The sequence below is a fragment of the Rhododendron vialii genome, chromosome 6a, assembly GCF_030253575.1.
Source record: "Rhododendron vialii isolate Sample 1 chromosome 6a, ASM3025357v1".
In the NCBI taxonomy this organism is placed as follows: domain Eukaryota; kingdom Viridiplantae; phylum Streptophyta; class Magnoliopsida; order Ericales; family Ericaceae; genus Rhododendron; species Rhododendron vialii.
The window spans coordinates 32,869,177-32,997,866 of NC_080562.1; the positions used below are offsets into that span (position 1 = coordinate 32,869,177).

The 128,690-nt window shown below is 37.8% G+C and overlaps 11 protein-coding genes and 1 long non-coding RNA gene across 21 annotated transcripts; 8 read left to right on the forward strand and 4 right to left on the reverse strand.

The window, feature by feature from the left end:
• The first annotated feature begins 1,605 nt into the window (after positions 1-1,605).
• LOC131330657 (isocitrate lyase) lies at positions 1,606-6,375 on the forward strand. Its single transcript, XM_058364322.1, has 4 exons — positions 1,606-1,792; positions 2,125-2,493; positions 4,381-5,614; positions 5,978-6,375. Exons 1-4 carry the CDS (start codon positions 1,763-1,765, stop codon positions 6,073-6,075), a joined length of 1,731 nt encoding a protein of 576 aa, XP_058220305.1. The 5' UTR covers positions 1,606-1,762; the 3' UTR covers positions 6,076-6,375.
• Positions 6,376-8,529: 2,154 nt separating this feature from the next.
• Positions 8,530-11,964, forward strand: LOC131330658 (protein FAR1-RELATED SEQUENCE 5-like). The gene is made up of 4 exons (XM_058364323.1): positions 8,530-8,831; positions 9,142-11,329; positions 11,419-11,517; positions 11,608-11,964. Exons 1-2 carry the CDS (start codon positions 8,689-8,691, stop codon positions 10,688-10,690), a joined length of 1,692 nt encoding a protein of 563 aa, XP_058220306.1. The 5' UTR covers positions 8,530-8,688; the 3' UTR covers positions 10,691-11,329; positions 11,419-11,517; positions 11,608-11,964.
• A 1,131-nt stretch (positions 11,965-13,095) lies between these two features.
• Positions 13,096-18,409, forward strand: LOC131330710 (uncharacterized). 4 transcript variants are annotated; one of them, XR_009201170.1, is made up of 3 exons: positions 13,096-13,227; positions 16,079-17,635; positions 18,048-18,409. It is a non-coding gene; the product is annotated as an uncharacterized LOC131330710 (long non-coding RNA). The 4 variants fall into 4 exon arrangements; XR_009201169.1 differs by having other exon boundaries at positions 18,058-18,409; XR_009201171.1 differs by having other exon boundaries at positions 16,079-16,647; positions 16,830-18,409.
• LOC131330686 (syntaxin-132-like) lies at positions 17,819-27,358 on the reverse strand. 3 transcript variants are annotated; one of them, XM_058364361.1, is made up of 14 exons: positions 27,272-27,344; positions 27,198-27,241; positions 26,157-26,270; positions 25,467-25,523; positions 24,646-24,694; positions 24,241-24,329; positions 24,066-24,139; positions 23,928-23,970; positions 23,796-23,856; positions 23,620-23,645; positions 23,447-23,524; positions 22,071-22,151; positions 21,928-21,993; positions 21,360-21,832 (listed from the first exon to the last, which is right to left on the reverse strand). In XM_058364361.1, exons 2-14 carry the CDS (start codon positions 27,213-27,215, stop codon positions 21,659-21,661), a joined length of 930 nt encoding a protein of 309 aa, XP_058220344.1. In that variant the 5' UTR covers positions 27,216-27,241; positions 27,272-27,344; the 3' UTR covers positions 21,360-21,658. The 3 variants fall into 3 exon arrangements, with proteins under 3 accessions (XP_058220345.1, XP_058220344.1, XP_058220343.1); XM_058364362.1 differs by lacking the exon at positions 21,360-21,832 and adding an exon at positions 17,819-18,106 and having other exon boundaries at positions 27,198-27,358; XM_058364360.1 differs by having other exon boundaries at positions 27,198-27,358.
• A 9,557-nt stretch (positions 27,359-36,915) lies between these two features.
• On the forward strand, positions 36,916-37,713 carry LOC131328642 (uncharacterized). Its single transcript, XM_058361558.1, has 3 exons — positions 36,916-37,369; positions 37,453-37,515; positions 37,634-37,713. Exons 1-3 carry the CDS (start codon positions 36,916-36,918, stop codon positions 37,711-37,713), a joined length of 597 nt encoding a protein of 198 aa, XP_058217541.1.
• A 5,107-nt stretch (positions 37,714-42,820) lies between these two features.
• Positions 42,821-55,065, forward strand: LOC131330697 (uncharacterized). Its single transcript, XM_058364374.1, has 3 exons — positions 42,821-43,250; positions 48,177-49,181; positions 54,961-55,065. Exons 1-2 carry the CDS (start codon positions 42,878-42,880, stop codon positions 48,323-48,325), a joined length of 522 nt encoding a protein of 173 aa, XP_058220357.1. The 5' UTR covers positions 42,821-42,877; the 3' UTR covers positions 48,326-49,181; positions 54,961-55,065.
• Positions 48,601-49,176, forward strand: LOC131328643 (uncharacterized). The gene has a single exon (XM_058361561.1). The coding sequence runs from the start codon at positions 48,601-48,603 to the stop codon at positions 49,174-49,176; it is 576 nt and encodes a 191-aa protein (XP_058217544.1).
• Positions 55,066-65,476: 10,411 nt separating the features above from the next.
• LOC131330694 (vascular-related unknown protein 1) lies at positions 65,477-67,350 on the reverse strand. The gene is made up of 3 exons (XM_058364370.1): positions 66,918-67,350; positions 66,708-66,788; positions 65,477-65,768 (listed from the first exon to the last, which is right to left on the reverse strand). The coding sequence occupies exons 1-3, from the start codon at positions 67,281-67,283 to the stop codon at positions 65,625-65,627; spliced, it is 591 nt and encodes a 196-aa protein (XP_058220353.1). The 5' UTR covers positions 67,284-67,350; the 3' UTR covers positions 65,477-65,624.
• Positions 67,351-81,115: 13,765 nt separating this feature from the next.
• On the forward strand, positions 81,116-91,435 carry LOC131330656 (homeobox-leucine zipper protein HDG2-like). 4 transcript variants are annotated; one of them, XM_058364319.1, is made up of 13 exons: positions 81,116-81,318; positions 81,988-82,091; positions 84,729-84,961; positions 85,551-85,668; positions 86,517-86,705; positions 87,679-88,095; positions 88,443-88,544; positions 88,626-88,826; positions 89,310-89,490; positions 89,605-89,861; positions 90,025-90,120; positions 90,226-90,615; positions 91,008-91,435. In XM_058364319.1, exons 2-12 carry the CDS (start codon positions 82,005-82,007, stop codon positions 90,595-90,597), a joined length of 2,253 nt encoding a protein of 750 aa, XP_058220302.1. In that variant the 5' UTR covers positions 81,116-81,318; positions 81,988-82,004; the 3' UTR covers positions 90,598-90,615; positions 91,008-91,435. The 4 variants fall into 4 exon arrangements, with proteins under 4 accessions (XP_058220302.1, XP_058220304.1, XP_058220301.1 ...); XM_058364321.1 differs by having other exon boundaries at positions 81,253-81,318; positions 84,732-84,961; XM_058364318.1 differs by having other exon boundaries at positions 81,259-81,322.
• Positions 91,436-92,042: 607 nt separating this feature from the next.
• LOC131330672 (uncharacterized) lies at positions 92,043-96,121 on the forward strand. Of its 2 annotated transcripts, XM_058364340.1 has the most exons (5): positions 92,049-92,510; positions 94,367-94,758; positions 94,843-95,064; positions 95,172-95,351; positions 95,625-96,121. In XM_058364340.1, the coding sequence occupies exons 1-5, from the start codon at positions 92,132-92,134 to the stop codon at positions 95,805-95,807; spliced, it is 1,356 nt and encodes a 451-aa protein (XP_058220323.1). In that variant the 5' UTR covers positions 92,049-92,131; the 3' UTR covers positions 95,808-96,121. The 2 variants fall into 2 exon arrangements, with proteins under 2 accessions (XP_058220322.1, XP_058220323.1); XM_058364339.1 differs by having other exon boundaries at positions 92,043-92,510; positions 94,367-95,064.
• Positions 96,122-100,104: 3,983 nt separating this feature from the next.
• Positions 100,105-102,419, reverse strand: LOC131330676 (glucose-6-phosphate/phosphate translocator 2, chloroplastic-like). Its single transcript, XM_058364350.1, has 5 exons — positions 101,815-102,419; positions 101,121-101,346; positions 100,805-101,027; positions 100,484-100,697; positions 100,105-100,344 (listed from the first exon to the last, which is right to left on the reverse strand). Exons 1-5 carry the CDS (start codon positions 102,343-102,345, stop codon positions 100,333-100,335), a joined length of 1,206 nt encoding a protein of 401 aa, XP_058220333.1. The 5' UTR covers positions 102,346-102,419; the 3' UTR covers positions 100,105-100,332.
• A 7,153-nt stretch (positions 102,420-109,572) lies between these two features.
• LOC131330678 (glucose-6-phosphate/phosphate translocator 2, chloroplastic-like) lies at positions 109,573-112,820 on the reverse strand. The gene is made up of 5 exons (XM_058364352.1): positions 111,980-112,820; positions 111,133-111,358; positions 110,824-111,040; positions 110,502-110,718; positions 109,573-110,355 (listed from the first exon to the last, which is right to left on the reverse strand). The coding sequence occupies exons 1-5, from the start codon at positions 112,508-112,510 to the stop codon at positions 110,344-110,346; spliced, it is 1,203 nt and encodes a 400-aa protein (XP_058220335.1). The 5' UTR covers positions 112,511-112,820; the 3' UTR covers positions 109,573-110,343.
• Positions 112,821-128,690: the final 15,870 nt, after the last annotated feature.

Below are 128,690 nucleotides of genomic sequence, written 5' to 3' on the forward strand. Positions count from 1 at the left end.
GGTAAAATTATTATTATTTACTATATAGAGCATCTATATTATATATATTTTTAAATATTTCATAGTCCAGTTTGATTTATCCATGGTTTGGAGAAAAAAAAAATTCCAATTCATATCTCACGATTTTGTAATTTTCGAATCGATGTGTCATGTGTGTGTATATATATCCACAGACAAATCCAAAACTATTCGGTCAATATTGAATCCACGGGTTCACCAGATTTTGTTGCGCAGCCATACCACTGGCTAGAGTTTATGTGTGTATGTATATATATATAAATAAATTCACGGACAAATCCAAAACTATTCGGTCAAAACTGAATCTATGGGTTCACCGGATTTTTTTGCGCTTCCATACCACTAGCTAATATATATTAATCCACGGACAAATCCAAAACTATTCGATGAAAACTGAATCCACGGGTGCACCAGATTTTTTTGCGCGGAGGATGGAGTATTACATTGCGGGACCTCTTCAATCGGCTCTTATGATTGGACCGATAGAAGACCAAAGGTGCTTTTGTAAGCGTGGCAGCCTATGTACCTTTCATAACCTATTTTATTGAACTACAATTTCTATAGTATAATGATAAATCCCCTTTTCGAATTATGTCAGATTTTCAAAGTAATTTTTCCAATTATTTATACTTTGTGTTGAATAGTGTAATCTAAAAATGCCGAACGCAAAAAAAATTCTTATCTGGTTCAGCAATTCCTAAAGCACCACCTTCACTGATTTATAAATACTCCGATCCAGACCCCTTGTATTGAGATTTGGATTCTTTCATGAAATCTTACGACCTTAATTATATTCTCCGTCTTGATTAAAAGAGAAAAGAAAAAAAAAAATCCTTCGGTCATCCCAGAGACCTCTACAAAATCCTCATCATATATATTAAATCTTTTGTTATAGTACTTTTTATTTTGTCAAATTTTACTTTTTATTTTGTCAAATTTTAGACAAGATTGTCTGTCTTACACATCACAAAATAATAAAAAACGATAGTAATATTTTACTCTTTCACATACCAAATTTATTTTATCAAAATGTAACGTAAGTATTTTACATTTTGATTGGAGTTGTTTCGAATGTTGATCCTTTCCCTTGACATCTTTTGTCCAATTTGACGTTGCTCAGTTGGAGATGCTCCTGGGCAGTTTAAAAAAGAAAATTGATATCCACACTCCCCATTTCTCCACCTACACTCTTTTTTCTTTTCTTTTTTTGTCTCTATTGGAGTGAACTTACTAAAATGCCCCTTATTTAAAAAAAAAAACTACTAATAAAGTACTTGTGTAACAGAAAAACGGAAGCAGTTATGTGAATAGCAATGAAAATGGTGAGGTCACTGAAGAAGACAAGTAGGAGAACCGCTCGTAAGCGATGTGCCAGAGAGAGAGAGAGAGAGGCATTGATTTAGCCAACTGATGATCTCATTTATCAAGAAAGTGATCAATAGTGATAAAACCAATAAAAAGAGATAAACATTAAATGAAATAGCTAGCTAGGGTCAGAAATGGGGTAGAAATTTCCTTGGGTTTTGTTGTCTTTCTTCCTTCTTCTTATCCATGCAAATGGAGGGGTGGCAGAAACTTTTATTTTATCACAAGTATGGAGGAGACCCCTTCCCTTCCATGTGTTATAAATATAAAAGGGGTACTTGGCACCTCCAACTGCATGAACTTATACAAAGACATATCCTTCTTGTAGCTTTCTACAAAACAAAACAAAAAAAAAAACAGAAAACAAAGAGTTCTTGCCATGGCTGCATCTTTTTCAGTTCCTTCAATGGTAAGATTTTCAGTAGTTAGTTTCTTTCCCCTCTTCTAAATCCTATAGTAGTTGTCGTTCTTTGTTTTCTCTCTTGAAATATCGAAAAACACCGTTCGGTGATGGGTGTTTTGAGTCACAAAAAGGGCCTCTAAATCTCAAGTTTTGTGATGTTTCCTGTTCCCTCTAGCTAGCTTCTCAGTTTTCCCTTCCGAATAGGGTTCTGATCACACAGACTGATCAGGTTTAGCCTTTTTAAAAGTCACTCACTACTTTTTTTAATCCAAACCCACCCTGCCTCTATTTTCCTATCGACTGACGGATGGGTTTTGATCGTACTTCTTTGTAAACAGGTCCTGGAGGAAGAAGGGAGGTTCGAAGCAGAAGTAGCAGAGGTGCAAGCATGGTGGAACTCGGAGCGGTTCAAGCTCACGCGCCGCCCTTACTCCGCCCGAGACGTCGTCTCTCTCCGTGGAAACCTCCGTCAGAGCTACGGCTCCAACGAGCTGGCCAAGAAGCTGTGGAGGACCCTCAAGACCCACCAAGCCAACAGCACCGCTTCGAGGACGTTTGGAGCCCTAGACCCAGTCCAAGTCACCATGATGGCCAAGCACTTGGACTCCATTTACGTCTCCGGGTGGCAGTGCTCGTCTACCCACACCAGCACCAATGAGCCTGGACCCGACCTCGCTGATTACCCTTACGATACCGTTCCAAACAAGGTATATGGTAGTACTTTGGTGACCACATTTCGTGATCATATATCGGATGTATTTGTGACCAGTTACCAATGTGCCCCATTTGTCAATCGTTCAGTCGAGCACGTTCTACACGTTACATCAAAATGTGGCACTTTTTAATGTAAAAAAATATGATTTGAGCGTATTGTTTATAGAAAGATTAGGTTTAATTAATCAAAGGTTATGTTTAGGTTGATCATACCATAGTTGTCAAATCGAGAATTGAAATGGTCATTTTTCAAATCGTGAATCGCTCCGATTTAGTCACGACTTCTATAATGCATAGAAACCTATGCTTATTTATTGATTAGGGTAACAACAATATATACAACAAAAGAAAGATTTAGGCCTAAATCAATAAAAACCTTCTTCTAAATGATGATTTGATAATAACATGGAGTATTAGGTAAGCTGCATCTATTGCAACTACCAAGAGATGATGATTTGTAAATCCTACTTTTGGTTCTTTTTGTACAAAAGAGTTATAAGTACAAAATAAACCCTTAGCAGGTCTATAAGGTGATTATATTCTCTTTATCTTCCTCATTTTCGATTCACTCTTGTAATAATTCTTCTTAATTTTCTTATTATCTATCCATATAACATAGACAAAAGATGACATAACAATACTAAAGACCTTAAAAAAAATAGTTTGAACCATTTTCAAATAACAAAAGAAGCAAAACAAGATTAAAAATGAATTTTGGAAATTTTAAGTGAATCGAACGATTCACCGATTCAATTCACCGATTCACTTATGATTCGCAGCTATTTCCGATTCAGGCAGCCTATTCATACGATTCTGACAACTATGGATCATACACATGACTAGAATCAATCTCATATGGGTGGAGTAATTGAAGGTATCTAGAGTTCTAAACCGAAATGATTGGTGGGGTGGGAGCATGACAACAAGTAATAGTTTACCCTCAAAGCTCTTAGATTCAACTTTCAACTAATGAAATCCTTTGAGGCAGCTGCTGAAGGTTTACCTGGTCGTTACTTTAAGGGTCCCCTAATGGTCGGGGGAAGTTTCCACGGTCATTACTTTTAGGGTCAAGGATAAATAAGATGCATGTAAGTCGGCTGGACACTTGGTTATTAAAGGAAAACGAGATATATAGTCTGAGAGTTCCTTTTTCTTAGACTAGTGGGATTTGATTAGTCTGCTACGGATGTGTTCTCATTTCTGATATTTTGCATGAACCATCTTTTTGATGGGCCTAATGAAGTTAATGGTTCACTATGTTTGTATGGAATCCGTGGTAGATAAGGTTGAAACAAGCATGATGGTAAGATGCATTGTCCAAAATATGGAACCACCTCACGTGTTCATAGCAATATGTGGTATGCTGTGTTCCTAGAAAAAGTACCCAAAACTGATTATCAGTTGTAAATTAAGGGTGTGAGGCACCTAGATAATGAAGCTGGGTTTTATATTGAGTGTTTCTTTGGATACTTGTTCTGGATCTGTAGCATTGTGGTGTCCAAAACATACAATTCTAGATTTTTCTCTCATTGTATGATTCTGGATCTGTCTAACTATTGTATGATTCTGCGATTATGCTGTTGTGACGAAGGGAAGATGGTACCATGTCTATCACCAGTTGTGCAATGTTGATACTCCGTAAGATTTTGGTTTGTATTTCGGAGCTGTATTTGACTGCCAGAGCCTGCTCAAATATAGCTGTGAATTGTGACCTGTTTTGCGTCTGATTAATCTTACCTGCTAATATGCTATTATATCCTTGCTTTATTTGATTTCTATCGTTCTTACTGCTTATGCATTTTACTAGATTCATGGTATTGTGTTTGTTAAAGTATCTTTTTTGCATTACTCTGAAATTTTAATATCCAAATCCCCAACAGGTTGAGCACCTCTTCTTTGCCCAGCAATACCATGACAGGAAACAACGAGAGGCTCGGATGAGCATGAGCAGAGAAGAGAGAGCCAGAACTCCTTACATTGACTACCTGAAACCCATCATAGCCGATGGGGACACTGGATTCGGTGGGGCCACTGCCACCGTCAAGCTCTGCAAGCTATTTGTGGAGCGCGGAGCCGCCGGGGTCCACATCGAGGACCAGTCATCGGTGACCAAAAAGTGTGGTCACATGGCTGGAAAAGTCCTAGTTGCCGTTAGCGAACACATCAACAGGCTTGTGGCTGCTAGGCTGCAGTTTGATGTGATGGGAGTGGAGACGGTGTTGGTAGCTCGAACAGATGCGGTTGCCGCCACTCTGATTCAGACCAATGTGGACACTAGGGACCACCAGTTCATTTTAGGGTGCACAAACCGGAATCTCAAAGGAAAGAGCTTAGCTACTTTGCTTTCTGAAGCAATGACAGCTGGGAAAAATGGGGCTGACCTCCAATCCATTGAGGACAACTGGCTATCGATGGCAAAACTGAAGACCTTTTCGGATTGCGTTGTAGACGCAATTAAGGAGTCCAATGCTAATGAGATTGAGAAGAGGAGGCGGTTGAATGAGTGGATGAACCATTCGAGTTTCGACAAGTGTGTCTCCAATGAACAGGCAAGGGAAATTGCAGAGAGACTAGGGCTTCCAAATTTGTTCTGGGACTGGGATTTACCTAGGACCAGGGAAGGGTTTTACCGGTTCAAAGGCTCCGTGATGGCTGCTGTTGTCCGTGGGTGGGCATTCGCCAACCACGCGGACATTATCTGGATGGAGACTGCAAGCCCTGACTTGATCGAGTGCACCACGTTTGCGGAAGGGGTGAAGTCGGTGCAGCCGGAGATCATGTTGGCTTACAATCTCTCGCCTTCGTTCAACTGGGATGCCTCAGGAATGAGCGATGAACAGATGAGGGATTTCATTCCTAGGATTGCTAAGTTGGGTTATTGTTGGCAGTTCATTACTCTGGCTGGTTTCCACGCTGATGCGCTCATTGTTGATACTTTCGCTAAGGATTTTGCAAGGAGGGGAATGCTGGCTTATGTGGAGAGGATCCAGAGGGAGGAGAGGAGCAATGGAGTTGACACGCTCGCGCATCAGAAGTGGTCTGGTGCGAATTACTATGATCGGGTTCTTAAGACTGTCCAGGGTGGGATTAGTTCTACTGCTGCCATGGGGAAAGGCAAGTTTTCATCCTCACTTTCTCTTATTTCTCAGGCTTTATTACACCATGCAGCAAATAACAATAAATTCCATTGCATATTCACTTTAGTGGCAGTTTCACAGTTCATCTTCAGTAATGTTACAAGCCCGGGAAAAGTTTACAACAGTGTCCGGAACACTGTGCTGGTAGTTATTTATCGTCTTTTTGGCTTGTGGTTCTCGTTGCTAACACAAAATTTTGGACACGTTTCTATGAGAATTTTCTAGGTCTATTTTTTTCCTTGTTTCTCTGGTATGATCTATAAGAATGCAGTTGTAATAAGCTCTCACATTAGAGAACTGCACAAGACAGACTCAGTATTTTGTTATGATTTCTGTTCAGGAGTGACCGAGGAGCAGTTCAAGGACACATGGACTCGGCCAGGAGCTACGGATATGGGCGATGATGGCAGTACTGTGATTGCCAAGTCAAGAATGTAGGAGACAGATTCGATAATGGTGATTCGCGGTGAGCTTGGGGGAATCTCCTGTGTCTTCGTTTTGCAGAACCGCAAGGACAAATAATCGCGTTTTGAATAATTTCCAATTGGTGATCGGGTCATTGTGGGCGCTTTTAAGCCCAGACATTCTATGTTGGTTACTATTGTGGCTCTCTGAAACTTTATTAAAGAACAAAGTTGTTCTACGCTTTGTATTTTCGGTTTCGTTACGTGGGTTGGAATATGTACTGTGAAAGCTATATCGTGTCTTACTTTCTCTGGTAACAACCTTTTGTTCATTCGTTTTGCGTGTTTTTATTAGCTAGACTGGCTGCTTTGAAGGGTTGGAAATGTGTGTGCATTGGGCTGACACAGGATATTATTATGAAACACTGACTTGATTAGTTGCTTTTACAACGGGGAGAGTCTCCCTTTTATAGGCATAAAAGGGTTTCTCGCTTGCATCATCGCTTAAGTCATTTATACAAATAAGTCACACACCTACACACCTATAACATAACTTCTGACAACCTACCTTTTCACCTTTTGTACTATTATATCAATACAACCACTTATGGATGCCTTGTTGAAGCTTGGATTCTTCACTTCGGCTCTTTGTTGCTCCCTCCATCCCAATTTAAGTATCCCTTACGATTTTGCGTGTCATTTTTAATGACTTATATCTCTCAACATAAATTATATTTTATGTTTTTAAAATCATTGTCTTATAGAAATAATTGAGATGTATCAAATAAGATCCATATTGCATATTTTTAGCAATATATATTAAGAGATATAAGCAATTGAAAAGACACGCAAAATCGGAAAGGATACTTAAATTGGGACGGAGGGAGTACTTATTTATATTTTTTGATAGCTGAGTGCTTGGATTCTGAATGTAACGACCAAACAAATTATCAATGGTCCCAATGGCTTTTTTGTTGTTGGTAGGAGTTGAATTTGCGAGTTCGGGATGGATTTTTTTTTGTTGGTGGTGGGAGTTGAATTTGCGAGCTCGAGATGTAAGCTCGTTGTTGTACGCCGTCGATCGTTTTACTACGATTCTTGATTTGAAACAGGGAATCACTGTTGGGATAGGGGGCAGTGACTGAGAATGAGTGGATGATTCCTACAAGGTTACAATTAAGTTTTTATGAATTTGTTGATGCGATGGAGTGAAAGAACGTAGTAGATTATAGTAAGAAGACACTACTAGGATTTACTCCCGGTTAGATAAACGAACCACATCGCTCGAGTTTGAGTTCTTGTTTGCTTGTTAAAAATCGTTTGTTTGAAATTGGTTTGTTAAATAAACAAATTAAACTTGAACATTTTTTTTGAAGCTAGTTAAGGTTTTGAATCAAGCTCAACAAGTAACTATTCGGCTCGTTCGACTTATGATATTTGTAAAGATCAGCTACTCCAAATCAGTTCGTAATCGGCTTGATTTGAGCAAACAAATCAAGCTTGAACATATCCCCAAAGCTTGTTATGTTACCAACCCAAACTTGAACAAGTTGGTTTGTTTAACGACCCTACTCTCTTGTCCTATTGTTCACCGCCTTTTTCATTTTTTTTATTTTGACTTTTGATGTCTCAAATTAATTACCCATCTTAAAAATGTCGAAGAACTACGACTCCATTTGTTTGGACGTAAAATATTTTTGTGTGAAATATTTTACTTATTCCCTTATTTGGTTGGACAAAAAGTTGGAAAATATTTTACCGTGTAAATATTGTCCATAATCCGGTTGAAAATGATTTACTTTCAAAGCAATGGTAAGTTGTTTTGCCACTTCAATCTTGTGCGGCTGTGCTAGTGACTATCATGTGTTTCCCTCTTTCCCTCTACTAAACTTCCACATTTGCCGTTTGACTGTACCTCTGTGTTGCAATTGTGTTTCAATTTTGGATGCCTTCATGACTAAACCAATTTTAAACTTTTGCTGGGAAAAGTATTTTTTAATGATTAACCAAACACCAAAAAATAACACGAAGAAAGATTCTTTTTTACAACATCATTTTACATTGTAAAATATTTTACATCAAAACAAACGGAGCCTACGTCTTAAGAAAATTACTGCTGATGTATTCTGTTGATAATCTGGGACTTCTTTCGTTATCCGTATCTTTTCCAGTGATTTTAATAAACCCAATTTATTGGCAGTTCAGCTATCGTTTTCTTCCTAGGCTTAATTATTACCACATCCTATTCTCCTTAACTCCTCACACTTTCTCAATCTATGCCATAAAGTACAAAACTTGACCATCTTAAATTACGTAAACCTTTCAAATTAGACCCTCTATTATTCTCGAGCCGTATATATATTTACCGTGAAAGTGCCAGAATAGTCCTCAAATGTTTCCCCCCCTCAAAATATGACTAGAATGCATAAACTTCCTCATCTAACAAAATTTAAAGACCAAACCTTCCATCTAAGGACGCGGGGGCTCTGCTGCCCGGAGGGGGCAGCAGCCCCTACCCACACCCTCAAAACGACGCCGTTTTGAGGGTAAACTGCTGGTCTCTGGTAAGGGCCCTGTTTGGCACATCTTTTTCCCTAAATGTTTCCCCCCAAATCTCTCTCTAATCGTCTGCTAGCATCTCCCGCCAATGGATTCCCCCATTCTCTCTCACCGACTCCAGTTCCTCCTTCTCCCTCATCAACTGTGGTTGCTTCTTCATCTTCATTTCCTACTGCTTCTGAACGATCCACCGACGCCGAACCGCCGCAAGCCGCCGAAACAACCACTAAGGTATGTGTATTGTTCATTCGGTTCTTCAACTAAGCCCAATGCCGCATGTTTTCCCTTATTCTCGTCTCGAGTGTGATTTCCCCTTTTAGCAATGAACTAATAAAATCGGTTGGGGTCCTGGGTTTGCATTTTTAATTATGCATTAGACATTGGGATTACTATTTCTGCCTTATTTTTTACGGAGTTAAGCCATGTTTGAATACATATGATTGTTTTTACATGTAAGTTGGCATCTAGCAGGCAATACTCTTGGTTTTGATGATCTAAAATATAGTTAATGTTGACTGTATGAATTTTTTATACATTTCAGATTTTCATACTTGTTTATTGTTGAAATGGAGGAAGATAGAGTTGAGGGGTCTATAGAACATAGTGAAGAGTTCGTAAACGAATGTACACCGTGTATTGGTATGGAGTTTGAGTCAGAAGATGCTGCGTATCGATTCTATTGCGAATACGGACGGATTCTAGGGTTTTGCGTTCGAAAAGACTACATATCAAAAAGCAAGACGGACGGTGTGATGATTAATAGAAAGTTTGTTTGTAGTAAGGAGGGAGTAAAAGGAGTGGATAAACGAACTCAGACGACATCACTAGGTAGACTAGAGACAAGAATTAATTGCAAAGCATTTTTGTACATATCACTTGATCGGGCTTCATTGAAATGGACTGTGAAAAGATTTGATGAGACTCACAATCACTTGTTACATATTCCTGAAACTGTCCATATGATGAGGAATCAAAGAGGATTGACTGAGTCACAAGGTATAACTGTTGAAATTGCTGAGGCTACCGGGTTACCTCTTAAGTTGTCACATGATCTCATTAGTGCCCAATCAGGAGGGAAGGAAAACGTTGGGTTCATGCGAGAGGATATTAAAAGCTACTTGTGTGCGAAAAGAGGAAGGGATTTACAATATGGTGAAGCAGGGGCTTTGTTGAGATATTTTCAGAAACAAACAATTGATAATCCTTACTTCTTTCACGGAATGCAATTGGATGTAAATGAGATGATAACCAATATCTTTTGGGCGGACCATGAGATGATAAGAGATTATGGACTCTTTGGGGATACATTGTCTTTTGACACGACTTTTAGAACTAATAAAGAGTTTCGACCGTTGGCTATTTTTACCGGCTTTAACCATTTTCGTATGACGGTGATTTTTGGTGTTGCATTGATGTATGATGAAACAATCCCATCATTTGTGTGGTTATTCAAAAAATTTTTAGAAGCAATGTCGGGGAAGAAGCCTTTCACATTTTTTACCGATCAAGATCAAGCAATGGCTAACGCGATATCTCAAGTTATGCCGGATGTGAAACACGGATTGTGTACATTTCACATTAATCAAAATGCAATGAAGCATTTAGGCTACTTGTATGGGGAAGAATCCACATTTGGTAGTGATTTCAATGCGTGCATGTTTCTCTATGAAGACGAAAAGGAATTAGAAGAAGCTTGGGAATCTTTGCTTGAAAGTTATAACTTGAAAGACAATGAGTGGATGAACAAAACTTGGGAACTTAGAAGGAAGTGGGCACATGTGTACATGAAGTTGTCTTATAATGCAGGGATGAGAAGCACTCAACTTAGTGAGAGCTTGAATGCCAAATTGAAGAAACACTTAAAGTCCAACCTCCATCTTGATCAATTCTTAACACAACTTGATAAAGTTGTTTTTGACAAGCGGTACAATGAAAAAGAAGCAGCACACGGCTCTAGAGAAAAGATGGTTAGATTAAAGTATCCAAGTTGTCCAATGTTACTTCATGTTTCCAAATTGTACACTCCTCCTATTTTCGACTTGTTCCACAAAGAGTTAGACATCTCCCTTGGTTGTAAAGTGATACAATGAAAGGTGTTGGGAGATGAAATTAGATGTGTGATTCAAAAGCATGGACAAGAAAGAGAGTATGTTGTGTTAGCTAGTGTGGAACTTGATGCATTGGGAGCTAAAACTTTTGGAGGAGTTCGTTGTAGTTGTCGAAAATTTGAGAGCTTTGGAATTCTATGTGGTCATGCAATCAAAGTGCTCTTGCTAATGAATGTCATGGAAATACCTGAAAAATACATATTACCCCGATGGAGGCTAGATGCAAAGAGTTGTTCATCTAAGGGAAAAGAAGTTATGGTGGAGGAGACTGATCGGAAGTTTGTAATATCGGCGCGGTATAGGCATCTTTGTCCTAAAATGGTGACATTAGCGGCTCGGTCATCTGAAGATGATGAAGCATATAGGTTGGTGGAGGATACTATTACGAGTTTGGGAGTGCAAGTGGAGAATATCTTTCTTTCCAAACATGGCCACGATGCGTCAAGTAGTGGAGCCGACATTGACATGGGAATAGATTCGATCGATCCTACTTTAAAACATGCAAAGGGTTTGAAAAAGAAATTCACAGACCGTGCAAGGAAGGGTGGTAGAAGACTAAAGCCTTGGTATGAGAAGTTGAAAAAAAGGGCAAAAGGTGTTCCACAACCTCAGTTCAGTCAGGTATACAATTACTTTCCTGTAATATATATCAAAAAAAAATCTGTCTTCACTTTGTACAATATTCTTACAAATGTTTCACTAACTTGTAGGGCGTTGAACAATCCGGCTCCAAGGATGACGGAACACCCTATTATCCACAAACAGCACATTTATTAACTCAAGCATCTTCTAGTTCACAAATTTCAGAGGTCTTTAGTGTACTTAGTTTCAATTATTGTTTGGTTCCAATTGTACGATTACAACTTTACATCTTTATACACTTTGCTATATTTTTGTAGGAGATGGAATTTGATCGAGCAGGACATATTACCATTGATGGATCAATCCAAACAGCCATGGAGACCGAGTCATTCTTCCATAATGAAGGGTTCATTGATTTTATGATCAATCCACAATCACCCTCACTTTATTGACTCTAGATGTGAGAGGATGAATATTAGATTGTGTTCTTTTCAATTTTGGAACTTTAGTTGTGGTCGCGCTTTTTGGGGTAACACGATGAATATGAGATCGTGTTCTTTTGAATTCTGGATTATGGGATTCAGATTGTGAAGAATTATATTTATGATTGGGAACCTAAATGTGGAGATTCAGTTTTTCTCATGGGATTCCAGTACAAATTTCCGATTAATGGGTACTCCTTAGCTTTTGATTTAAGTTGTTCAAGGTTTGAGTTCCTGGTATTTGATCTTTTTGTTCGTTCTTGCCTTCTCTTTTTGTTTATAGCTTGTGTTTTGTAGCTAGGTTCCTGTGGTTGGCATGAAGGAAAAAAAAGCAGAAAAAAAAACGCAGCAGTTTGATGAGAAGAGGTCCAGCAGTTTTACCCTCAAAACGATGTCGTTCTAATCATATTATTCTAAAGAGATATAATTAACTTTTGTCTATAGGACTCTCATAATCACGTTTCTGATCTACAGGATCCTAAATAAAGAGCAGATACTTAATTATGAGAGTCCTAGAGACAAAAATTAATTATGATGCTTTAGAATAATATGATTAGAATAATAAGATATTCGTACTTGTTCAAACGAATTAAAAAGTGGCACACTTAATTTTTTAGACCGTTTATATATTAAAAAATATGATTAAAAAATTAAGTGCTCCAATTTTCAATCCGTTTGAATTGACGTGAAGATCTTATTATTTTGATCATATTATTCTAAAGAGATATAATTAAATTTTAACTCTAGAGCTTTCATAATTACGTTTCTGCTCCATAGGATTGCAAGCGGAAGATGTGGTTTTTTTTTAATTCCATAACCAGTAGTTTACCCTGAAACGGCGTCGTTTTGAGGGTGTGGGTAGGGGCTGCTGCCCCCTCCGGGCAGCAGAGCCCCCGCGTCCTCCATCTAAACTGTCTTCTTCTATTTATCCCCATCCGTCAATCTTCCTCTATTCTATCAAACTATTAACACCTCTCAATACTCTTGCCTTTGTGGGAAAAAAAGAAGAAGCTCTTGCCTCTTGCATTAAGATGTCAAATAACGCCTCATACTAACAAAAACAAAGCTGCAAAGGTCCAGCCTTTAATTCTGATAGATCGACGTATTTATGTATATTATGCTCGATACCATCGCCATCTTTGGAGCAAAGTACTAATATTTGAAAACTATTCTAGAATCTTTAACAGCTATTAAGCAATTGAAAATTCAACAAGGGGGCTCAAATTGAATGGTTTATGGAATTTTGTATGTTAGGGGATGATCTGTAAAACTGTGATAGTACAAGGGGGAGAGATGTAGTTATGAGGAATATAAAAACTCTCTCGTGGATGTAGAGATTCTCCCTCTTCGAAATTTCTCATCTACGCAATCGTAATCAGGCGATTTTCCGATCTCTGTTGACACACTTGAACTGACTTGAGAAGCTTCTTCACGCTGTGATCCGCTCGAATTTCTGTAAGTTTTATCTCAAACTTACGGTTTGCACATTGTATTTATATATTCCGTGCATCTATCTGTAACTGTTACCGCTTCATTTTTTTTTTTTTGAACGGCAAAAAAATTTCTGTTACAACGACCAAAAGGAACAAGGAGAATGACATCAAATTCCTAACAAAGTTAAGAAAAATCGTGTGCCCAGTCCGAGACCCAAACCCTCGATTGGCAAGAAATCAATCGAGGATCATCTCCAACTATAGCTCGATGCTCTGCTTTTACAAACCCCTGCGGACGATTGCTCTCCGTGCACAAAAAAGAAAAAGATTACAAATTCACTTATATAAGCAGAGCTGAATGGCAACGCATTTTTTTATTTTATGTTAGACGCAATTATACGAGGATAAGTACATGTTTTTTTTTAATAACACAGGTGTTCGGGTCAGCTTAGGAGTGCCTCGACTAATTTTGGGGACCAATCCCACCATCCGCTAGTGAGGGCTGGTTATGATCCGGCCCTAAAGAGTTGATGGTACCTGGGAGGTTTTGAGCCTGAAACCTTAGGAGAGAGCAAAGCCGTACGTGTCTCGTCTTGACCACCAACCCAATCCCTTGGGGTTAGGATAGGTGAATGTCATAGGGTCTATCTATTGACAACACATTAATCCCTTGGGGTTAGGATAGGTGAATTTTATAGGGTTCTTCTATTGACAACCACAGCCCAGGCTGTCAATAAGCGAACGAAAATAACAAAAACACACACACACACAACAATACACTTTCTACATTTTCACCCACTTCTGTACACTTTTCACATATTTCAATACATTTTTTAAAACCTTAACGGGTTGTTTTTAGCATTTTCCTATATGCCCTTGAGAACACATGACATTAGTGTTGATTTTTGTTGCCTTTTAAAATACTCTTACAGTGTGATATAGTGGATAATTTGCTAGAAAAGAATGATATAAGAGCAGCAAACGCCCCTTTAATTGTTGAGATACACAACTGATTAATGTAGCTCACGAATAGAAAAGACTGATATAAGGGCAACAAATGACTGTGATTGTTGAATTCGGGTTTCCGGCGACTTGATTCTTTTCACATAATGAGTTTGTTTTCAAGGTGACCAGGTCACGCACTAGTAAATTCTCGGGCAATATGTGTGGAAGCAAAGACTGTAGCTTTGAGCTTTGTGTTTATGTTTATGACAAAGTCTCCTTATGGAAAGTTTACATGATGTTGCCCAATGAAATGAATCCACTTCAACTATCCTTGGCTTACATATCGAATTTACAACATACAAAAACAAGTTAACTCTTGGGTCCACATTATGGATGTATCGTTGATGGTTGGAGAAGTTCATGCAATGTATGTGGTTGTTGCATTGGTGTCTTTCTATTTTCAGACTTCATTTTCTTGGTGGTTCAGCAGTTGTAATATAAGGTAATGTTAAAATGGTCTTTTCTCTACGTTCCAAATCTAGATTTTTCACTCCAAATTCTTGGTGAGGCTGCGACGTAAGACCTAAGGCGGGGTGTACATCGCCACAACTTATGCAATGCCAACGACATGAGTGGTGCCTCTTAAATCTGAATTATTTTTTTATTTAAAAGAGATTGGATATGTATTAGAAATTTGATTTTATGATGCGTACATGTTTTTATTTTATCATTAGGTAAGATGGAGGTGAATTTGCGGGTTTCAGTTGATAATCATCTACAGTAAACGAATAAGAGATCTAGATTAGGTTAATATGGCAAATATTAACCAATTTAGGGTCTAGACAAATTTTGTAGGTCTAAAGTTGCATGTAACTTCAATTTGTCCTTTTTGTGGCCTTTTATCATCGGATTAAGTTATAGTGGTGAATGTACCCCCCCGATCATATATTTTGAGACCTTGATTGCTTGAAGTTAGATGACAAATGTACAAGGCTATGAGTACATTCCAAGTCATGGAGCTCTAACTTCTAGTCTGAAGGATCTGTTCCTAATTTCTTATCTTTAAGCAGCCTCTAATTGGGCCACCAGTTCTGGTCTTAATAGATATGCTTCATCTTCTCTTGGTTTTTCTTGTCCTTTTGCAGTATGCCTTACATGGATTTATGCTTTGCTCCCTTACTTTAATACCTTTGGAATTCATTTATTTAAAAGATGGGTGCGATTTTGTGGATTTCCTTTTACATTGCATCTTGTTGGTTTGGATTTCAAAGCATGTCATGTGAAGGTAAGGTGTAAGAATAAGGAAACTTTCTCCATCTGAAATTCTCGATATGCAAAATATGTTCCCTTTATTCTTAGAATCACATCTCGAAGCTAATTTATTTTCAACATGATATGTTGAAAACCATGTTGGGACAAGGGAGAATGTAATCCTTCCCTTGATCAATTTCTGGGTTTGAGCTTTTCAATTCACATGGTGGTTTATAGGGCCTTTTTGTATGTGGCCTTTTTTTTGTATACAGGGCGGCATTCCCTTAATGCCTTCTTTCTAATATAATTATTTACTTCACGGAAAAAAATATTCAACATGATATGAAAGAATACTATCATGTAAAGTGAGCCAGAATAGGCTCTTTTCGCAATTGCAACTCCCACTTGATTATGTTCAACTAATGTGTCCACTGTATTATTTTCCAGAGCTAGACAAGTAACATTCCAGAGCTAGAAAGTGCTGCTTGTCTATTAAGCTAGCCTGGACACCTGAGTTATAAAAAAAAAAAAAACAATAAAAGAACAAAGTTCTAATTTTCTTCTATGCTGTTTACTATCTTTCTTTGGTGATCTTTTGGCCGGTGTTCTTTTGATGTAAGATTTTGATAGGATTTCATGATGTATGTACATTCTAATCAGTGAACTGGAATACGTAGTTGAAGGACCTAGGCATTCACAAACATCTGGACTGAAGCTGACGTTAGCTGTGAGAAAACTTGGTTATTAGCTCACCCCACCGTCCTCTTCATTCTTGTAAGTTGCTCCTCCTATGGATACTTTCCAGTTTCTATGCTGGTTGCAGGGGCATTATCAAAGTTCCTTAAATGTTTTCACTCCTTCAGAGTTGGTGCTTTTGGAAATGATTGATTTTGTTATTTCAATTGCAAAAAATACACCTTCCCTAACGTAAGTGGATTACTTTTGCTCTTTCTTTTCAGTAGGTTCCTACCATCACAAAAAGAAGGGGGGGGGGGGGGGGGGGGAGAATGTAACAGAGATTGCAACTGTTGTTGCCATTAGAACCACATTTTTACATTTCAATGATGCCATTATTGTGCATACTGCTTCCAACCTCCTTTAGATAATTGTGCATACTGCAACAATACTGAATTCTGTTGAAATAGTTGTCTGGTTTATTGGTTAGTTTGCTCCGTTTCTGGACCATGGAGTGAAGCTTATAAGCATTTGTCTATTGAGGAACTAAGCCAGTCAACTAAAGTTGGGGGTGAAACATTCTCTCTCTCTCTCTCTCTCTCTCTCTCTCTCTCTCACACACACACGCGCGCGCGCGCGCGCGAAAGGGAGTGATGCAGTTTTGACTCGAGGACCATGAGCATATTAGGGAGGTAAGGGGAATAATATAACACTTATGGATCCATCAATATTAGTCATATTGTGCCAATGCAGACAATTGTGCTATCATGCAGCAGGATATCTTTTCCTTTCTTGGTATTTATCACCAGATTCACAACAAACTGACTTTGGCTTATCCCTTGGTATGGATCTGATGCCCTGCAATGAGTGTTATTATTTTCATAAGCAATATGTATCTATCTATTTCCCCGCGTATGTTGCACTTCTCAAATGAGTTTTATGGTATCTACTATCTAGAACCTCAAATGTGCCCCTTTGTGCATAAACCTCCTCCTACGAGGGTGATGAATCTGCTCTAGAATTTCAATACTGAGATTCAGATCCAGTTCGTTGACGGAACCTGATTCCCATCGATCTTCTCAAGCATATGAATCCCAAAGTACTTATTGAGAAGTTTTTAAAGCAATGACCTGGTGAGGAAATGTATGGTTGGAACAGGGAACTTGTTTCTTGTGATCTTGTCTGACCAATTATCCACATGATGCTTCAAATGAGTTTTATGGCTGCTATTACCTGTTACATTCATCATTTCTGAAACAGAGGATTTGGTGATTTCCATGGGGTTTCTATCTCTATAAGTGCTGGTTAGCTTATCATATGATGGTGCTATAATTGCCCGGGGTGAATCAAATATTGACAATCCTAGAGTCTCATGGCTATAACAATCAAAATCTTGCTGTGGAGCAGACTAGTGCAAAACTGCAAATAAAGATGCAGCAGGCATATGCTATTTCCAGAAACACTAACCTTTGGATTAGGCTTTCAACGGATGCTGGATCACTTAGTTGGATAGAAGATGTTAGCCAAAGGCAATCACACTTCGAAATGGCCCTAGTCAGGTATTGCAACATTGCTCATGTATCAATCTTCCTATAAGTTCCTGAATAACAAATGAAAATGAAAGATGTCTCGTAGATATGTACCCTCTATTGTTCTTAAATTTTTTGGACCGGGATTAAAATTACAAAAAACAAGGCCTTGGAATCCAACTATGAAGTGAAAAATTAAGTAAACAGGCAATGGGGCAGAACTGCTCTTCCGAGGACCGTTTTCTACTGTTTCTGGGTATCCTTGAAAAGTGAATATCACAAACCATGTGTCCACATAACTGAAATCAAATCTACTTTTGTGTTCACCGCTTGTTACTTGTTCTTGTTCCATGGTTTGACGATAGATAATACCACAATTATTGCTATAACAATCAGAATAATCATGGCAATACACATGCATTTTCTTGATTTCTTTTGCAAGATCTTTGCAGCTTGGAGGGCATCTGTACCCGTGTGCACGTGGTCCACTGCACTTGTCACCTGCAACCAAGGGAGAGGAAAACAATTGATATGGCAATTGATCTCTGAAATTAATATCCTAGGAGTGAATCAATCCGTAGCATAACATGTCATAATCATGATATGTTTAAGGAGCTATGTACTTGTTCGATGTAGATTTCTATGGTAATTCGCTGATGCATCACACACAATGGTAGGTGCCAATTTGGTAGTGATTTTCTTTCCCTTTTTTTTTTTTTGCTTTCTCTGTTTCCAAATATTCAGGGACTCAGGGAAAATTCAACCCTACATAAGTTTTTAGCCAATTCTACCAAATTTTGATAACTAAGTACTCTCCTCACCCAGCATCTCTGTCGACCCCTTTTAGCCACCTTCTCCTACATGCGATCCCTCTGGCTGAATTCCATTCAGACGATGAATGGCTTTCACCCAATCATAGGTTAAGGAACCCGTCGGCAACCCCCTTTGGCCGCGACCCATCGCTGCTGGTCACCTCTAACTGTTTCGGTGACTCCTTCCTTCGACGACAAAAGTTTTTTGAAAAATGAAAAACAAAAGGTATACCAAATTGTGATGCTAATGGTTTGCTGCCAACCCTCGTCCCTCGTCAGCGGGGGTCTGTAAACAATGGTGCCTACTTCCTTTAGCAGAAAGCCTTACTCTCATGTAGTTCGAATGCAGTGCACGTGACCGCAACTGGTCAGGTAAGAAAGAAACTTGTAGCAAGTGACGCGAAATTGCATCTGGGTCAGAGATAGAAAAGTCGCTCTAAACTCTAAACGCAGCTGTGATCTTGCATATGATTCCACCAGGCGCCAGGGGTATGTTGTATTTCCATCCATCAATCAAGGCTAGTGGCGAAGAAATCCACTTTGTGCATAAGCTTAGATTGAAAAGAAATGAATCAAATCATACGGCTGGCGTGAAGAGAAAATAGAGATAAAAGTTGGACATGATGAGACGACAAAAGCACGATTCAGAAGACATGAAAAGGGGACCTTCCTAGTGAAAAACCAATCGGGGAAAACCGAAATCCTGGTACTTTTGTGCTGGGAGTGCAACTAAAATTGTTCATTCTGGTCGGATACACTCGTCAATCCTAATTTTCTTCAAGATCTCTTGCATGTTTCCAAGGGATAATAATATACGAGACCGAATTCCTAGTTCTTATGAAATCCGCTAAAATTGAAACGTGTCTGGAACAAGATGAAAGGACTCGAGGCCCGTTTATTTACCTTCCATATAGAAGACATAACAGTTACAAGAAGTAAAGCTGATCATGCTGATAAAATATGATATTAGCCATATCAAATTTCTCAACCCAATGCAATCTTTTAATCAATCAGCTAAAAAACCCACACACAAGGGCGGGCCATTGTCCTGAAAACCAGGGCCCTGTTTGATGGCCTCTCTTAGGGGTGGGTTTGGACTGTTAATAGAGTGGACACTATAATAGCTGCCTGATTGGTTCTGAATACCGTACTGGTTAGAGTACCGGTTTTTATACTGGTACGGTATGTTCCGGTACCGGTGAGATACCACATACCATTTTTGGATTTATCACTATTAGTGTTATTTTCCTACAGAAAAGAATTTATTAGTATAATATACACATTTATTAAAAATAAAAGTAGTCCGGTATTTGTCCGGTAATAGAAACATAAAATAAATTTAAAAATAGTCCGATACTACACGGTATAGGCCAGTACTGTCCAGTACTATCCGATATCGGTTGATACTGATTGGTATTTGTGGCGGAATGAAATTAGAGGTTTAGGATACCAGATTTGGACAATATCCATACGTACTGGCTGGTATTGACTGGTACGTTACATGATTCATAACCTTGGTTTGATTGCCTTCTGTGAGACTTGGATTACCAGTCCGGCTCGACCACGAATGCCTTGTAACAAACTCATGGGATGAGGATAGAAGAAAAAAAAACTCTTGGGATGTCTTTGCTAATCAAGTCTTCCCCCACCCCTACAACGGAAAGAAAATGTAAAATGACTAGACTGACCCCATCTCCCTTCCGTAAAGTAAAGAGAAAGAAAGAGGCCATGAATGGAAATTCACCATGCTAATCCTATCACTCTTGCAAAAAAAGACATGTACCTATTTATCAATTCCTACCTCCAACCCAGATTAAAATAAATACGAGAATAAAATATAACCAAACCAAACTGAACCTTGAGTTCCAATTAATTAAGGTCGGCTAACGAGAATAAATTATACAAGGCCAAAATACAAACTTATTACTAATCCCTCCTCATCAATTTCCGTGGCAATTCCATTCTCAGTTACTCACTACTAATCCACTCAATCGATAACATGTGTGGAATGAGATAGGACGAGTTTTTTTGATGAAACTAACAGTGAAGAGATGGAATTCATAAGTTATAGATTAATGGTATTCGGAATACCAAATCATCCATGGTAATGTATACTAGAGAGGAGAAACAACATTTAGACTACATGTCCTCTCAATTTGAATATCATTCCATTTGAAGTAGTTCATATAAACCAAACAAATTAGTAGTAGAAGTTTTTATATGAAGATCAAAATTTCGTATACGTGAAATGAAGGAAAATGTTGGCCCGTTTCAAAAGAAAGATGGGAATGATTTGTGCAAAATTGCCCTAAAAGCGAGAAGAGCCACCAGCCAGTTAGTCCAGTTAGTCCACAAGGGGCATAGTTAGTCCAGTTAGTCCACAAGGGGCATACTATTTCGAAAACCTCGTAGTCTCGGCAAGGATAAATCTTCAGGATCATGCTACCACTTAAATATACTCACCAAGATTCAAAACCTTTGGCTTCGGAAAGAAAGATTTTATAGTGTCCCTCTTTGGTTCTCTTTAGGTAGCAAAAATGAAACAATGAAAACCGGCACTATCATGATAATATCAGGCTTATCAGCAGTCAATAAATCAAAACGTTTGAACCAAACCAAACCAAGTTCCAAAGGGAGCTTCAATTCCCAACCAATTGGGATCGGCTACATAAAATCTATTTACTCTAACGAGAGGATTGTTTTCTGTCCTATTGAAAAACTTAGCTTCTTTCGAAGTACTTCTTCTAAACTCAATTTGGTCTCTCCTCTTAGTGCTACATCTATCAAAACCGTCACTCCACTTGAATAGCGCAACCGACCGATCTATCATAGACGTGTTCAAATCAACTTAATTTATTTTCTTGCATCATATCTTTTATTGGTACTGCCCCTACGGCTACCATTCCTTGAAGTTTTTGTTTCTAATTCTATATTGCAAAATCTAACCACATGTATCTCAACATTCTCATTTCAACTTGTAAACCAGAATGTCTTATCAAAACAAAACCCTTTGATGTGAAAACCTGCTGTCAATTTTACACTATATTAGACGGTCCAACTCCTCAACCCGAAGAAATCACCATGTTTGTGAGACGACCTTTACACCAAAAACTAAAAAGAAAAGGAAAAGAAGTAAAGAAAAGACACACCAAGGAGTAAAGCATGCACATGCAAACGTTTGCAAAGGCTCTAAGTCAAAAGCTTTCACAACCAACTTAAAGACCATTTCTAGTCCACAGACTCAAGCACCCTTTCCACTCTTCCAAGGTTGGATGACACCGACGACTATGATTCCTACTATGACTAAGAGAATAACAATGGCAATGCACATCCATTTTCGAGAATTCTTCTGAAGTTTCTTTGCGGTCTGAAGAGCAGTTGTACCTGATTGGACATGATCAACTGCATTCGAAACCTGAACAAGCTTTCTATTAACACGGAAACAAAGCAAGAACACACTTCTGCAATGCTTTGGCAGGGAGCAGATAAAGAAGAAGAACAGAAGCAAACCTGGCTTTCAATGTTGTCTAATATTTCTCCTTGAGCCTCAACCAATACGGCCATATCAAGATAAACCTGAAATGTACAATCGTGTGTATGAAGTGGGTGGTATTGAAAAATCAAATATGGGTTTCATCAGAATCCAGATATACCTGATACAAATCTAGAAGCTTTTTCTCTAATTCCTTCACCGCATCGTGTCTCTCCTGAATTTCTTCCAGGGTATTTAGCACCTGTAACAATGTTCCCACGGGCCCACACATTACCAAATCTAGCAGTCAAAAGTATTGGACCCAAAAAGAGAAACATATAAAAGTAAGGCTCCGAACTACCCTACTTTAAACTCTGGTGGAGAACACCGTAATATGTGCTGCTTTGTATTTGCAACACTTTTGAGGTCCATCAAATGAGAACAATTATCTCCTATATGACCTATTTTTTCATGCTTCTTTTAGTACTACTACATCAGTTAATTATTTACTCCAAAACTAGTATATGAGCCTGGCTGTCTCTCCACTCATAACCAATTGGTATTGAGTTGGATGCTTTAATATGATATCAGAGCTAGGGTTTTGGAGAATTCGCTCTCCCTTATTTGTGCCATAAATGCACCATTGTTTGTTGTGATCCATGTGTTATGGATCGTTTGTTTACCTATCCACGTGTGAGTTGGGGGTCACGTGCGGGAGAGTGTTGGAGTTTGTCCCACATCAGTCAATTATCTACTCCAAAACTACTATATGAGCCTGGGTAGCCTCTCCACTCATAGCCAATTGGTGAGAGTTGGATGCTTTAACACTACTCGCTTGATATCTTGTTACTTTTAGGAACCCAACACTAACACCTTCAAGCTTATGAGACAATGGGAAGTTGATGCCCTTGCTTTGGGACCCAAATCTTTAACATTGGACAAGGATAAATCTGATCAACCCAATTTCCATCACAGAAGCCATTAAAACCTTTCCCTGATAGCAACTTAATCGTAAAGTCCAAAATTTTAGTTCCTCTCGCAGTGAAAAAGGAGACCCAGGCTATGTAGAAACTGTTCTTTTCTCACTCCTAATGCATTTACCTGAAATAAATAGATTTTTGAAACCAAGTTGTAACCCAGGAATTTAAATCTAACTCACACATTTTACATAGAAAACCAAGTTCCATTTGATTAACTCCATTGGAAATATTAAGCACATTAACCAAGCAGCAAGTACCACAAAAAGGCCAATTTGTCATAAATGAGGTCAAATTACGTTAAACTTTCAGAGCAATGACTTTTAAGTATAAGATAAAACACACCTCCCACAAAAGTAGAGTAACAAAACAATAAAACTAATTTACTGTTAGATTTATCAGAGCATCCAGCCTAAATCAACTGGCTATAAGTGCAGTAGCCTCTAGATTACATAAACCAAGTTTGTGTGGCTTAGATGAGTGACGTAGGAGGAGTCTAACAACAAATTTACTTCTCAACATACTAATTTCACAATATGACTGATATGCAGTGATAAAGTCACAAATCAAGAGGTAGTACCTGTCCTCTTCCCATATCTTGCATAGCTGTCTGAAAGATTTGTTCGCTGTTTCCAGTTTCTATCAGGTGGTCAATTGTCTGCACGGCAATTAAAATTATTTGCAGTCAAGGTAAATTCCATAGTTCTATGACACAATTACAGCCCCAAAAAATAATTTAATAATTTAACTCACCTTTTCATCAGGTCTTGTTCCCGTGACTGCTCAGCCATCAAAGTCAAAAGACAAAGTGGAAACAGAAGGAATATAACCCAAATCAGTAAGTGATATGTGAAATTATGTTACATAAACCATCGTTTCAACATCATGTTAACTTTGTCATTTCTAACACTAGACAGAAAGATGCGGACCTGTTATGACTCTTCTCTCCACAACCTCCCGATACTCATCTTGGATTCTTTGCCTCAGAGTCTGATACAATAAATTGGGTGAGAGTATGAAAAGAAACCATTCAGCAAAAAGAATATATGCACAAAATATACCTGAAATTCCATCATTAGGTCCCTGAACTTTTTGGTTACACCACTGCAGTTCAAGAAAATAAAAGATTATGAGTGGTTCTAAAACAACAAACATTTATAATCGAAGACTGAAATCCATATGCAGCAGGAGCATCACACTTTGTCAAATTCGTTCTTGATCGATCAACAGCTGTTCCCTTTCCACAGCCAGGCTTCTGCCGATTGGCTAAGTTCTAGAAAGTGAAATGAGAAAATCAATATTCTCTTCTACAGCAGGCTAACTAGCATAAGACAACATATTGATAGATACGGTAACAAAAGTGTTGAGGAATACATCTTTGCTTATTGCTTCCAGTTTTGCTTTGACATTACGTGCAATCTTTCCCACTTCGTCAACATCCTTCTCCATGCGCTTTTTGATTGCTGAAATGAGAAAATCAGTTCTTTCAGAGCTATTGCAGATGACAAACTACAGAAAATGTGAGCAATTGGCTAACTACACCTAAAATTTTCTCTACCAGTCATTGCTAGAAATATCACCACCGTACCACTTGAGAAGGAAAAGGTTTCATCATGTGATGGCCAACACAGTCATATAACTAGCAAAGTTACACTAATTGAGTTACTCAGCATGCGGCTGATGCACAGAAAACTTGCTATGAGATACAAGTGTGTGATAAGCCATTTCTAACCAAAAGGTTGCCACATAATAGCGGAAAAGAAAAAACAAGGATTTGACCTTTCATGGCAGATGCTTTCGTAACGGCCTTTGACTCCTCATTCGCATCCTGTCGAAAAAGGGCAAATATTTTTAGAGTCTCTAAAGCTAAAAAGTAAACCTTCCATAAACATAAGGTTCGTCTTGTATCAATTGGTTTGCGTAAAACATGAATAAGCATATAACCCATGCTTAAAGCTCTGATCTTCCTTCAAACCCTGAATTCCACAGAACGGAGACCTCTAGAACTCCAAAAGCGGTATGAACTATTAATGGTAACGTATACTGTGCTGGTGTGCTAAGGTTTGAGAGACATTTAAGATCTTATTCAGTTATTCTCGATACATGCAACTCCAAAACATGAGAACATCGCACATCAGTCACAAAGTTAGGTAGAGTTCCACTGACATAGAATCCAGAAAGCGGCAGGAACAAAAGGGTATGTAACCGTCCTCTACTCCCTGCAGGAATAGCAATAGCTCTGTATGTTTTTTTTCATTAGTTTCTGTTTAGAAGAGAATGAAAAGGAACTTTTATTCCATCTTACACAAAAGTTTTGACCCCTCGATAGCAAGCTAGCTTGGGAAACATTTAACATTTTTTTTTACCTCAGAATCAGCTTTTAAGCACTTTCAAAGTTGTTTTTGGCCCAAAAGCGTATACAAAAACACAATTTGGCACATTTTCTGAGGGGCCAGGATCCAAATTCCAAAAGCTGTGCTTGGAAGTTTTCACAAACGCTCCCAATCGGATATTTGAGAGAACAACCTATCGCTAGAGAAAAATTCTAAATTTGACTATTTGAGTATACAACATTAAAAGGAGAACTATCCAGTTCATACCTTAACTTTCTTAAGTAACTCGGAGACCTTGTCTACTTGTTTGTCAACATCTTGTATCTACAACACAGTTCAAGAAAGAAACATTAAGTTAGAAAATGGATCCACTATAAAACAAGAACATAAAGAAAATAAATACTAAGAAGCCATGGAAGCAAAAAATTGATAGATAATCTTTTCACGTTCTTTTACGGTTCCCTCCACTTCAAGTTTCATCCAAACCCTTCATCTTCCAAGTTCCAACATACTCAAGAACTCCAACAGGGCAAAAGTGAAAAGTGGGATGATATTTCCTAGATCCTACCCGTGTTACGGTTCGATGTTCCACATAGCATGTGTAAGTCATGTTGGACACTCAGACACTTTGAACAAGGGAACAAGTTATGTGTCTGACAATTTTTGCTTACATTAATAAGACAAAGTATGTCTTGCCGTCTAGGTTTAAGTTTACCATACAATTGTCCATCAAACTCTTAATTATGCATTACAATGCTTCGTCACAATTTCTCCTTTTCTTATGAACTAAAGGACCAATATAAGAATATGAATATTTTGGGGTCTCCGTGTCCTTTTAAATATAAATTTAGATGAATCTGAATCTGAACCTGAATCTTGGACATGTATCCGCACCTGGCATCCATACCTAAGACCATCAAACAAAGCTAAAATCAAGCTTATTTAAGGTGGCTATACCTGTTTATTGAAAGAATCCATTCCCAAATCTGATGCACTCCTCGTGACTCGAGTACCCATCTCGATATCTTGCTCTCTGGAAGGCTGATTTCTTGCATCTGGGTCAAATGAATCCTGAAACAGTTCACAGCCACACAAACTTAAATAAGCTTTATCACGTGAGATAGAAGACATAAACATCACAAACAATCAACTATCAACTTATCCCTGAAACACAAACAAATAATCAGCTACCATAAAATACACAAGAGAACCTTCAACAAAGTAGTTGCCTAACAAATTCTATCCAACATGATTTAAGTTGGAAACTTACAAAACTTTTTGGACACCGCTGAATGAACAATTAAATGACCATTGACCAGAAACATAGCATTCATATCAAATCAACCGTTCCAAGTACATTAATTAATATTTACACTACGAAGTTGCAAAATAAACTAAGGAAAAAAAAAATTCTAATTTCAAGACTACAACTTATATGACAGACCTTGAAAAAGAAATCTCCAGCTTAAAAGAGTCTAATACAACTGAATGGTATCAGCAAACACAATTACAGATACCATTCAAAACTCCATATCTCTTTCGAAAGACCCTTACTTACATATGGGTATTCTCCAAATGGTCAAATACAACTGAATTGCATCTGCTAACACAGTTACACATAGCAGAAGGCTCAAAACTCAATTTCTCTTTCAAAAGACCTTTTAATTCCACATGGGTATTCTCTAGACGTGTTCAATTAGCACCAATAACACCAACAACAAGATATCAAATTATTATCAAACATAAAAGCACCAAATTATTTACCAAAAAAAAGTACCAAATTCAAACCGAGAATCCCACTTCTGGGCATCAGAAAGATTCGACCTTGAACAATCAAATTCATCAATAAATCTCAATAACATCGAAAACATTCAATTACGTAGATGGGTCAGAAGTACTGGTATTATTAATCAATTAAGAATCTGAACAGCCGTTACTTCAAGAAATCAAAAACCAATATATTAACAGCCAATTTTATTCAACAAGAATCAAGCTTACCGAGAGTAAATCGTTCATCTTGATCGAATCAATTCAATCACTTCAGAGAGAGAGAGAGAGAGAGAGAGAGAGAGAGAGAGAGAGGCAAAAAGGGAGCTCAAGAAAAATTGGGTCTACTGCTTATACATATGTAGGCATATTTGTTGGGAAAAACAATTGGAAATATTTTTATAAGGCCGGCGACAAAGAGAGACGTTGTAAAAGGACCAGAAAGTGCATGTGTCTGATCTGTACTATTAATTACTAAAACCTAGGCGTTACCTATGAAATGAACATAAGATTTGGAGTAATACGGCCCAAATAAAAATTCTTGTTTTCTAGTATTTCTTTTTCTTTTTTGTGTGTCATTTTTTTTACAGTATATGTTTTTGAACAGACGGACGAAAGATGAATGAAGACATCTTTAAATATTTGTATTAAATCTTGATAATAATGTCGGGCGTGACTAACCAAAACAATGAGACATTCATATTTATTGAGTCATTAATACTTGTAGTTTATATAGGAAATGTACTAAATTCATTCATACAAACTTAGGTAATTACCCAACCAAGTGGGCCAATTTGCAAGTTCTCCATATTGGAGACTTGGAATTGCTAAAAGTGTTCTTGATTTTTTTTCCTTATAATTGCTAGCATTTGTACAACTTTATAGAGAAGAAGAAAATAAATAAAAGTCTGAATGATAAGTTTATTGGACCACAATATGAATTGTGATCCGTACGTACTAGTCGATCTTCCAATTTGTGTCGTTCTATTTGAGTTTTTGTTAAATTGGGGTTATATTTTTTGATTTAATCATTAGTTTTGATGATCTGAATTTTAAAATCAAAACATTGTGAAAAAAGAAGTTATCCAAAGACGAAAGACTTTCGAAAGAGGTGTACATACTTAATACTTCTAATTAAAATTTTGTTATTAGAACTTTTTACATAATATGAAATTCACATTTCAATACTTTTATCATCGCTCTTTTCGAGACTAATCAATCATAAAATTGAAAAAAATCTAATTTCTTGTTAAATATCAATGAACATCCTACTATTTTTATGAATAACTAATCCAATCCCAACCCACCTCAACTCTCATTGCCGCTTGCATTTTATTTTAGTTTTCTCTCTTTTTTTTTGCATCACTTATAGGTTCACTGATAACCTAATTATGCTTTTTCTAAGCTTTTTTTTTTTCAACTCACCAGGACCAATCTAATAACTTTTCACAACATACTATTTTTGCAAAGATTCTGATTGACAGGTAGATGCACATCTCTTACAATCGAAAAAAGGTAAACGTTAATTGAAATGCCGATGCAAAATACATTTGAAGAAACTATTGGGAAAAAAAAGGAGAAAAGAAGACATATGTAAAGGATATATCAAGGATATCACAATGTTAAAAAAAGAAGTAAGGTAGTCATTACACCTTTACAAGCATAAAGCTCGTGCTGCATGTTTAAAAAACGAAATGAACAATTTTCATTCATTTAATTTTACATGTCAAACATATGTAAATTTACTTCAAAACTTGACAAAAAAGTAGACATTAGACACATTACTATCCTGCCTTTTGCAGGTTGGCATTCTTAGAAAGTAAACTGTGCTACCCAGCAATATAGATATGAAATGAGAAGGTGGGATTGGTCCGGGATTCTTACCTTCAGAATTGGTCAAGGTGCGTATAAGCTGTTTGTGTTATCGAAAAAAGAAAGAAAGAAAGATAAGAAATGGTATTTCAAAACATGATGAATTTCATGTGTTGTCTAAGTTACATTTACTGGAGTCTCTTAATCGGCTTGCTATCGTCATATTCTATTCAGCTAGAAGGCAGAATCGATTTGTCTTTTTGAATAAAAGATTAGGGAGAGAATGAGTAACTATAACTTGGTGAGTAATGGCTCGAAAATAAACTTGCATAATGAAAAAATACAGAAAGTAAAATAATAAAAATGTTGATGTAGCAATTTCTTTGAATCTTTAATCGAATAATTTTGCCATCAACTATATAAAAGTCAATTAAGGAATCTTGCAGGATATGAATTTTTTTCAAAGGAAAAGAAAAGTCCCATAATCATGGTTAACAGGAGACCGTTCAACTTACCAGGAGGAGACCGTTCAAAAAGGAAAAGGAAAAAAAAAACTTGCCTTCGTGAGATGGTCTTCTGTCTGTTAAATAAAGATATCAGAACTCAAAGGATGTATATTGCAATTTAGAGTAAATTTTAAAAACCACTCCCGAGGTTTTAGAAAAATTCCACATTGCCCCTTCATGTTTGGGATATTACAAAATACTCCTTAACTCATGAGTAATAAATTACTCTATTGTCGTGATGCATGTAGATGCTAGAAAATTCAATGAAATTTGTCTGACATCATCAAACCTAATTACAATGTACCAACTTGTCTTTTCTTAGCTTGTAAAATGCTATTTTCCCACCTCTATGGCAGCGCAGCCTTTCAAGATCTATTGTAACTTAGATTTGAGGATGTCAGACGGATATTGTCAATTTTATAGCAGCTACATGACGATAATTGAGTAATTTGTTATGATATAGGTGATATTATGTAATTTTCCAAATTTGAGGAGGCAATTGATAATTTGCAAAACCTTGGGGTGAATTTTGGTAATTTATCATAAATTTATTAGGTTGGTTTTGTTGACTTGAAATATAGGATAATCCTTTCGTAGAAATTAACAACTTAATTTGAATGGCTCATGGCTAGAAAAAAATTCTACTAGAGTGAGGATAGCATTTAAGGTTTGAGTTCGAGTTCTCTTCTAAGATGTTAATTTAACTTTCTATCAATCATGTTATTAACCACAAAAATAAAAAAGCATTCCAAATACAATATTACTACCATGCTACACAAAGGAAGAAAATACCAAAAGAGAAACATTATAATTGGATCACTTTCGGTAGTAGCACTTATTAATCAAAGACGCAAGCAATTTTGTTTCCCCAGATCAACAAAGTAAATAAAAGAACATTAAAAAACAATAAAACTAGCCGAGAAAAAAAAAATTGGGCACACCAAAATGAGTACACCAGGGCGGCCATGTGGACGTTATGGCTGGTGTGGAATGATTATGTTTTCAACAATGCTTCTACGGTGGGTTGGGATGTGGCGGATTTAATCAAAACAAAAGTGGCCATATGGATGAGAGCTAAGCACAACATCAAGATGTATTCGGTGGAGGACTTTAAGAAATATTTGGACGGGATTCGTAGACTAAAATTGTAACTCGCTGTTGAGGTGCAGTCATCCAACTCTCTGTTGGATGAGGTTTTTTTTTGGGTTTCTTTTGTTTGTCTCTCTGAGATGCACTTTGTTTCTTTTCTTCTTCTCTCGATGTTCCCTTTCGAGTTTAATAAAATGTTTCGTTTGCCGAGCAAAAAAAATGAGTACACCAGATTGTGTGGAATCCATCTCGGAATTTTATAAAAATGATTCAAGCCGTTCAATTTGTTTAAAATCAGTTCAATCGATATCCATAAGGATTTTGATAATTCATTCGATTATTAGTTTCTAAATTTGAAGGGACCAAAAATTGAAGGAAATTGATCAATTTTTTACCAAAATTCAATTGATAGATATTTTACAAAGATCCTGAAATTTTAAATAAATTAAATGACTCAAATTATTTATATGGAACACACTCACAATTCCGTGTATTTTTTTTTTCTTTCAAAACAATAATAACATGTGATATTATGGATCCAAGAACCGGTACATTAAGAGGAAACTCCATCCCTAAACAAGGATCAAGAAACAATGGATCAAAAAACAAAACAGGAGGAGACTCAGTCCAAAGACTACCCACTACTCCAAACAGACGGAGCATTGCAGAAAATAACCAAAAACACCCGCATAAAATAGTGTACCCGTAGTGGGCTTGACTCAAGTAAATGAATAATGATCAGGCAATGGAAGAAATACCCAAACATTATCAACTAATTGTGGTCAATGGCTCTCCCATTAGCACATGTTCTGCAATCTACATGACATAATACTACTATCTGAGCAAGTTAATTACGATATCCCCATCAAGTGCAGGCTCCATAAAGCGTTTGTCTGGATATTGGATAGCCTCAACCTAGTGTTCACAAGGTTAGTTTGAGTTGGTTGATGAGTTTGCTACCCCCACATAAATGATCAGGATTCGATTTTTGAAATGAGTTTGCAAGAAAGTAATTTTTTGTGAATTTCATAGTCTCAGCGTGGACGACCTCCCTTAATTGACTGGACTGGGGAAGAGATTAGTTGAGGTATGTGTAAGATGACCCGAACACCTCCGATCGTTGTACCGAAAATAAAAAAATGTAAAATTGTAAACGATTCAACTGAAGAAATTAAATCGAGCAACTATTAGACTTCGATCAGAAAAACAATAAAAAGCAACTATTAAACTGAGTGTTACTTTTAAATCCTTTTTTTTTGTGTGGAAACACATTAGAAATGCATTGATAAGAAAATATTACAACCTACAAAACTTGCACAGGAGGAAAAAGTCATTCCTCAGGTTGATACAATTCATTCCACGACGGCGAGAGGACAATATTCAAACTTTTTTTGTAAGTGTTTCCGCGTGGAACACAAGCCTGTGGCGCAACTAGGTCTTTTGAGAGAAAGCTTTTCCTTGTTTTGTTGAAATATATAATGTATTTTATTTTTGAACGGCGAAGAAGATTTTATTGTTAAAACATATTATATAAAATACGGAAGCTACCAAGCCGATCAAAGATCTTCGAATGAGCCTACGGCCTTCCATACTCAGTTCTTCAGAATCGCTCAATGAAATGTCAACAACATAAGAAATTCAATTAGCTATAATGAACGCGGTTTTTCTTGAAAGAAAAATTCTTGAAATATTTTATTTTGCTTTTGTTTTTGCCACGCGTAATCATTTTCCCTAATAAAAAGCCGCCCGCAATACCATGTAGTTGTAGTGAGAAAATGATAGCCCATGACGTATTTTGATAATTAATATCTGCCAAGGACATGCTAAGAACATTTGTTAATGTTGAAAATGTCCTTGGCGGATATTAATTATCAAAACACGTCATTGGCCGTCATTTTCCCTAGTGTAGTTGGATAAACAAGGCGGTACTACCTTACTTATATAGTAGAATACAACTATTCAAAGGTTGGACAGTCTGTTCTAGATTAAATAAAAATCATTGAAAAAGTAAATCAGATTGAATCGGTCTTGCGGTGTGGATGGGGCTAATAATGAAGAAAAAAGAAAAGACAATATTAGAGGGATAAGATGTTAATTTTTATTTTGAAGCTTAGAATTTTATTAGTTTAAAAAGAATACGAATGTAAATTGCTGGTAATACCAGTTGTCTAAAGTTGTATAAATTTTAATTAGCTGATCATGGGTGTATATATAATACTTTGTTTACTGACATTTTAAAATTTCAAACTGCAATTAATTAGCTTGAGACTGCATTCTTCTTCCCTTTTTTGTTTGTGGAAAACTTTAATTAGGTTCTAAAGTTATCTTTCGGTTTTGTTTTTGCCAGCTCAAATTGCTACTATCGATTTTTGGATTTATCGTAGGGGATAAATCTCTAGAAATGGAAATTTGCCAGGAAAAGAATTTATTCTTAATTGGATGGATAACCAGTAGAGTTAAGATAGATATTTAAATAGTACAATTTATTTTGATCCTGACAGACTAACGGAGAATTTAATGGGGCAATGGTAAACAAACGTGTAACGCCCCGATTTTCTAAGGAATTTCAAAGGCATTAAGTAATACGTAATTCTTTAGAAAAAGTTTTGTTCCTTTAGTCATAATTCAGCAAATCAAGTACAATTTATTAAAAATCGAGGTTTGACTATTGCAACCCCGAAATAAATTTACTGAATCAAAATACATTAAATTTGACGATTTTATCAAACAACTTCAGAGCCGACTCTAGTCTTGTTATGAATCCCAAGCAACACCGACTCTAGTCTTGTTACGAAACCAAACCATACCTCAATCATCTCCACTGATGGCCAAACCCCCGAGACAATACAAAACTCAACCCAACGTGCATAGGGCTTTGGCTCATTAGATGTGTATTTGAGATTTGGGCCTGGCCCATTGGGTGTTTGGTTTTGTTGTACGGAGTTGGTATCTTGCCAACATAGGTATTTGGTGTCTTTGATGTATTTTTTCTTATCTGATGAAAATGTGAGGTGAGGAGATAGATTGAGTTATTGCAAGCTCTAACTTTTCAAAGCTACCTCAATGCATTACTTCTTCTGTTGTTACTACGGGTTTTTTTTTTGTTTTTTTGTGTATTGTTGATTCATTAATGATATGAAAACCTTTTTTTTGCCGATTAAAAAAAAAAACGTACATAAAGTTGGCATGAATAAACTACTCCTCCTCCTACCTTTTAGATGCGAACAAACCATGTGCGTGGGTGTGACAATGAGCGTGTGTGTTCATGCATGAAAAGAAAAACCAAAAGAAATAAGAATACAAAACAGCGGCAAATTCGCTGGCTGGATTGCGCCCGTTAATGACGGCCGACATAGATCAATTAGCCAAAGCCGAAAATCCAAAAACCACCAGTACACATGCACATAGACATACGGCCAAAGAGCCCCTAAACACTCTGACCCAGGCAAACAAAGGGCAAAAAGCATTTAGCAATGCCACCTTATTAGAATAGATGTTCCAATTTATGTACCCCGAAACCCTTAATTTTTTGGGCTTTTCCCAGGCCAAATTTGCAACCAAAGGTCTGGTATTTTTCACTCAGCTCACTAGAGTTGAAAAACTCCATACCAAAAGTGAGTGAAAAAATTGCCTTTCAATTTTAAACGGGGTTGGACTTTTTTTCCTTGTAGCCCCACATAAAATCAGTTCATTCTCCTCTCTACTGTGTAGCTGCAAAAGATACAGTGGATGATCATTCATCCATATCTAATTCTCGCCCTTTGCTTTGGTTGCTGGTGTGTGTAGACAAAGGCGATTAGGGTTAGGGCTCTTTCCTTTTGTCTTGGGCTTTCTTTTTAGGTGCTGGGCTTTTTGGTGTGTTAGGTGTCTTAACAACTTTGGGTTTTTTTTTAATTTTCCTTTCTAGAAAAAATGAGAGGTGAGGTGAGGTGAGGTGTAGTGATAAGCGAGGTATTATCTTTGTGCATGATGCTCCCTGACGTATTACTACAGGATTTATGTTTTGTACTCCCTCCGTCCTACTTTGTTATGCCCTTATTCCATTTTGAGATGTCTCAAAATGATGTGCTCATTTCAAAACTTTTCAATTTTGAATGTCCATATTACCCATCATTTCTCCCTCCTAAATCCAAATTTTGAACTTGATTTGAAAGGAAAGTAGAGCAAATTAATGACATGACAAGAAGTTGACAAAAAAGTCATAAGTTACAAAGGGGTAAAATGGTAAAATTGGCACAAAGTCAATGTAATTATGATCTTTTCTTAAATTACGTGAAAGTCAAAATAGACGCAACAAATTGGGACAGAGGAAGTATCATTTTTTAATGAAATGGAAACCTTTCTTTCCTTATTAAAAAAAAAAAAAATCTCTATCTTAATCAGAAAACATTGTGACTCATCAATTATGGGACAGAGAAATCATGCTTGGCGAGATGGTTTGCTCATGTCCGCCCTCCATGGAGACCAAGGTTTGAGTCCCATGAGAGGCAGAGTTTGGGGTTTCAAGACTATGGATAGCCTCTGAGCTCCTCGTTGATTAACTTCCCACTAACCCCCGTTAACTATAAAATATGACAAAAATAATAATAAAATTATTGGACAAATAAATCTAGTGTACATCTACTTTTGTAATAATTTATTTACATCTTTGAATTTTACTTGTGTCGTGTTGTGTCCGTATTGTGCTCGTACTTTTTTTGCAGAAATGCTATGTATACCGATGGAATTGTAGGGATATCGTACCGACCGGCGGCGCGGGGCCGTCTCCGGCCACCGGACGGCCGATCCGAGCCGTCCAAAAATTTTAAAAAAAAAAACCGAGGGGACCACGCGGGAATCAACGGCATCCGATGTGTGTAGGGTGCTTGATCTAAACACCTTATTTTTTGTGTATAAATATACACAAAAAATAAGGTGTTTAGATCAAGCACCCTACACACATCGGATGCCGTTGATTCCCGCGTGGTCCCCTCGGTTTTTTTTTTTAAAATTTTTGGACGGCTCGGATCGGCCGTCCGGTGGCCGGAGACGGCCCCGCGCCGCCGGTCGGTACGATATCCCTACAATTCCATCGGTATACATAGCAGTTCTCCTTTTTTTGTGCTCGTGCCGTGCCATGTGCCCCAAAACAACGGCTAAGCCTAGCGTGCTATAGGGATTGTGCCTTGTTGTACCATGCCCGAGACGTGTCGTGTCACTCTTAAACATGTCGTGCCTGTGCCGGCCCAACCCGTTTGACACCCGTTTAACATTTTTACTTTATAATTCAACTGATGTGAGACAAAAAGGGAGTTGTGTTTTCTGTCTATTAATTTTTAAAATTATATAACAAATATTTTGCGAGCATCAAAAATAAAAAAAAAAAGTTGCGAAATAAATTGGGACATATGGACTACTATTCTTAATCGGAACTACACATATAGTTAATAGCACAAATAGGTGACGAGAAAACATGTCAGTGCGTTCAAGTTTGACATCCTTACCTGGGACAGTGCAAACCAATATACACCATATTTCCTCCATAACGCCCTATTTTTGCTATCGGATATAGCAAGCAAATGGAGAGTGTGTTTCCTTCATTATCTTTTTGATTTATAAGTTGGTTTGACCATGACATTTTGAAGATAAATCTTATCATCCATCTTCTCTCCATATATGCCGCAATGTGAAGAATATTACGTCTTGTATAATCGATCGCCTCCCAACATTTTGGACACTTTGATAAGATAAGTTTCAATACCTTCACCTTCCCTATAGCTGCAGCTATATGAAGAGCTGTTTTTCCGCTATCTTCGTTTGTTATACATGATCGGACCTTGGGACCCTGCAACGCCTCCTAGCGCGCTGCAAGTTGCAGTGCTTGATTCTGTCCGTCCGTCTCGGCAATCAATGGTCCAGATTTTAAAAAAACTTTTTCGGGAAAAAGTTTAACTTTTTTCCGAAATTTTTTTCCTAAAATTTGGACCGTCCAAAACACTTTTGAACGGTGAGAAATAGCAATGCAAGATGCAGGGCTTTTGAGGCACTGCACCAACCCGCCTTCCATACATGACCCATGTATAATTGGGTAAGACAAACACATGTATTTTACCCAGACCTAAAGGTGTAATAACAAAAAGTACCTAGCTACAAGCATAATCAAAACATATACCTGATCGACTTTGTCCAGGGCCGGCCGGCCTGACATTTCTGGGGCTTAAGGCGGATTTCGAAAAAGGGGTCCTAATTCTTCCTTTTTGGCTTATAGTATTATCAAAATCTTCAACTTCCAACACAACCCAGCTGCCGTACTCTCCCTCCGCCTTATTTTAGTGCCAAACTTGCCTTGATACAGTCACTAAAGAGACCTGGATTGGCCTCCAAGCATTTTTTATAAGAAATTTCTAAAGAGCGTATCCCCATTAAGCCTATGCTGAACCTGATAAATCACAAAAAATAATTTTTTTTAAACGGCAAAGAAAATCTCATTATCTAAATCACAAAACAAAATATGGAAAGCAACTCTTCGTTAACAGTTACTCCAATCCCAAAATCCCTCGAATATGCCGGGAGCTAAAAGTTCCCGAAAAGGCCTGAAAATATGTTGCGGTACGACCTTCGTTTTGTTGATCGTCCTCGCATTTGTTTCTGTGACCCTGTATTTTACCATGTTTAAGCCTAAACAACCTCAAGTCACAGCCCACGCAGTAAGCCTTGAAAACATTGAAGTCCAAATCTTCCCAGCTTTTAGCCTCAATGTCACGATAGGCTTGGTTGTTACAATCAACAATCGCAACTACGGAAGCTTCAAATACCAGAATTCAACTTCTTATATCGATTACCATGGAACAAACATAGCAGAGGTTCTGATTGAAGGTGGAACTGTCCCTGCACGCCGGAAATACAACTTGAGCACTTACGCTAATGTTGCTGCTGGTAAGTTGATTACTGACTCACATTTCTTGAGTGATCTTATTGCTGGGAGTTTCAACTTGACATCCACGGCTACTTTGCACGGTAAAGCGACAGCGCTTAAGATATTTAAACACAAAGCGACGATTTTAAGTACTTGTGACATCTCTATTTTCATTCACAATCAGAGTCTGGAGTCCAACTGCCATTCGAAAATCAAATTGTGATGTTGGTAGAGAGAGTCCTTGCTTGTAATCATCTTTCATCTTTTACTTATTTTAATTACTTGCCTAGTTTTGTTAGTTTTTAAGTAAAGAAAATGCATGTACTACGTAAATCTAGTTGTACAAAATATGCTTGTTTCTCTAGCTTGTTGCTTTCCGTCGCTGGGGTTATGTTTGGATGGTATGACGATGATTCTTGTGGCACTTTTGTTTGTGCCGAAATAAACGAAACGGATGTAAAAAATACATGGATATGAATGGATTATAGAACGGCAAAGGCGAAAAATTTCAGTGCTAGTTTTGGTAGGAAATGCGGTATGCATTTTCCTGAAACGACAAGTTTTACATAGACAAAGAACGAAATAGTCACCTCAATATGGTCGTGATTAAGGGGGACGTGTACTACTCCATGGGTTCATAACCCAATGTACGTACAAGATATTGACGCCCTTAATTTCGTCTCGATTTGTGGGGTTCTAAACACCAAATTTATGGACTCCACGAGATTACATCTCCAATCCCGTGCCCTAATTAATCTTCCAAACAAATGAGCGATTGCATCAGGGTGAACTTCGAAAGGATGGAAAGGGAGGCAGAGTAATTCCACTTTAAGTCGACCATTGGTTTTGAATTTTTGCCAACTCATTTTGATTAGGCTATCGTGGAGCTTATGGTTGTTAACTTTAGCCATACACTAAACAAAACGTCTAGGTACACAACCTCACACATACACGTAGGACCTACACACACAACATCAAACACAATCTCTAGTGCGTGTGGGCCCCACATATATATGAGAAGTTATTTTTGGTATTGTATTTAGATTGTTGTGTATATAGCACAACTATATATTAAATGGATAACCAAAAAGTGATGTGATAACTTTTGATTATCCAATTTTAATTAATTCATTGTTGATTTTGTCACATATCTTCTTTGGTGAGTTTATCTTCACTATGTCATAGGTTTCGCATCATTTATGAGAAAGGATATCAAAATAGACTATAGAATCAAGATTTTAGATATCGTACTGGCACTATATTACCGTTTATATTACTCATACGGTATGTACCAGTTCAATAAATTTTTCCGGTACCGTTCTGAATATATCTCTATTATAAAACAGATTATTATATAAATCATAAATGTTGTACTTGTAATATTATCTTTTTAGCTTGATGAATATGATAAACATGCTTAGCGCGCGTATAAATCAAAATGATGCTTTCCGTCCTATGTTCATAATATTGGGTGATTATAATGTGGAGGCAATATTTAAATTGATACAGGATTTTCTTAGGAAAATGGTAATTTCAAAATTACTTTTATTTGTGCCAAAATTCTAGTGCGTAAAAGCCTTTATACCTTACATATGGTACTGAAATTTAATACACTACAATTTTGGCACAAACAAAATAATTTTGGCATTGACAACACCCTTTTATTAAGCTCACCAAAAACATAGAGAAATAAATTTTGTTTCCTATTTGATCCTATCTTCTCAATTTTTCTACAGGCTACGAGAGAGACAAGGGTCAGTCAAGTGTTACTCCAATAAATACATTTAGAAATCATATCAAACGACATTCAATCAACGTGATTTCTGATTTGGTCATTTTTCTCGATAAACTCTAAAAAATGAAAGATTTTTATCATTATTGTGGACCTACAAAGAATCCGCAAGCAGTCCAAAATTGGAGCGAACTGATTGGAAGAACACTTGGGTTGAGTACTTGACTGGACCCTTGCCCACGAGAAAGAGGCTACGAAATAAGTAATACGTAAACAAACGTGTAACGCCCCGATTTTCTAAGGAATTTCAAAGGCATTAAGTAATACGTAATTCTTTAGAAAAAGTTTTGTTCCTTTAGTCATAATTCAGCAAATTAAGTATAATTTATCAAAAATCGAGATTTGACTATTACAACCCCGAAATAAATTTACTGCATCAAAATACATAAAATGTGACGATATAGTTAAACAACTTCAGAGCCGACTCTAGTCTTGTTACGAATTCCAAGCAACACAGACTCTAGTCTTGTTACGAAACCAAACCATACCTCAATCATCTCCACTGATGGCCAAACCCCCGAGACAATACAAAACTCAACCCAACGTGCATAGGGCTTTGGCTCATTAGATGTGTATTTGAGATTTGGGCCTGGCCCATTGGTTGTTTGGTCTTGTTGTACGTGGTTGGTATCTTGCCAACAGTACTATTTGGTGTCTCTGATGTATTTTTTCTTATCTGATGAAAATGTGAGGTGAGGAGATGGATTGAGTTATTGCAAGCTCCAGCTTTTCAAAGCTACCTCAATGCATTACTTCTTCTGTTGTTACTATAGGGTTTTTTTTTTTTTGTGTATTGTTGATTCATTAATGATATGAAAACCTTTTTTTGGCCGATTAAAAAAAAAAAACGTACATAAACCTAGCGTGAATAAACTACTCCTCCTCCTCCTACCTTTTAGATGCGAACAAACCATGTGCATGGGTGTGACAATGAGCGTGTGTGTTCATGCATGAAAAGAAAAACCAAAAGAAATAAGAATACAAAACGGCGGCAAATTCGCTGGCTGGATTGTGCCCGTTAATGACGGCCGACATAGATCAATTAGCCAAAGCCGAAAATCCAAAAACCACCAGTACACATGCACATAGACATACGGCCAAAGAGCCCCTAAACACTCTGAAACAAAGGGCAAAAAGCATTTAGCAATGCCACCTTATTAGAATAGATGTTCCAATTTATATATCCCGAAACCCTTTAATTTTTTGGGCTTTTCCCAGGCCAAAATTGCAACCAAAGGTCTGGTATTTTTCACTCAGCTCAGTAGAGTTGAAAAACTCCATACCAAAAGTGAGTGAAAAAATTGCCTTTCAATTTTAAACGGGGTTGGGCTTTTTTTCCTGTAGCCCCACATAAAATCAGTTCATTCTCCTCTCTACTGTGTAGCTGCAAAAGATACAGTGGATGATCATTCATCCATATCTAATTCTCGCCCTTTGCTTTGGTAGCTGGTGTGTGTAGACAAGGCGATTAGGGTTAGGGCTCTTCCTTTTGTCTTGGGCTTTCTTTTTGGGTGCTGGGCTTTTTGGTGGGTTAGGTGTCTTAACAACTTTGGGATTTTTTTAATTTTCCTTTCTAGAAAAAATGAGAGGTGAGGTGTAGTGATGAGCGAGGTATGATCTTTGTGCATGATGCTCCCTGATGTATCACTACAGGATTTATGTTTTGTACTCCCTCCGTCCTACTTTGTTGTGCCCTTATTCCTTTTTGGGATGTCTCAAAATGATGTGCTTGTTTCAAAACTTTTCAATTTTGAATGTCCATATTACCCCTCATTTCTCCCTCCTAAATCCAAATTTTGAACTTGATTTGAAAGGAAAGTGGAGCAAATTAATGACATGACAAAAAGTTGACAAAAAAGTCATAAGTTACAAAGGGGTAAAATGGTAAAATTGGCACAAAGTCAATGTAATTATGATCTTTTCTTAAATTACGTGAAAGTCAAAATAGACGCAACAAATTGGAATAGAGGAAGTATCTTTTTTTAATGAAATGGAAACCTTTCTTTCCTTATAAAAAAAAAAATCTCTATCTTAATCATAAACATTGTGACTCATCAATTATGGGACAGAGAAATCATGCTTGGCGAGATGGTTTGCTCATGTCCCCCCTCCATGGAGACCAAGGTTTGAGTCCCACGAGGGGCAGGGTTTGGGGTTTCAAGGCTATGGATAGCCTCTGAGCTTCTTGTTGATTAACTTCTCACTACACCCCGTTAACTATAAAATATGACAAAAATAATAATAAAATTATTGGACAAATAAATCAAGTGTACATCTACTTTTGTAATAATTTATTTTACATCTTTGAATTTTACTTGTGTCGTGTTGTGTTCATATTGTGCTCGTACTTTTTTTGTGCTCGTGCCGTGCCATGTGCCCCAAAACAACGGCTAAGCCTAGCCTGCTGTAGGGATTGTGCCTTGTTGTACCATGCCCAAGACGTGTCGTGTCACTCTTAAACATGTCGTGCCTGTGCCGACCCAACCCATTTGACACCCGTTTAACATTTTTACTTTATAATTCAACTGATGTGAGACAAAAAGGGAGTTGTGTTTTCGGTCTATTAATTTTTAAAATTATATAACAAATATTTTGCGAGCATCAAAAATAAAAAAAAAAAGTTGCGAAATAAATTGGGACATACGGACTACTATGGTTAATCGGAACTAGATATAATTAACAGCACAAATAGGTGACGAGAAAACATGTCAGTGCGTTCAAGTTTGACATCCTTACCTGGGACAGTGCAAACCAATATACACCATATTTCCTCCATAACGCCCTATTTTTGCTATCTATTTTTGCTATCGGATATAGCAAGCAAATGGAGTGTGTTTCCTTCATTATCTTTTTGATTTATAAGTTGGTTTGACCATGACATTTTGAAGATAAATCTTATCATCCATCTTCTCTCCATATATGCCGCAATGTGAAGAATATTACGTCTTGTATAATCGATCGCCTTCCAACATTCTGGACACTTTAATAAAATAAGTTTCAATATCTTCACCTTCCCTATAGCCGCATCTATATGAAGAGCTGTTTTTCCGCTATCTTTGTTTGTTATACATGATCGGACCTTGGGACCCTGCAACGCCCCCTAGCGCGCAGCAAATTGCAGTGCTTGATTCTGTCCGTCCGTCTCGGCAATCAATGGTCTAGATTTTAAAAAAACTTTTTCGGGAAAAAGTTTAACTTTTTTCCGAAATTGTTTTCTTAAAATTTGGACCGTCCAAAACACTTTTGAACGGTGAGAAATAGCACTGCAAGATGCAGGGCTTTTGAGGCACTGCACCAACCCGCCTTCCATACATTACCCATGTATAATTGGGTAAGACAAACACATGTATTTTACCCAGACCTAAAGGTGTAATAACAAAAAGTACCTAGCTACAAGCATAATCAAAACATATACCTCATCGACTTTGTCCAGGGCCGGCCGGCCTGACATTTCTGGGGCTTAAGGCGGATTTCGAAAAAGGGGTCCTAATTCTTCCTTTTTGGCTTATAGTATTATCAAAATCTTCAACTTCCAACACAACCCAGCTGCCGTACTCTCCCTCCACCTTATTTTAGTACCAAACTTGCCTTGATACAGTCACTAAAGAGACCTGGATTGGCCTCCAAGCATTTTTTATAAGAAATTTCTAAAGAGCGTATCCCTATTAAGCCTATGCTGAACCTGGTAAATCACAAAAAATAATTTTTTTTAAACGGCAAAGAAAATCTCATTATCTAAATCACAAAACAAAATATGGAATTGGAAAGCAACTCTTCGTTAACAGTTACTCCAATCCCAAAATCCGATCCCTTGAATATGCCGGGAGCTAAAAGTTCTCGAAAAGGCCTGAAAATCTGTTGCGGTACGACCTTCGTTTTGTTGATCGTCCTCGCAATTGTTTGTGTGACCCTGTATTTTACCATGTTTAAGCCTAAAAAACCTCAAGTCACAGCCCACCCAGTAAGCCTTGAAAACATTGAAGTCCAAATCTTCCCAGCTTTTAGCCTCAATGTCACGATAGGCTTGGTTTTTACAATCAACAATCGCAACTACGGAAGCTTCAAATACCAGAATTCAACTTGTTATATCGATTACCATGGAACAAACATAGCAGAGGTTCCGATTGAAGGTGGAACTGTTCCTGCACGCCGGAAATTCAACTTGAGCACTTACGCTAATGTCACTGCTGGTAAGTTGATTACTGACTCACATTTCTTGAGTGATCTTATTGCTGGGAGTTTCAACTTGACATCCACGGCTACTTTGCACGGTAAAGCGACAGCGCTTAAGGTATTTAAACACAAAGCGACGACTTTAAGTACTTGTGACATCTCTATTTTCATTCACAATCAGAGTCTGGAGTCCAACTGCCATTCGAAAATCAAATTGTGATGTTGGTAGAGAGAGTCCTTGCTTGTAATCATCTTTCATCTTTTACTTATTTTAATTACTTGCCTAGTTTTGTTAGTTTTCAAGTAAAGAAAATGCATGTACTACGTAAATCTAGTTGTACAAAATATGCTTGTTTCTCTAGCTTGTTGCTTTCCGTCGCTGGGGTTATGTTTGGATGGTATGACGATGATTCTTGGGGCACTTTTGTTTGTGCCGAAATAAACGAAACGGATGTAAAAAATACATGGATATGAATGGATTATAGAAACGGCAAAGGCGAAAAATTTCAGTGCTTGTTTTGGTAGGAAATGCGGTATGCATTCTCCTAAAACGACAAGTTTTACATAGACAAAGGACGAAATAGTCACCTTAATATGGTCGTGATTAAAGGGGATGTGTACTACTCCATGGGTTCATAACCCAATGTACGTACAAGATATTGACGCCCTTAATTTCGTCTCGATTTGTGGGGTTCTAAACACTAAATTTATGAACTCCACAAGATTACATCTCCAATCCCGTGCCCTAATTAATCTTCCAAACAAATGAGCGATTGCATCAGGGTGAACTTCGAAAGGATGGAAAGGGAGGCAGAGTAATTCCACTTTAAGTCGACCATTGGTTTTGAATTTTTGCCAACTCATTTTGATTAGGCTATCGTGGAGCTTATGGTTGTTAACTTTAGTCATACAATAAACAAAACTTCTAGGTACACAACCTCATACATATACGTAGGATCTACACACACAACATCAAACACAATCTCTAGTGCGTGTGGGCCCCACATATATATAAGAGGTTATTTTTGGTATTGTATTTAGATTGTTGTGTATATAGCACAACTATATATTAAATGGATAACCAAAAAGTGATGTGATAACTTTTGATTATCCAATTTTAATTAATTCATTGTTGATTTTGTCACATATCTTCTTTGGTGAGTTTATCTTCACTATGTCATAGGTTTCACATCATTTATGAGAAAGGATATCAAAATAGACTATAGAATCAAGGTTTTGGATATGGTACTGGCATTATATTACCGTTTATATTACTCATACGGTATGTACCAGTTCAATAAATTTTTCCGGTACCGTTCTGAATTTATCTCTATTATAAAACAGATTATTATATAAATCATAAATGTTGTACTTGTAATATTATCTTTTTAGCTTGATGAATATGATAAACATGCTTAGCGTATAAATCAAAATGATGCTTTCCGTCCTATGTTCATAATATTGGGTGATTATAATGTGGAGGCAATATTTAAATTGATACAGGATTTTCTTAGGAAAATGGTAATTTCAAAACTATTTTTATTTGTGCCAAAATTCTAGTGCGTAAAAGCCTTTATACCTTACATATGGTACCAAAATTTAATACACTACAATTTTGGCACAAACAAAATAATTTTGGCATTGACAACACCCTTTTATTTATTTTTTTTAATTTTTGAAAGGATCACGATATTATAGAAACTCATGAACGATTTACATCTTTGGAAAGCAAAACTTCCACAGCAGGCGGTAAACATTTTGCTTGGAAAACAAAAAATCTATCAGCACAAAATGCTGCCAAACCATGAGCAACTGTATTAATGTCCCTACTACACCAAACGAAAGACCATTTCCTAGTTTTTGCCCAAGATCTGATGTCATCCACAATTGTTTTGATTTCCCACGGACATGGAGGCTTTCCAACCTTAAAGCAGTTTATAAATGCTATACAGTCTGATTCAAAGATTACTTCGTTATAATCCATCTTCACTGCTGTACTACAGGAGAAATAAGCTCACCAAAAACATAGAGAAATCATATCAAACGACATTCAATCAACGTGATTTTTGATTTGGTTATTGTTTTCGATAAACTCTAAAAAGTAAAAGATTTTATCATTATTGTGAACCTACAAAGAATCCGCAAGTAGTCCAAAATTGGAGCGAACTGATCCGAAGAACACTTGAGTTGAGTACTTGCCTGGACCCTTGCCCACGAGAAAGAGGCTACGAAATTCTTGCTGGCGTATCTATGAGGGGGGTCCCAGGGGTGGGTCCATTAGCCATTAACTAGTCACATGGGTAAAGAAAGTAAAAAAGCAAGAAAGAGGAAAGGAAACGGCAAACACAGACGTACACCAGGGTTGGCAATGGGGTGGATAGGGGTGAACACACCACTATTTCCGTCCCCGATTTTCGAATTTAAATTCATCCCCATCCTCTCCCCGATTCCTACCGGGGAATTATTTTTACCCTCCATCCCCTCCCCAAACGGAGAACGGGGATCTTCATGGGAAATCGGGGATCCAACTGGAACTATAGGCAAAATCGGTATTCTTAATCCGGTATCCCTCCTGCAGCAAGACAGCAAGAACAAACAACACACGCAAAACTCTTTAAAGCTTCGTTTCTTAGTCTCTCAACACGACGCTATTTCATGAGTTTCCGACGTGAACAATATTTATCAGACGTGAACAATATTTATCTGACTAAAACTATCGATTTGAGCTCTTTTTTCTACTAATCTTCTATCCGTGGTAAGTGAATTCAATTACTTATATGTTAATTGACAGTGAGATTTAATTTCTTTCTTTTTTCCTCACTTATGTATATATAGTATTCCTATGTAATTTTCATTTATGTATATAACATATATATATACACAAACAAACGGGGCGGGGCGGGGACAGATTCATACCCATCCCCTACCCGTTCCTCATTTTTTTAAAAAAATTATCCCTATTCCCTATCCAATCCCCTACCCAATCCATTTGTGGCAAGGGGCGGGGCGGGGCGGGGCGGCCGGGATTGCCATACCTAGCAAAGAGAAAGAGAATGAGAAAGAGACAGAACGAATCTCTCCCAAAATTGCTCATAGTACGGATAACGAAATAAAACTCTCTTCTTTTTGACTGATGACTACACTATACAGCAGCTTTCGATTGATTGCTGACTTAGGTGTTTGGCTGCTTGCTTTTTGCCTTTTCTACTTCTTATTTTCACATTTTGGGTGGTTGGGAGACTCCCTTAAAATGAGTTCTAGGAGAATGAGTTCTCCAATTTCGAAGGTGTTTGAGAACCCATTTTTTCATTTTTGCATTTTCATTTTTTTATTTTGGGTGTTTGGCACCCCATTATGAGAATAGATTCTTAGTTTTTTGGTTTAGAGGCAAAAATCCAGAAACAGGTCTAGAGGTGTTTTTCACATTTTTGAATTTTCCATTTTGTGGTCGATTACCAAAATACCCACTTTCCTCCCTCCATCTTTGACAAAGTAATAAAGACAAAGGGCAATATGGTAAAAATCCAATCCATAATTGATTTTCGACAATCATCTACCAAACACTCCTACCATATTCAAAATACATTCTGGTCATAATCTAAAAAGCCAAAAAATTAAAAAACTGAAAATGAAAAGCCAAAATGTAGGTTCCCAAACACCTCCTTCATGTTTCTAGAGGAGAACTCAAAAAGAGGTGTGGAGCTCCTTTTCCCATTCTTATTTTCAAACTCAATTTCAGGTGTTGTGGTTAGAGACCATAATACCCTCCACTTACTCAGATAATAACCAAAATACCCTCCTCATGTTAACGTTATCTGTTTTTTTTTTCAATTAATTCGATTTAACTTAATTATTATTTTAATAAAAAATAAAAATATTGTTGGCGGAAAGTAAGACCATAAAAGACTTAAAACAAAAAATCATAATCTAAAAAATAGTTCGAGACTTTCAATTGCCGAGCAAAAAAATAATTTCACAGTATAACTCAAAAAAATTGATTAAAACATTATTCCTATACATTATTATACACCCATAATAAATAACCAGGGGTAACATGGTAAAAAATAATCCATAATTCATTTTCATTACATATTTTCCAAACACTACTCTTGTTGTAAAATGCATTCTGTACATATCATCTAAAAACTTTACCGAATTCAAAATATATTCTAACCATAATTTAAAAAACCAAAAGGACAAAAAGTTAAAAATAAAAAGCTAAAATATATTCTAACCATATTTTATTGGCTGCTAGGATAACGAGAAAACGTAGCAGCAGCGGGAAAAGAAAAAAAGAAACGTGGGTCTTTGTTCAAGAGATGAATCAATACGGATCAAAAAAAAAGAAGAAGAGATGAATCAATAAAAAACGAGAAGCATGTCTAGCTTGAATCTGGGAGTGGCAATCCATTTGGCGGACGATTGAAGCATCATTATGTTGGGAAAAATATGCGGAATTTTCCACAAGTAAATCATGAAGGAAACAATGAAACTGCAGTGAATCAAACTGAAATGTGCAAAACTACAAACCAAATGAACACAAGGAATTTTTACGTGATTCACACAAAATGTGAGGTACGTCCACGGGACGGAAGTCCGATTCCACTATCGACAAAAGTTCTTACAAATGGGTTTATAAAGAGATTCAAGATCTCACAAACACCCTAAAGTGTATCCAATAATCACCAATACAAAAGAGGAGAAGAATGGCTGCACCTGTTTCTCCTTTTGGACCGCAGCGCACATACACGAAGCTGCAGCTGTTGATTGCTTCAATAATGGAGAGTAAATTGGCTTGCAATTGCTGCCCCAATTTACTTTGACCACCAGAACACACACTGAGGCACACACAACACTGCCACCGTTTTTCTTTTCTTTTCCAGGTATATAGACAAAAGAGCCCCGGCCACTAACTTTTGTTCTTCTTTTGTCATCACACGCAGAGCACTATAGGTGCATTTTCTTTTCCCAAGCCTCCGCTCAGGAGGGAACCCAACACATTCAAACTCCCAGAGGTGCTCACGGTTTTTTATCTCAACATATTCAGAGTTCTGTTCTTCGGTGGATTTCCGAAGGGTTTTGGAAGGCTTGAGGATTCGAGTAAACGGCAATCAAATATTGGGTGTGGTGAATGTTGATTCGGCAAATAAGTCTTAGGGTGATTGTGAGGATTCAAATCGTAAGGTAAGACTGCTTATAACTACACAATGTTTTATAGTGTTTGATTTCTTCTTGTGGTTTTTACCAATTTGGAGTTTTCCATGTATATCCGGTGTTCATCGTTTATTCTTCATTCATATTATTGCTTGATTATTGGGTTTGTAGCAGAATAGGAATTTCACCTCCAATCCCACAATCATCGCGAATATGCCTGGAGCTAAAAGTTCCCCAAAAGGCCTGAAAATCTGTTGTGCTACGACCTTCGTTTTGTTGATCGTCTTCACAATTGTTTGTGTGACCCTGTATTTTACCATGTTTAAGCCTAAACAACCTCAAGTCACAGCCCATCCAGTAAGCCTTGAAAACATTGAAGTCCAAATCTTCCCAGCTTTTAGCCTCAGTGTCACCATAGGCTTGGTAGTTACACTCAACAATCGCAACTACGGAAGCTTCAAATACCAGAATTCCACTTCTTATATCGATTACCATGGAACCAATGTAGCAGAGGTTCCGATTGAAGGTGAAACTGTCCCTGCACGCTGGAAACTCAATTTGAGCACCTACGCTAATGTCGCTGCAGACAAGTTGATTACTAACTCACATTTCTTGAGTGATCTTATTACTGGGAGTTTCAACTTGACATCCAAGGCTACTTTGCATGGTAAAGCGAAAGCGCTTAAGATATTTAAACACAAAGCGATGATTTTAAGTACTTGTGACATCTCTATTTTCATTCACAATCAGAGTTTGGAGTCCAACTGCTATTCGAAAATCAAATTGTGATGTTGGTAATGTAGTGCTAAACCAGAGTCAAACCAAGCAAACACAAACACACAACACAGAGAAACACAAGGATTTACGTGGTTCCCCAATAATCGGGTACATCCACGGAGGGGCAGCGGATTCACTATATTTACTGGAGGAGGATTACAACAATCACTCAGACTCACACAGTATTGCCTCACAATCTACTCGTGTATCACTCTCTTCTCTCTGATTTCTGATACAAAACTTTGAGCCAAAGGGTCTCCATTTATAGGCCATTCAAAGAATGGCTGTCATGCCATTTTCAACAAAGGCTGCACCTCTCAGCAGCCCATGTGGTTCAACAAAGGCTGCACCTCTCAGCAGCCCATGTGGAGAATTGATGCCAATTGTCAACAATCTCCACCTTGACGACAATTCTCCAAAGGTCCGATAATGCCCCCAACACACAACACTGCCCCTCTGCGCCCTTAGGCGCGCACTGCTCGAGAGATGTTGATCAAGTCCAAGCAATGTTGGAACTTGATCCCTGCAACCACTTTGGTGAGCATATCCGCAGGGTTATCTGCAGTCGGAATCTTCTGAAGAAGAACATCCCCTTCCTCTACAATCTCCCTGATGAAATGAAACCGAACATCGATATGCTTGGTGCGGAAATGGTGAACCTGGTTTTTCGCCAAACAAATGGCACTCTGACTGTCACAAAAAACCTCCACGTTTTTCTGAACAATTCCCAAGTCCTCAATCAAACCATGTACCCAAATAGCTTCCTTGAAAGCCTCTGTCACTGCCATATACTCTGCCTCTGTAGTAGACAAAGCCACCGTTGACTGTAACGTTGACCTCCAACTGATTGGCCCTCCAGCAAGTGTAAACACATACCCTGTAGTCGACCGTCGCTTATCTAGGTCACCAGCATAATCGGAATCCACGTAACCAACCAAATGCTGACCAAGTTTTCTGTTTCTCTCGTACTTCAATTCAACATCCACAGTACCCTGAAAATACCGTAGAATCCATTTCACAGCCTGCCAGTGCTCTTTCCCTGGATTGTGCATGTATCGACTGACCATGCTAACTGCGTGTGAAATGTCCGGCCTCGTACAAACCATAGCATACATCAAAGCTCCCACAGCATTGGCATAAGGAACTTGAGCCATTTGCTTCCGTTCGTCTTCCTTCTGCGGCGACATCGATGCACTAAGTTTAAAATGAGCGGCCAAAGGTGTACTGACAGGTTTGGCTTTCCTGTCAATCCCAAATCTCTGCAACACTCGCTTCAGATACTGCGTCTGAGTCAAACAAACTGTGCCTTTCGCCTTGTCCCGCTGAATTTCCATGCCGAGTATTTTCTTTGCCTCCCCGAGATCCTTCATGTCAAACTCCTTACTGAGTTGAGCCTTCAGTCTGTCAATCTCCACCTTGCTCTTACATGCAAGCAACATGTCATCTACATATAAGAGCAAATAGACAAAAGATCCATCCGGGAGTTTGCAGAAGTAAACACAATGGTCAAAGTGACTTCTTGTGTACCCCTGCTCCATCATAAACCGATCAAAGCGCTTGTACCACTGTCTCGGCGACTGTTTCAACCCGTATAGCGACTTCTTCAGTTTACAAGCCCAATTCTCCTTTCCTGCAATTCTGTAACCATCTGGCTGAGCCATATAGATCTCCTCATCCAGATCTCCATGTAGAAAAGCGGTCTTGACATCGAGTTGGGCTAACTCAAGGTCAAACTGTGCTACCAATGCAAGCAAGATCCTGATCGACGAATGTTTGACGACAGGGGAGAACACCTCGTTGTAGTCGATCCCCTCCGTCTGTGCGTAACCCTTGGCTACTAATCTTGCTTTGAACCTGACTTTCTCAGATCCTGTACCTTCCTTCTTTGCATAAACCCACTTGCAGCCAATAGATTTCTTGCCATTGGGAAGTTGAACCAAATCCCAAGTCTGATTCTTGGAGAGTGAACCCATCTCCTCATCCATCGCCTCTTTCCACTTGTTACTATCTGTACACTGCACTGCCTCCCGGTAAGTGGAGGGGACATCATCGTCTGTCACTGGAAGTGCATAAGCTACTGTATCAGCATATCGAGCAGGTTTCCGGATTTCCCGCCTCGGTCTGCTGGTTGCAATGGATTCTGGCTGCTGTAGTATTTCTTGCAATGGTGCCTCCTCTTCGGTAATGACATCCTGATCAACGGGTTGATCCTCAGGACGGCTGACTGTCTGAACAGTTTTGGCTGGAACAAGGGGAGTCTCAACCTCCGCCTGTTCTGAATGCTCCACCTGCTGCTGGGCATTCGGTTCCACATTCTCCTTGGAAGGAACCTGCTGTAACATAGCAGATTCGTCGAAAGTAACATCCCTACTTAGAATCACCTTCCTGGACTCGGGACACCAGAGCCTGTATCCCTTAACACCTGAAGTGAAACCCAAGAAAACAGCTTTCTTGGCTCGTGGATCTAACTTGGACTCAGTTACATGATAGTAAGCAGAACAACCCCAAACATGTAACGAATCATAATCTGTAACTGGTTTCCCAAACCATACCTCCATCGGAGTTTTCCCTCCGATTGCTGCTGACGGTAAACGGTTGACAAGATGGGAGGCATATTTGAGAGCCTCGCCCCAGAACGCCTTGCTAAGCCCGGCATTTGACAACATGCACCGAACTTTCTCCACCAAAGTACGATTCATGCGCTCTGCTACTCCATTCTGCTGCGGCGTCCCCGCAACTGTGAAGTGTCTGACTATCCCCTCCTCCCGACAGACTTGGAGAAAAGGATCTGACTTGTACTCGCCACCGTTATCTGACCTCAGCTTCTTGATTTTCCTTCCTGTCTGCGTCTCCATCATTTTCTTCCACTGAAGGAAGATTGGAAGGACCTCATACTTGTGCCTCATGGTATAAACCCAGACACGTCTGGAGAAATCATCAATAAATGTCACGAACCATCGTTTGCCTCCCAAAGTTACATTTTTGGTCGGCCCCCAAACATCTGAATGAACATAGTCAAGAATCCCCTCTGTGCGGTGAACTCCAGTGCCAAACTTGACTCGAGTTTGTTTGCCCAATATACAATGCTCACAGAAGCCAACTTTTCCTGTCTTGGCCCCTTTCAACAAGCCTTGCCTTACTAAACCCTGTAAGGCCTTCTCGCCAGCATGCCCTAAACGCATGTGCCATAGCTTGGATGCATCGTCTTCGTCTGAGCTAGTAGTAACGGCCACTCTCCCTGTGACTGCGCAACCGTCTAGGAAATACAAGTTTCCTTTTCGGCTACCTTTCAAGACAATGAGCGCCCCTCGAACTATCTTTAGCACTCCACCCATCATCGTAATCTTGTATCCTTTCACATCAAAGGCTCCAAGTGAAATGAGATTCTTCTTCAAGTCCGGAACATACCGAACGTCTGTTAGCACCCTGATCGTCCCATCATGCAACTTCAAACGGATTGAACCTATCCCTTGGACTTTGCAGGCGGTGTTATCGCCTAGCAAAACAACTCCTCCATCGAGATCTTGAAAACTCGAGAACCAGTCCCTGTTGGGACACATGTGGTAGGAACATCCCGAATCTAGTATCCACTCATCTGAATGGTTTGGTGATGATGAAACTAATAGTGCTGACTCTAGATCATCCTCTGTCTCCTCTGCAACATTTGCAGCTGGTTGTTTGTTCGGACAATCTTTCTTCCAGTGCCCCTTTTGACGACAAAGGGCACACTCGTCTTTCCCCAATCTTCTCTCTACAGACTTCCCCCTTGATTTTGAGCGAGACCTCCTTCGCCCTCCACCACCAGTCCTCCTAGTGTCGGTTCTGCCTCTTGTTGTCAAAGCTGATGCGGACGGGTCACGGTGAACTTGCTGATCCCTCTTCCGTACCTCGTTATTCATCAAAGCATTTGAAACGTCATTAAACTTGATTTCTTCTTTACCGTACAATAAAGTAGTAGTCAAATGATCATAAGTATCAGGCAATGAATTTAACAACAGTAAAGCTTTATCCTCATCTTCTATGGAAACGTCTAGATTTTGCAAATCAGCCAAAATCTTATTGAAATTGTTCAAGTGTTGGTTCATAGTCGTACCTTGCACGTACTGGAACCCGTAGAGCTTCTTCTTGAGATACAACCGATTCTCAATACTCTTCGTCATGTACTTGTTTTCCAATTTCTCCCATAGCTCTTTAGCTAACGTTTCCTTCATCACGAAGTATTTCTGATCCTTCGTAAGACAAAGTCTGATGGTGCCACAAGCTTGGCGATTAAGCTTTATCCAATCCTTGTCTGAAATGTCGTTCGGCCTCTCCTCTAACGTAATATCCAACTCCTGTTGATACAGAACATCCAAAACTTCGCATTGCCACATGCCGAAGTTACTTGTTCCGTCAAATTTCTCCACCTCGAACTTAGCATTGGAAACCGTATTCCTTTGCCCATAACTGCTCGAAGTGACCTTGGGATGCTCGGTATTCTTCTCTGCAGATGAAGAAACTTCCGAGGTCTCCTTAAACTCTTCTTCCGCCATTAGAACTCCTTAAACTCCACCCACGTGAATATCCGGTGCACAAAAACACCAAAAAACGGCGCTTTTTAGCCAACCAACGGACAAAACACCAATGTCAGAGCTGAGTTGCGGAAAACGGAGTGCGGCGTTGGATCCGGAACGTCGAGAATAGTCAGGAACGACTACTCACTTGCGCAAATCAGAGTTGAAATGGCTCCGAAATCGCAAAATAACACCTTCTGGAATATTCCTTGGATCAGAGAATATTCCCTCTGGTTAGGACTGACTGGACCTGCTGACTCAGCAATAAATGCTGACTGGGCGCTAATGACTGGGCCTTTTTTGCTGATGTGGCGCACACTTGGGGCTGACGTGGAAAGACACGTGGCTGAATACGTGGCTGATGACTCAGCCTCTCTGATGATGTGGCTGGTGACGTGTCTGGTGACTGGGTGACACGTGGCGTGCTGACTGGGCGTAACCTTCTGAAGCTTCTGGATCGATGATGTCAAGCTGACATCAGCGTCTCTAGGGGAGCCAGTAGCACTGGATAATTTTCCCTGGCTTTGACTAGTCAAAAACCAGCACCTGGTTTTCCTCCTTACAGATATTAAAGTAAAAAAAAACTCTGTTTTCTGAAAAGATAAAAAAAACAGATCCGGCGAGCAGCAGCTTCTTTCACGCTCAACCGTCGAACGGAGCGTGTGACCTCGTTGTTACTCCGTTTCCGATGGGTCTTGGTGCGTTGGAATCGTCTCGCAAGGACGCACAAGACTCAGTGGTCAAACGGATTCTTGGATCAGAAAAAAAAACGTGGCTCTGTGACTCGGACAGAACACGGACTGAGAAGCAGAGTCGGAAACTATGGTGGTTTTTGTGTTCTTGGTTCTACACTACGTGCTCTGATACCAATTGTAGTGCTAAACCAGAGTCAAACCAAGCAAACACAAACACACAACACAGAGAAACACAAGGATTTACGTGGTTCCCCAATAATCGGGTACATCCACGGAGGGGCAGCGGATTCACTATATTTACTGGAGGAGGATTACAACAATCACTCAGACTCACACAGTATTGCCTCACAATCTACTCGTGTATCACTCTCTTCTCTCTGATTTCTGATACAAAACTTTGAGCCAAAGGGTCTCCATTTATAGGCCATTCAAAGAATGGCTGTCATGCCATTTTCAACAAAGGCTGCACCTCTCAGCAGCCCATGTGGTTCAACAAAGGCTGCACCTCTCAGCAGCCCATGTGGAGAATTGATGCCAATTGTCAACAGGTAAAGAGAATCCTTTCTTGTAATCATCTTTCTTCATCTTTGACTTGTTTTAATTACTTGTCTAGTTTTGTTTTCGCAAGTAAATCTATTTTGTTAGTTTCTCTAGCTTGTTGATTTCCGTTGGTGTTATGTTTGGATGAGACGAAAATGATTCTTGGGGCTGTTTTGTTTGTGCCGAAATAAACGAAAGCTATATAAAATACATGGATATGAATGGATTATAGAAATGGCGAATAGCGAAAAATTTCAGTGCTTGTTTTGGTAGGAAATGCTGTATGCATTCTCGTGAAACGACAAGTTTTTCATAGACAAAGGATGAATTAGTCACCTCAATACAGTCTTGAATAAGGGGATGTGTAATCCTACTCCATGGGTTCGTAACCCAACGTATGTACGAGATATAGACGCCCTTAATTTCGTCTTAATTTGTGGGGTTCCAAACACCGAATTTATGGACTCCACAAGATTACGTTTCTTATTCGTTCCCTAATCTTCCAAACAAATGAGTCCTTGGAGTAGGGTGAACTCCAAAAGGATGGAAAGGGAGGCAGAGTGATTTCTATATAACAAGGTAAGGGAAAATATTTGTGTTTAGTGGTACTCTAACTATTTGAGCGGCAAACTTCGCAGTAGAGACATTACCATTCACTTTTTTGAATGATTAGGAGGCAAAGAGTGACCTGTATTGTGTGATGTTGGTTTTTTATTTGCGGGAAATACCACAAGACAATGCCACATTGAACTACGAGAGTACTCAGACCATGAGAACTGCCTTTCAGTGTTTCAACTGGGCTTGGCCTTTTCTTAAGCCCAATGAATCATATCACGGCCTATTTCAAACACAGTGATATGATTTATCAAAACGCAGCGAACAAATGGGCTGAACAATACGACTGTGGGCCTATGGCATCCCCTATTTCACGGCCTATTATCTAAACATGAAACCAACTATGGCCAATTGGCCATCAAAAAAGATAAGTAGTACTCCATTTGGGGAAGGTGATTTAATTCTTTGATTATTTTTTTGAACAGAAATAGGGCATCAGGCATCCAAACAAAACATGGGCAAATAAATAATTCGCGCACAAAACAAAGTTACAAAGGGATAAAAACATTAGGATATGAAGCACAAAAACAAAACAACAAATAAGAGGCTGATCATCGGTATGGAGATAAATTAAGTGAGTGATAACAGAGTAACGATACTGTGGTCCATGAGTTGAACAATCAGTATTTGTCTTTGTATGTTAGTATGTGTTGGTATTATTCCTATAGGGATAACACAAAAATATTTGGTAACTAGAGATAACTTGAACACCAGCAAAAAGAAAAAAGAAGAGAGATCTATAACTTTATTTGTAGTATTAAGTAATTAGCTTGATGTTGCAGTTGCTCACGTAGTGGCCGGACGATATTCCCTGCAAATAAGAGATGAGATTGACTCCCTATAATTAATTAAGACGCGCGTAAGCTGGCTCAGATACACGAGTTACTAAAAACTGTAATTGGTGACATGTTACTATTTGGCTCAAAATTGAGTATTAAGTTAATTGCATATCTGTTACAACTAGAAATTAAAGTTTTATTTACTTGACCATTGTGCTTTAAGTTTATGTATTAAACCACATATCAGTTACTCAAAAGCACATGAGACCTTGGTTTATAAAACAATTAACAGTAACCCTCCCATTCCTTGGAACACATGTTTGCCTATAGTAGCTCTCTTGCCTTCTTCTCTAATTTTTATTTTTATTTTCTAAAAAAACCTCTGATAATAAGCCCATATATATTAGTAGTTGTGTATTGTTTTGTATAACCTACAAATTTCCTTTCGATCGTGTTTTCAATCTACAAGTGCGCATTCGTGGAGAAACGGCCGTAGAATCTTGAGGGTAGGAAGCCATTAACGTGTTACACGGAGTTACAAACTCACAGAGGCCGAAACTAATCTTTTTTCCTTCCATACATTGATCGTTACGTTTATATATAGGTTATCATGTCGTATTATTTTGTTTTATTTGCGAAATCGTTCATTTTCAAGTAGCATGATCAAAATGCTTTATTTCGATATAGTTAATTTGTATGCCTAATGTGCTTATTTACAAGCCATATCCACTGCCAAAACCATGAACATCGAAAAATCTCGATGTTATCGGCTTCCCCAGTCCGAAGATTAGCAACTATGAGCGGAAGCGAAAAATTTCACAAACGTCTAAAAATCTGCTGCGGCGTGGCCTTGATTTTACTGATCGTCTTCGTAGTTATTTCCTTGATCTTGTATTTTGCCATGCTTAAGCCTAAAGAACCTCATGTCACTCCCCACCCAGCTAGCCTCGAAAACATCCAACTCCGTGTCTTTCCGAAATTTCGCCTAAATGTTACGTTAGGCATGGTGATTACTATCAGCAACCCCAATTACGGAAGCTTCAAATACAAGAATACGAAAGCATACATTAGCTACCGTGGAACCAACATAGCAGAAGTTCCAATTGAATCTGAAGTAGTCCCTGCACGCGGAGAACTTAACATAAGAACTTACTCAAGTGTTACTGCAGAAAAGTTGGTGTTGAATCACCATTTTTTAAGAGATCTTGTTACCGGGCGCTTTGATTTGACATCGAGCGCAACTTTGCAGGGTACGGTGAGTGTGCTTAAGGTATTCAAATTGCGGGCAGAAGTTTTTAGTACGTGCGACATCTCTATCGTTGTTCTGACTCGGGGTTTGGAATCCAAATGTGAATCGAAAATCAGATTGTGATTTTAATTTGAAACAGAGCCATTTTTATTTTTATTTTTGCTTTTGGTAGTTGTATTTTTGGTGGACATACACAAGAGATATGCTTATTTATGTCATTCGCTGATTTAGGTTGCACGGGTTTCTGCATGAGATGGGAATGGTGGCATTAGTACAACTATTTCCCTTTCACTTGTGGGAGAAATTTTTGGGTACCAGGTGAGTACCACATAGCGTGGTGCCCACTCGGCTCATCCGGGCCGTCCAAAAGTGTATTGGACGGCCCAGATTAAAACCCTCTCCCTCCTCTTTCTCTATCATTTTTCTCTTTCCAAATTCGAGTCGTCCAAAATGGAAATGAGCGGTCCAGATGCACCGAGTTGGTACCACCTGGTATCCACCCGGCACTGAAAATTTTTTCCACTTGTGGATAGAGCATTGTCTAATAGACAAACTGAACCTTCCTCTTTTTCTTTTCTTTTCTTTTTTTTAAGATACATGTTTGGACGTTGGATCGCCGATGTGTGTGGTATCCTACCGGCACCCAAAATTATATTTCTCCATCCACCAGACCAAGAATGTCACACAGCTAAAAAGTCACGAGGAGTGGCAAAATAAGTATCTAGTAGTATCTATCAATTACCTAACAAAGTAACAACAATTTACTACTTATATTGGTTGGAGTGTTAAGAAATGGGGAGTTCTTCCAGATAATTCTATCTGTTTACGATTCCTCAATCATGGGTTGACAAGAGAGGACATGATTTTATTAAAAAGTAGGAGTATATTGCGTAGCTATAGATAGATACATGACCACTCTGCTACTACTAAACTCTATATATACCTCATTTATAGCTAGCTAGCCAACTTATACTATATATCACGCCAATCATTATTGGTACTAGGGAAATGATTGAAATGTACGTTGTCCATTTCCCTGCCATTTCCTACCTTCTCTCGCCCTAAATTTTCATTATCCCGAGATATGGGATTTGGTTGCAAGATTTTTTGCCATATTCTTTTCTATTAAACTCTTTGTTTAGTGGAGAGTTAGTAATACGAACATGGTCTTGGAAAATTAGATTCACAGAATAAGGTCCTTTAATTGAACCGTATACGGGTATTGAGTTGGGTTGTACAATAAAAGGGGTGGTACATTGGGTATTTGATTAGTATTACGGGCTAATATATAGTCCTAAGTGATATAAAAAAGCGTCGAATGTATTATATAGCAGGTTATGTGAATAGTATTATTAATTTCACGCGCGATCACCATTTTTTGTTTTTGTTTTATAAGATTACATATCTCTTATAACTATTTCTGTCAAATATTAAACAGATAGGTTGACAATAGTTATCTTTTCATTACCCCCAAAGACATTTATTCCTTGTGCCAAGCTGTATGCATGAAAGAAGTCAATGACAAAATTTGATTTATAGCCTCAAGTCAGAGACTGTCTTGGAATGTCCGTATTATAAAACTCATTGAGTTGGCTCTATGGCTGTTTTATTATTTTTATTTTTTTTAGACAGATGTTAAATGAGCTCTTCAATTCAATATATGAATTGTTTCATTATTCGTTATTCTTGTCCGGCCAGCTAATTCCGCGCATCTCGACTAATTTAGAGGTCCAGAAGGTAACAACCGGTAAACTCTTTAGTGGTTTCAAAGTTTGGAATGTTTAGTCTCTGTGGAATCTGAACATCTAACGTCATGGAAGACAAACACTTACTATATTAGTTTTATCATGTTCACTTGTCCAAATCCCTTGGCATTTTGCCTATATGTCTGTTGATCTTTTTTATTTTTTTCTCTGACGTTAATATGTTAGTATTTGTTAGATTTCTACGAAGACCAACCTCCTGCCCATAGAAGTCGACCATTGGGCCAAAACCCAAGGTCTCTGTACGGCTGTTAATCAAAGTTGAAAATTTCTCCCCAATTGGCCATGAGACACAAGTTCATGAATCATGATCTTATAGTCAAAATTTGTTACCCTGCAAAATTCCTTCCATGAAAGTCATTAGTAGTAATATTTTCAAGTGCTTTGCTCCATTTCGGCAGTGGTTTATCGTGTTTTCTTTTTCGTAATCCGACATCGATAAATATAAAGAAGTTAGAGCTTGAATTAATTGCTTGGACATGTGTAACAACTGCATGTATAAATCTCTATAACCAGCTGACACCGTCAGTTCATTGTCGATATAACTATTTCGACCTAGAGTTCTTCATCTCAACCTCTCCTTCTATAGAAAATATCTGTTAGCAGATACTCCTGATAATACTACGTAGCTACTACCTTCGTGTCTTGGCGTTGCAACTTCAAAGATGTTTTGATATATTAATTTTCATTAGGCCAGATTAATTAAATTGGTTTCCCAGCAACCAATGCAAATGAGCTGTGTATATCTGGTTTCCCATAAAGAAATTAACAACTTTCTTCGTTAGGCCTACAACTGTATGGGGTGCCCTACACCGATTCAAAATGAACCGGATATAGTATTTTGCCTTACATATATATAGCTAGATACCCTTATGGGTGGCAATGCTTGCCAGCTCTAGGCATATATATTTTGGACCACATTTGGCTGTTGAAATTGAGGTCTCGGAAAAGAAAATTGGAATGTTAACAAACAAGCATGATGAACCATCCAATTCAATCACTTTTGATTTTCAATGTTTCCTTTCGCTTTCTGATAAGGGAAAAAAAAGAAAAAGAAAGTTTCCTTTTGTTTTTTCTTCACCCAGCAAACAAAGGATCACACAAAAAGTAGTCCTAATTAACTAATTAACCACAACAGATTGGTTTGTAGATGATCGATCCAATCCTGATACTTAAGAGTTTGCTCTTTTGTTGTATACGTATTAACTGGTCTCGATGATTATTGGGCCTCCTGCTATTGGACAGTTATCTCCCGAAATATCGATTGCGGTGCACATAAGCTGATTTGACACTTTGAGTTACACAGGGGGTGGGGTGGGAGCGTGTGTGTTAGAATTCTAACAACGTTTCCATGATTTCCCAGAGCACAATTGGAATGGCTGTTGTTAGGTTTTACCTACCTTTGTCACATGGGACCATTAGAAGTACAACAATCCCCATGAATCAGCTCTGTCATTTTGGAGATTTACTGAAAATATAAAAAGTGATGATGTTTTCAAGTTCCCTATCACAAAAGTTACTCTACATTTTATGATCTGTATTAATTATGCAAAATTATCTTAATACAGCTTACAATGAGCCACAAACGATATCACCACAAACATGCCATATATATAACAACTAAGAATTAATTAAGCCAACATATACTAAAATAGGGTCACGACTCAAGGCCCGTTTTTCTCATCTTGTGTAAAGTGGGTGATTTACTTTAATTTCTTCGACTATATATAAAAATCAACTTTTTGTTGGAGAGGGTGTCAATAGCAGTACTGTAACGCCCCAAGCAGATCACTGGCCCAGTATCCTGATTTTGATCCACAAGCCATACCACATAGCCCAAAAACTTAAGCACAAGGTACTAGTAGTAGCCCACAAAGTTTGTTATATACCCAAGATCATCTATGTAGACTTTCAAGAGTGTTACAAGTACTCCTCAAATCCACAATCTCCTTAAACTCGAGTCATATGCGTGTGACCCACTGACCACGAGGTTACCGCTTCGGGTGGTCACTACTCATGCATGAAGACTGAAGTATCTTAGACAAAACACGATTTCCATCTTTTAGTCAACTAAACACCTCAAAAGCTAAACTCGATCGAAAAATGACAGAACGTGACATATTTTAATTTTAGACCTCAATCAATTGAGCATTAATGGATTAATGTGACATATTTAGGAATGTGCATGTCACATTTCTAGAGTGTGACATTTTTTTTTTTTTTTAAATTTATAGGAAAAAATACAATAGCTAAAGTACTTCTGCATGCGCTGTTGGATATTTAATCGATCTTGGGCTGTGATTAAATACCAATTGTCGTGTTACAACTGAGTGATTTAGATATATGAGCTACCTCTCTAAAACGCAAATCACATCATTAGAAGTTGTTATTAATTTGACGGGTAACCTAATTTTTTGCTTATCTATATAAAAGCCAATTGTTAACAAGAGAACATCATATCGTTTACTAGACTGATCACCTAATCGATTTGCTAATTGAATTTAAATCCAGTGGTTTGCCAATTTCAAAATAACATCAACCAATAGCATAATTGTACCAGAATTCTATGGTTGCCAAACATATCAAACCGTAGTCGCTGCTAGAGAGTTTGTCTGATCGTTAATTTCAGGATTTTAGAATTGGTCAAGGTGCGTGGAAGTTGGCTCAGACATCCAAGTGCTAATTCATGGCTTCTTGATCTACTCGATGTTTTGGGGTGGCCTAATTAGTATTGGGGAGAAATCTAGAGCATTATTATTATTTTTTTTGTTTGGCAAAAAGATACTTTTTATTAATCTCGAAGGGGTACATTGAGGAAAAGAAAAAAGATAAAAATAGCATTAATTGATACTAAAAAATAAAGATTTCGGCAGTGACCCAACACAACACATGGAATAAATTTTTCCTTTTCATCTCAAATAATTATAAGTGGCTGACATGGATAATATGCAGCTTATCTACCAGATAAAGCATAATTAATGAAATGGATTTTGGATCACTAATTATTTAATCCACTAAGAGGGCGATAATGATGAATTGATTTGACAAATCAATAAGTGGTAGCCTTGTACCTCGGTCATCTTGGAAAATTAAACAAGGAGTAGGGCACATTTCCTTCAAATGCTATTTTATGGGAATACAAACGTAAATATGTAATTTCCATTTTAAATTTTAGGGAAAACATACACAGTTATGAGGTACTAAATCTATCAAACAGTTTTTTTTTTTTTTGTGCCAAAAGGATAACTGTTTCCGTTGACAAACTGAATAATGCAAAAACAATCAAATTAAGAACGCTCATATCCATCCTTTGTTAAAGGCGTGGATAGCTATATTGGCAGGTAGGCTTCCCAAGTGAAAACAACCAAACCAACACTACCCTTGCTCGCTAGACAATACAGCTGTATTTTATTGTACTTCCGTTAAATATGCTATTCAATTGTATTTCTATGAAACAGTTGCATACACGATTTCGGTCTCTATAAAAGGAAAACACCATGAATTTGAAAACATGTACGTAAAATGAGTATTTTTCCGAAACATTAGTTGGGATTACGGTCTTTGGTAGTGATGCTGTTGTGGTTGTGTTTGGTTAACTTTCCTTCTATATATACATTTGGATTTTTCTAGAACAACTGAATTGTAATAGTACCAATTTGTAAAACAAGTGGAAATTTTGTGTTTGTGTGTGTATAGGATTTACTGCTTAGATTAGCACTCTTCTAGGTAATTGTATGGATCATTTGGGCACAAACCCTTTAGAAAGTTCCAATTTTTTTCTACTACCTTTCCAGCAGCCAGACCAAGTTTAAAAGTAGATTCTCACTCTTCTGTACTTACAGTATCATGTATATGATAAAATTAAGAAGAGTCAACTAGGTTTTTTTTTAAAACCTAGAGCTTGCTAAGCCGGCCAGAACTACCGCATCTTCACTACAAGATAAGAAGTTCAAATCTCCTCACTTGCAAATAGGTGTTATTCCCTTGATATTTGTCGGGATCATTTTTTCTTCCCTTAACAGGACCATTAGTTGGACGCTTGTAGTGACTGTGGACTTATAAATTTCCGGTTCGACGTAATTCTGATACTTGTTTTTTCCTAGTGCATGTAATAATAATAATAATAATAATAATAATAATAATAATAATAATAATAATAAAAAACTCAGAGGCTAGGGTTTTAATTTATGATTGAACATCTGCCGAATGTGAATAATTAATATATCTATCGGTGTCTTTGATTTCACCTGCCTTAGGTTCTGTGCACATGGAGGGGTCGACTCCACTGCAGCCCCATTCTTATTAATTTAAAAAGAATGGCCAGCACAAGGGTTTAATTGATAATTACGAGGTGAACTATTATTAATCAGAATCTATCATTGATCTCTTACGTGTGTTTCTTCGTCATCAAAGGGGTTCAAGGAACCTAGCTTGCATCCTTTGTTGGATTCTGTTGTGAAATAACTAGTATTATATATGATGAGTCCGATAATGATCAGCAATGTTTGTTGTTTCTCAAGTAAACAATTAATTTGCATTATTGCATGTTTTGGTAGCTAGGATATAAACAAGTCCTACAGCAAGGATGTTAGGTCTGTGAAGCCGGATTCGAACTTGATTTGCTATTTCGCTCCCTGCCTATGACGGACTCGAAACGTAATGGCGATGTAAACCTTACCATTGGTGTTATGATAAATTGCGACGTAAATTCCAATTGATTTGGGTTTAAGGCTCGCTTTCATCAAGTCTGGTGATATAAATGCTATAAGGATATGTTTCGTTATGCGCAGTTGATGTAATTTGTACACCATTTTCATTTAATACATAGTAAATATATAGGAGTATAAGTTTGAGTTGTGAATGTACCAATTATTTATCCATGACATAAATTTACCGCCCACAATTATTTCTGTCGCTATAAGATGAATATAGTACAATCATCCGTCGTCGTTCCACTCCCCAAAGCCTATAGTCTCCTTTCGGAGTACTATCACGTGAAACTTCAAGAACCTTCATCACCGCGCAGTAATGCGGGCCTCCATACAATACTTGGTTAATTATGAGCTCTCGTACATGTACGGTGGTAAAGACCTCTGAAGCAATGCCGCCAAAATAATCACGCCCATGTGAAAATATACAGGGTTAAAGGTCAAGTGATGGACTCAATGAATAAATACTTCCGGCACCAGGGCGGAGGGACCGTACGCCCCCTGGAATTTTTGAAAATTACAAAAAATGTCCCATATGGTAAAAATTGGGCAAATGTATGAAAGATACGTACTTCGTAAAACCTTATCGCCACATCTCGAAACAAGTAATAAAACCTTTTGATCATTTGAGTTCTAAATATTTTGATTCATGAATCCTCCTTCATTATACTCAAAGGAAAACATCAATTGTCAATGACCCTTAACCCACCTAAGCCCATTCTTCCTAATTTTTTTGACTAGTACTTTTTACTTATTTTTTAGTTTTCATCTTAACTTTAGGATTAATCATTCGTCTCGACGAAAGACATATATCAAAAAATATAAAATTGTGAACCAAAGTTGAAAAAACTTCATGTAAGATGACAAAAATACCAGCTCATGCTCGGAATTTGTTCGTCATTAGCGAATTTTTTAATCTTGGTCATAAATTTTTTTTTTGCTTTTTAAACTCTTTTCATTGAGACCGATGATTAATCCAAAATACATTATGCGAATTTTTTATTTTTTTTACAGAAAATATGAATAAAAATGCCAAACCAAAGCACCAAAGATTTAACCACCAAAACAGAAGACCCCCCTGTAAACAAATTAGAGAAGACCTTTTTCAGTTAACTACCCATCAATTCACAAGTGTCAAGTTTTCTCTCTCCTTTATCTCCATAGCCATTATCGAAATTCAACTTGCACACACATCGTGTGTGCCCAACCTTTAGTGTTTAGTTAATTATCCCTTAGCTATCTTATTTTCTAGAAGGCCTTAATGCGGTTGTTGCCAATTGACAAGAATATACACACACAGACATGCATGATGCTATTTAATATTACTTCTCTTTGGACCCGTCCAGAACATGTAGAATAAAATAACTACAACACCAAATAAAACAATCAATAAACAAAGCAAACTACAATTAATTAATGGGTATTTGATCAATTTCATAAATGATGGGAATCAATATAATCACAGGTTTCTCTTTACATGTACAAGAGCCTTGCCTCAGGAGAGAGAGAGAGAGAGAGAGAGAGAGAGAGAGAGAGAGAGAGAGAGAGAGAGAGAGATTAACCAAGATAGTTGAGTAAAATGGACAATGGAACCAAGCACAACCCTCTCCTGTTCAGCTCTGTATATCCTTCAATAGTCATCTCGTTCCCCCCTTCCGTCGGAATTAATTCTGTACAACAATCAGAGCCACCTCCTTTCCCCTACAATTTATTTTGGACTAGATTTATCATTCCCCAATACAATAGCTTATTCTCATGGTTTGTAATTTTTTCTTTTAGTTTTCTGTCGAAATATTTCAATATTCGAGATTAAGCATTCATGCATCTCAACAAGAAATAAAAATAAGTAAACAAATATGAGCCGAAGTTAGCAAAAAAATATTGAAAAAATAAAAAATAATACTCAAAAATGTTTTAAAATTATTTTCCTCTTTTTGGAGCTTATAATCTTTTTTTACGTAAAACTAACAAAAGTGCAAAAATGGAAAAATAAGACTGGAAACTTTATTTCAGGAAAAAACGACTTAAATCAGAATCGATGTGAAACAATTAGTTTTTTTCCCTGCATATCATTATTGTTATAAATACCTAACCCTACAATTTCTTTAGAGCATCGCACCGGGATAATATAAATATATACATATGTATATTTATGTACATAATCATTGAATTGGCGGTAGATAATATAGATATTATATTGTAAGAACTTATGTGAAAAAATATATATAAGAAGTGCGTATGCGAAGTCTACGAGAATATACACTAAAATTAGACCTCAATAATACCTTAACCACCCCAATACCAATAATAATAATAATAACAGCAATAATAATAACAGCAATAATAATAATAATAATAATAATAATAGTTGGTGGATGCTATATTTCAAATTAAGAGATAAACTTATTCATGGCTCAGTCGTGAACAAGTTCTTTACAGCAGAAACCAATCACGACCGTCTAAAAGTATTCCGAACGATCCGGATTTTAACTCTTCTCCGGAAAAATTTTATTAATATCCGGAGCGTCCAAAATACTTTTGGACAGTAGCGATTGACCCGTAAACAAACTATTCATGGCTCTTAAAAAAAGATTTTCTTTATTCTCATACACCTCAACAACAATAACAAGGGGAGCTTACCAGAGAATTGCTAATATCAACTCCATTATTATCTTCTCTCTTTCTGGGATTTATGATATCCATCTCTTTCAAGCTACTAACCTGGAGGCCAACCCAAAAAAAGGGGGGAAAAAAACAGATGTGGAATATATAATTTTTTTTTGAAAAACAAGGAAAAAAAAAAAAAAAAAACTACGAACGGAATCACCAAGTTAGGTTAATTGGGCAGACCTTGGGGCTGTTAGCAGGAGAACTAGCAGTATCCTCCAAGGAATCATCACGGGAAATCTCTTCTGTTCTTGTAACTTTCTTGAAACTGGCTGTCTTGTGCATCGTCGTTACCGGCCGGCTGTCTTCCGTAACCGGAGAACACGACGGGACTTGATTGCGATTCTCGGTTTTCAGAGGAGCGCAAGAAGCAGCATCGGAAACCAAAGAAGGGCTGCAAAAACTCTCCTGATCAGAGAAAGAAGCAGTGCTATGTTGATCTTCTCTGCTTCTCTGTGTTGCTAAGAAATCTTCAAAGTAAGACGTCCATCCGCTCTCCTCTTGAGGTTCAGTGCCTGTCGAGGCAATAATAGGGTTTGAGTTCTCCATCTAGAGAGAGAGAGAGAGAGAGAGAGAGAGACCGGGCGGGGGGGGGGGGGGGGGGATGGTGCAAGGGGCATGGGGAAATAATCAAGAGAGAGAAATATATAACCGAAAGGTGTAGATTAAAGAATGGAGATAAAGAAAAAGCCATCATCAACCAACCCCAAGGGGTTAGCGGGCTGAAACTTAGGAGTTTGCTTTCCTGTAAAATTTTAAATTTAAAACTTTTTGGATATTATTAAGGCTCCGTTTTTGAACACCAAATAAATATTTATTTTTTAAGAAAATAATTTCAAACTAAAAAATGATGATTTTATTGAAATTTGAAAATATGTAATATGAATTTTGTTTGAAAGATCTCAATGAAATCTTTAATACGATGCAAAAAAATGGAACAATTATTTTTCATTTACATGATTTTTGAGTTTAAAAATATAAAAAGTTCTTATTTTTTAAAAAAGGTATTCTGAAATGGGCTCTAAGTCATTTAGAATGCCATACAAGGTATATTTGCCTATAAAAAAAAAGTATTTGTTCAGACTTTAAATCAAACCTCTGTTAGCATTATAATCGAGTCAGTCGATGTGTGTAAAAACTAGTCAGAACAGCTAATTATTAAAAGTAAAAAAAAAGGGAAAGCCTATGATGTAGAATCTTGGTGTGGGGCAGGGGCGTTGAGGAAGTTGAAATGATCGGCAGTTGCAACAGAAAGAAAAAGAAAAAGAAAAGAGGAGAGAGAGAGAGAGAGAACGTGCAGAGAAGAAAACAAAATTTGATAATGGGAGGTTGACCTTTGTGGTTCCCGAATTGGATTTTTAACAACCCAAAAACTAAAAGGCGGCCATTTTCTTTGTCAGCACTCACCATCCAACCATTAGCATTGATGGAGTTTGGTCTTGTTTTATTTTTTTCAAAACACTCGAAACGTTTGGACGACTTTCCTCATTTTTATTAAAAATTACTATTTATTATAATTATTATTTTTTGATCCGCAAAAATTACTATTTATTATTATTTTTTGATCCGCAAAAATTACTATTTATTAAGACAGGAGAGGGAGGTCACACATAGGGATCATCCCATACATAGGGAGAAGTTTTTGTGTGCCGAACGGATTTTACGTGGCGGTATCCGTGTCATCAAAATTAACGTGTTTTGGACGATTCAGATTATTTTATCTCTCTCCCCTGACACCCTCACCCGACCACTCTCTTTCTCTCTCCTCTTTTTTATCTCTCTCTAAAATTCGGCCCGCTCAAAACATGTTTGGATGGTTCGGTCGCCGACGGGATACCACTGTGTGATGCTCTACCAACACCCAAAAATTTCTCCATACATAGTGTCAGAGATTATTAGGTCCTCTCAGATAGACCCTGAGTAACAGGTCGGGTCGGGTCGGGGTCGTGTCGTGTCAGTCGGGTTCATGTCACAAATCACTCAATTTGAACCTGATCTATTTAGAATTTGTGTTTCTTGAGTCGTGTCATTTTCGTGTTTCGTGTCAGAAATGCTCAACACTAACACGTTAATTTCGTGTCCGGTTTATGTCGTGTTATCGTGTCCGTTGCGTAACTCTATATAGAATTACAGATATACCATATATATATATATATATATATGTTTGTGTTAATGGGTGACATAATTTAGTAACCGTGTTGGTCGTGTCAATTTCGCGTCTCTCATATTCAATCCGAACCCTACCCATTTAAAATTCGTGTTCTAGAATTATGTCATTTTCGTGTTTCGTGTCAGAAATGTTCAACCTTAACCCGTGAATTTCGTATCCGGTTCGTGTCGTGTTATCGTGTTTCGTGTCTGTTGTCCAACTCTACTCTGAGAGTACAATAAATAATTAGGTCACATAAATAACGCCATGTGATACACAGGGACGCTGAATAATTAGTCAGACAGCAGCCGGGCAGACCGTAGCTCTATATAATCAAAATTTGTTCGCCCCCTTTTTTTATGTGGAAGTATGTTTTTTGGCTGTAGCTTTGAGGTCCACTTCCGAAGAAAGCCTAAAATATTGCCATTGGACCTTGGATGGGCTGGGCTGGGCGCCCTCACAAAGCCCAAATAAATCTCATTACCTTCGGGAGACCATGGTTTATACTTCTACTAATTGGAAACAAGAAGTTTAGAACCACATATACAAACACTTACACACACACTCAAAATAGGAGTGGGGTCTCACACATGTGTGCAGTGTGTGTATAAGTGTTTGTAGCATTGTTGAATTGGAAAATGCTAGCTACCTACCCCCTTCTGGGCCGTAGAAAATACGTAAAATATGTATAATATTGGAGAGAAATGTATTGCCATTCGGAAAATGCATATTGAACTTCTACCAATAACTCTTGGGACCATCTCACCCAACGCGTAAGCATGTGAAACAATTGTGAGAGGGGCAGTAGAGATTAGTCTGAGGTGCGGACAAGCTGACCCGGGATACCCTACCCTACATTACCGAAAAAAATATTGCTAGGAACACAACACTCCACCACAACACCAACCACACCTACCTACAGGACACTGCATGATTGGTAATGCATGGGAGAAATTGAACGACTCAATATATGTGCACATTCAACGACTCTTTATATGTATAGTGCATATCACACGTTAAATGTTGGAAAATTGAAGTCAATTTTTTTTTTCTCAAATTCATATTGAACAAGGAAAGAACAATTTTGATGTTAGATTGGTGCTTAACTAAAAATTTGCATTTTGCCAGTATGAGCTCATCTTGCTATCAATAACCAAGGTACAACCAAAAGTGATCATAGCAACATGGATCAATGATTTTTTCTTTCTTTGATAATGCAAGATGTCCAAGGTCATTTTTCTCTCACAGCTGTTTTAGAGGGTTTGCATGTGGGTACGTAGAGGTGGCACAAAAATTACGCTAGGATGTATCAAACCCCCCTATGTGTCGAGCCTTGCCACCAGACAAACCCGTTGGGTAGGATCATTAAAATTCAATGGGGATCGGTATATAATCAAGTTTTCTTCGTTAACTTAAAAAGTTATTAGAAGTCAAGAAGTTAATAAAGATTTCATAATAATTCGTCAATTCAGATTCATGGTCATTCAATTAGGAGGCTAATGTATAACCATTTCATTCCGTTCGTAAAAATCATTTTACCGAACCAAACACCACCTAAAGGTTTGTATATTATCAAGTACTTACGTTGAAGAAATGTTTAAATTATTTCAAATCCCACGAATGCTAAATAGTCAAAACCTTGGGGTCACTGGAGGCCGTTTACCCAGCTATTAACTTCAAAGCTCTATACTTAGTCGAGATGCATGCAACTTGGCCCAGATATTCGGTTATAAAAAAAGAATTTTTAAATTGCTTTATTCGTATGATGTTGAAGCTGGTAATCTGGTCGCTGATAACTAGAGTATAACCCGTATGGCAAGAATAGGAGATTAATAACTCACATTGAGTTGACCGCTAAATTAGACAAGTATCTTCTTTTATGTTCAATCAAATTTTTACAGCTATTTATATATATAATAACACCTACAAATATTTTACTTTGAGTTCATTAAGGCCTTGCTATATATTTCACGCCATCATAATTATGCATGACAACAAATAAGCGACTTACTCTCTCAAGCTCGAATCTACTTGTATCGAATAATTAGGGATCGGGACAAAGCAAAGAAGCGCTTGGTCATTCTGACTTTGGGAGAAGAAATAATTCCATCTTATGTCGAATCAACTTTAACATAACAAATATATAAAAGCTTTTCGCTGTTGAATGAATCGTGACTTCTCTATTTAGCCATTTACAGTTCGGTTCCGCTAGCTAATACTCCCTCCGTCCCATAATATTTGTCCGGTCCGCAAAACGGAGACGTAAAAATAATACTATTTTTGTGAGAAAAGTTGAAAAAAAATTCAACAATTTACTAGATCTCGATGAGTTCTTTTAACTTATGAAAAAAATTTAAATTTTTTCTTGAAAGAAATGCATTATTTTGTAGTCCTCGTTTCGCGGACCGGACAAATACTATGGGACGGAGGGAGTAATTTAATGGCAACTCCTTATTGTCTAAAAATATCAAGTTATTTTCACTAATCTATAACCCCAATCCCAAACCCCCCGCGGAGGGGCTCGAACCTCAAAAGGGAAGTGACAAGCAACCAACAACACTAGGGCAGTGGTTCCTAAGGGTTCCTAGCTTGGCTCCAAACTGCAGGTGTGGCGCTGCCATTTGCATGAGCGAGAAAGCAGCACTACTGGGGCCTGGCGTACGTCCAGGGCGCATGAAACGCTTTAAATGGTGGTGTTGTTCGTGTGCTTTCTGTCGGCTTTACAACTTTCTGGTTATAAAAAACTTATTTCCTTCTCCTGTCGATGGATGTACTAATCTTTCCTTAAACCTCGAGACACAGGGCTTACACAGGAAAGTCATTCCGATCCATTATATACAATCTTTGGCTTATATATAGAGAGAAAAAACAAGAAAATGTCAGTTGAAGCACTCCAAAAAAAAGGCATGGAAATGTCTATTCTTTGGTCAGAATACTCCACGTACAATTTTAGCTCCATTATATTCTCCGGACAAAATACGGGAAATTTCTTTGCGGACGATCAAGTTTTTCGATCCCTGCAGAAACTTGAAGAGCATTTTTTAGATTTTTGAACTGATATTCATGGGTTCAATGTGACTATGGACGGCGAAGGCATCTCCGGGTCCTGATCCCCATGTGGTAGGCCACAGTTCGAGTCATGTCTTGAGCATTTGGAAATCAAGGCTATGTCTTGAAATCCTTTGTAAACTAATGCAATTATTCAATAGTCCGAGAGTACTGTCACGCGGTATTCTGGACCACTTTACAATTACACATTTTTGTGGGGTCCATACACTTAGTGGTAGACCCCACAAGAATGTGTGATTGTAAAGTGGTCCGGAGCAGTACAACGTGGCACTACTGAATGACTCGACTTATTTTTATGGGACAAAGTGATGGATCCCATATCGAAATCTGTGAACAAATTATCTGTATGGACGCGGACTTTTTGGATTTATAAGAGTATTTGTGAAGATCTTGAACTTTCAAGTGACATGTGAGAAAAAAATTGTCACAAGTTCCGCGTTTGACTTTTACCGCCAGCAAAAATTCTTGGGCCTTAAAAGTTTGACCAGTCTTTAATTTCAAAGCTAAAAATTAGTTGAGGTGTTTGTAAATTGACCCAGACGCCCGATAATCAAAAACAAAAATTAGGCTTTAATTTTTATTCTTAACTTTGATGCGGAATTATCCGAAGTTCACAACAAATAAAAAGACCACAAAATAAATAAGTTAGCCCAAACCTCCCTAATTGTGCTTGGTTGAAATGTAAGTTGGTGCTTTTTCATAAAGAACATCACTACGGGGATCGCCGTTAAAAAAAGAAGAAAAAACACTACAGGGTACCTATGGATGGAGTACTGACCAATTGTGGGGCCCCAAGCTCACTTTGGGGCCACACACGAATTATCCTAACCGGTGATTATTTTTAAAAAAAAATTTCGAGTAGCCTTGAAACATTTCAAGTCAATCAAATTACTATAAGTGTTTGATCCAACGTTCATTTTTTGTTTCAGAGTTTAGGATCTTGAATTCACATTCAACATATGGATCATGCACTTACATTTATCCAGTTGACCTGAAATTTAACAAGGTCACTCGAAAAAATATTTAAAAAATAATCAACAATTTGGATAACTTGTGTGGAACCCCAAAATTGGTCCTACAATTAATCGATACGTACCCCATCGACAGAGACCCCGTCGGGGTCGGCCCCCTAGAATGGTTCCAATATTCATAAATGGGGAATTTTTAGGCTGGTCCTAAAAATTAGGTTCGGACTTAATTTAGTCCTGCACAATTATTTATATTTTTTATTCCAACCATGCCCCTTCACGTGCAGCAGCGCACTGAACTAGAGAGCATTTAGTATAGAAAAATTATCCAATGCTTCATGAGTATTGATGCACCATTAAAACATTGTTTAAATTTCAAAAAGTAATATCTTTTGTTGTAGCTATTCATTTTTAAAAAAAATTATATTTTTGGAACCTATTCGACGATATCTACCAAACAAGATCCATATTGAATATGAAATTATGTAAGATTAAAAAAAATATCATTTTCTATGAGAACTCTTTATGAGAACTGTTTCTATGATAATTGTCTCCATGAGAACTGTCTATGAGAATTATTTCTACGAGAACCGTTCCTATGAAAACTGTCTTTATGAAAACTGTTTCGGACAAAAATATCCTTGGCTATGAGAACTGTCAATTCTCAAAGTCAGTTCTATGAGAATTATATGAAATAACTATGTGAACTCAAAAATACACAGTTCAAATAGTTTTACCACACACTTAAATAGACAGTTCTCATAGAAAATACACAGTTGTTATAGAAACAGAAAAGCTATGTGCACAGCAGCTTATACACAACAGCTGTGCACAGATGCCATTTTCTCCCGGCTCGGGTCGCACAAAGATGATCGGAGCCGCTCATTTTGTTCTAAATATGTCGTTTAAGGTCTCTGTAAAAAATGAGCTTCGTTCGATATCGTTAGAGGCGTTAACAAAACACCCAAAATCACTACAGAATTTAGGCAAAATGAGCGGCTCCGATCATCTTTGTGCAACCTGAGCCGGGAGAAAATGGCATCTGTGCACAGTTGCTGTGTATAAGCTGTTGTGCACATAGCACTGCTCTTATAGAAAATACACAATTTTCATGTATAATACTCAATTCTCATAGAAAATACACAATTCTCATAGATAGTTGTCATGAACAATATACAGTTCTCATAAAAAATATAAAATTCTTTTAGAAAAATACACAGTTCTTATAGAAAAATACATAGTTTTCATAGAAAAATACAATGATTTCATAGAAAATACACAGTTCTCATAGACAGTTCTCATGTATAATACACAATTCTCATAGAAAAATACAATGTTCTCATATAAAATACACAGTTCTCATAGACAGTTCTTACCCTTAGCTATGTGAACTGGTTATGAGAACTGTCAATTCTCATAGTCAGTTCTATGAGAACTATGTGAAAATGGCTATTTGAACTGAAAATATACAGTTCAAATAGTCTCACCATATACTTAATACACAGTTCTCATAGAAAATATGTAGTTGTCATAGAAAATACACAGTTCTCATGGACAATACTCAATTCTCATAGAAAATACACAGTTCTCATAGATAATTGTTATGGACAATACACAGTTCTCATAAAAATATACAATTCTCATAGAAAAATACACAATTCTCATAGAAAAATACAATGTTCCAATAGAAAATACACGGTTATCATAGACAGTTCTCATAAAAAAATATAATGCTCTCATATAAAATACACAGTTCTCATAAACAGTTCTTATATAAAGTACACAGTTCTCATAAACAGCTCTCACAGAAAATACACTGTTCTCATAAAAAAATACACAATTCTCATAAAAAAATATACGGTTCTCACAACTCTCAAATATAACAAATTCATTGACTTGTAGTCAAACACCACATTAGAATTCAAAAATCAACAAATTAACTTAGAAAACTTAAAGATACCAGAAGAAAACAACATCATCTGAATTATCCCACGTGCCTTGCATACAATCACTTAATCACAGCACCTCAAAACAACATCATCTGAATTATCCCACGTGCCTTGCATACAATCACTTAATCACAGCACCTCAATCGGCAATCAATACGACTTCCAAAACTTCTGCTACATCACCAACAACTCCAAGGATCCCTCCGACGATTTCGACGATGATCTTGAGTAGACAATCAAGACCTACCAACTCAACTTCAACCTAGAAACCACCGGAACCCTCGATGATCCGACGCTTAAGTAGTTGGAGTGGCCTCGATGCGGTGTTGCACACTTAATCAACGGCTCAACCTCCATGAACGCCGGAAAAGGAAGAACTTCGCCGCCACCGTAGAAGCACTGATCTTACCTACGTGTTCTTTTAAACTGGAATCTTAGATTTCCCCAACTCGGCTGACGGCGGTGGTCCATTAGGAGAGAGAGAGAGAGAGAGAGAGAGAGAGAGAGAGAGAGAGAGAGAGAGAGAGAGAGAGAGAGAGAATTTCTTAAGATGGGTTTCGGTCGGTCGTCTTAAGAGACAGAGAGGAAGAATGACGAGATGGAATTGACGATGTGGAATAAAAATGGCAAACAAGTCAGGAGATAATATATCCGAGCCTATACAGGTTTGGAAATAATATTCAGTGTTGGGATCAAACCGAGCCTAAAAATCAGGATCGGCCTCTAATTTTCTATTCATAAATAGGACATAGGAAATTGCCTTATATATTCATGCTGACATCCAATAAGAGTTCGCCAAGTCATCCAAATTGAAAGCTTATCAAAATTCCCTCACCTAGATATGTTTTATTGCTCTCAAAATAATAATAATAATAATAATAATAATAATTCCTCACCTAGCCAATACACCCTTCATTCATTGAGACTTATAAAACGAACCGATTCAAATATTCGAAATAGGATTGCGCGAACCCAGGGGCGTGTTGTGCGTGGTCCATTTCTTCTCACATAAAAATCACACGAGGAGAGACTACGCAAGGGATTCACGTGCGAGGATCCTAATCCATGAAGTTTATAGCCAGCCTAGCTAGAGATAAGATTCTTTTTGTCTTTCATGCTTTTTGTTTTACTTTCGTAACGGCTGTGCATTGTCAAACGTAATCTGGGCGATATTTACACAACCAAATTGGATTCGACTAATTTAAAGATCATTTATTTTTCTTCTCCCTTTAAATTTTAAACAGAAGATGGCGTTTTGCATGCATGTTTATATGCCGTGTTGTTATATAAGGGCTCATCTGTCCCACTACTCTCACATCTCTCAATGGGGCGTGTTTTTTTTTCTCGGCAAAATGAAACTTTTATAAAATACTCGAAGAAGTTACATCGAGGAAAAACACCAAGCTCACAGAGCTTTGAAACACCATAAGCAGCACACGCATCCAATGGGGCGTGTTGTGGATGTAGCACAAACTTTTTGTTGGGTTCGACGGATAGGGTTGTCCGGCTGAGTTTATGGGCGCCTCGATTAATCTTCTCTTTGGTCCGGTCAAAGGATTGACGTATAGAAGATTCACAAGAAATTACTTTCTACACCTTGATCCCAACAATCGAATACTTTTTTTTTTGTAACAGAGGAACAACCCTACAACCAAAGCCACTAAATTAATAGACCCGACTACGCAATCCAAATCTCTGGGGGAGATCGAGCTAGCGCGGTCACACCAGTCACGGGCCCTCACTTACTGCAAGGTACTCACCCTGTGAAAAATCGAACCCAAGACCTTGAGAAGTACTCTTAAAATATACTAGTTTTTTTTTATCCAGTTAGAATAGAACTGTGACAAGTAAATTAGGATAGAGGGAGTATTATAGCTTAGCCGTTCGTTTTTGTCATAACATAACATATGTATGTACCCCAATAACGTAAACATATCGTGTAATTCTCTAATTGACTTAAACTTTCCCATGAACAATTAACTTGATGACAATTCCATCAAATGAATGACGTGATCAAATTATGGGACTCAGGTGACCGAGCTCCATCGGATCACAAAAAACTAAGATAAGAACGATCAAACCATCATGATCTGATCGAACATGCATGGACTGCACCCACAATACTATGTTTGTTAATTCGCCAAGACTATACTATTTTTTTTGTGAAGTGTAAATATATGGCATATGCTATTGTCATGTTAATTTGTAGATGTGGGGCTAGTACTAAACGATATATCTTATAGTCTTCTGCTATAGCTTTTTTTTTTTTAATCCGCTCCACAAAATCACAGTTCAAGAAAGTCTTTCGTTTTACAACGGATTCCATCCAAATACAATGAAAAGAAAAATACAGCCAGAACCTGCAACACTAAGGATAAACATGAAACACGACGAGGGCAGACTAATGCCGGAATCTAAACACGAGTCTAATGCTCTCTTCACATCGAAATTAAGGTTCGAAGAACTCGAGGGGTTGTCTCGGTTGGTTAGGCCTGGGGCCCCCAGTTTGAGACCTCTAAAGGGCCACCCCATGGGCTCCCATAAGAATGTCCCGTAGGTTAGTGGGGAGCCGTAGAGATTTAGTCTCGTGATCCGTGTAAGTTGACCTGAGAACACTTTGCATTATATGTAAAAAAAAAAAAAAAAGTGTGTGTGGGGTTGGGGGTTGGTTTTGGGGTACCTAGAGTTTGCGATCACGACAAACAAGGTTCGTCTGCTATAGAGAACACCTGTTATACTTCGGATCACCATTTCACTATTCATACTTCTGCGGTAACAAAAAAAAAAAAAACAAAACATGGGCACTTTTTCTAACAGAGAAAAAATGAGAGCAAACAAAGTTTAGATTCTCAAAAGACAAGAGGAAAAAATATGCTAAAAAAGAAAAAGAAGAGAAAATGCAGAAATAGTCAAAGATGGAGATAATATTATTGCCACGTAAGAAAATCTGGTTTGTGGGGGATTCCCATTTGCATGACAGCCCAGTGTCTTGCTTGCATGTTGTGGGATTAATTACTTAATGCATTAATGTATTAAGAACCAATTAGTGTAAATGCTTTAGGATTTAATTACGGTTACGATTCTCTGTTCTTCCTCCCACCAATTTTATTTTATTTTTCCTTTTTTTTTATTTTTTGCATGTCAAGCGAAAATACAAACGAAAGTATAATAATCAAGATTAATTTGGTGGGCCTAGTTGATCAAATCACAACATGTGAATATTTGTAATTTATCTCCTGGTGGAGTATTCAAAATCTTAACGTACAAGTAGGTCCTCCTTGCTCTAATTTTTTTTTGAACAGTAAAGAAAGATTTCATTTATTTTCCAGAATGTCCTATTTGACCTAATTCGAATTATCTCGTAGTGGATTATTTCCTGTTTAACGTAATTCAAATACGTACTCACATTATTCTACCGCTTGTAATAAAAATCCGCGAACTTGAATCACCTTAGAATCATATTATTTGCATATGGATTCATGACTTATATTCAAATATTCATAATATTAGGGTAACAAGGTCATAATATGAAGACATAAACTTATTATAATTCTCACAACACGCACAGACAGACACATATATATTAACATTACTAATTGATGGTTGATATATGAATATAGGTGCAAATGTTAGGAATTCATAGACTAAATAATGAATAAGGAGCTGATGGGATGCAATTATTTAAAATACATAGGAGGGATATTTGGACTGAAATCCATAACAAAGAAATAGGTCAACTTATTTTCTTCAGTTAAGCTTTGTAGAACATAATCCCGAATCTGATTCGTGGAATTATTATGGTAATTTTCTAGCAAAACATCAATTTGAGAAGGATGCATACAAGGATGCCAGGCCCTGCTCATTGTAGAACTAGTATTCGATCTCAAACACCATTGATATCTAAGGAAATGCAAAACAGCTTTGAGAAGTATGCGCGCATCTCCTTAAACCTTTTTGAATTCATAGTGTTTTGCATTGAAAGTCATATCACTGAGTATAAAATTGATGACATTTGTATAAAGTTTAATAATATATCTATAGATAATAGACATACCATTTGTTTAGCGTCTCGATAAAAATGAATAACATACACGCGAAGTTATGAATTTGAAATTAATAATATGAATTCAAAATCAAAATGTTATGAATTGCTGTCAAAGACTTATGAATTCAAGACTGATATTATGAACTTTCACGCAAAATGTTTTTTTTTTTTTTTCTCGGCAAACGAAATTTTATTAATCTCGAAGGGTTACATCAAGGAAAAAACGAGAGATAAAAAGAACATCTCACTGAAAATAAAAGAGATGGAACATACAATAAAAGAAACGAAACTTCATCCAACAGAAAGTTGGATGAGGAACACCTTATGAATTCAAAGGAAGCATACCATACCCATCCAAATAACGGTGTGCATATATTATAGCATTTCCCCATACCCTAATGTGAATTTTTAGTTTCACATCGAACATATATATTAAGAAACTTCCTAGGTTTATAAAAATGATACGGTACGTGATTATTTTTGCACAGCAATTGCGATTAGATTCTCGGCGTTCAGTTTTGGGTACTTTGAGCATGTCACACACTTACTAGTTATGAACCCTATAGTTATGCGCGCTTTTTACGTTTGTTTACATTTTTGTTCTTGACTTGTATACTATTCAACTCCAAACTACGTTGTTTTTGACTTGATTTGTTCTCGTTTTTCCCAAATTAGAATGTCGTATGTTGTACTCTGTCCATATAATTTGTCGTTAGGTCAATAAATTGACACGACTTTATTTTTTTATCGGTAGAACGACATGTTTAATGTAGTTTTATCTGTCGACATAATTTGTTTCACTAGTCATTAGTAACTTTACGCAATCAAATGATTTGTTGTTTGCATCATCTATCATTTTGAACTTCTTGTTTTCGACAACATTATTAATTTCCTTTCATAAATTTTTTTTAACTATAGGTTGTGTTTGTCCACTCATACCGTTTTTACCATGTTGCGAAAATTCGAAAAACATAACGACATAAGTAACTAACAACCGCCAAAGTCGACATAAAATAATTTTCATTTTCGCCCACCTAATTATTCAACAACCTAGCAACTTCTGCGATAACGGTAGTAATATTTAGAGTATGCAATATATATGTTTCGCCATTTTGTCCAATCAAAGCAAAGACACAACTTATTAATTGTGAAGCTTTTGCATTTTATAATTAGTCACCAAATATTAGTAGCATAAATCCTTACCAATTCATGACACAACTTCAGTAAATTGACACTACTAATGTTCAGCCTCTAAGATTAATGGAATTTATCTCATTCAAATAAAATATAAAGTAGTTCCAATTATTTATGCAAAGCGTTGCTACGTATGCCCCATTAATTATTTAGCCACGTAAATGTTGTGTGCTCTCTTCTTCCTAAATTATACTCCATGTTTTGTTAGAGAATTTTTTCATGAATTGTTGAAACATCCAAATTTTCATCTCCAATTCTTTTCTTGCCATCGTCTTTTTTTTTTTGCCAACGTAGCATGTTTAAGACTCGTATCCGCCGGCCTTTTCATGTGCTGTATATTCTATCTCCAACGTAATGGTAGCCGGGAAATACGGCCACATATTTGGAAAGCCAGCCTTTTCGAGATACAAACTTTACGAACTTTCTAAACTTTGTAATACTCGCATGCGTTGTCTTTTTTTTGCCAACGTAGCATGTTTAAGACTCGTATCCGCCGGCCTTTTCATGCGCTGCATATTCTATCTCCAATATAATGGTAGCCGGGAAATACGGCCACATAATAGGAAAGCCGGCTTTTTCGGGATACGGACTTTACGAACTTTCCAAACTTCGACGAATCCAAATCCTATCATCGAAATACCCTATCTTATCTCCAGGATTAAATGACTTTCCAAAATTTTGCCTTCACTATACTCTTCTATTTGGATACAACATATACATGTTGGTCCACTCATTTCCTTGAGGGGAAAAAGAAAAAAAAAACACTTTTTTTAACAGCAAGGGGAAAAAAAAAACTTAAATTTTGAAAAAAAAAAATTCAGTAAAAACACTAAAATTGTGAAAACCAAGTACCCCCTCTCTCTCTCTCTCTAGAAAGCAATTACAGCTCCCGGCCATTAATGCTGTGTTTGGCCAGAATTTTCGATTTGCTTCTCCAACTTTTTCTTTTACAAACCTATTTTTCCATTGCTTTTTCTCGCTCTTGATTTCTCTCTCTCTCTCTCTCTCTCTCTCTCTCTCTCTCTCTCTCTCTCTCATCCTCCCTGGCGTAAGTAACAGTGTGTCGCTTTCTCTCTCATCTTCATCTCTCTATCTCTACACACTCGGCTGCTTCTATATAAACACCCCCAGGCCCCCCACGACTACCCACATTTCCATTTCTTTAATCTCTCTCTCTAGAACACAGAGATTATCAAGTCTTCCCATTCAAGTAGGTATATAACTGGTTTAAGAATTTTTAGCACTAGCACATTCTTCCTCTCTTTCTTGTTTTTTTTTTTTTTTTCACTTCCTTCAGTGGTTTCATTAGCTTGAAAATCTGATATATATATATATATATATATATATATATATATATATATATTTATTTATTTATTTATTGATTGAGCATACATGTTTCCACCATCCTTTTATACTTAATTTCATGCTCTTTCTAGAGAAAAACTAGATCGAGTAATCGAGTCACGTTTAAAAGATAACAAATGCAAATGGATTTTTGTACATACATTCCCCTATTTGGTGGATAAAATTGGACTCCAAATACGACCCATTTCATGACGACGAAGAAAGAGAGAGAAAAAAATGACTCGTTTTCAATGTAAATGATTTAGCCCAATCTTTTGGTCAATCTTTTGTCTTTCTTTTTCTATTTCTGAAAAAAAAAAAAAAAAGGGGACCCTTTTAGTATATCTTGCAGCCTCAGCGAAAAACTAGCAAGCTCTAGTTTTTCTTTTGTTATTTGTCTTTAGACATCCTACTAGATATGTCTGAGAGCACACAAAGTTATCCCATGAGAATTAGAGAAAAGAAGGTACATTTATGTAATCTTTCGTATCTTTTGCATACGTTAATTATACACGTATGTGAATGTGATTCACAGGAACGGAGCCAGGAAACATGATTCCAGCGAGGAAGATGGTAACGAGAAGCAGCAGCATGGCAGGATTGATCGCATCTTCTTCCCGTGGTCTTGCCATTGGACAGGTGTTTTTTAAATCATAATCTTTCAGACACCGAATTGTACGTTTACGTGTTCCTTCGGATCTTTCGTTCGTTTGTTTTAGTCAACTCTCTTTTATATGATCATTTCCACCGGTTTCATGGAAAAAGTGAAACATCAATAATGTCGACGAAAGATAACAACAATATAAAAAATCGAGTAGGATTACTATCATTGGTTTTGTCCATTTTAGAGAATGAGATACATTAATCTACGAACTTCACCTCAAACAAGTGGAAAATCACGTGCGAGCATGTGAAACGGCTGTGATACGGATTAATTCAAAACGTGTGCAAGTTGACCCGGAGCTGCTGCATTACCTAGAAAAAAACAAGTGGAAGATTTTTGTTTTGTTTTTTACGGAGTATTTTTTTTTATTTTTGGACTAAGGTGAGTTGGTGGTAGGAAAAGTCGATCAATTTCTTTTTCTTTTTCAAATAAAATCCTTGTCTATATTGGAAATTGGTCTTCTGGAGAGATTTCAGTTAAACAAATTGGTCAACTCATTTTCAACGTGGGTTATATGGAGCCTTTCACCCTCCACTGAATAATTGTTTCCGTTACTCAAATTTTTGTGTTGATAACGGATTCAGATTAGCTCTTCTTTCCTTACATCTCAGTCCTAAATTGAACATAGATCGACATTGTTGATCTCTCCAACTATTTAGGCGTACGGTTTGTTAATTTATTGAGATTAAATTTTTTTCGCCTGCGGATTTTCCACCACCGCCAGTTGTAGACCCCACCATGCGTTTATTGTTATAATCCGAACCGCTCATCTTGTAGGGCTCATATTGTAATATATTCGCGCAAAAAATCAGTTTGATTGAATTTTGATAGACCAATCAAAAGTTGAATTTCAGTTTATAAAATGGACAGTTTGATCTTGTCAAGTTAAAGTGTCCATGACCATCCGTTTTATAAATTTAAATTTAAATTTTGATATGCCTTTTGATGTCCAGTGAAACTAATTTTTTGAATGAGAAACAATTCAGATCGGCAAATAATACACCGTAGGGTCCAAAATGATGGTGATGGAAAACTCATAGTTTACTTTACCGGCAGAAGGAATTTAATCTCTCTTCTTTCTTTTTTTATAACCGGATGTCCAGCCCAACTTACACGCACCTCAACTAATTTCTGTGGCCCTAAAATTAACGATCGGGCGTAAGCCGGCCCTGACACTTGGTTATCAAAAAATAACGAGAATAAATCCTCTGCTCCAATATACTACCTTTTCATCAAAAAAAAAAAAATACACCACCTTTTTTCAAAGGTGTTTCTAATGCCAAAATTAATTTTATTTGTGAAAGGTGAGGGTTCGATTCTAACAAGGAGTGCAAGTGCTTGGTGTGATGGTTGATGGCCTTTGGGCTTGCCCCACCCTTATGCCACTTAGCAGTTCTCATTTCCCATCCCCTTAGGAGTAGGTTAGATATCTGTCGAGTGGAAATAAAAAATAAAAAATCTTTGGTGTTAGACGTGCATGTAACATTTGATTTGCTTTTTTCTATGTGCCCAAAAGAGCTTAAGTTTAGGGGTAATGTTTTTATGTTGTTTGTTTGATACTATAAGAGATCTTAACAAACAAGTGTTATTCTATTTATATATTCATCTAAAAAGTGAGGGAACACTATTCACCTAGTAAAGACTTAATTTTGCAAGTATATCTTTTTATAGGAAATTAGAGTCGTTCATTTATTAAGGTTTAATTTTGCAATTATATTTTGTAAACCATCATGGTAGTTCATTTAGTAAGGTGTAATTTCCAAAAAAATTTAAAGAGAAAATCAGAGTCATTCATATTGTAAGGCTTAATTTTTTTCAATCCTTTTTCGTGACAAATTAACTCCTTTTGATATTTGTAAGTGCTTGATCAAAACTGAAAATCGACACTTCCCTGGGTTTCAAATTTTAGTTCAGAACTCCAAACCAAAAATGACTAACTAATTTAACAAAGCATTTACTAATATCTGATTGAGTTTCTTTTTCCAAAATCCAAAAAAAAAAATGTGGTTGTGATGATCGAGGTGGGATTTAACTGGGTTTTAAAGGAGCTCATTGCTATTTTTTAGGGTAACATAAACTTCATTGATGGAGTACTAACCAAGGTAATACAAATTAGCGACCTCTTTTAGGGCAGCTGTAGCAAAGGTTTGGCAAAGTTAGGAAGTGAAAAAGGAAGCTCTCGTATGGGATGCCTAATAAGAGGATCCGGGGATCCTGTAGGGCGAGCTGCCCTATAGGGTATAGTGCATCACGCCTCCTCATGAGATGCCATAGTTTTGGTGCTAAATGTTGAGCATTTTGTCGCAAATTTTTTTTTTTTTTTTTGTTGGTCTCGGCCACCCTTCGATTTGGCTTAGAGAAATGCAATGCTGTGTTAGGCATCATATGAATAGGAGTGGAACAAATGGAACAAATTTTACATGGTCTACATATTCTACTAGTTTGAGTACTTTTACGTGCGAGTAGGTTCCTCGATACGCAGAACGTCTATAATTGCGCTATTTGAGAACTTTGGCAAATCTAGAATTTCTGCAATGTAAACATTAGCAAGAATTCAAGAGTTGTGTAGTGATTTTTACATAGAATGCTGATGGTTCAAGGACATTTTGCAGCAGCCTAACATGATGGACGGCCAGTTTAACTCACTTCACATAGGCCAAGGCACAGAAGAAAACCGCGTCGAAAGGAAAAGAGAAGATGAATTTGACAGCCTATCCGGAAGTGAAAACGGCCCGGAGGGTGGCTCCGATGTTGATGATGATCCAGAAGACAGCAACGGCCGGAAGAACAAGAAGAAAAGGCGCTATCACCGCCACACGCAGCATCAAATCCAAACAATGGAAGCGTGAGCCATTTTCTATTCAGAATCAGTATTGCATATCACTTTTTTTTAGAAACTATATTCCAGAACATAAAAAAGATCAAAACAAAAAAAACCCAATCTTGTTGTGTCATTTTATTTCAACAATATTTTCTATAAATTGGGTATTTTGGTAAAAATTCGTCATCCTACGGTACTAATTCTGAAAACAGCAACCAAACTACTCTAAGCTAATGCTTTCTTACTTCTTGAATGTTCTTTGTTACCCTTTATTTTTGGATCTAGTTTCTTTGCAGCCAACTGTATAGAAGGTTGTGCAATTCAATCTGAACCATTCATATTGACAATTAGTGTTTCAGATTTGTTAAATCTTTTACCGGTAAAAGTCTTTTAATACCTGTAAAATATTGAAAATAAATCTGGACCATTAAAAATACTATCTGACGGTTGCGATCACTCGGAGCGCAGCTCGTGACAGCAGACAAGCCATATATTCTTATTTTTGGCTGTATGTTGAAAATATCGTGTTCATTCGGGTACTAAGATAAACATGTTATTACCTGTCAACTGACATTGTTTGTTCTGTCTCTGTTTCTGTCGGTTGGGGGCCCAGATTCTTCAAAGAGTGTCCACACCCAGATGACAAGCAAAGGAGGGAACTCGGGCTTGATTTGGGGTTGAAACCTTTGCAAATCAAGTTTTGGTTCCAAAACAAGCGCACCCAATTGAAGGTCAAACGCTTTCTATTTGTTACTCTCAAAATACAAAAAAAAAAAAAAACTTTTGTCACACCCCCATTTTCTCCAAATACACTCTTTTTAATTTATTGAAAGGTGAATTTTTTTTTCCCATTGTATTTACATGATTTAGAGTATGTTTCAATTGCTTAAAAGTATCAATACATAATAGAGTGTTTTTGCAACTTAGAAGAAGGCAATTCGAGAAAAGAGAAGTGCTAAAGTTATGTTTTAGGAAAATGAAGATAACCCATTTGAAAACAAACGAACACTAAAGAAAAAGTGACTTTGTAATTTTTAGCTCTTTTTGAATGTTTAATAAACTTTTTAAGTACGATATACTTCCTTTTGAATTTCACAACACACATTCTAAAAAGAAAAAAGAAAAAGTAGTTTGCAAATTTTATTTAGCCCTTTTAGCTTTAATAAAAGATATTAAATACTATATTCTATAGCTTTTTTTCATTCCGAGATGAATTGAACAATTAATCAAAAAAAAGAAGATGAAAGTCCAAAGAAAAAATAAAGGAGATTTCTTTAGATGGGGAAATACGAAAAATTGTTAACAAAATGAAAGAATCGTCTAACCATGGTAGAGGGTCTTGCTTTAGAGAGATTGATTAGTCAGTACGCGTACCGCCCAGTGCCCAGACCCTTTTTCTATCCCATATTGAATTGGGATCCACCCACGCACTTCTGTTGTGGTGGTGCCCCGAGAAATTTTTACTTAGCTTCAACCCAACCCTGTCTTTTTACTCTGATTTTTCATTTCTTTTCTTTGTAAATTAACTTGTATGAGTACTAATTAATGAACTAGTTAGTATGTATGTAATGGTGAGTAGATGCAACATGAGAGGCATGAGAACTCGCAGCTTCGATTGGAGAACGAAAGGCTCAGGATCGACAACATGAGGTACAAGGAGGCTCTCAACAATGCCGCTTGCCCTGCTTGCGGAGGCCCCACTGCTCTAGCGGAATTGTCTTTCGAGGAACATCAGCTCCGCATCGAGAACTCTCGTTTGAGAGACGAGGTATTACGGAATTCATTAAACTTACAGAGTTATAGCCTTGCACAACCGAATCGTAAGGATAAAGTATCTAGTTTTGAAGTACACGACAGTCGTAAGCCTGGAGGTGCCTAGCCCCCGGGTAATCATCGCTACTAAACAGCATGGTAGCAGCCGGAATTTCATAAGTATATAACCACCAATTTCTCCTCTTGCTCCACCCCAAGTGGAGCGAGATTGTCCGCCCTTTGGTTTTCCATACGGTAGTCGGTAGACATGAGTAATGGAGGCCAGTGCTGGATAGGATCAGTACCTTTGAGTCCTCAATCAGAGCCGCAAATTGGTGCTCGATCGCGGGTAGCAGGAGCCCCATTGATGAGATTGACAGCATCAAGAGAATCTGATTCTATCTTGACATTCAGAATTCCTTTCTCCATGACTATAGTGAGGCCACGGTAGCTCACCCAGAGTTCGGATTCTAGACTGGACCTGCTAGTCAGTTTGACATAGAAGCCCCACTTCCAAGCTCCTGCGCAATCCCGGAAGAGACATCCAAAACCTGCTTTATTATCGACCTCTATAAGTTAACTACAATAAACATCAATCTACTACTAGTACGCGGATCAAAAAAAAAAAAAATCTACTACTAGTACTATTTTGTCCTTTCTATATTTTTTTATATGTCCGGATCAGCTGACGCACACCTTGACTAATTTCGGGAGTATGAAGTTAACGATCGGAAAAACCCTCCAATGGCCCCAAGATTTGGAATCTTTTGGTTACCATGGGATTCGAACATACGACCTCATGGAGGACAATTACTTATTTGTTTTCTTATGCCCACTTGACCAAATCCCAAGGCGTTTGTTCTTTCTACCGTTACCATTTAGTAGTAGTAGTTCTCAAAGTGATTATTTTGAGAAACATTTATCCAGAATATACAAAAATTAAGAATCTGCACCTGTGCTGCTATATTTTTTGTTTCCATTGTTTTTAGGTGGAAAAGATTGCAGCCATGGCAGCTCAGTACACGGGCAAGCCTATGCTAAACTTCACTATGGATTCGCCACCAGTCAATGAGCAAGGTGTTGGAGGGGAGCTACCATATGGAGCAGGGGACATATTTAGGTCAACTGGTGGACCAACTGGATATCAGGTGGACAAGCAGTTGATACTTGAACTTGCTGGTGTAGCCATGGACGAGTTGATCAGAATGGCCCGAATTGGTGAACCGCTTTGGGTCCCTGGCATCGACAACAGCAGCTGTGGTTTTGTGCTGAATGAAGAAGAGTACTTCAGGGCATTTTCCGGTTGTTTTGGGCGGAGACTTCCGGCTCTCAAATCTGAAGCATCGCGTGCGATTGGCATTGTCATGATGAGCCCCAGTAACCTTGCTGAAATTCTCATGGATGTGGTAAGACTCATATAGATGGATAAATTTATCAGAAAACGATTTGCCACCATATCTTTTTATATGAAACCTGGAAAAGATGGTAAGCTATGTTACATGGATGATCAATCCTTTGAGATGAATGCACGAAATTGACGAAAAGATCAAAGACCATTTAAGTAAGAAAATAGAAATTTTAATGTTAATGTTATGGATGCTACCGCAGAAAGTAAATCTAAAATTATGTGACGTCGTTTTTAGAATGCTACCGCATGGTGACCTGTTTTTGGTGCTATCTAATTTAGTACTGTAACACTAGACAGATACTAGAGGTTTAGTACTCAGTACTCACCTTCTTTGATGATTATTAGAATCAATGGTCGGCTGTGTTTGCTGAGATCGTCGCAAGAGCTATGATTCTCGAAGTTCTATCAACAAGAGTAGGAGGAAACTGCGACGGATCCATGCAAGTGGTAAGTACACGGAGCTTCATTTATCAAGTTGTTTCCATTGCCAATCCATTCCATATACTCAACCTTTGATTTGATTTCCAGATGAGTGCTGAATTCCAAGTGCTTTCGCCAGTCGTCCCGACTCGGGAGACCCCTTTTGTGAGGTACTGCAAGCACCATGGTGACGGGAGTTGGGCAGTGGTGGACTTCTCTCCGGACAGTTTGCACCCTGCTGCGTTAGCGAGATGCCGAAGAAGGCCATCTGGATGTTTAATTCAGGAAATGCCCAATGGATACTCAAAGGTGAAGTATATTGAATTAATGTCATCACAGGGTAACAGTTTGGGATTCATTTCCTTAACATTCCCCCTCACGTGCAGCCACGATTTGAGGTCTGTCACGTGTGGCCACTTTTTGGGTCCTATCATCGTGCAGCCTTTTCGCTGGTCTGTCATCGACTCATCGCGGGGTGTGGATTGTAAATTTTTATAAAATGTGGGGTGGAACAAGCCTCGCTCTGATACCATGTAGAAACTTCATATCCATCTCACAATCAATTGGCAATATATGGAGAGGTCCCAGATGTTATTAAGTGATCACCCATTCCACTCCCAAGTAATGTGGGATTCATTTCCTTAACATAGATAACCCTATTGGCTAATAAACAGGGAGGATTCCTTGGTAAATCGGGCGAAAATTTCTGCATTAACTTTCCCTTTGTACAGCTAATACCTTACACAATTAGTAATGAACATTGACTCTCTCTGTGTTCCTCAAATGTTGCAGGTTACATGGGTAGAACATGTTGAAGTGGACGACAGTGGCACTCTTAACATCTACAGGCCGCTAGTCAACTCTGGCCTCGCGTTCGGGGCTAAACGCTGGACTTCTACTCTTGAAAGGCAATGCGAGCGCTTTGCCAGTGCCATGGCAACAAACGTTCCCCCTAACGATCTCTCTGATACCGGTGATCATACGTTTCTACCTAGCACAAGAAAAATAGTACCATCGCAAGATGTCCTTCGTTCGAGTTGATTTTGGTTGGCTCAAATTTTTTATTCTGGTTTGGTTGATACTGCAGGAGGAAGGAGGAACATGCTGAAGCTGGCAGAGCGAATGGTGATAAGCTTCTGCGGTGGTGTTGGTGCCTCCACTGCTCAGACGTGGACGGCGCTGTCAGGAAGCGGAGCCGATGACGTGAGAGTTATGACACAAAAGAGCGTAAATAATCCGGGTCGCCCTTCCGGAGTTGTTATTAGTGCCGCGACTTCCTTCTGGCTCCCGGTTGCACCCAAGAGAGTGTTTGGTTTTCTTCGCAATGAGAGCTTTCGAACCGAGGTATCTCAAAATAAAGTACACATGTTTCTTCAGTATGACACTATTAAGGATGGTGCAAATTCAATGAACTAATTGCTTGGTTTTCTAAGTACGAAATGTGTTAAGAATTGATGTTGAAGAATGTACCCAGAGCTGATCACCCCTTGATGCCTGTTTGCCACAGTGGGACATCCTTTGTAATGGTGGTGTGGTTGAAGAAATAGCACACGTTTCCAATGGCCGAGAAATCGGCAACTGTGTATCGCTCATTCGAGTAAATGTAAGTTGTAGGTTCTGTTTTATCGTCTGTCCAATTCTTATTTTTCCTTTCGAAAACATGAGTGATTCAAGCATTGGAGTAATCCACGCATTCGAATCATATTAGGGCGTCGATGGAGACCAAAGCAACATGCTGATAATTCAAGAAAGTTGCTGTGATCCGACTGGCTCCTTTGTCGTCTATGCCCCGGTCGATGTTCAGGCCATCGAAATGGTATTGGGTGGGGGAGATCCAGACTACGTGGCTCTTCTGCCGTCGGGATTTTCCATACTACCAGACGGGCCACCAAACCAACAAGGAGGCGGCACTGGTGGAGCTGGTGGCTCCGGTGGAACTCTTATAACAGCCGCGTTCCAGATCTTGGTTGATTCTGCTCCGGATGCAAAACTCGCCCTTGGAACAGTCACGACTGTCAACAACCTCATCGCTTGCACTGTGGAGCGGCTTAAGGCTGCAGTGGGAAGCAGACTTGCTTGACAAGGCAATGCCTAAAATGTGAGTAACTTAATCTGTCAATTGCGAATTACTCTGCTTTTATTACAAGTCTACTAGTTCAGCTAATTTTCAACTAGTATATCCAAGGTAGATGCATCTAAAAGGTGAGTAAGAAAGAGATATTTCCTTGCGATGCTTTGACATTAAAGATTTTACCGTATCTGAGAGAACATCGTCTTTCTTTTATCTTACACTTACCATTTCAGCAGGGACGATTTACTTCTATTAACCGAACATTTTGCGATACGATACATTGTTTACATGGTTTCGGTATATCCATTCAAATTCACATCAGAAGTATTGTAGTAATTGTCTTTGGACTATTTGCAATAGTTATTGTCTTTGAACTGGTATTTGCAATAGTTAGTAAGTTTCTGTCTATCTGATTGCAGTTAGTGAATAATAAGGGAACAGTGGAATAGCTGCTGGATCCATAGCTGCAGAAGGCGCGAAAGAAGGCAAGATCGCACCGCGTATGCTTGTTGATGGTGCTGGGCCTGATCATTTAGGCTTAGCCGAAGCTTCAAGGATTAGTGGTTCGGAATTGACTTCTCCAAACAAAAGCGCACAGAACAATTTAAAGGCATTTTCAGTTTGTTGGTTTTTATGTTCACAGCTTGAGTCTCTTGCCTTGTTTGAAAGGGCTATGGTTTTGCATGGGTAAAGATATGGAACTTTCCTATGCATCACCTTGTTTGTTTGTGTGTTTTTGGAGCTTTTGTGGTTTGATGAGCTTAAACTTGTTGCAAACCCTTTTTTGCCATTTTTAAGATCAGTCTTTGAAAATGGTTTTGATATCTAGTCTTCCTTTTGGATTGTTTCTTTGCTTATATGATGTTTTTTAGATTTCCATTATGCAGGCGGAACAAATATTTTGTGACAGATGTAGCAATTACTCCGGTAATTGAGGTTAATTTTCCCATTGAACTCCACGCACATGAATGGAAGTACCAAGTGACTGTAGATCTCCCATACCCCGTAATTCACCCCATTTTTTTTCGGACTTTGAAAGTTGAAATTAGTAAAGGTACCAAATTTTTTTAGAGATGTGATTTTGACACTTCAGTTTTAGCCAATGACACTCCATATTATATTTTATAATCTCACATGATCAAGACATAAAGTAGAGTGTCAGTAACTAAAAGTGAAATGCCAAAATCAATTTCCATTTTTTTATCTTAGCTATTTCATAAGTTTTTGTCTTTATTTAAATTTTGAATTGGAACATAATATGTTGCTTTTTTCTTTCCTCTTGTTGGAATAAACTAAGAATTTATAATAAAAAAATTATCCCAGAACTAACGATGAGAATATTTTTTAAATAAAGACCAAAAAAAAGGGACTCAAAGTAGTATTTTTGTTAAACATTTTAGTTGACCCGCTAATCAAGTGATTCCCCTCCTCCTCATCTTCATCTTATTTGTACATGGAATCTTTCATTTGCTCAAATACCCAGTTCTTCTTTTACCCAATACTACTCGACTCCTATGACTACTTCCTCTATTTGAAATGAACCATGGAAGTACCAAGTGAGGACAGATTCAGCGATCTCCCAAACCCAGTGATTCACCTCATCTTCTCGTACCTCGAAACCAACGACATCCCCCGTATAAGTGGGGTCTCAAGAAAATTCAGAGACGCATGCACTTCGAGCCCCTACTTGGATTTGCAAGCCGACTTTCTTGCATTGAAAAGATGCGGATCGAATTGCCAGGGATTCCAGGACTTCGTTCATCGAGTGCTGGGCCGGCGCAACGGTGTGGGGATCCATCGGTTGCGCCTTTCGTGGTTTTGCGCTCAGCCCTACTGCAAAAGGGCAGGGGCACTGATAGATGACTGGGTTAGATACGCTACAGACTGCAATGTTCAAGAGCTTGGTATTGGGGTCTTTCCAGGTTTTACAAACCTCTCTCTGCTTCTTTTTTTTTCTTTTTTGGGTTTTTTGTTTTATTGTAAGAGCATCTACAGCTTTTACTCAGATTTTCACCCAAATTTTAGTAAAAGTTTCATTTGTGTAAGTTCAAATCTAATAAGCATAAATTTTGAGTACAAGTTTCATTTGTGTAGGTTCAAATCTAATAAGCATAAAAAATTGTGTATGGATTTGAGTCTCCCTTGATTTGGTTAGAGTTTTGAGTAAAACTCATTTTGATATGGGTTTATTAAGTTAAGGGCTGGAGTGAGATTTATGGGATTTTACTCAGATAGGTTCCGAGTTTAAAAAAGGGCGAGGGGAGCAGATGCTTTAATTGGGTTTGGCGGTATCCGGACCAGCTTATATGTAATTGTACCTGAACTGATCGCTGCCCCGGTCCAGTCAAAAGTCAAGAGTACTCTCTGGTGGCCTGATCTAAACTGCGGCCTGAACCGAAAGGACTGTATCTTTGACGGGATTCGAATTAGAATTAGAGGCTTGTGCTTGCAAGACACGTATAGCCACCCTTTGGCTAACGTTCTAACATTTTTAATGCCTTTCGTTAATACCGGACATATTTGATAGACGGATTTAAGGGACATATTGGTATTAAGCTTGTGAATGGTCCCATACTCATAATTTCCTGGAGTCACGTCTGGCTGCAGCTATCTATTTCATATGGAAGGAGAGGAATATGAGGATTCTCCAACATAGGGCCGCCTCACATGCTAGCTCAGTTTGCAAGGCTTCAGAGTTAAGCTGAGTGATTGGGGAACCTTGAAGTTCACTGCTCAGAATAAGTTATGTGAGGATTGGTTTCTGTCCTCTAACGTGTTTTGTATCAATAACTGATGTTCCTTCTAGTTGGCTTTTTTCTGCTGAGTTTGGCAAGTATAGTTGTTTGTTCTTAGGCTATGGCTAGGACAGCGTTTGGTGCTTTGAATTGTATATGTTTGTCTCTCTAGCCTTGTTGGTGGAACTGTAGTTGCTGTGTTGCGTTTTGCGTTTCTTTGGTAATATGGTTTTTCTTTTGGGTTGTTTTTGCTGTGTTGATGTAGGGTCAGGGGTCTGCCCCGGTGTTTCTGTAGCTATTGCACTTTTGGTTAAATGAATTAATTTACCGAAAAAAACTTTTTTCAGGATATATAGGAAGCATAACTTCTGACAAAAAAGCTGCATCATACACCCTGCCAGATTAGTGGAATAGCAGGGGGGGCGTTCAATGCAAACCAACTACCGAAATAACTAACATGATTACAGGAGATATGCTAATTCATTGCATTTCATTAGTCCGACACTTCGACTAAAAAAGATCAATTAGTCCCACATCTAAACGCATGAAAAAGAAGAGGGAAAATGATATAATCCTACTTTAATTCTATCTGGTCCAATTTCACTTCATTGGGTAACTTATTCTGTTATCAAACAAGGCCCAAGGGGACTAAGGTTTATTCAAGAAATTGGTTGGGGAGGGATAAGGAGTGAGACTGAAGTATTGGGATGGACCCAGCTAAGAATAGTTCCCCAAATGGATATAATGTAGTCCTCTGTATTGGGGATACAGTAATATTGGGGATACAGTAATAACCACGAGGGTGATATTAGTTACTCCCCTTACCGGAGTATCTCACTTCTCATCTAATGGTAATGGATAATCATTCTTCCTTTATTATTTTCCTTGTCCCACTCAACCAAATATAAAACTAGTTCCATGGTACATAAGATGATCCATCCATTATATCATAAACTCGCCATGTCTCCTCTATCCCCCGTCATTATCCGGCCTTTTTCCGTCCTCAAAATAAAACATGTTTGCATAATATTTTTTTCTTCCAGGTGATGGTGAACTCTTTGTGATTCCCCCGTGCCTCTCAAATTGCCAGTCGTTGCGAGAGCTAACGCTGAACATGAAAGGCAGTGGGCTTCTATTGCAACTGGGATTCTTCGCCTCTCTTGTTGATTTAACCCTGGCTAATGTAGAACTTTGTGCAACTTTTTCTGGGGGAGGAATTGGACACTGGATTTCTACTTCCTGCAAATCTCTCAAGTTTTTATGCCTTTACAAAGTTACCTGCTATAGGAGCAAGGACATGAGTATTTCTAGTTCATCTCTTCAACATCTAAATCTATGTGCTTGCGAATTTCCAGAGGCTTCCAAGCTTAGCATCACTAGTGCCTCGCTTCATCACTTCAGTATGAGACGTTGCTTGTTTAAGGAACGGGGCAAGGTTGTCGTTAGGGCAGAAAGACTTGAAAACTTGATTGTGGACGTGGTTTTTTCTTCCGATTTTCCTAACTATCGATGTTTCCAGTTCAGTATTTTCGCACCTAGTCTTGTGACCTTCAGCTGGAGAGGGCCTCCTGCTAGTTACAGTGACAATTTGGAGCATTTCTGGCATCTAGATGAAGCCAGTATTAGTCTTGAGACTCTCGATTTTCACCATACTCGGCAAGATAAGGAATTTGCTCGCAATTTCTTAGCAGGGCTGCTTCACAGTGTGAGATATACCCGAACTTTGAAACTTAATACCAAGGTAATTAAGCAAGAACAATTTCCCTTTTTTGTTTTGCTCTTTCGTGCAGCCTATTATGTTTTTTTTCCCTTTTCGTCTTTATTGGCTGATCTCTCTCATGCTTGCAGGTTTTCGCATACTATCATCATCCAGGAGTTTTTGTTGATCTAAAGCACTTGGCTGTGGTTGTACGTCGTTTTGAGGAAGACCAAGATCAAACAATATCCCCTTTTCTTCGTGGATTGCGTAATCTAAGTACTCTAACCATAAAACTTGATGCGGACAATGATGTAGTCGCCGATCCAAATGTGGGTACAATAGATAGCCTCTCATTTATTTGTGCTTGCATGTTTCCATCTCTATATGAAACATAATTTGCACTACAAAACGATGTTTGTATCAAATTTCTAAACAAGGTTATGCAGGTTATGTCATCTCAAACCAAAAGGCTCTCCTTTGTGGCTTGGAATTTCAGAAAACGTTTGAACGAATGAATTCTCTGTATTTAATTAAATTCTGTTCGTGAAGCATTTTCATTGTAGCTGTTATATTTCTGATACCGCGATTGGTTCGTACCTCAGGTTATTGCTTTACTGTGGATGAGAAGACAGAGGTATGTTGCAAAAAACAGAAAACCTCGAAAGATAGCATTTTGTTTCCATGAGAACGAGGAAGATTTTGGCCCTGGAGAGGACAATGAAGGGATGCTCAAATGGATACTCGAGTGCGAGAAAGCCTTGGATAAGGTGAAATTTTACTATTGAAAATGAAATCATTACTCGGCAGTTGAAGACGCTGTGAACAATACGTTCTACTCGTGATGTTTCGAGCTAACAAAACTAGTTTTGGCCAGTAGTTCTCATGTTTCAGCAAAATAATGAAACTGCAACATGTTGAGAGTCTTGAGACTACTTAAAATTGGACTTACAGGAAATCTGTAGCTATGGGGGAAGGATTGAGTGCCCTAGATTATACTGTACTTATTAAATTCGATTCATCAATAATGCTTCTATGCTACAGCTTGCCGATCTGAAATGCTTGAGGTCATCTATAATGAACGTACTATGCATTTTCTTCAGTTGATCCTATTCAACAATATGCTGGTTTCGAATGTTGCAAAGCTCACTCTGACCGGTTAAATAGCATTTCTGTTCATTTCCGCCTAATTTCCTGGTACTGATAGTGTGGAGTAACCGAGCGATTGACTCAGGGGCAGTGTTTTAAAAAGCGCCATGGCGCAAGGCGCAGTGCAGCGCAAGGAATGCGCTTCAAATATGTGGGCTATGGTGCGGAACCCAAAGGCGCTGAAGCGCGCGCCATGGTGCTGAAGCGACGAGGCGCTGAGGCGATGCTTTTCGTCTATGAGCCAAAAAAACAAATCTGACGGTTCTCACCCATACATAAGTCGATCGTGATGCACTGAATAATTGTTTCTTTTAAGTCGATCCCGGCCCTAATCGATCATAGCAGTAGCGGATCAAAAAAAATAAATAAAAAATCAGCGACAGCTTCAGTCGATGAGATCTCAGCCCTAGTCGTTCTCAGCTCCTTCTTCTTTCTTTCTTCTTCTCTTAGGCGACTCCTCCTCCTTTCTTCCAGGTAACCTCCTCCTCCTCCTCCTTTCTTTCTTCTTCTCTGTCGACCAACTCTGTCCAGAACAGAGGTATCTTCTGCTATTACATGTTGGAACTTCTGTCTTTTTTTTTCTTCTCGTCCATTTCTTTACACCGATATGTATGATTTAGGTTTGGAACTTCTTGTTTTGTTTTTTGATCAACGTATGAGTTGGAACTTCAAAAAAAATGCCTTATAAACCAACCAGTAAAAAGAGTAACATAGTAACAAAGAGTTTGTGGTATTTTTTCTGCCAATCTGCCCAATACTAATTTCTTTTTGTTTATGGTATTTTTTCTACTTGTTAATTGTAGATGACATACGAAAATCATACACAAATAACACCCTGGTTGGAAGTATTTTTTCTACAAGCATTTGTTTGTATTGAAAACTTGTTCTAATAAAAAATTTGCCAAAATTTTTTTTGCGCTTCCCGACAATAAAGCGTGCGCCGCGCCTTGCGCTAAAGCCCTAGGGGACGGTGCGCCTTTCGCCATTTAAAACACTGCCTGAGTGTCTATCTTAAATGTTTTAATTGGTTTCGTTTCAAGTACCTGAGTTTCAGTACTGGACATATTTGATTAAGGGGTTGAAGTGACAGGTTCAAGGTTGTCTGTCTAACAACAAGGCTTCCATCTTTGATCGCCTGCGTTTGTTGTAGCAAACTTCTGTCAAGAATTTCTTATTGTGATGCAAAAGTAAGGAAGCATTAAAAGGGAGGCTTTTAAAAACCAGTTGTTTCCCATCCTTTTCCAAGTTTGTTTTTGGCCCACGTGTAGAAAGCATAGTCTGTAAATTTTTCCAAATCATGTAGAAAGCATAACATCAAAACTGCAAAACACCATCGACAGGATATGCCATGTGGGCATTCGGTCCAAATCAAATATCAGAATACCTTACACGACAGGATACAACTATGTCTTGGGTTCTCTATGTCTACGAAAAATAAGTTAGTCTGACTCTTTTTCCCGTGACAAACTGGAAAAAGGATTGAAAATCCTACTTCAATTCAATTCAATTCAATTTAATCTGGTCCAATTCCTCCTCATTGCTGCCAAAACTATCCTGCTATCAAATAAGGCCTAAGGGGAGGGGACTAAGGGTTGTCCAATGACTGGATGGGCAATGATAAGGAGTAGTACTAAAGTTTTGGGATGATGTAAACCCACAAAACAGACCTGGATAAGAATAGTCCCCCAGATGGTTTTAATGGGCTGTAAACTTGGTTGTTGGCCGGTGGGTGATACAATCCCACCCCGGGACTGCATACCAAAGGCTGGACTATACCAGATTTCTCCGAGTTGGTCCAATATCATGGGAATGGAATACAATCATACATTAAAACATGGGCGAAGAACAAGCTATTAGGGCTTCTTTCATTATACGACTATACTAGGGGTATATAGGGATTGGAGATGGTTGTCCATGTTTGTCACGCTGGAATTAGTCTCGAGATAGGCTACATGCCTTCTCTATCGTTTGGTTTACTCCCCGTATTGTGTATAGAGTAAATCATAAGGGTGATATTAGTAAATCCCCCTCTCTGAGTTATCTCACTCCTCATCTAACGGTTATAAATAACCGTTCTCCCTTTATCATATTCTTCATCCCACTCTAACAAAACGTGATACAACTAGTCCCATGTAACATATAATCCATCTATTATTACATAAACCAGCCATGCCTCCTCTATCCCCATCCATTACCCAACCTCTTTCAATCCATCCCGAAATGAATCAGAAATCAATCAAGTTCCTATAACATTTTTTGGCATTTTTGCTTCCAGGTTATGGTGAACTCTTTGTGATTCCGCCTTGCCTCTCAAATTGCCAATCGTTGAGAGAGCTAATGCTGAATTTGAAAGGTCATAAGCTTGTATTGCAACCGGGAAGCTTCGCCTCTCTTGTTGATTTAAACCTGAGTAATGTCAAACTCTGTGCAAGTTTTCTGCTGGAGATATTGGACAATGGATTTCTACTTCCTGCAGCTCTCTCGAGAATTTATGCCTTGACAACGTTCTCTGCAGTAAAAGCAAGGACACGAGCATTTCTAGTTCATCTCTTCAACAACTAACAATACACAGGTGCAAATTTCCAGAGGCTACAAAGCTAAGCATCACCAGTGCCTCGCTTCAGCACTTAACTATGTCAAGTTGCTCGTTTAATGAGCGAAATGTTGGTTATAGGGCAGAAAGATTTGAATGGAACTACAATGTTCATGAACGTGGCCTTGACTATCAACGTACCATGCTCAGTATTCACACACCTAATCTCCTGAACTTCAGCTGTACAGGTCCTCCTGCTAGTTACACTGACAATTTGGAGCATTTCTGGTGCCTTGAGGAAGCCAGTATTAGTGACGATTTGCACCATAATCACCAAGATAAGGAATTCGTTTGTGATTTCTTAGAACAGTTGCTTCATAGTGTGAGATATACCCAAAATTTGCAACTAAATATTGAGGTAAATAAACAAGAGCAGTTGCCCCTTAAGCAATGGCGGAAGTAAATTAACTTTGAGGTAGGCTGCAGCCCAGGCGGAGTTTAAAAAAATATATAAAAAATTATATGTAAAATTTTAGCCCACCTCATTTTCTTTTTGTAGCCCAACCCATCCTATATGATTATCATCATTGAAAGAAAACTTTGGAAGATATCAAACCCTCTAAGACAATGTAGGGCACAACTTCAGTAGGATACAACTTCAATAGTGAGCGTTTTTTGTGTCTTTCTTTTGTTTATTTTTGACTATTTACATACGTACAAGTTTGCTGGACCTTAATTATAAAACTCCATTAATATATATAATTTATTAAATTTTGGGTTAGCCCATAGCAGATTAGATTCTTGGTTCGGCCACTGCCTAAAAGTTCTTTCCCCGTGGCTTCTTCATCTTTTCTTTTTTCCCCTTTTCATTTTTTATTGGCTGATCTTGCCTGATCTGAAATGCTTCGGGTTATTAATCACGAACATTGGCATTTTCTGTAGTGGATTTTATTCTACTTCTTCCCGATTTCAAATGTTGCAAGCTTAACGTAGCTGTTCATATATTGTTGAAAAATTTGCAGAAATAGTTGCAAAGACGTGAAACGGTTTCTCTCTCCTGTGCAGACAGGAGTTGATGACGCGTAATGGATGCATTGGCACTTACCCTACGAGTATGAGAAGTTGACGGTTTTCTAACACATGACTAATTTTATTTGTCGGCTTCACTGTTCGTGAATAAATTCAGATCACTGATAGTAGTTTTCTGTTAATGAAAAATTAGTATAAATAGCGAAGATTAGTGCTTCCCGCGACCTCCTAGTGCGTATTAGTCAACTTGATTATTGGGTTTCCACTTGTTCGCAAGAGGTACTATCATCATTTGGTTAAATAGATGAGATGGGCTTCTGTGGCAATGAGCAGTTTGCAAATCTTGCGAACCTTGTACTAGGTAGTCAGGATCATGAAACAATGACATACTGCAATTTCACTTATTCTTACGTAGGAAAAAATATTGTGTTGCTCTCTCCCTACAACTTGTTCTAGTCCTAATAGTTGGTTTTCCCCTGTCCATGACATGAGATATTCAACTTCTGATGCTGTGGCCTCTAGCCCAAATTCGTAACATCAACTTGCAAATCTCCATGGTCAATTTCAGACCAATTTACGCAATGTTCGGGCCCGGTTAGTCTTTACTTCTTTGCCTGCATAGACATGGACCAACACATTACTATTGCCCTTGCATCTTTCTATTACAATGTGAAATTTGCTTCCCAGGGAAATTGCTATAAATGTATGAAACAATCTTTACATGTTGGGAAAGGGAAGGGAAAAATGTACTACCTGTGAATAGAGAAAAGTTCCAAAAATTGCTATGGCAGCTCCGAGTGCATTGACCGGTTGTATTGGCGTTTGGAAGATGATGATGGAAGCTACTATAACAGAAATCCTCTTCATAGTATTCCCAATGCTAAATGTCAAGGGCGAAATCTCGTTTAGGGACATGTATGACACTTGATTGTACAAGTGGTAGAATACACTCTGTGCCGCAACCCACCTACATTTTCACAATTCAAAGCCAGAAAAAAAATAAAGGAAAATCCAAAGAGTGTGTTCATTATAAAGCCAAGGGGGTTTGGAAATCTCGAAAGACAATTCTCTTACCATATGAAATTTGGTCCAATTTGAGAAACTGCTTTGTCCCAGCCAGCAGCCCAGACTTGGGGACCCTCCATAGCAATAGCAAATGGGGTGAGAATCAAAAGAGACATCATAGAAAGGCAAGCATAATAGTTCATTCCTCCGACGGACTTCCCCTTCATCCCTCTCTTCGAAAATATGTTTCGAAATACGAATGCCAAGTTCGATATCATGGCCCCCATAAACCCTGCCAACAAAACAAACGCAAATTCCAAAATTTGTTTCAGATTTGCATTTTAACTCAGGCGTTTCGAAATTTGATTTAAGTTTTCTTGCTCACCGGTCAAGTTGAAATTGAGCTCGGTGGCTGCGGCGAGTCCACAACCGCCGATAATTGGGAGGAGAGAGAGGTACACCCCCGGCGGAAAAGCATCACCCAGGAAAAATCTGGAGACCAGAACACTGAAAGCAGGCTCACTGCTTTTGATTATGTGCGTGAATGAAACTGCAACCTTTGACATGCTCACAGTTGCCGCCACATGCCCGATTGTATGCGCCACAGCCACCTAAATCCAAGTTCAACCAAAGAGAACGCCACTTTATATTCAAAGGAAAAAAACGAACTGACGACTTGATAACATGCCAAAAATCACGCTACTCGGATATCAATCAACGAATAACCAGAAAATACGCATCGAGGAATAAATGATTATTCGATCAGCATGTCTATCTTTTCTTTCGAGGGATAAATGTCCACTGAAGTTAAGATGTTTGGTTCTGGCATAATAAATCTTCTCGACAAGCTTTATAAAATGACCAATTTTCGTTCAAAGAAGTCGATCCGAATGGACCCGAAGACGCCAAACTACATCGACCTCTCAAATTTTCGCCTACAATTTGACGAGGATCTGGGCCATTATATGTAATTCTGAAAATCATCTCCGAATTTTTTTTTTCTAAAAACAACATACTTTTCACTGTTTTTGGTTCTGAAAATGATGATTAATCAGGCACCACCGAGCATATATGCTTACCGGTAACAGAGCTTTCCAGAAGTTAAAATCGGTCTTTGGCGCCTCGGCGATCTTTGTAGCCCAAGAAACCAGCATCATGAGAGACCCAGCAGCCAAAGACAGAGTTGAAGTGAGCCAAGGGAACGGAAAGGCATTGAGGACCATCTTATTGTATATATTGAATACCACGTTCAAAGCCCACCATGTTGCAAAGTAGATCCCAATCTTAAGCTTTCCGGCTGCAACTTCCCTAGCTTCCTCGTCGAATTCGATATTGATTTTTATCGGTTCAATTCGGTGGGCTTCATAGGCTTTGCAGGGGACTAATGAATCTCGCGGCTTCACATCTTTCGAGCCAGCCAAGTAGTTAAAACCTCGGAGAGAGGAAGATACGTTTAGACGTTTTAGGGCTAAGACGCCGGTTTTGCTGGATTTTTCGGCAAATTTCGACGGGAATGGTGCGATTTGTTGAGGTTTTGGAGCCGAGGGTTTTGGTTGGAGGTGATTAGAAAGTGTGAACTTGGCATAGGATTGCTTTGCAGAGAAAGTCATCCTGATGAAATTTTCTAATCTCACAGTATATAGAAGTGGAGTGATTTTTAAACTAGTGCTAAGTTTTAGAAAAGAATGGTTCAAGCTCCAACCATATATATAGGCATTTTTTGTTGGAGAGGTGGTTGGTTAGGGTGGAATGGCCTATAAGGAAAAATTATTCCATGCCCCTGGGGCACCGTCATATGGTGCCGAGGCTAAGTGTGAGGACCCCATAACAATGTGGGGTGGAGAGAGACTTGGAGCACCGTCACGTGGTGCCCCAAGGACACTCAATAATCTTTCGCCTGCAATGCACGTGAAGGTTACTTGGAACTGTCCTTCCTGTAAATGTACGGCAAAGGGGAAGCCAAGTGTCACTCTCTAATTGTGTTTCATTTTAAGAAGTTGTGATTTTTTCGTGGTGTAAATTATTTGATTTTTGTCTCCTTCCTGGAGCCAACTAAATTTGTAATAATTATTTTTGGGAAATCTTCTCACCGAATAAACAGCATATACCCTATTCATGTCGGCGATGTTGCGATTAGCGATTTCCAATCATTTTTTGCATGTTTGGTGTGCTTATGGGAACATAAGACATTAACTACACGGATCGTCGAGTGGAACCATATTATTGGCCCTATTTGATGTCACCTAAGAAATCACATGAGATATTGTGGGATGAGGCAAACTTGATCCATAGTTCCATACTCACATATTGAGTCTTCCATTTTTGTTCGACGTAGTGAATTCTTTTACAAGGAAGACATGGTATTACACTATTACTTCGAGTGAATTCATGTGACAACAAGACTGTTACGTTTGCCTTTCGTAATTTATCAAATCTGAGAATGATATACCAATACTAGTTTAAAGATCTTCAAAGTACAAGATTGTTTCAATTTTAGATGCGTAAATAGCATAACTTGAATGCCAATTGTTTCAATTCCAGACCCGAACATAAAATTGAATCCACAAGTAGACTACCTATATACCACATTCGTGACAAAGTTAGTTATAGCCAAAATTTGGCGTCTTTTTACCTCTACTTCTCTCACGATGAGCATATAATAACACTGAAGTACGGCCTTTCATCACTATTTTCGATCATCCCCCGTGTAACTTTAACTAGCCTTTTAACTTGTGAAGCATGAGAGATACTCATGGACTACTATTCAGGTTGATCCTTCCTCAGAAAACCAAACTAGTACGGAGTATGTTTTAGTTGGTCATTGGCAATGGTTAAATGAAACCATGTTGCTATAATAACACATCAGTCAGAGTCATCATCTAATTTTTTTAGTGGCTCTTTCTCGTAAGTACTCAAACTCACACTAGAATAATCATCTTTGTTGCCGATAAAAAAAATGAAAAATCGTCTTTGTTATAGACCCAAGGTTGTGACATCTGATCATACCGCTATAAGCGTCAGACGACATTGATTTAAAATCAAACGGTGTAGCCAAGGGCGGAACCAGAAATTAATTATCCCCTGGGCTAACCAAAAAAAAATTTCGGTGGGCAAAACAGTGTTGCAGCATCATATGCTTGACCTTGCATATTGTGAATGTCCATATTGTAACGAGTAAGTTCATCAGATATCTATTTCTTAGGAGTAATAGTTAATTTAGTGGTATCTTTATGCACAATATAAAAATTAAATAACACTCCCGTGAAAACTCTTGAACACCAACAAATTTCAAAAGCCGCTCCAGATTTTTTTTTGTACCGTTACAATTTAAACCTAAAAGCGTAAAATTGTAAGAATCAACATTTTTAAATTTAAGCACATCAACCAGTGTTCTGCATCAATTAAATCAATAAAAATCTAAGCACACTAGTCATTGCTCTACATTTAACAAAAGCAAAAGAAAATCGGTTAGTGTGAGGAGTTGGGCTAAAAAAAAAAATAGGTTGGGTTAAACTTTGACATATAAATTAGTATTTTATTTTATTTTGGTTTTTCCAAGGGCACCTGGGCTATAGCCCACCTTAGCCTCATACTGGTTCCGCCCTTGAGTGTAGCTGTGCAATAAAGTACTGCAACAAACTTTGATCATGCGTCCATCAACCATGACCGGTGAGATATTTTTTCTGGAGTTTCAGCTGGTTTTCCAAAGAGAAGACTCCAAATTTCGCCCGCCTTACGCGGGAAACAGGGGCGTGTCCAAATTGTGTTTTGAATGCGAAACAAAATTCAAGCATATAGACAAATACCCAACTGTGTACAGCTTCGCAACGCTTATTATAGCCGTGAGAATTGTAAGCCAAATCACCATCATCTTTCAGTAGAGGGGCAGAAAGGGCTGCTGTTCGTTCATGTCACTTTTCAAACACTTGTTGTGCAATGTTTGTGTTGTGCACGTGCTATTCTCTCATAAAAGCGCGTGTTGACTACATTTTGAGCTGGTTTGGAATTGAGGCCAGACATGGTCATTTTCATGAACAAACATGGGTCTTTTGTTTGGTTCTGCTAAAATGGTTGCTACTAATATCATGTTGCTACAAACATCGGCATGAGACTTCAGGATTTGCTCCCTCCCTAAGGTCTCATGTTCGAAATTTCCAGAGTGTTATCAACTCCTTGATTTAGAGCTAGTCCGGGGGCAGCTCCAGAATTTCAGTTTAGCGGTGACAAAACTGTATAGTAAAACATTGTGATTTTTGAAAGATATTTAATTGATTGCAAATTTATTGGGTTGGGTTTATTTTGTTTGTTGAACTAAATTGTATACTTATCCACGCATGTAAGTGGATTTCCAAACTTTGGCTTCATACGAATGTTCCAGTGCAGACAATGTTAGAGAAAAAAAACCTAACCTATATGCACAAAATATAAAATTTTACACTTTTTTGAACCCAGGTGGTTCACTTGAATCCTCTCAAACAATGGTAAAGCTGCCCTGAGCCAGTTTATACGAAGCTTTGTTCCGACTTTAACCCCCCACAAGTAGGTGGTAGCAGGGCCGGCTCATAAGTTTTGGAGATCGGAAGCGAACTTCTTGAATAAGGTCTCCCTATATTTTTCATACAAAAGTTAGTCTACAAAGAGTTTCATAAAAAAACCATTACAAATGATTTACCATTGCAAAATATAAGCATATAGTTATCCCAAAAAAATGCAACCATTACAATATCAAAAAAATCCATCCTTTGAAAATGGGCGCCGCTATTCGCAGCCCTCTATTTACTCCCGTAGCCCACTAAATTTCGGTAAATGATTGTTGAAAATCATAAATAACATTTCGGTAAATTGCTGTTAAAAACAAGATTATATTTCGGTAACTACATGTCGAAAATATGTTCAACTTTCGGTAAACAACTGCTGAACATGCATTTTCGGTAAACATCTGTTGAAAAAAATATTATATTTCGGTAATTGGACGCTGAAAATATATCTCAATTTCGGTAACTAACTGTCGAGTATAATTGAAAATTTTTAACGGGCTATGGGAGTAAATAGAGGGCTGCGAATAGCAGCGCCCTTGAAAATTTGCCTTCTCAATTTCATTCCATTGTCAATTCAATTTCATCGAACTAAACGTACTCTAATGGTTTATGGCCTATGAGAGTTGATAATCAATGTCTTCCACCATTGGGCCTATTTTATGTAAATTAAGTAGGTTTAGTGCAAAAAAAAAAATTTGGACCATATATACATACATATATATAGGGGTTCTAAAATTTTGGGAGCCCTCATTTTTAGACTTTTTTTGAGGCCCGAAGCGCATGTTTCTCTCGCCTATCTTCTACGCCGGCCCTGGACAGTAGAAATGGACCCCCAAGATTAATCGAGATGCGCATAAACTAGCACGGAGACCTAAGTTATAAAAGTACTACATACTAAAACTATCATTCGACTTGTGGCTTTGAATTGTGCCTCATTTTTGGGCAGTGGCCCAGGTTTCACCATCACCTCAATGGGATTATATGGTCATTGACAGCGAATAATGGGAATGCCATGAAGGTGAACACGGTCAGAATCCATTCCCCTGTCATCATCTTTCTACAAGCATTTCCATCTAAATTTTAACCGTCAAATTAATCCTCTTTACCCAATTTTTTGTATACAGGCTTTTCGATCACGAGGAATCTTGTGAGACGAGAAGATTTTCACGCTATCCAATAATTTAATATGCACAGGAACAATGGTACGAGTAAATTTTAAAATGCATCGACCGGTAGAAATATTGTTAGGTACAAAAGAAAATTTGAGCTTAGATCTTCGGACTTGTCGTTTTGTTCAAAGATGAGTTGTTGTAGTCTTTTCCCCTTTTGAGAACTGATTATGACTGGTCCGCACATTGACGGTTCAAATTGAAGGGGTAGCTAGATCATTATGTTTCCATATTGTGCCTTGTTTGTATCCTTGAGCCATCACAACTAGCACTTTGTTTGCACTTCCCCTAATATTCTCTTCTCTTTTTTTTTTTTGGTAACCGAGGTGTTCGGACCAGCTTACACGCACCTCAACTAAATCATCGGAGGTAACTAGCACAGCAACCCACCAATTCTTTTGTCAGGAATAATCTGAAAATTGGAAAGAAAACTATATTGACATGTAGTTCGATTGATTGATAATGCTTCTATGCTGTAGCTTGCTGATGTGAAATGCTAGCCTCGGGTTATTAATCATGAACACGTGCATTTTCTGCAGTCGATTCTATTTTACCACTTGCTGATTTTAAATATTGGATGGCTTAATCTAGCTGTGTATATGTGTTTGAGAAAGTTGCTGAAATAGTTGCTTGGTATAAGAGATCTCCAACTGATTTTGCCATCTTGGCAATGCCGCCATTGCTGTAGTCTTGCTTGTTGTAGTACGATCGAATTTTCCAGAAAAAAAAATTGCAAAAAAACCATTGTTCCTTTCAGATTGATACCTTCACTTCACACCAACAATGCAAAATTTTTTGGTTCTTTTTTTTTTTTTGATTAGAGAGAATTAGAACCACAGGCCCACAACTTGAGTGCTTCAGGATATCCAATTGTGAAATTGGTAGAAGAAAAAATACCATAGAAGAGTGCAAAAACAGAAACATCCATGGTTGATTACCACCATGGAAGATTACAACTGATGGAAAAAAAAATAAAAAATTTGTTGCTCTCTCCCGAAAAAATAAGCCTTTTTTCTTTTCTCTCTCCCAGTTGTACTAGTCCTAATTTTTTTTTTCTCCCATCTACAACTTGAGATCTGCTATTTTTCATGCCCAAGCCTGCGGCCCAAATTATAACATCAAGCAACGTGTACGTCAACAATGCTAGTTACACAGCATTCAACCACAACACCAACCACACAATCTCACATGGGTCAAACACCTTTGTGAGGGTGTTGTGGTTGAATATTGTGTACATATCTTTATCGAACGTGTAAATCAACATGGTCTATGTGTTAGGAGCTCAATCCACAAAGGATCTACCCAATGTGCGTGTAGGCCCCATACGTTGGGGAGTATCTACATAGTCCACGCCACATTACTGAGCCCAATATATATTGAATGAATCAAGTTTACTTTAAAGATTGAAGCCTTGTAAGTATTGAGCCACCTGATAGTATATTATTTAAATTAATCTAGCTCTTTTCCTATTTATCCGATGTGAGACTCAAATTCTTCACACATATATTATGTTCCACGATCTCCCCCTCAATCTGACTCGCTTGACTTCCCCTTGATACATGACCGGGCTGAGTTATAAAAGTACTACATACTAAAACTATCATTCGACTTGTGACTTTGAATTGTGCCTCATTTTTGGGCAGTGGCCCAGGTTTCACCATCACCTCAATGGGATTATATGGTCATTGACAGCGAATAATGGGAATGCCATGAAGGTGAACACGGTCAGAATCCATTCCCCTGTCATCATCTTTCTACAAGCATTTCCATCTTAATTTTAACCGTCAAATCCTCTTCACCCATTTTTTTTGTATACAGGCTTTTCGACGTGGAATCTAGTGAGACAAGAAGATTTTCACGCTATCCAATAATTTAATATGCACCGGAACAATGGTACGAGTAAATTTTAAAATGCATCGACCGGTAGAAATATTGTTAGGTACAAAAGAAAAAATTTGAGCTTCGATCTTCGGACTTGTCGTTTTGTTCAAAGATGGGTTGTAGTAGTCTTTTCCCCTTTTGTGAACTGAACATGACTGGTCCTATAGCACATTGACGGTTCAAATTGAAGGGGTAGCTAGATCATTATGTTTCCATATTGTGCCTTGTTTGTATCCTTGAGCCATCACAACTAACACTTTGTCTGCACTTCCCTAATATTCTCTTCTTCTTTTTTTGGGTAACCGAGGTGTTCGGGCTAACTTACGCGCACCTCAACTAAATCCTCGGGGGTAACTAGCATAGCAACTCACCGATTCTTTTGTCAGGAATAATCTGAAAATTGGAAAGAAAACTATATTACATGTAGTTCGATTGATTGATAATGCTTCTATGCTGTAGCTTGCTGATGTGAAATGCTAGCTTCAGGTTATTAATCACGAACACGTGCATTTTCTGCAGTCGATTCTATTTTACCACTTGCTGATTTTAAATGTTGGATGGCTTAATCTAGCTGTGTATATGTGTTTGAGAAATTTGCAGAAATAGTTGCTTGGTATAAGAGATCTCCAACTGATTTTGCTATCTTGGCAATGCACACCATTGCCGTAGTCTTGCTTGTTGTAGTACGATCGAATTGTCCAGAAAAATTGCAAAAAAACCATTGTTCCTTTCAGATTGATACCTTCACTTCACACCAACCATGCAAAATTTTTTGCCAATAGCATCTTTGAACCAAGCATTTGGTTCTTGATTAGAGAAAATTAGAACCACAGGCCCACAACTTAAGTGCTTCAGGATATCCAATTATGAAATTGGTAAGAAAAAAAAAACCATAGAAGAGTGCAAAAACAGAAACATCCATGGTTGACTACCACCATGGAAGATTACAAACTGATGGAAAAAAATATTTGTTGCTCTCTCCCGAAAAAGTGGGCCTTTTTTCTTTTCTCTGTCCCAGTTGTACTAGTCCTAATATTTTTTTTTTCTCCCATCTACAACTTGAGATATGCTATTTTTCATGCCCAAGCCCGCGGCCCAAATTCTAACATCAAGCAACATGTACATCAACAATGCTAGTTACACAACACCAACCACACGATCTCACATGGGTCAAACACTTTTGTGAGGGTGTTATGGTTGAATATTGTGTACATATCTTTATCGAACTTGTAAATCAACATGGTCTATGTGTTAGGAGCTCAATCCACAAAGGTTCTCCCCAATGTGCGTGTAGGCCTCATATGTTGAGAAGTATCTACATAGTCCATACCACATCACTGAGCGCAATATATATTGAATGACCCAAGTCTACTTAAAAGCTTAAAACCTTGTAAGTATTGAGCCACCCGATTGTATATTATTTAAGTTAATCTAACTTTTTTTTTATTTATCCGATGTGGGACTAAAATTCTTCACACATATTATGTTTCAACAATCTCCCCCTCAATCTGACTCGCTTGACTTCCCCTTGATACATGACCGGGCTTATTCACCGCACTCATTCTATCATGAGTCACCATACTTCACGAGATCCACCTTTCCGCTAGCCACCTGCCGTGTGCACCAGGAATTTTTCTACTCCATCAAGAGTCGCTACAGATTCTTCTTGCTCTTTCGCAGTCTCCGTGCTAACCCATGACCACAAATGCTTCACGAGAGTTCACCCAAAGATATTCAACGATCGGAACTGATAGCAAATGTTGGGAGTCCAATCCATACAGGTTCTACCCATGTGTGCGTACGTACAATTCATTGGGGAGTATCCATATAGACCACACCACATCAGTGGGCACAAGATAGTCCATTTAAAAGTTTAAACCTTATAAGTGGTGAGTCACCTAATTATATATTAAGGTCCACAAGCAATTTTTTTATTTATCCAATGTAGGATTAAAATCCTTCACACATCTCAACACTGTGTTAGACCTATTTACGCATTCTTTTGCCCTGGCAAGTCGTTTCACTTCTTTGCCTGCATAAACATGGAACACAATATCAGAACTATTGCCCTTAGATAGTTCTTTTATGTTGTGAGATGTGCTGCATTGCGAAATTGCTACGAATATAGTCAATATACGAAAGTCCTAATGATTTCGGAACGGGACGGAAACAACGTACCTGGGAGTAGAGAAAAGTTCCAAAAATAGCAATGGCAGCTCCGAGGGCATTGACCGGTTGTACCCGCATTTGGAAAATAACAACGGAAGCAACTATAACAGAAATTCTCCGCATTATAACCCTCCCAATGCTAAACGTCAAGGGTGACGTCTCATTTAGGGACATGTACGCGACTTGATTGTACAAGTGATAGAATACCGTCTGTGCCGCCACCCACCTACATTTTCAATACCCAGAGCCAAAACATGAAAAGAAAATTCAGAGATAGTTACATTATTGAGCAAGGGTAGTTCATAAATGCCCTCCACAGCAAAAATCTTACCATATGAAATTAGGTCCAATTTGAGAAACTGCTTTGTCCCAGCCAGCAGCCCATATCTGGGGACCCTCCATTGCAATTGCGAAAGGGGTGAGAATGAAAAGAGACATCATAGAAAGGCAAGCATAGTAGTTAATTCCTCCGACGGACATCATCCCTCTCTTTGAAAATACGTTTCGAAAAACGATTGCCAAGTTCGATGTCATAGCCTCCATGAACCCTGCAAGCAGACCAACCCAGATTCCAAAACTAGTATCAGATTTGAATTTTAACATTGGCATCTCCAAGTTAGATTTAGGCTTTGTTCTTTACCGGTCAAATCGAAATCAAGCTCGGTGGCCGCAGCGAGTGCACAACCCCCGATAATCGGGAGGAGAGAGAGGTACACTGCCCATGGAAAAGCCTCACCCAGGAAAAATCTGGAAGCCAGAACGCTAAAAGCAGGTTCACCACTCTTGATGACGTGGGTGAATGAAACTGCACCCTTTGACATGCTCACTGTTGCTGCCACATGCCCAATTGTATGTGCCACAGCCACCTAAACAATCCGAGTTTGACCGAAAGATCACCACTTAAAATTTGGAAGCAAAAAAAGAAATAAAAGGAAAAAGAAAAAAGAAATTGCGGAGACAGAGAAGACAATTCCTTTTCTGTTATGTTTCCTGCTTTTTGTTTTAAAAAAAATGAGTGCTAGGGACAAAGAAAATTGGTAAAGAAAATACCCTTAAAGTGTACATGAACGGTTCAGATTCAAACGTCATGGGAGAGCTATTTCTTGGAATCGGCTTTGCAAGGATCAACATATAAAAGAAGTTTCGGACAATTACAGAGACCTCAGCGACTGATCATCTATAACCAAGTCCAGTTCCAACTATCTTATTTGATCGGGATGAACACGAAAATCATCTGAATACTTTTTTCTTTCTGAAAGCAACACACTTTTCACTGTTTTTTGTTTAGCCCTGTTTTTTGTTTAGGGCCCGGCTAAATACAACTGCGAATTTACTACATGTAGTCAATACATAAAAGGAATCCAAAATATTTCTTTTATGAATTAGCTACATGTAATAAATTCGCAGTTGTATTTAGTAGCACCATTTGTTTAAGAAAACATGGAAAACGAAAAAATGAATTAAACAGGCACAGAGCCTATGCTTACCGGAAACAAAGCTTTCCAGAAGTTGAGATCGGTCTTTGGTGCTTCGGTGATCTTTGTAGCCCAAGAAACCAACATCATGAGAGACCCAGTTGCCAAACACAGAGTTGAAGTGAGCCATGGGTATGGAAACGCATTGAGGACCTTCTTGTTGTATATATTGAATACCACACTCAAGGCCCACCATGAAGCAAAGTAGAGCCCAATCTTCAGCTTTCGGGCTGCAACTTCCCTTGCTTCTTCGTCGAATTCTATGTTGATCCGTATCGGCTGAAACCGATGGGCTTCGTAAGCTTTGCATGGGACTAACGACTCTCGTGGTTTCCTATCTTTCGATTCGTCGAAGAAGTTAAAACCTTGAAGAGACGACGATTTGTTCAGACATTTTACGACTAGAAGTCCACTTTTGTTTGGTTTATTGGCGAAATTCAGGGGAAATGGTGGGAGTTGTTGAGGTTTTGGAAGCAAGGGTTTTGGTTGGAGGTGATTAGAAAGCGCGAAATTCGCATAGGGTTGCATTGCAGAAAAAGCCATGCTGTTGAAATTCTAAATCTCACGCTGAAGTGATCAACAAACTACAACTACTAGTAGTTGAAAGTGAGAACAAAAAAGGCATCCGATCGATCTTCCTGAGGACGCCTAATCTTTCGTTAGATGTTCTTATTCTCTCTGGGCTGTGGTGACTCTTTGTTCTCCATAGCCCGAAATTCTCGATTATATCTTCATCGCTGAGGGAAAAAAAGAAAAGCAAGAACAAATTCTAGTAGTAAAAAGACATCATCACCTCAGTTCAGCAAGGATAAACTGAGGTGATGAAAAAAAGTAGGGGAGTTGTCAGCTATGTAAACTAGTGCCAAGTTGGATTATAGAGTGATATATATAGGCTTTTGAGGGAGAGAGATTGGGAACCGGGGACACAGCCATGCATTGGCTGCCAAGCACCCTGCCAAGCATTGAAACGGCAGCGTTTCGACCAATGAAGTAGCAGCCACACCGATCAAGCATTGAAACGCGTCGTTTTGAAAACTAGTAGTATTGTATACGTTCTTTGGTTGGCAGACTAGTTATTTATTTTTTGATTTTTGTGGGGTCCATTATGGATCCTACAAAGATAATTCAAAGAGTAGGTTATTCTTAAATTATTTTGTTTTACTATTCATACGGCGCCTGGGCGCCTTACGAATTTTGACACAACTCTTATCAATATCGGATTGTGCTAATTTTTTCAGTATTTGTATGAGGCCCTATGAATTTTGAAACAGTTCTTACTGACATCGGATTGAGCAAATTTTTTTTTTCAGAAAGCCATAAAAAATATTTTGAGAATAACTTGCGGTTTGAATCATCTTTGTAAAATCCATAATAGGCACACAAAAATAAAAGATATGATTAAAGAAAGGAAATAGCTACATCGTTTTGGATCCACGTTAAGGAAATCGATTCTTTAAGGATTTTTTTTGGTATTTTGGAGCCATTACGGGTCCTACAAGAATGATTCAAACCTCAAGTTATTCTTAAAATACTTTTTATGGCTTTTTGGAAAAAAAAAATTGCACAATCCGATATCGGTAACGGCTGTTTCATTATCCGTTGGGTGTTTCAGAATTCGTAGGCGCTCTACGAATACTCAAACAAAATATTTTTAGGATAATTTGTTGCTTGAATTATCTTTGTAGGAGCCGTAATGGGCGGTGAGCCCCACAAAAATCAAAAAATAAATAACAAGTCTGCCAACCGAAGAACTTATACAATACAAGTTTTTTTTTATTTTTTATAATAATAAACAATACTACTAGTTTTCAAAACGACACATTTCAATGCTTGTTCTGTGTGGCTGTTGCTTCATTGGTCGAAACGCTGCCGTTCCAATGCTTGGCAGGGTGCTTGGCAGCCAATGCATGGCTGTGTCCCCGGTTCCGAGAGATTGTTGGTTAGTGGAATAATCGCTTACTCGGGCATGTGAAAGGTTCATTGGATCTGTCTTGTCTATTGGTGGAAGGACGGCAAAGGAAAAGCCAAATGTGGCTCTCTAATTGGTTCAAGTTGTTATGGTATTTTCCTGGTGTAAAATATTCGACTTTTGTCTCCTTTTCGGTTAAGTTTTTTTGGGCTAAATAATTTATTTGGATTATTTTTTATCTTTATTCAATTATTTTTAGCATTTGTTTATTTTTCGTCAATTTTTTGTGGATTGTTGTTTCGTCATTACGAGAAGAATCTAAAAAGTAAAAAATTACTATCGAAATCTAAACTTTTGTGAATTATTAATTCGTCTCGATGAGAAGAATCAAAAAAGTAAAATATTTTTACTTTTACGCAAATATTTTTTAAAATATTCAATTTTAAGTCAAAAAAGCCAACTTTTTGACTTCTTTTTTTTTTTTATGAAAAGTGATTATTTCTCAGAATATTTGGGTAAAAGTCATAATTTTTTACTTTAAAGTGAGGTGCAAAACTAACAAATACGAAAAAATTTGAATAAGGACAAAACAAAAAAAATGTCCAAAAAGTTCTTAGTGGAACAACACCTAAAACTCAACTTTTCACGGATTTTTACTCAACTTATTTTTCTCACATATATCAACAAAAATACATTTAGCGAAAGAACTTGACAATTGAAATTAGCATACAACAAATTAAAAATGAAAACTTTAGTTTTGGACTTAACCTGTTATTGTCTGCCGTATTGCAAGGGTGTTTCGTGAAAATTCCCGCACTTGCCACATGGCGCACCTATTTCCTTGAATTTCTAAATTTAGTTATACATTTAAAATTGAATTTACTTTTAGATGACTCTATAACCTACTATTTATTGGGAGAGTATGGATTATTAGATTATTATTATATATTTATTTAAAAAATTAAAATAAGTTGGAGATGAGTTTGATGAAACTTTTTATAAGATAAAATTAAAGTTTAGACTATTTTTTAAATAAGTTGTAGAATAATTTATCATGAAGTAAATGTCTAAATTAATTAACCATAGCATTCTATAGTACTCTAACACATACGTACTTTTACAACTTCCAATAATCCCAAAAATAAGTTACAAATTGAAGCTTAAAATAATATTATTTTTTAATCAAATAAGCTAGAAAAGCTAAATAACTTAACTAAGTAATTATTGATAATTGATGCAATACAAATGTAGTAAAGCAACCAAATGTCCGTTCCTAAATTTCCAGATTTTCACTTCATAATAACATAGGACTATATTTTCTTTTTCCGACACCATACCTGGACAGTTTTTTTGGGGGGTCCTTACAGCTTCCAAAAGAGGGAAAAAATTTCATTCCCGGATGGGTACCACATGGTGCTTGCTCGGCGTATCTGAGCTGTCCATTATGTTTTTGGATGGCTCGGATTCGGAGAAAGAAAGTTCTGGGGTGAGAGGAGAGAGAAGGTTTCAATCCGAGCCAACCAAAAATATATTGGATGGCCCAGATGTGCCGAGCGGATACCACGTGGGATATACCCTCCCAACACAAGAAAGAGGCTTCAATGAAAATGAACTACTGAAAGGTCCAAATGTGAAGATACAAAAGGCATCTATGGAAAAATTCGTCGATGCTCTTCTTCCTCTTACAAAATTTAGATTTACCAGGTCCTCTCTAGTTCATGTTTTTACCAGAGGAGATAGTCCTGATCATGACCGTTTATTGGTAGATTCAATGGTTCACATTTTCTTATAAACTCTTACCGGTCAAAATTCAAAAATACATCCAAACAATTGATTGCAAAAAATGAATGGTTACAATCAGAACTGTCTCCTACTACCCAAAACATTGACCGGAGAGGATTAATTAAGATCCTTAAAATTAACAGACAGATTGATGAGAATTCTTGATTTCAATTGATCATTTTTTGTCATGGGCTGCTGTACTTATTGATGTGCGCACCTGGTTATTATTATATACTCCATCTATCTGATGGTCAAACCAATCTCTAAGCGTCTATTGCTGTAATAAATAGTTAGGATTCGCTCAAACTCTTTTTCGAAAAAGTTAAACTTTTCTCTGGAAGATATTTTTTTAAAATCTAGACCGTCCAAATACATCTGGACGGTCAGAATTATGCTCACAACCAACACATAGCATTTTCAATTACTATTTATGCGTAATAAATAAAGTCTAGTTTATACGTTTAATTAATGGTAGTTAATTAGACGAGTCATTTTTACGGACGATTCATTAATAATGGCAATCTTCCTAACCGAGGAATATGCCAATTCCCCGCATCTCAGAAACTCTCGGATTCGCTCCCTACGATTTCTTCTAATTCTTGTGACGACACACGAATCTTGGATCACCAATTGGAAACTTTTCTTTATTGCTCTCCTCTAATTCGTACGACGACAGACGCATCTTGGATCACCAATTGAAAACTTTTCTTTATTGCTCTCCTCTAATTCGTACGACGACGACAGATGCATCTTTGATGTTCTCCCCTAATTCTTATGACGACACACACATCTTGGATGGCCAATTGAAAACTTTTTCTTTGTTGTTCTCCAAACGGAAGCTATATATTACAATACTTTTTATCTTTTTTTTTTATTTTCTACAGGGAAAGATCTGTATCGAATTTCGAAGATTCACTAACGTACCACTGTAGACTTGTAGCTTTTCTATTCGAAGAATATTTCTGACAGTTCTTTCTCTCTTTGTTTTTATATCTTCTGGGGAAGATTCGTAATCAAATTTTCGTGACGAACACAACTCTTCGTTAATCTTTTTGTTATTCGAGTGATATTTACAATAATCGTATCTTTTTATATCTTCGAGGGAAGATCGGTAAAAAATTTCATGATTCAATCTTTGACTTTTATTTACTTAAATCTTAGTAGGACGCATCAAAAAAATAAATTGCTAGACTCACAAGGAAATGACCTCAAGGATCCTTAATTTATATAATATTCTCACAAATTTATAGAAAAATCGTATGCAGCTTACGATCGACAATCTTGATTTGTAGTTTTCTTAATCAAATAACATTTTTAAAAAATTCAAAATTCTTTTTCCTTGAAAACAAAGAAACTTTATTGGTGACTCATTGAAAGGCCAAAGGCCCTAAGAGCATCTCCAGCTCAGAATCTGACGAGATTGGCGAGAAAACCGTGAAATCTCAAACCCAGAGGACTCGCTCCAGCCTCGCGTATTTGCTTGGGAGCTACAGTACCTCGCCCCACCGGGCGAGGTTTTTAGCCTCGCTTGGCTTGCTTCTCTCTCTCTCTCTCTCTCTCTCTCTCTCTCTCTCTCTCTCTGCTGCAGCCTCGTCGTCGGAAGACAGATCGGAGATCGGTGCTGGGTTGTGGGTTTTTTTCAGTTGTGGGTTTTCCGGTAGGGCGTCTTCCGATCGCGGGCGGTGTGGACCAATCGCCGGTGTCTAGAGGAAGGAAATCTCGAAATGAGTGACAAGGGATGCGTGTGTGTGAGAGAGGCAGAGGTTTGGTGGGTTTGAAAGTATGTGTGTTTGAGAGAGAGAGAGGGGAGGAGGGGAGGTGTAACAATGGCGGACTGGTGGTGGAGGCAGGGATGGTGTGAGAGAAAAAAGTTTGTTGTATTTGTTTGAGGTTAATGGAGGGACCCACCAAAGATGATTTATTATTATTTTTCTAAATGGCTAGGGTATTTGAGGAGGCTGTTGGGTTGTCCACAAATTTAGTGGCTAGCTATCACACTTTTTCTCATCAAAATGGCTAAAAAAATGGTTTGACTGCTGGAGATGCTCTAACATCATCATGTGCTAGGATGGATAGCCATCGGGGGAAATAGCCCCTCCAACTCACAAGAAAATGACCTGAACGATCGACAGGGAATTTTCAGCGACTTCATGGGCAACCATGTTACATTCATGACTTTTAACATAGAAAAAAGAACAAGATAAAAAAAAATACAAGACATACAATCAATAAATATCGCATCACAATCCGCATACATGATCAATAGCTTGAACAACTCACAGTGCGTCACCGTACGTCCACGATGATCTGAGAAAAATTCCAGTCCAAGGCTGTAGCTAAATTTAAAAAATTCCTCTAATTTTTATAACTGATACACACATATCTTCGATCACCTAATGAAAACTTCTTTTTTAATTTGATCTTCACATGCAAGCTATTACTATCAAATTGTTTTTTTTTTTTATATTGAAGGCAAGATACTTATCAAATTTCCACGATTCATTCTTCAACAAATGTTAACAGGATGCATCGAGAAAATAGATTGCCAGCCAAACAAGAAAATGATTCTTGTTGTGATGCCGTCTTGCTTCGTGTCCTCTTTGTTTTCTTTATTCAAAGATTAATATAATCTTTTGTGGCTTTTTAGAAAAAATAAAATGATCACAAGGATTCTTAACGAAGAGAATATTCTCAACAATTCAATTCCTTCTAAAAAAATATACAATTTTTTTTTTGGATCGACAAAGAAATTTTATTTCCATTAATACTCGAAAGGGTACATCAAGAACGTTGAAGAAACATCACACTTGGAACAAAGATGTCAAAAATAGTTGACACCAAATTAAGGCTAAGGATTCGTTCACTTATATTTTAGTAGGATGCATCATTAAAAAAAAAAAAGTTATTGCTAGGCTCACAGGAAAATGACCTCAAGAATATCCTTGGTATAAGAGAAAATTCTCACAAATTCATTTCCTTTTGTACTTTTTTTTTGTCCGAATAATAGTAGTTCACAAAAGGCAAAGTCTACTTTCACCCCCGTGGTTTGTGTCATGGGCGGGTACACCTCTATGGTTCAAAAGTGTGCACATAGTTCTTGTGATTTTAAAAATGTGCGGATAAACCCCTAGCTGTAATGTTTTTCATCCCTATTAATGAACACAACATTAAAAGACCGGCCCTCATCCTCTCTCTTGATTCTTCTTCTTCCTTAAATCTAACAAATTCATCACATATACCAAAAATTAAATCCGAACCGTTGATATTGTAGAGTTTAACGAGTACTACATCTATGCCAAAATTCAAGTCGATCAAAAAAAATAAAAATCTCATGGCCGAATCGAATTTATTATGAAATCAAAATTTCAAATTTGAATTTACCAAGAATTAGATTACTGGGTTATTGATACCTGATTGAGATGATTTTTTTTCTAAAGATGCTCTATTCTTTATTTAATACACTACATTATGAAACTGTTCAGATTAGATTCGAGAAGCGTGTGAGATACAACTCCGTTAATATAGATGGAAAATAGACGGCCGCACATTTTCAAAACTATAGGGAGTTACGTGCACACTTTTGATCATAGAAGGTGTTTATGTATCTCTATATGCGGATAGGAATATGTAACTATCGTATGGCCTGATCTGTACCCGATGTTAATCTGTTGATGTTGTATAACTTGTTTAAATGGATATTCTTCTTCCATTGACAAAAAAAAAAAAGTACTGATCCCTCCAATGACTCGTGGGTTTACTGAACACAAAAACAGATCCCAGGTTTAATTCAAAGATTTGTAATGAATACAAATCTCCATTCATTTTTTTCCTCTGCATGACACGGCCGGGGTTATTGCTCATTTATGCTTCTAATATCAAATCAAAACTATTATAATCTTGGCACTTACCTATTCGATTTCAAATCCTAACTAAAATTGAACACTGTTTTATTTGTTGGAACTTAGTCATAAGTATGTTTCCTCGATTTCTAGTATTCATTTGTTTTTTTATTTTTTTTTGCCAATCAATAACAAATAATATTATAACTCCAATCAAAGAGTAGATGAAAATTCGTCCTTAGACAAAGGACCAAGTAACTACGACGGCAGGGATTCATCCCACAGACTATACCTCAAACCAACTAAACAAGAAACAACCCAATTGGGAGAAATCCAGTCCGGAGAAAAACTCACGGCAAGAAACCAGAGAAAAAAACCTCCACAAAATGGAGAAGAATAAGCAAATGATTGCAAACCAACAAGAAAATGAAAAAAAAACCTCGTCATTATCATCCACCAACATAGATCTCCAACTTCAATGACCCAATCATGCACAAAAGCTTTGCACCCACAGTCGCACATCTGAACCGCACCACCAGAGACGAGTTACCAATCGAACGGCGAATATGATGGAGGAGGTCCAGCGGTAGAGGAACCAGGGAGGCCAAGGCGCGGGAGGCGTGAGGGAAGGATGAGGATGGAGAGTGATAAAAGAAAGGGAAAAGAGATTTCGATCGGAGATCGACGGAGAAAAAAAAACCCATGGAAGAGATCCCCCTAGGGTGAAAGCCCTAGGGAAGGGAGGAAAAGAAAGAAACAAAAGTTGCGACGGCTAGGGTATAAAAAGAGAGTATTCATTTGTCATTTTGTTAAGTAAAATTAACAAATACGTATTTTTCTCTACTTCTCATAATGGATACGCAAATGTTTGATCACCTAATGGAACTTTTTCTTTGTTGCTTTTCTGCTGACGTGCAAGCTATTACAATAGTTGTATTGTGGAGTTGGTCTCTCGGATTTAGTCGTGGTGTGCGAAAACTGGTTTAGACACTTGAATATTAAAAAAGAAATTAGTTGCGTCGTTTTTATTTCTTAAGGGGAAGATCCGGATCGAATTTTCATGATTCATTCTTTGACATATTCTAATTGGATGCATGTGTCAAAAAATATATTGCTAACCTCACAAGAAAATGGTCTCAATGATCTCCATGTTTGCTCACTTCACTTGCGAGTTATTATAATAGTACGTTGCATTCTGGGATTGGTCCCATAAAATTACTCATGATATGCGAAAGCTGATCTGAATATCTGAGTATTTAAAAAAAATTAGTTGCATCGTTTTTATTTCTTCAAGGGAAGATCTGTATCGAATTTTTACAATTCATTCTTCGACATATTCTAATTGGATGCATGCGTAAAAAAATGTATTGCTAACCTCACAAGAAAATGATCTCAATCATCCCTCATGACACGGAGATAACCTCACCTCACCAATCAAATCCTTCTCAAAAATTTGCAAAAATCGTACGCTGCTTAAAAATTGTGGTACTATCTTTTTGAAATCTTCAAGAGAAGATCCGTACCAAATATTTATGACTCATAGTTTACAGTCCTGCTACGAGCAGAGACAATCCGCAGGGACAAACGCGTTTGGTCCCATTTGGATCCCGAAAAAATCTAAAAAAATATCCATAAATTTTTGAATATTATTTGATGAGGCCCTATAAAAAACCAGCTCCAGTGGATATCGGTAAGTATTACTTCTGGATAAGTAGAGGCGAATTGACAGTTTCGCCCCTACTTATCCAAAAGTAATACTTACCGATATCCACTGGAGCTGATTTTTTACAAGGCCCCATAAAATAATATTCAAAAATTTATGGATATTTTTTTAGATTTTTTCGGGATCCAAATGGGGCCAAACGCGTTTGTCCTTGCAGATTGTCCCTGCTCTTAGTTTTTTTGCATAGTTTAAGTACTGAATAATTACTCCTTTTCTGTACTCTACTTTAATGGTATTATGCTTAAAAAAAGAGGTTTGATACAGTATTTGACTTTGATCCATAAAAGATAAATGGACGGCTCATATTCATATTACTGTGAATTATCTGAGTCATTCATTTATCTTTTATGAATCTTAACATTTTTTTGTAAAAAAAAAGAAAGGTTTGATATAGTACATTGTTGAAAAATGTATGCATTATAATTTGTGAAAATTTATATGCATCTCTATTAATTATTTTGATGATTAATTCAATGATATTTTTATTCGGCAAATACAAAATTATCGAAAAGTCGATTCCCGAATTAAATATTTTCGTGACCTTGAAATATAGCATAAAGTCTCTTGGATTCATGATTTATATTTACAAAGACTTTATTGAGCTCAATACATGCTTTAACGGTTTATTTAGATGAAATTGTGAGCCACAGGTTGACGAACCGGCTGACAAGCCGGCTGTCTGAACAGAAAGCTGTGACAACCGGACGACCACCCGGATGACCACTCTATCAAACGGCTAGTTTCCAACAGCTAGTTTCAAACGGCTAGTTTCCAACGGCTAGTTTCAAACGGCTAGTTTCCAACGGCTAGTTTCCAACGGCTAGTTCCAACGGCTAGTTTCCAACGGCTAGGAAGCATATGGATGGCTATATAAGGCATCAAGAACTCATTAATGAGAATATATACAAGCTACAACATTCCATATTATTGCAAGAGCAAATTCTCAAAAGATCAAAGCCAAAAATTCTCATTGTTCTTCCACTTTCATATTATTCTTGAGAGAAAATTTGTACAAGTCGTGAGCGATAATTTTCATACCTTCTTCACATACTTGTATTTCCTAAGTGAGTGTTTGAGTCAAACACTTGAAAGCTTAGAAGACCAAATTCGGGTTGGAATTTGGGTGTTATTGTTTTTGAGAAGTTTTCGGAGAAAATTCTTGCGGTTGTGCTAGCTCCTCGGGAAAGCTAGAGGCATTCGGTTCTTGTAAGCACCCGCAAGACTTACAAGTTGTAATCTTTTAAAGATTAGTCTAACCTTCAAGTAATTGCTTGAGGAGAAGTGGAGTAGGGCCGGACCGTGGACAAATCCGGACCGAACCACTATAAACGGGTTCTATCTCTCTATCTCTCTATTTTGATTGCATACTTATTGTTTGCATATATTGTTAGAGATAAATTTTTATTGGTAATTATTACTAGCAATCCTATTCACCCCCCCTCTAGGTTGCATAATTTGGGTAACAATTGGTATCAGAGCCTCGGCTCTTGTTTGTAGATTTAACCATCTAAGAGTTAAGATCCATGGCAACCACTAGTAATGTTTCTTGTATCGAAGGTCAATCGTCCAATAGACCTCCCTTGTTCACCGGAGAAAATTACTCTCATTGGAAAAATAGAATGATGATCTTTATTCAATCCACGGATTATGATCTATGGAAAATTATCAAAAATGGTCCCATTATTCCTACTAAGAAAGTTGGGGAAGAGACTATGCCTAAATCAGATAATGAGTGGAGTCATTTGGAAAAGGCTTCAATAGAAAAGAACTATAGAGCTATGAACCTTCTTTTTTGTGCTATTACTCCCAATGAATATGATTGTGTTTCCGCATGTGAATCGGCTAAAGAAATATGGGATAAGTTAGAAATGTCACATGAAGGAGATAGTCAAGTTAAGGAGTCCAAAATTGATATTCTTGTGCATAGCTATGAGCTCTTCAAAATGAAACCGGATGAATCTATATCTCAAATGTTTGCTAGATTTGCTAGTATTACTAACGGTTTAAAAGCTCTTGGAAAGATTTACAGTCAATCCGAAATGACAAGGAAGGTGCTCCGTTCCATGCCAACCAATTGGGACACTACCACCTCCATCATCCTACAATCCAAAGATTTCTCAACATACACGATGGACAAGCTCATGGGATCTCTCATGACGGAGGAAATGCATCACAACCTCAAGGGTGAAAAAGAGAAGAAAGTTAAGGATCTTGCCTTCAAAAGTACAACAAGCAAATCAAAAAGCAAGGAGGATTCAAGCAACGAAAGTGAGGATGATGAAATGGCGCTCATCACAAAAACGTTCAAGAAACTCCTCAAAAATAGAGCATCTCACAAAGGCAGAGGATTTTCAAGAAAAGATGGAGGCAAAGAAGAAAATAGTAAAAAGGATCCAATCATTTGCTACGAGTGCAAGAAGCCCGGCCACATCAAAAGTGAATGTCCATATGCAAAAAAATATTCAAAGAAGGACAAAAAGAGAGCTATGATGGCCGCATGGGACAATAGTGACGATAGTAGCTCCGATGAGGACGATGAGCAACAAGAGGTCGCTAACTTGTGTTTCATGGCCATCGAAGAAAACGAGGTAGATCTCGACTCATCCTATTCCTTTGATGAATTATTTATTGCCTATAAAGAGTTGAAAGTAGAATTTGAAAAGGTTGTTTCTAAAAACAAATTTCTTAAAAAGGTTGCTAAAGATCTTTCACTAGAAATAGATGATTTAATTGAAGAGAAAGATATTTTGGAGGAAGAAAATGAAAGTTTAAGAACCTCTTTGGAAAAAGAAAAAGAGTATTTGAAGGATACTTCCAAAAACGAATCTTTAGAAAAACAAATTGATGATTTAACTAATTCTCTTTCAAAACTCACTAATGGAAAAGAAAGTTTAGACATTCTTCTTGGAAAACAAATGGTTTCTTTTCACAAGGCCGGAATTGGTTATAATCCCACTCAACACAAAAATCTTTTTGAAAAAGATGTTCCTCCTTCTAGCCATTCTAAATTGACATGTCATTATTGTGGTAAAATTGGTCATATTTCTCCTACTTGTCCTATGAAAGGATACTCATCTTCTAATGCAAAAAAGGTCTGGGTTCCTAAGAACCGTATCAATGCTAACCTTCAAGGACCCAAGATGATTTGGGTACCAAAAGTCAAGAAATGATGTGCTATTGTAGGTATGCTTCAAAAGTTCTCTCAAGGAAGGAAGTTGGTACCTTGATAGTGGATGTTCAAGACACATGACCGGTGACAAGAGGGCTTTCAATTCTCTTTCGCCTAAAGATGGTGGACATGTCACATTTGGAGACAACAACAAAGGCAAAATCATAGGAATCGGTGATATAGGTAATTCTCCTATTATTGAAGATGTTTTACTTGTTAGTGGTTTAAAACACAATCTTCTTAGCATAAGTCAATTATGTGATAGAGGAAATCGTGTTATCTTTGAAAAATCCAAATGTATCATTGAAAATGTCAAAAGCAACAAGACACTCTTCGTTGGACAAAGACTTGAAAATGTATATGTTTTTAATCTCAATGATTTAAGTAATTGTGATATAAAATGTTTTTCCGCTTTGAGTGAAAATAGTTGGCTTTGGCATAGGCGCCTAGGACATGCAAGTATGGATGCTATTTCAAAACTCTCTAGAAAAAATTTGGTAAAAGGTCTTCCTAAAATCAAATTTGAAAAAGATAGACTTTGTGGTCCTTGCCAACAAGGAAAACAAACCAAGGTTTCTTTTAAGTCCAAAAATGTTGTTTCAACTTCTAGACCTTTGCAATTACTTCATATGGATTTGTTTGGACCAACTCGCTCTCCAAGTCTTTGTGGAAACTATTATTGTCTTGTTGTTGTTGATGATTTCTCTAGATATACATGGGTGATGTTCCTAGCTCATAAGAATGAGGCTTATCCTAATTTCACTAAACTTTGTAGAAGAGTTCAAAATGAAAAAGGATTTGTTATTTCTAACATTCGTACGGATCATGGAAAAGAACTTGACAATTCTTTATATGAAAAGTTTTGTGATGAACATGGTATTGGTCATAACTTTTCTGTACCTCGTACTCCTCAACAAAATGGAGTAGTTGAGAGAAAGAATCGTACTCTGGAAGAAATGGCCCGCACTATGCTTTGTGAAAACTCTTTGCCAAAATATTTTTGGGCGGAAGCCGTTAATACCTCATGCTATATTTTGAATCGAGTTTTAATTAGGCCTATCCTCAAGAAAACTCCTTATGAGCTTTGGAATGGTAGAATACCCAACATTAATTACTTTCATGCCTTCGGTTGTAAATGTTATGTATTAAACAATGGAAAAGATAACTTGGGTAAATTTGATTCAAAATCGGATGAAGGCATCTTTATTGGTTACTCTCTTACTAGCAAAGCATATAGAATTTATAATAAGCGCACTAATCTTGTTGAAGAATCTATTCACGTTTCCTTTGATGAATCTAATCCTTGTGCTACTAAGGATGTTGTTGATAATGATGACTTAGAGATTACACATAAGATTCATGACTTGACAATTCAAGAAAAAGTTGATGGTGATACTCAAGTAGAAAGCTCTCAAATCAAAGAAGATGAAGTTATTAATCAACCTCAAGATGCCATGGGAGACAACCAAGATCTTTCCAAGGATTGGAGATTCGTGCAAAACCATCCAAAGGACTTGATTCTTGGAGAAGTTTCGAAAGGGGTAACCACTCGCTCGTCTCATAGAAATTTTTGTGAAAATCAAGCTTTTGTTTCTCAAATTGAGCCTAAAAACTTTCCGGAAGCTCAAGATGATGAAAATTGGATTTTGGCCATGCAAGATGAGTTAAATCAATTTGAAAGGAATAAAGTTTGGGCATTAGTACCTAAGCCTCTTGATCACACTATTATAGGTACTAAATGGGTTTTTCGTAACAAGCTAGATGAATCCGGAAATATTGTTAGGAATAAAGCTAGACTTGTTGCTCAAGGTTATAATCAAGAAGAAGGTATTGATTTTGAAGAAACTTTTGCACCGGTAGCTAGATTAGAGGCTATTCGCATATTGCTTGCCTTTGCATCTTTCAAAAATTTCAAGCTTTATCAAATGGATGTGAAAAGTGCATTTTTGAATGGGTTCATAAATGAGGAAGTTTATGTCAAACAACCTCCCGGCTTTGAAGATCATGTATACCCCGATCATGTTTTTAAACTCTCAAAAGCTTTATATGGTTTGAAGCAAGCACCACGTGCATGGTATGATAGACTTAGTTCATTCTTGCTTGACAATGGCTTCACTCGTGGAAAAATTGATACTACTCTTTTCATTAAAGCCAAAGGTAAAGATATGCTCATTAGTCAAATATATGTTGATGATATTGTCTTTGGTGCCACTAATGATAATATGTGCAAAGAGTTTGCTAAGTGTATGCAAGGTGAGTTTGAAATGAGTATGATGGGGGAGCTTAACTTCTTCCTCGGACTTCAAATCAAGCAAACTAATGAGGGGATCATAATCAACCAAGCCAAGTATGCGAAAGAACTTATTAAGAAGTTTGGCATGGAAGGATCAAAGCCAATGAGCACACCAATGAGCATATCAACTAAGCTAGACAAAGATGAGAATGGTAAGGCCGTCAATGAAAAGATGTATCGAGGTATGATCGGCTCATTACTTTATCTCACTGCAAGTAGACCGGATATAATGTTTAGTGTTTGCATGTGTGCTAGATTTCAATCATGTCCTAAAGAATCGCATTTAAAAGCTATTAAACGTATCTTTAAATATGTTGGCGGTTCTCATGACTTAGGATTGTTTTATCCACGTGGAGTTGCATTTGATTTAATTGGTTATTCGGATGCGGATTTTGGAGGTTTCAAAGTTGATCGTAAAAGTACAAGTGGGACTTGCCAATTTCTAGGGCACTCTCTAGTGTCTTGGCATAGCAAGAAACAAAATTCCGTAGCTCTATCTACCGCCGAGGCGGAATATGTAGCGGCCGGAAGTTGTTGTGCCCAAATATTGTGGATCAAACAACAAATGGAGGATTTCAATTTGCAATATGATCATATTCCTATTAAATGTGATAATACTAGTGCAATTAGCTTAACCAAGAATCCAATTCAACATTCTCGAACAAAACATATTGAGATTAGACATCATTTTATAAGAGATCATGTTCAAAAAGGGGATATTGAACTTAACTTTATTAGTACCGACAAGCAATTGGCGGACATTTTCACAAAACCCCTTGGTGAAGAACAATTTTGTTTCATTCGACGAGAACTCGGCATGTCTAATCATTTATGAAAAAGTTGTGTTCTTGATGTCAAAAGTTTTTTTTTGGATTCAATGTTGAGTTGATTGAATTCGTAAATATCATACTTGATGGAGAGTACAAATGATCTTGATAAAGAAATCACCCTCCAAACATTTTATCATATGATTCATTTTCCTGTGTTTGGTATGCAGAAAAACAGTTTTATGGTCTTTAATGCTACTCCTCTTAAACGTTTTCTGGACTTAACCTGCATTTGTCAGTGTAGAGACCCGTATTTTATTTCCATAATTCTTTATGTTTTATTAAGGCATGAGTTGTGATATAAAATGGAGAATGAGTTCGGATGTCGAATGTGCTAGAATTTAGAAGTTCGGGATGCAAGTGTAATATGCATGGGTGTATAAGTGAAGGTGTGTGTAGGGGATAATTCTCCCCCACATATATTTCTTTTCTTTTCCGGGCAGACACACACACGTTTCTCTCTCTCTACTCCCTCGACCGACTCTCTCTCTTTCTCACCTCTCCTCCAAACTTCTCTCTTCGATTTCATCGCCTTAGAATGAGATTTCGGAAAAATCCCAAGTACTAAAGTTGTTCTACGCGACGAGATCTTCCTATTGATCGAAGAAGAATCATGATCGGAGCACTTTGAGGTTTCCTCCATGTTCGAGCTTGCTTCTAACCCTCGAGGTAGGGATCTCCTACCTTCTTTACATGTTTAAGTGTTGGTTAGATGTACAAGAATCAAGTTTGATCATTTATTTTGAGTCTTGAACAAATCTGTTATATGCTGATAATTTCGTGGGTTTTGGAAATCTGTCTTTTGGGAGCCCTCTGCTAGAAATCACTGGCATTTGTCATGATTAAGACCTCAAGGGGCGGGTCAGGGTCGTGACAGTCAGTCGGATGTCCAAGCGGATGTCCAACCGGACAACCGTGAGGTTGAGACTTATTCAAGCTTTTGCGTTGCTAACTCTGATTTATTAAGTCTGTTACACTTAGTTTGTATGAACTTCATGGCTTAGTGCTTAAATTGTCTCTTATATACTTCGCCGATATGAATTTCTTGTCTCTAAGCTTGCAGGGATAATCATTCTCGGTAATACCCCTCGCATTCTTTAAAAAGCTCTCTTTTAGGGGGAGCATGTATTAAGGGGACACAACAATAAACACCCGAACACAATTTTCTTCCCCTATTCTTG

Coding starts and splice junctions, on each gene's coding strand:
- LOC131330676 (XM_058364350.1), bottom strand. CDS start 102,345: ATGACTTTCTCTGCAAAGCAATCCTATGCCAAGTTCACACTTTCTAAT. Junction 101,028..101,120: donor GCTCAATTTCAACTTGACCG/GTGAGCAAGAAA, acceptor TTTTGTTGGCAG/GGTTTATGGGGGCCATGATA. Junction 100,698..100,804: donor ATTGGACCAAATTTCATATG/GTAAGAGAATTG, acceptor GTGAAAATGTAG/GTGGGTTGCGGCACAGAGTG.
- LOC131330656 (XM_058364319.1), top strand. CDS start 82,005: ATGATTCCAGCGAGGAAGATGGTAACGAGAAGCAGCAGCATGGCAGGA. Junction 88,096..88,442: donor CTGAAATTCTCATGGATGTG/GTAAGACTCATA, acceptor GATGATTATTAG/AATCAATGGTCGGCTGTGTT. Junction 89,862..90,024: donor ATGAGAGCTTTCGAACCGAG/GTATCTCAAAAT, acceptor TGTTTGCCACAG/TGGGACATCCTTTGTAATGG.
- LOC131330658 (XM_058364323.1), top strand. CDS start 8,689: ATGGATTCCCCCATTCTCTCTCACCGACTCCAGTTCCTCCTTCTCCCT. Junction 8,832..9,141: donor CCGCCGAAACAACCACTAAG/GTATGTGTATTG, acceptor TATACATTTCAG/ATTTTCATACTTGTTTATTG.
- LOC131330694 (XM_058364370.1), bottom strand. CDS start 67,283: ATGGAGAACTCAAACCCTATTATTGCCTCGACAGGCACTGAACCTCAA. Junction 66,789..66,917: donor CTCCTGCTAACAGCCCCAAG/GTCTGCCCAATT, acceptor GTTGGCCTCCAG/GTTAGTAGCTTGAAAGAGAT. Junction 65,769..66,707: donor TTGATATTAGCAATTCTCTG/GTAAGCTCCCCT, acceptor AATAAATTGTAG/GGGAAAGGAGGTGGCTCTGA.
- LOC131328643 (XM_058361561.1), top strand. CDS start 48,601: ATGCCTGGAGCTAAAAGTTCCCCAAAAGGCCTGAAAATCTGTTGTGCT.
- LOC131330672 (XM_058364339.1), top strand. CDS start 92,132: ATGGAAGTACCAAGTGAGGACAGATTCAGCGATCTCCCAAACCCAGTG. Junction 95,065..95,171: donor CTTTGAAACTTAATACCAAG/GTAATTAAGCAA, acceptor TCATGCTTGCAG/GTTTTCGCATACTATCATCA. Junction 95,352..95,624: donor ATGTAGTCGCCGATCCAAAT/GTGGGTACAATA, acceptor TTCGTACCTCAG/GTTATTGCTTTACTGTGGAT.
- LOC131330678 (XM_058364352.1), bottom strand. CDS start 112,510: ATGGCTTTTTCTGCAATGCAACCCTATGCGAATTTCGCGCTTTCTAAT. Junction 111,359..111,979: donor TCTGGAAAGCTTTGTTTCCG/GTAAGCATAGGC, acceptor CGGATTGTTTAG/GTGGCTGTGGCACATACAAT. Junction 110,719..110,823: donor ATTGGACCTAATTTCATATG/GTAAGATTTTTG, acceptor TTGAAAATGTAG/GTGGGTGGCGGCACAGACGG.
- LOC131330697 (XM_058364374.1), top strand. CDS start 42,878: ATGCCGGGAGCTAAAAGTTCTCGAAAAGGCCTGAAAATCTGTTGCGGT. Junction 43,251..48,176: donor TTACGCTAATGTCACTGCTG/GTAAGTTGATTA, acceptor CATCACACGCAG/AGCACTATAGGTGCATTTTC.
- LOC131328642 (XM_058361558.1), top strand. CDS start 36,916: ATGCCGGGAGCTAAAAGTTCCCGAAAAGGCCTGAAAATATGTTGCGGT. Junction 37,370..37,452: donor ATCCACGGCTACTTTGCACG/GTAAAGCGACAG, acceptor ATTCACAATCAG/AGTCTGGAGTCCAACTGCCA. Junction 37,516..37,633: donor GGTAGAGAGAGTCCTTGCTT/GTAATCATCTTT, acceptor TTGTTTCTCTAG/CTTGTTGCTTTCCGTCGCTG.
- LOC131330657 (XM_058364322.1), top strand. CDS start 1,763: ATGGCTGCATCTTTTTCAGTTCCTTCAATG. Junction 2,494..4,380: donor ACGATACCGTTCCAAACAAG/GTATATGGTAGT, acceptor AATCCCCAACAG/GTTGAGCACCTCTTCTTTGC. Junction 5,615..5,977: donor TACTGCTGCCATGGGGAAAG/GCAAGTTTTCAT, acceptor ATTTCTGTTCAG/GAGTGACCGAGGAGCAGTTC.
- LOC131330686 (XM_058364360.1), bottom strand. Junction 23,857..23,927: donor ACCTAATGATGGAATTTCAG/GTATATTTTGTG, acceptor TTATTGTATCAG/ACTCTGAGGCAAAGAATCCA. Junction 23,525..23,619: donor GAACAAGACCTGATGAAAAG/GTGAGTTAAATT, acceptor ATTGCCGTGCAG/ACAATTGACCACCTGATAGA.